The 143,870-nt window shown below is 42.8% G+C and overlaps 6 protein-coding genes, 1 long non-coding RNA gene and 3 pseudogenes across 11 annotated transcripts; 5 read left to right on the top strand and 5 right to left on the bottom strand.

Moving 5' to 3' along the window:
* Nucleotides 1-16,769: 16,769 nt before the first annotated feature.
* Nucleotides 16,770-23,372, bottom strand: LOC148126544 (uncharacterized). The gene is made up of 2 exons (XM_087928255.1): nucleotides 23,216-23,372; nucleotides 16,770-19,729 (listed from the first exon to the last, which is right to left on the bottom strand). The coding sequence occupies exon 2, from the start codon at nucleotides 19,245-19,247 to the stop codon at nucleotides 17,781-17,783; it is 1,467 nt and encodes a 488-aa protein (XP_087784381.1). The 5' UTR covers nucleotides 19,248-19,729; nucleotides 23,216-23,372; the 3' UTR covers nucleotides 16,770-17,780.
* Nucleotides 23,373-28,230: 4,858 nt separating this feature from the next.
* Nucleotides 28,231-30,635, bottom strand: LOC148126543 (uncharacterized). The gene is given in 2 exon segments (XM_087928109.1): nucleotides 28,231-28,793; nucleotides 28,795-30,635. Coding segments are annotated over 2 exon segments (1,815 nt in total). The 5' UTR covers nucleotides 30,555-30,635; the 3' UTR covers nucleotides 28,231-28,738.
* Nucleotides 30,636-30,816: 181 nt separating this feature from the next.
* LOC148126542 (uncharacterized) lies at nucleotides 30,817-32,572 on the bottom strand. Its single transcript, XR_015742479.1, has 2 exons — nucleotides 32,453-32,572; nucleotides 30,817-31,040 (listed from the first exon to the last, which is right to left on the bottom strand). It is a non-coding gene; the product is annotated as an uncharacterized LOC148126542 (long non-coding RNA).
* Nucleotides 32,573-36,739: 4,167 nt separating this feature from the next.
* On the bottom strand, nucleotides 36,740-43,358 carry LOC113454749 (uncharacterized). Its single transcript, XM_087928485.1, is given in 5 exon segments — nucleotides 36,740-37,322; nucleotides 38,001-38,481; nucleotides 38,483-39,055; nucleotides 39,141-40,930; nucleotides 43,254-43,358. Coding segments are annotated over 3 exon segments (1,932 nt in total). The 5' UTR covers nucleotides 40,355-40,930; nucleotides 43,254-43,358; the 3' UTR covers nucleotides 36,740-37,322; nucleotides 38,001-38,336.
* A 4,590-nt stretch (nucleotides 43,359-47,948) lies between these two features.
* Nucleotides 47,949-50,600, bottom strand: LOC113454640 (uncharacterized). The gene has a single exon (XM_087928165.1). It carries the CDS (start codon nucleotides 50,405-50,407, stop codon nucleotides 48,725-48,727), a length of 1,683 nt encoding a protein of 560 aa, XP_087784291.1. The 5' UTR covers nucleotides 50,408-50,600; the 3' UTR covers nucleotides 47,949-48,724.
* Nucleotides 50,601-56,425: 5,825 nt separating this feature from the next.
* Nucleotides 56,426-63,385, top strand: LOC148126541 (uncharacterized; annotated as a pseudogene). The gene is made up of 2 exons (XR_015742456.1): nucleotides 56,426-56,838; nucleotides 60,708-63,385. The product of XR_015742456.1 is annotated as an uncharacterized LOC148126541 (transcript).
* A 5,752-nt stretch (nucleotides 63,386-69,137) lies between these two features.
* Nucleotides 69,138-86,903, top strand: LOC113451837 (uncharacterized). Its single transcript, XM_087928477.1, has 3 exons — nucleotides 69,138-69,231; nucleotides 70,335-72,032; nucleotides 83,419-86,903. The coding sequence occupies exons 2-3, from the start codon at nucleotides 70,533-70,535 to the stop codon at nucleotides 84,694-84,696; spliced, it is 2,778 nt and encodes a 925-aa protein (XP_087784603.1). The 5' UTR covers nucleotides 69,138-69,231; nucleotides 70,335-70,532; the 3' UTR covers nucleotides 84,697-86,903.
* Nucleotides 86,904-99,682: 12,779 nt separating this feature from the next.
* Nucleotides 99,683-113,002, top strand: LOC113451832 (uncharacterized). 3 transcript variants are annotated; one of them, XM_087928258.1, is made up of 3 exons: nucleotides 99,708-99,783; nucleotides 106,820-106,987; nucleotides 110,373-113,002. In XM_087928258.1, exon 3 carries the CDS (start codon nucleotides 111,501-111,503, stop codon nucleotides 112,950-112,952), a length of 1,452 nt encoding a protein of 483 aa, XP_087784384.1. In that variant the 5' UTR covers nucleotides 99,708-99,783; nucleotides 106,820-106,987; nucleotides 110,373-111,500; the 3' UTR covers nucleotides 112,953-113,002. The 3 variants fall into 3 exon arrangements, with proteins under 3 accessions (XP_026579014.1, XP_087784384.1, XP_026579015.1); XM_026723229.2 differs by lacking the exon at nucleotides 106,820-106,987 and having other exon boundaries at nucleotides 99,683-99,783; XM_026723230.2 differs by lacking the exon at nucleotides 106,820-106,987 and having other exon boundaries at nucleotides 99,713-99,787.
* A 14,236-nt stretch (nucleotides 113,003-127,238) lies between these two features.
* On the top strand, nucleotides 127,239-134,112 carry LOC113454032 (uncharacterized; annotated as a pseudogene). The gene is made up of 2 exons (XR_015742472.1): nucleotides 127,239-128,613; nucleotides 133,478-134,112. The product of XR_015742472.1 is annotated as an uncharacterized LOC113454032 (transcript).
* On the top strand, nucleotides 134,071-135,828 carry LOC113454031 (uncharacterized; annotated as a pseudogene).
* The last annotated feature ends 8,042 nt before the right edge of the window (nucleotides 135,829-143,870 follow it).

Here is a 143,870-nt window from a genome sequence, read left to right as displayed (position 1 = left end):
CCTCTTTTTCTGAATGAAATACAGTCTCCCTTGATCTTTCATGTAGCGTATTCTTGAGTTTCTCACACTCTTACTTCTTCTAGTCTGAATTCTCTAAATTTTCTCTCCTTGTCCCTCAACTGCTGGGAAAGGAGAAAATTGTAGTTTTCTGAAGGAAATGGAAAATATTTTGATTTCTCGCTTGCTTTGCTTTTTTTCCCAATGTTGCTTGTTATTCTCAATTTTCCAGAGTGCTCTTATTGCCATCCTCTTTGTCTGTAAGATTCAAAGAAACATGCAACTTTAATTCTTTATAAAATAGTTGCTGAAGATGTGAAAAAAAGAAAAAAGTATACATTACAATGAATAAGCAAACATGCCACAATAAGGAATAACCTCTTACATTAGTTATGATTCATTTGACACATTTGTGTCCAGGTGCAAATATGCATTCAGTCATGAGATTCTCTTTTTCACTTTGGTGATTCACAAATTCTTAGCAGTGCAAAGACTTACCATGAACTATATCTGAAAATGCTGGGGATACATTGTACAGCTGTAAATATATGCAAAGAGAAATACAGATATACATGCCTATCTGTATGTATGTGGAAAATGCATGTGTTTCAGCCTGAAAATTATCCCAAAATGGTTTCGGTTGAAACTTCTGAGCTAATTGTAGAGATTGTGGGTTTTTACCTGATGAAATGATACATAAACCCTCTGCAAGATTTTATGTTCAGTTTTGCCCATGGAAATCCTCAGCTCCAAGTAAGGGCAGAATATATTTTTCACAAGCACTCAGGTGACATCCTAATTGAAGTAGTGCTCACTTACTGACTGCAATTGGGACTAGCATCTGTGTTAGTAAGCAGACCAATTGTTAAGCATGATGTCATATGACAATGCCAACTTACATAACATGCTTGTTGGCTTTACAGAAAGGGAATGCTGTGAAAGTGAAGGTGGAAAGACACAGGGAAATTCTGTGCCTTAAATAGACAGAATTTTGAAAAAACCTGAAAATTGGAAAGGGAACATGGTGATGGAATAACTAGAGGAAGCAGGACTGGGCCAATAGAATATAAATTAAAAACTCTCCACAGAGCATTTTATTCCAACAACTGAAGCCTCTTTGGAACTCAACCAACCTGCCTCTTGTGCACATCAGTCTCCCTTCCTCAAAATGCTCTGCAGGCATTTTGGGCAACACATCCCAAGACTTAACCTCTCACTTAACCTGAAGTGTTTTTATCTCTCTCAATACAGTGCATTCAGAAAGTATTCAGGCCCCCTTTACAATTGCCAATTTTGTTATGCTGCAACTTGATTCTACAGTTGCTTAACTTCATTTTTCCCCTCCTTAATCTACATAGTCTGTAAATTTAGTAAAAGGAAAAAAAACCTGAAATATCACATTGGCATAAATATTCAGACTCTTTGCAACAGCAGTTGAAATTTAGTTCAGGTGCCTCCTATTTCCCTTGATTGTTGATGACATAGCTCTACACCTTGATTGGCATCTACCTATGGTAAATTAACTTGATTGAGCATCATTTGTAAATGCACACCCCTCTCCACAGAAGGCCTCATAGCTGACAACGAATACTGTAGCAGAACGGTAGCTGTGAGGTTAAAGGAACTGCCTGCAGAGTTCAGAGGCAGCATTATTGCAAGGCACAGGTCTGGGGAAGGCTACAGTAAAATTTCTGCTGCACTGAAGTTTCCTAAGGGACAAGTGACCTCCATAATTCTCCAATGGAAAATGTTTGGCACAACCAGGACTTTTCCAAGAGCTGGCTGTCTGGTCAAACCGAGCAATTGGGGTAGAAGGTCCTAAGATAGTCACTCTGACTGAGCTTCAGAGACCCTCTGTGGAGATGGGACAGAGTTCCAGAAGGACAACCATCACTGCAGCCCTCCACCCTTCTGGGCATTATGGCAGAAGTGATTAGACAGAAGCCTCTCCTCAGTGCACAACACATGGAAGCCTGCTTGGAATTTGCAAAAGAGCACCTGAAACACTCTGTGAAGAGCAAGATTCTCCAGTGTGATGAGATGAACCTGTCACTTCTAAATGTTATGTGTGGAGAAACTCAGGCATTGCTTATCACCTGCCCAATGTCATCCCAACAGCAAAGCATGGTGGTCGCAGCATCACACTTTGGGGTTGTTTCTCAGCCGCAGGGACTGGGAGATTGGTCAGGGATAAAGGAAAGCTGAATGGAGCAAAGCACAGGGATATCCTCAATGAAAACCTGTTCCACAGCACTCAGGACAGCCAAGACAGCATAGCAGTGGCTTAGGGACAACTCTGTGAATGTCCTAGAGGGGCCCAGCCAGAGATCTGACCTGAACCCTATTGAATATCTCTGGAGGAACCTGAAAATGGCTCTCCACCGATGGTCGCAGCCAACCTGACTGATCTTGAGAGGATTTGCAAGGAAGATCGGCAGAAAATCCCCCGATCCAGGTGCAAAAAGCTTATCCCCTCATACCCAAAAAGACACGAGGGTGTAATTGCTGAGTGAAGGATCTAAATATTTATGCCAATGCGGTTTTTCAGGGTTTTAATACAATTGCAGACATTTTCTAAAATTCTGTATTCACTTTATCATGTACTGGAATTAGGAAAAATGAATGTCAACAAGTGTAAAATCAGAAAAATCTCGGGCTGCAGTTTTAAATCGTGCAGCAAAAGGATAAAAACATTTTGGGAGAGAAAGACTTTGCAGCAGCAGCCCGCATGTTTCATTCCTGTCCCTTTGCTGCTTCCAGGCCGTGGAGGAACCCAAAGGGCCCGACTTGCTCCCGGCTTCTCCTCCGATCTTCCCTCCACTCACCTCCCAGGAGCCGCTTCGACCCTCCAAGCAGCACAAGAGGCTCCGCTGACGCCATGATCCTCCCGTGGCTGAGCCGGAAGGGGAACTTTCTCTTAGCTTCCCCCTCTTCCTCTCTAGCAATCTAATACTCCATAGTTTCAATTCGTTCCAGCTTGGTCTCTCTCCCTCCGGTGTAATGTCAATATTAGCGATGCCGCTGCTGTGCTCTCTTGTTCTCTGCATTCTCGAAGCGAGTGTTGCTTCTTTGTAGAGCGCCATCTAGCGACATAAAGTAGGGATGCCCTCATTGTCACTCCAACTGAGCCAGGGGCTTCTTTTGCCGCCAAGCAAAGCGTCCGTGGGGAGAACACAATGCGTCATCAGGCAGGGACAAAGCGCACCTCCCTTGAGGAGCAGTGAAGACTATTCCAGCCAGTTCTTCCTCTTGGGGGGGCAGGATAACTCCCCAAAACTATATTTGCAACTGAGGGAAGCTGGAAGAGTGATGCTTTCCCCTACTCACCTTCACAAGATTAGGCAGGTGTGCTGCATCATATGTGCAGCCTTAAACAATTGCCAGCTTCATCCCATTGATAAAAGAGTGAAATACAGGACAAAACCTTGAAGTGCCCACCCACGTTGCTTCCAAACTCATCTAGATAGATATTATTTTTCCCTCTGCATTCTTGCAGCTGGAACTGCCCGGATTTCCCTCAGTAAGCAATGTCGTTTAATCTCTACATGAAATCTCTAGGAGAGGCCACCCATCCTATCCAATTATATGCAGGTAGCCTTTGATTTACACCACTTCATTTAATGACCAGGAATTGGGGATCCCTGATCTAGACAGTGATTTATCCTTTCAAAGCACTTGGGGAAAATTGATCTCCTCCACTTTAAAAAAGCCCAGTCAAAACGCCATCATCCATGCACCAGGCTGAAGTTAATAAGTTCTGAAGTACTCCAAAGTACACTGCTCAAAAAAATAAAGGGAACACAAAAATAAGACATCCTAGATCTGAATGAATGAAGTATTCTTATTAAATACTTTGTTCATTACATAGCTGAATGTGCTGACAACAACATCACACAAAAATTATCAATGGAAATCAAATTTAGCAAACCATGAATGTCTGGATTTGGTGTTACACTCAAAATTAAAGTGGAAAAAAACACGGCTGATCCAACTTTGATGTAATGCCCTTAAAACAAGTCAAAATGAGGATCAGTAGTGTGTGTGTGGTCTCCACGTGCCTGTATGACCCCCTACAATGCCTGAGCATGCTCTTGATGAGGTGGCAGATGGTCTCCTGAGGGATCTCCTCCCACACCTGGACTAAAGCATCCCCCTCCTGGACAGTCTGTGGTGCAACATGGCATTGGTGGATGAAGCAAGACATGATCTCCCAGATGTGCTCAATTGGATTCAGGTCTGGGGAACGGGTGGGCCAGTCCATAGCATAATGCCTTTGTCTTGCAGGAACTGCTGACACACTCCAGTTACATGAGGTCTAGCATTGTCATGTTTTAGGAGGAGTCCAGGGCCAACCGCATCAGCATATGGTCTCACAAGGGGTCTGAGGATCTCATCTCGGTACCTAATGGCAGTCAGGCTACCTCTGGCGAGCACATGGAGGGCTGTGCGGCCCCCTAAAGAAATGCCACCCCACACCATTACTGACCCACTGCCAAACTGGTCATGCTGGGGGATGTTGCAGGCAGCAGAACGTTCTCCATGGTGTCTCCATACCCTATCATGTGTCACATGTGCTCAGTGTGAACCTGCTTTCATCTGTGAAGAGCACAGGGTGCCAGTTGCGAATTTGCCAATCTTGGTGTTCTCTGGCAAATGCCAAACATCCTGCACAGTGTTGGGCTGTAAGCACAACCCCCACCTGTGGATGTCGGGCCCTCATACTGCCTTCATGGAGTCTGTTTCTGACCATTTGAGCAGCCACATGCACATTTGTGGCCCGCTGGAGATCATTTTGCAGGGCTCTGGCAGTGTTCCTCCTGTCCCTCCTTGCACAAAGGCGGAGGTAGCAGTCCTGATGCTGGGTTGTTGCCCTCCTACGGCCTCCTACACATCTCCTGATGTACTGGCCTGTCTCCTGGTAGTGCCTCCATGCTCTGGACACTATGCTGACAGACACAGCAAACCTTCTTGCCATAGCTCGCACTGATGTGCCATCCTGGATGAGCTGCACTACCTAACCCACTTGTGTGGGTTGTAGACTTTGTCTCATGCTACCACAGGTAGACTCGAATCAAGGTGTAGAACCATGTCAGCAACAATCAAGGGAAATGGGAGGCATCTGAACTAAATTTCAAGTGCTGTTGAGTGTCTGAATATTTATGCCAATGTGATATTTCAGGTTTTTTTCCTTTTACTAAATTTACAGACTATGTAGATTAAGGAGGGGGAAAATGGAGTTAACTGTAGAATCAAGTTGCAGCATAACAAAATTGGCAATTGTAAAGGGGGCCTGAATACTTTCTGAATGCACTGTATTGAGAGAGATAAAAACACTTCAGGTTAAGTGAGAGGTTAAGTCTTGGGATGTCTTGCCCAAAATGCCTGCAGATTATTTTGAGGAAGGGAGACTGATGTGCACAAGAGGCAGGTTGGTTGAGCTCCAAAGAGGCTTCAGTTGTTGGAATAAAATGCTCTGTGGAGAGTTTTTAATTTATATTCTGTTGACTCAGTCCTGCTTCCTCTAGTTATTCCATCACCATCTTCCCTTTCCTATTTTCAGGTTTTCTCAAAATTCTGTCTGTTTAAGGCACAGAATTTCCCTGTGTCTTTCCACCTTTGCTTTCTGTCAAGCCAACAAGCATGATATGTAAGTTGGCATTGTCATATGTCAGCATACTTAACGATTGGGCTGCTTATTGACACAGATGCAGTCCCAATTGCAGTCAGTAAGTGAGCACTAGGATATCACCACAGTGGTTGTGGAAAATATTTTCAGCCCTAACTTGGAGCTGAGGACTTCCATGGGCAAAACTGAACATGAAATCTTGCAGAGAGTTTAAGTATCATTTCATCAGGTAAAAACCCACAATCTCTACAATTAGCTCAGAAGTTTCAACTGAAACCATTTTGGGATAATTTTCAGGCTAAAACACATGGATTTTTCACGTACATACAGTTATAGCCATGTGTATTTGTATTTCTCTCTTTATGCATGTATTTACAACTGTAAATATAGGCATACAGAGAGAATTGTAAATATATGCATACAGAGAGAAATGCAAATACACGCGCCTATAATTGTATGTATGAGAAATACAAATACAATGTATCCCCAGCATTTCCACATATAGTTCATGATAAGCTTTTGCACTGCTAATAATTTTTGAATCACCAAAGTGAAAATAACTGAATGGATATTTGAAACTGGACACGAAGGTTTCAAATGAATCCTAACTAATATAAGAAATTATGGCATGTATGCTTATTTATTGTAATGTATATTTTTTCCTGTTTTTACATCTTCAATCATTTTATAAAGGATTAAAGTTACATTTTTCTTTGAATCTTATAGACAAAGAGGATGGCAATAGGAGCACTCTGGAAAACTGAGAATAACAAGCAACATTGGAAAAGAAAGCAAAGCCAGCCAGAAACCAAACTATTTTCCATTTCCTTCAGAAAACCACAAAATTCTTCTCCTTTCTCAACAGTTGAGAGACAAAGGAGCAAACTAAGAGGAGATTTCAAGCAAGAAAAAGTAGACTATGAGAAACTCAAGAATACGTTACATGATAGCTCAAGGGGGAGATTATATTTCATTCAGAAAAAGAGGGGTAACTCTGGAAGTCAGCAGGGAGTAAGGTCTATTGGCTAGGCAAATAGGGCAGACAGTGATGCAGGGCTGGCCCTGTGAGGAGGAAAACAGGTGGAATTAAAGCACCAGTAAACAAATGATCACACATATATTTGACCTCAAGAATATCAGTGTTGGAAAAGCCTCTGTTGTGCCTTTTGTGGGAAAAGTACAGATTGTAAATCACAACTGATTATGTATGAGAGGATCCCCATTGTAGAAAAGCCATAGCAATGCAAGAAATGGTTTAGTCTGAACAGCTTTCTTGGGGTTCATTGAAGGACACATATAGGACAGATGGCCTGCAAGTGCTTTCAATGTGGTAAATGCTTCAGCAAGCATAGCAGCATCAGAGGACTCACACCAGGGAGAAACCGGAAGTGCCTGGTTTGAGGGAAAAGTTTCATTCGAAATTCCCACTTCATGAGACACCTGAAGACTCACCCTGGGAAGAAATCCTTTGCATATCCTAACTGTGGAAAAAAATGCCACCTGAGGACACCAGAGAACTCACAGGAGACACACTGTATGAGTGTCCAGATTGTGGCAAAAGTTTCAGACTTCGGGCCCAATGACATACCAGAGGACTCATTCCCTGGACAAACTGTATGAATGTCTGGAGTGTGGGACATTTTAGTTATATTTGCAACCTGTTAAGTCACCAGAGGATTCAGATAGGAGAGAAACCCTATGAGTGTCTAGAGTGTGGGGAAGGTTTCAGTCAGAATTCTACCCTTGTGACACACCGTAGGACTCACATAGGAGAGAAACCGTATGGATGTCCTCAGAGTGGGAAAAGTTTCAGTCATATTTCCAGTCTGATAAAACACCAGAAGATTGACACAGGAGAAAAACCGTATGGATGTCCAGATTGTGGGGAAATTTTCAGATGGAATTCTAACCTGGTGACACATCAGACGACACATGGGAGAGAATCCGTATGAGTGTCCAGAGTGTGGGAAAAGTTTCAGTCAGACTTCCAGCCTGGTGATGTTGCAGCAATTCTTGCTTCCAAATCAGGACACAAGACCACGAAAGGTTGGAGAATACAGGCTTATTTGCACAAAAGGTTCAGAGCATTAGCATGGCAAATTCTGAACCCCCAGGTCTTCCTGCTACATGACTTTCACACGTATTGTGACCTCAATCTAAGCCAGGGCGTGCCTTCTGTTACATTTTACCAAAAAGGGAGAATATTGTACACATTTCTAAAGGGAAATATAGGAGAAGTACAATTTTATGATTACACAGTTATCTTACACCACCTCATACTTTCCATGTCCACCCTTGTTTACAGCAATGTGATTAAGTTCCTTAATTCAGCCATTACTTATTTTTTGCACAATATTAAGTTACACAAAGCTTTGGGGAATTGGGGACTTTTGCTAACATTTGCTAAATATGAGAGCCATTTTTCCAGCTGCCTCATTCCCCCCCTTGAAACTACACTCAAATGCATTCTTACTATGGAGTTTCACAAAAGGGGACAAGCTCTTTGTAAATACCCTCTTGTTCATATGCCCATAAAGCCGTAGCCTTGGCAGTTGCCTTCTTTTCTACTAACATAGAAAGACTATTAGAGATTGTTTTCACAAAAATAGGGAGGATACAGGATAGAATCACACATCCTGCAGTAATCATACCAACGAGTGCAACTATTGCTTGAAGTCCTGGTAATTTGGGAAACCAAGTCCCAAAAATATTTCCAAGGTCAAATCCGTTCCACTTCTGGACAGGTACATGTGCAAGATTTTCTATGCGTCTAGCGTGTTGTTCAATTATTTCCCCAATATCATCAAATTCTAGACAACAATTGGCGAAATTGAACTTACCACACACACCTCCTACAACTGCCAGGAGGTAATCCAATGCTAGACGATTTTGATATATGGCGTCCCTAAATTTCCTCTGCTGAACAGCTAGAGTGCGCAAAGACTGAGCTGTTTCATTGGCAATTAGTTCCACAACCGCTTGAAGCCTAATGATATGATTTAGCATGTAAATTGGGGTACGGTACCCCCAAGTGCCATCAGTTGCCTAGTTAGCCAGGCCAAAATAATGAATAATTCATTCTGGGGGCCACTCAACATCTTGCCAATCCCCTATTTTGTAATCTGCTTTAAGCTTTCTGCTCTGCTATTGATCAGCATTCATTATTTGAGGTATGTTCAAGGGTAACATGAAGGACTCATACGCAGAAAACGTATGAGTGTCCAGAGCGTGGGAAAAGATTCAGTAATAATGCCAGCCTGGTAACACACCAGAGGATTCACACAGGAGAAAAACGGAATGAATGTCCAAAGTGGGAAAAGTTTCAGTCAGAATTCCCACCTGGTGACACACTGGAGGACTCACTGCCTTGATAAAGGCTAACTACCTGTTTCTGGTGATCAGGAGAACTTTCTGGATATTTCATTTTGCAGAAGCGTAGAATTCTTCAAAAAGGTTTTGGGTGGTTTTTAAAGATTTATTATGGAATTTCTATCTTGTACCTTGGTATCCTCCAGATTTTGAATACCAGAATATCCCAACTACCATTCAAGTAGTCCTCGAGATATAAGGGTAATGGGGCCTATCAGTTATGGTTTTATGTTGCAATCACCATTAAATGGGGCTGCTTTGCTTAACTACCCCCACCCCCTTCTCTCCCTGATAAACCTGTTAAATGAATGTGTGAGTTTTTAAGCAGGATACTGGCTGCCTCAGGATTCTAGGCATAGCCCAAGCCCAGGCTTGCATTCCAAAGGCCGCCTCTACCTCAACCCTCTGATCACCTGAGTCCTTTCCCTTTTCCACAGGGTCCCCACTGTCTTCTTCCTCCTCCACACCTGCAAGATCCCCACAGGCTTTTCCCCACTCCCACTGGGTTCCTGCAATCCTTAGACCTGACTCCCACCCCAGAAGGCCTCACAGCCTCCTCTTCCTTACTTTTTGAAGGTCACTGAACCTCATTTTGGGGAAAGAGGACAGGACATGCATCCCTGGCATGACTATTGTGGAAGCAGCCATCATTTTCAGTGCCTGGAATTCATTACGGTGACAGCAGGGATCAAACGTGCCATCGGTCCTGAGTCCCTTCATGCCTACAAGACATTTAAGTCCAGCCCACCTTGAATTTCTTTGACTCCTTATCTATTTCCAAATTGCTTTGATCATTGTTCAGATTCTTGCAGAGATCTTTAGCTTGCAATAAATCTTTATACCCATTTGAACAGCCTGGATCTTCTGATTTCCCTGGTGCTTGACAGGGAGGTCACTTTCTCTGCCCCCTCCCCCAGCTCCCTATTCCCCCCAGCAGGCCTGGGAGCAAGCAGCCAAATTGGTGGGGTGGTAAGGCTGAACTGGGCTGGATATTCCTTGCAGATCAGCTGATCAGAGGGTCCCAAGCAGGAGGGACTGAGCCCCAAAGGAATTGCAGGCAACCCATAATCTCTCCATGGATACCTTGGAGAGATTAGTCACTAGAGGAGGAATCTGCAACCTTGGACCCATTTCCCACAGAAAAAAAAAACACCAGGAGCCACAAAATGTGGGCCTGTGTGGTCAATTCAACATCACTCCATCCAGCCACATGACCTCCACAACCACACTTACCCAGGTTTTGTGGCTCCCAGTATTTTCTTTTAAACAGATATCTCTTTCCCTCATCTCTTTTTCTCTCTCCTCTCTCTTTCTCTCCCTCTTTCTTGTCTCTCTCATTTCTTTCTAATCTCTTTCTCCCTCCCTCCCTCTCATCTCTTTCTTCCTCTCTGATCTGTCTCTAACCTCTTTCGCAAAACTCTCCTCTCCCTCTCATCTCTTTCATCTCCCTTTCATCTCTATCTCTCTCCCTGCCCCTCTCTCTTGTGTGTGTATATGTGTCCTCTTCAACCCTTTCCAAAAACTGAGGGTTGGGAGGCTTTTTTTGCTGATGTTGTTCTACTTTGGGTGCTTTTTACCATATTTAAATCAAGCATCATTTCAGGTTCCCAGATAAATGAAGTTCTTCCTGCTGGCCCCACCCCTCACCCTCCCCTCCCACTCATTCCTCGCCTGCTCTGAGAAGGGGAATGGTGGCTGATGGAGACTCGCTCCGTACTCCAGTGTGGAATCGAAGCTTTTTCCTCCCTTTTTCTCTCATTTCTCTCTCCTTGTCACTCCATCTTTTCTCTCTGTCATTTGTTTTCTTTCCCTCTCTCATTCTCTCCCTCAATCATTTTCTCATCTCTTTTTCTCCCTTATGTCTCTCTTTCTCTCCCTCTTATTTTTCTTCTTCTCCTTCTCCCACTTTTTTTCCTTCTTTCTTATCTCTCCCACTTCTCTCATTTGTTTCCCTCTCTCTCCTCCTCCTGCTGCCACCACTGCATGCTCAGGTGAGTAGTGGCAATGCTGAGCAAGAGAGCCGGAGCTCTTCCCTCCCAGAATCCAGCAGTTGGGGCTGCCCCTACCCATTCCCCTTTTTTCTGAGCTGACACAAAAGGAACGGCTGGTACTGAGCTGCCCGCTAAGGACACAGAATCGGAAAAAGCTGGTCATGGGCTGTGCAGAGAAAATGGTGTTAGGAATATAAGTCACCTAACAGTTATTTGGGTTGGAAATATATAAACTAGGATAGACATTTTAACACTGTATCTTTAAGAGAATGCTAAAACTGTAACTGGGTGTGGTTTCTCAAACGGCCATAAGATGGAGCCAGAAACCTGGATTGTTTTAGTCTCAGTGAGTCTGTTTCCTTCTGTTGGAGAGTATTGCCGTTCCTTCTAATGACTGTTACTGATCGTTGATGTAAGTCTGTTACTGAACTGTTTTTTGATACTGGACTTTGATATTTGGATTATCTCTGAACTGAACACTGACTGCTTTACCTATGAATGACTTGGACTGCTTATCTTGGACTGTGCTTAAACATTTATTGGAAGTAAAAAACCTACATTTACTGTACAGTGTATCTGTGTGCTGTGTGTGTGTTATTCTTCACTCCTCTCACTATGTCTCCCTGTATGCGCTCCTTCTCCTAATGGGGAATTACCTCAACACTGGTTATGGGCCCAGGCCATACCAGGCTCAGATAACTTAGAGGTGGCGTGAATGCACACTACTGAATACAGACAACTATTTACTGTTTGTGGTTTACTATCCTGGTAAAGATGGCACAAGACACTTCAACAAGTCTATCACTGATAACCTGGTTGGATGGAACAAACTATGTTTCCTGGTCTATGAAGTGCAGTCTACTTCTGCGTAGAGAAGGGTTATGGACTATAGTTCAAGACCCATCGGATATAAATGCTTGGGATCCACTTAATGAGGACTTTAAACAGAACAACGAACGAGCTCTTTGTATAATTGGACTAACACTGAGTGACCAGCAGCTAGACCATATTCGTGGAGAAGAGTCTGCTGCTAGGTGTTGGGAGCATTTGAAGAGGATTTATGTTCGTGACAGTATAGGTACACACATACAACTTACACATAAACTGTTTAGAGCATGTCTACTGAAAGGTGGAGATATGTTAGCTCATTTGAACTTCATGAAAAGAAGTTCAAGAGCTACATGAAAAGGAACTGATATTTTCAGAGCTGCATCAATTTTACACCATTCTTTCCTCATTCAATGAAAGTTATGATGATAACGTATCTTCACTAGAAGTCCTGACCAAAGATGAATTGACATTGACTGACATAACCGGAAGGTTGTTAGAAGAAGTAAGAAGATGGCTGGATAGGGACCAACTGAGGAAGGAACAACCACAAGAAAAGGATTTATGTTCAACTGCCTATACTGTTAGGAAATGTTTTTCTTGTGGGGCTAGGGGACATATAGCTAAATTCTGTAAGAAGGGAAAACAACAGAATACTGGTAATCACCAGAAGGCCAAAAAGAATGTTAGTTTAGCTATGTCTAGAAATTCAACTGTAAACCATGATTTGTGGGTTGTTGATAGTGGAGCATCGCAATGCATTACTAAAGATAGAAAGAGGTTTGTAAAGATGTCTAAGAGTAAACCAAAATGTATCTTTGGCAAATGGATAGAAGATGAAGGCTTCTGGCAAAGGTACTGCATATTGTCCTTGTATAAACGAACATTTAACTATGTTATATGAACCTAAACTGAAATTTAATTTGTTATCAGTAAGGGCTTTAGTTAATCTTGGTTATGTAGTAAACTTTAGGGGAGATAACTGTATAATAAAGAGGGTAAAAGTGTTACTGCTACATTAGAGAATGATTTATATGTGATATATGATGACCAGTTGCAGGTGGTTAAGTCAGTTTATAGCAATGTTAAGCCACATGATGAATGTATACATTTACTGCATAGACGTCTAGGGCACATTAATTTCAAAATGCTCAAACTGTCAAATTGTCAGAGGGAGTAAAATTAAACCCTGTAGAAGTATTTAAACTGTAATGCTTATAGTCAGGAAAAAAGTAAGGTTACCCCTGCAAACAGACTAAATGGGTTTTAGACCAAAGAACCTTTAGAGGTTGTGTTAGCAGACATAATTGGTCCTAAGAAACCTAGTTTAGGAGATGCCTGCTATATTTTGAGTATTATGGACCATTACTCACGATACAGTTTCTGCTATATTATGAAAAACAAAACAGAAACATTCCAACATTTCTTTAACTAGCTAAGGTTTGCTGAGAGAAAAATGAGGAGTAATTACTTTAGTAACTGATAATGGGACTGAGTTTGTTAACAAAAGATTCCAAACTATGTTGAAATTGGCTGGTGTTGAGGATAAATGTTCTGCACCTTACAGACCACAACATAACTCGTTTTGTAGAATGAAGAGGGCAAACATTACAAGCCATGGCTTGCACTATGTTATCTGATTCAGGTTTACCTGAAACACTGTGGGGTGAAGCCATAATGTGTAGTAACCATGTTTTAAACAATGTAGTGAATACAACAACTGGAGAATTGCCATTCACTTGTTGGCATGGCAGAAAACCAAATTTAAGTTCCTACGCACATTTGGAGCTCCACCATGGGTGCATATTCCCTCACAAGTAAGACTGAAAGGGCAAAGAAGTTTTTTTTTTTTTTGTGGGTTATGAGGCCAACCATAGATTGTTTAGATTCTGGGATCAAGGCACAGCTCATGTTTATTGTAGTGCTAATGCAAAATTTCTTGAGCACGTTGGATGGGATAAACTGGAACAGGAATCCAGCAATGATATTATTATTGACACCCAATTAGTCCCTAAAGATAAAATCAGTAAACCACAAAAAGCCATTAAAGAGGAAGAACAGGAGGAAGTAGTAGAACAGGCAAAGGAAGAAATAGAAGAACAGGAGCAGGTGGCACAGGAAAGTCCACCAGTAAGCTCTGTATTACCAAGGTGTTCAACCCAAAACACGACCACCTGATAGATATCAGGCTAGTGTTGTATGCCAAATGAATACAGTTCCTGGTAACTATAGTGAACTAAAACTGTATCCTGCTAAGGATCAGGCTGCTTGGCAGGTAGCAATGGATAAGGAACTGGAATCATTAAAAAAAATGGAGGTATACAAAAATGTTAAGTTACCACCAAAAATGTTAAGTTACATGCCATAGGATGTAAATGGATATATAAGCTGAAGACAGGTGTAGATGGGACTGTTACCCATAAAGCCAGGTTAGTAACACAAGGGTTCAATCGGACAGCAAATGACTACGATGAGGTGTTTGCAACTTGTCTGAAGGCTACTACATTAAGGGCAGCATTAGTGTGGGCAGCTAAAGAGAAATACATTATAAATCATTTGGATGTAGAAACGGCATATCTACGTGCACCGTTGCAACATACTATTATTTAAAGAAACCTTTAAGTCTTAAAAATGATAATACAACTGATTGCTGGAGATTGAAAAAGAGTCTTTATGGTTTGAAGCAATCAAGATATGAGTGGAACCAATGTATAGTTAAAGAATTAACTAAGATAGGTTTTGTAGCTGGCATGGCTGATCCATGTTTGTTTAAAAGAGAAAGTAATGGTGTAATTTCATTGTTGCTGTTGTTTACTGATGACATAGCATTAATCACCAAAACTGAACAAGAAGCTACTAAAATAATCTCACTGTTAGAAAAGAAATTTAAGATAAAACAGGAGAAATCAAACAATATTTTGGTTTAAAGATAGATAGAACTATAAGGGAGGATACAAAATCTTATAGGCAGATAAAATTAACCAGTTACTAAAAAGTTTTAAAATGGAACTTTGTAAGCTGGCTGAAACACCAATGAGCCAGGTGTTTAGCCATAGTGATGTTCAAAGTCCTATTTTTGATAAGAACATTTATCAGTCCTTGACTGATAGTTTATCTTATCTTAGTAATTGGTCAAGGGCAGATATAGCATACAGTGTTAATCAATTAGCGAGATTTAACGCTGAACTGACTGAAAGGCACTGGCAGGCAACTAAACCTGTGTTAAGATATCTGAAACAATGCATTATGCATTGTATTTGGAGTCTAAAGATGAACTGAGTTTAATTGCATATGCTAATGCAAGTTTTGCTACAGAAATAAATACACGAAAATCTACATCGGGTACTGTAGTATTATTGGGAAAGGCATTGATTGGATGGAGATCTATTAGACAGGAACATCTAAGTTTGTCAAAAACGGAGGTTGAATTCTCATGCTTGTCTTTACTATGTACAAATTTAGTTTGTTATAAGTAACTATTAATTGACATGGGAATTGATGTAACAGATTCTATTGTTTACGAAGATAACCAATCAGCAATACAGATGGCTTCAAATATTGCTGTTAAAAAAAGAACGAAACACACAGATTTAAGATGTTTGAATGTGAGACAATGTGTGCAAAGTAAAATGATTAAGCTAGAATACTGTATGTCAGAAAACAATATAGCAGATCATTTTATAAAGGCCCAAGGCTCTATAAAGCAGAAGGCTTGCTGAGAGGATTATGGACTTAGAATGTAAGGTTGTATATATTGTCCTACCCAAAGGGGAGAATGTTAGGAATATAAGTCACCTAACAGTTATTTGGATTGGAAATATATAAACTAGGATAGACATTTTAATACTGTATCTAAAACTGTAACTGGGTGTGGTTTCTCAAATGGCCATAAGATAGAGCCAGAAACCTAGATTGTTTTAGTCTCAGTGAGTCTCTGTTTCCTTCTGTTGGAGAGTATTGCCGTTCCTTCTAATGACTGTTACTGATCGTTGATGTGTGTTACTGTTTTTTGATACTGGACTTTGATATTTGGATTATCTCTGAACTGAACACTGACTGCTTTACCTGTGAATGACTTGGACTGCTTATCTTGGACTGTGCTTAGTTTATTGGAAGTAAAAACCTACATTTACTGTATAGTGTATCTGTGTGCTGTGTGCGTGTTATTCTTCACTTCTCTCACTATGTCTCCCTGTATGTGCTCATTCTCCTAATGGGGAATTACCTCAACAAATGGTACAGGTGTTTCAGTCACGCCACTCTGCAGAGAGGCTCATGCCTTCTTCAGGTGGAGATCACGTCATGCGACCAGGTAGGACCAGTGTCTTGGAGTAGAGAGCGGGTCACACGACTGGGTCAGCAGGGAAGCACAGGAAAGGGGTCAAAGATCCACATGCTACTCTAGAGCTGTGGATTGCTGACACCCGGCCTACAGGAAAGGCTTTGTTTGCTATACTTTAAATTCTAATAAACCTCTGGCTCCTAAGTGAGATGCTTTTTGATCATTCAATTGTTACTAAGTGCAGCTATGCTTAATATTTAGGTTTTTGTCAGCCCTTGAATCGTCTTTAATGAAACTTTACAGGGCTCCTATAGTAGAGGATGGGTGTACTGTGGGAAAGGGACAGTAGCGAAGAGTGTATAGTCGAAACAACATTCCTTCACGTGAGATGGTCATGCTGCTGTCACCTGGAGTGTCTGAAGTTTGGCAGCAGCTGAGGCTGGAGATTGATTGGCCCTGTGATGTGTCACTGGACAGAGCAGGGTGTGAATTTTAGTGTGGGTGTTAATTGCTCTCAGAAAATTTCTCCTTACTTCTTGTCCTGTTCTTTGGTGCCATAGAGAATAAGTCAATTCCCTCTTCTTTGTGACAAACACTCAATTTCTGGAAGACAGCTATCATGTTGTCCCCCCCCAATCCTTCTCTTTGATAACGTAGACACACCTAGGTCCTTCAACCCTTTGTCATAGAATTTTATTATTAAAACTTATTGAGTGCAGATCTCAGAGTTTGAAGCAACGCTGAACATCTTGCCTTGCCCTAATTTTCATAGCAACACTAACTATACCCATCTTTTTCTTGTCAAAAGCTATTGAGAGTTCTTACATAATACATTATTAAAAATGAAACATTTTCCAGTGTAGAGTTTTTTCTCAAATCACCACCACCAAGGGGGATGCAACAAATACATCAATGTTATAGTGCTGTTGTCACCATAATGAATTCCAGGCACAATGAATATGATGGTTGCTTCCAAAACAGTCATGCGGCCCAGGAATGCATGTCTGCCCTCTTTCCCCAAAATGAGGTTCAGTGATCTTCAAAGGTAAGGAAGAGGAGGCTCGGAGGCCTGCTGGAATGGGAGTCATGTCTAAGGATTTCAGGGACCCAGAGGGAATGGGAAAAACCCTGTGGGGACCTGGGAGTGGGGGAGAGAAAAGACTGTGGGGACCCTGTGAAAAAGGGAAAGAACTGGGCGATCGAAGGGTTGAGGTAGAGGCCGCCTTGGGAATGCAAATCTGGGCCTTTGCCTCCAAACCTGAGGTAACCAGTGTCCTGCGTAATAACTCACATATTCATTAAATTGATCTACCAGGGAGAGAGGGGGTGGAGGTACTTAAGCAAAGTAGTCCCGTTTAACGGTGATTGCAACATAAAAGCGTCATTGATAGGCCCCATTGCACTTGTATCTCAAGGACTATGTGTATGGTGGTTGGGAAATTCTGGCACTCAAAATCTGGAGGACACCAAGAGAGAAGATAGAAATTCCAATTGTGGGAATTCCATAATATTAAAAAAAAAACACCCAAAAGCCTTTTTGAAGAATTCCACACTTCTGCAAAAGGAAGTATCCAGATAGTTTGGCTGATCACCAGAAACAGGTAGTTAGCCTTTACCAAGGCTATGAGTCCTCTGGTGTGTCACCAGGTGCAAATCCTTATTGAAACTTTTCCCACATTCTAGACACTCATACGGTTTCTCTCCTGTGTGTCCTCTGGTGTGTTATCAGACCGGAAATTTGACTGAAACTTTTCCCACACTCTGGACAATCATATGGTTTCTCTCCTGTGTGAGTCCTCTGGTGTGTCACCAGGTGGGAATCCTTATTGAAACTTTTCCCACAATCTGGACACTCATACGGTTTTTCTCCTGTGTGAGTCCTCTGGTGTGTTATCAAACTGGAAATTTGACTGAAACTTTTCCCACACTCTGGACACTTATATGGTTTCTCTCCTGTGTGAGTCCTCTGATGTGTCACGAGGATGCAATTCTGACTGAAACTTTTCCCACACTTAGGACACTCATACGGTTTCTCTCCTGTATGAGTCCTCTGATGTATCACGAGGCTGGAATTCTGACTGAAACTTTTCCCACAATCTGGACACACATATGGTTTCTCTCCTGTGTGAGTCCTCTGGTGTGTCACCAGGTGGGAATCTTTATTGAATCTTTTCCCACAATCTGGACACTCATACGGTTTTTCTCCTGTGTGAGTCCTCTTGTGTGTTATCAGACTGGAAATTTGACTGAAACTTTTCCCACACTCTGGACAGTCATATGGTTTCTCTCCTGTGTGAGTCCTCTGGTGTGTCACGAGGCCGCAATTCTGACTGAAACTTTTCCCACAATCTGGACACTCATACGGTTTCTCACCTGTGTGAGTCCTCTGGTGTGTCACCAGGGTGGAATTATGCCTGAAACTTTTCCCACACTCTAGACATTCATATGGTTTGTCCTGGGAATGAGTCCTCTGGTGTATCACTAGGGTAGAATTCTGACTGAAACTTTTCCCACACTCTGGACATTCATATGGTTTTTCTCCCGTGTGAGTCCTCTGGTGGACCACAAGGTGGGAAATCTGCCTGAAACTTTTCTCACACTCTGGACATTCATACAATTTAATCTGGGAATGAGTCCTCTGGTGTATCACCAGGGTAGAATTATGACTGAAACTTTTGCCACAATCTGTACACTCATATGGTTTGTCCTCTGTGTGAGTCCTCTGGTGGGTCACCAGGGTGGAATTATGACTGAAACTTTTCCCACACTCTGGACACTGATACGGTTTTTCTTCTGTGTGAGTCCTCTGGTGTGACACCCGGCTGGAATTTTTACTGAAACATTTCCCACAATCTGGACATTCATACGGTTTTTCTCCCGTGTGAGTCCTCTGGTGTGTTACTAGACTGGAATTATGGCTGAAACTTTTCCCACACTCAGGACATTCATACGGTTTTTCTCCGGTGTGAATCCTCTGGTGTATAACGAGGTTGTAATTCCGTCTAAAATGTTTCCCACACTCGGGACATTCATATGGCTTCTCTAGGATATGTGTTCTGTGGTGTGTCACCAAGCCAGATTTCTGACTGAAACTTTCTCCACACTTTGGACATTCATATGGTTTCTCTCCTGTGTGAGTCCTGTGATGTGTCATGGGGATGGAATTCTTACTGAACCCTTTCCCACACTCTGAACACTCATATGGTTTCTCTCCTGTGTGGGTCTTCTGATGTGTCACAAGGCTGGTGATATCCTTGAGGTGAAATTTACTGGAGCTTTAATTCCACCTGTTTTCCTCCTCACAGGGCCAGGCCTCCATCACAGTCTGCCCTATGTGGCTATCCAATAGACCTTTTTCTCCCTGCTGACTTTCAGAGATACCCCTTTTTCTGAATGAAATACAGTCTCCCTTGATCTTTCATGTAACGTATTCTTGAGTTTCTCACACTCTATTTTTTCTAGCTTGAATTCTCTCAATTTTCTCTCCTTGTCTCTCAACTGCTGGGAAAGGAGAAGAATTTTCTAGTTTTCTGAAGGAAATGGAAAATATTTTGATTTCTCGCTGGCTTTGTTTTTTTCCCAGTGTTGCTTGTTATTCTCAATTTTCCAGAATGCTCTTATTGCCATCCACTTTCTCTGTAAGATTCAAAGAAACATGTAACTTTAATTCTTTATAAAATAGTTGCTGAAGATATGAAAAAAAGAAAAAAGTATACATTACAATGAATAAGCAAACATGCACAATAAGGAATAACCTCTTTGATTAGTTATGATTCATTTGACACATTTATGTCCAGGTTCAAATATATATTCCGTCATGAAATTCTCTAACAAATTCTTAGCACCGCAAAGCCTTATCATGAACTATATCTGGAAATGCTAGGGATACATTGTACAGATGTAAATATATGCATACAAAGAGAAATATATATATGCCTATCTGTATGTATGTAGAAAATGCATGTGTTTTAGCCTGAAAATTATCCCAAAATGATCCCAGTTGAACCTTCTGAGCTAATTGTAGAGATTGTGGGTTTTTACCTGATGAAATGATACCTAAACCCTGTTGAAGATTTCATGTAAAGTTTTGCCCATGGAAGTCCTCCGCTCCAAGTAAGGGCAGAATATATTTTTCACAACCACTCTGGTGACATCCTAATTGAAGTAGTGTTCACTTACTGACTGCAATTGGGACTAGCATCTGTGTTAGTAAGCAACCCAATTGTTAAGCATGATGTCATATGACAATGCCAACTTACATACCATGCTTGTTGGCTTTACAGAAAGGGAATGCTGTGAAAGCGAAGGTGGAAAGACACAGAGAAATTCTGTGCCTTAAATCAGTGGTTCCCAAACTTTTTCAGTCCACCACCCACTTGGTGCTACAAACTCATCCTCAGTGCCCCCAACCCAGGGGTGGGATTCAAATTCCTGTGGGCATGGCCTAATTTGAGGGCGTGGCCTGCTGGTCACGTGACTGTGGATGTGGCCTGCTGGTCACGTGACTGGGTGGGCATGGCCTGCTGGTCACATGACTGGGTGGGCATGGTTTGATGATTGGCAAATGAAATACAAGTGGTCCTCACTTAATGGCAGGTTGCTTAGCAAGTGTTCTAATTTATGACTGGCCTCCCTAAAGCTACTTGACCTGGTTTTGGAGTTTTGACAGCCATGCACACACATACACACCCACTCCCTTCTAACCCTGCTGGAGCAAGACATTGGACTAGAATCAGCAAAGCATCTCTGATTAGATTCTAGTAGAGAATAGAATCTAATCAGAGATGCTTTGCTGATTCTTGTTCATTTGTTTTATGTCCGAGCAGAGCGGTGCACCAAATCCATGGGGTGAGCCTGAGAGAAGGAAAGAGAGAGAGAGAAAAGAAAGAAGTAAAGAGAGAGAGAGAAAAGAAAGAAGGAAGAAAGGGGAAAGAAAGAAAAAGGACAAAGAGTGGGGGAGGGAGGGGAGAGAGAGAGAGAGAGAAAGAGACAGAGAGACCTGATGAATCAGATTGAAATGAGGTCTAGTTTAGAGGCCCTTTACCACACTGAAACATCTTTGCGAGCATCTTTGCCCAGCACATTGAAACATCTTTGGCTTCTATTACAGTAATTAAAGGTTTTGTGGATGAAACATGGCCAAGACTATCAGGAAGCTCTCACATTTTGTGGAGGCTTAAACAGGATCCATTGGACCAAACCTCCACCCTAAAAATTACTTTTCCCCAATGTATTACAGTGCCAATTCTGAAGAAGGCAAAACCAAAATGTACTGGTAAATTACAAGAACACAGACAAACACACACACACTCCCTTCTAACCCTGCTGGAGCAGGTGATTGGACTAGAATAGGCATCTCATTATCTTTCTCCTCCCTCCCTCCTTCTTTTTTTTCTTTTTCTTCTGCCCCTTCCTTCCATCCCCCACTCTTTCTTTGTCTGTCCCATTTTCTTTCTGTCCCTTTTCTCTTTCTTTTCTTTCTCTCTCTTTCCCTCTCTCAGGTTCACCCCATTGACTGCTGCACGCTCTGGTGCAAGAGGCTTAATGGGGTGAGCCTATGGGGCCTCTCCTCGAATGCAGCTGCGGTGGGATGTTTGAAAAGGAGAGCAAAGCCACTGTGGCTTTCCTCCCCTTTTCAAACATCCTGCTGTTGCTGCGTACAAGGCAGGCATGTCGGGAAAGTGGAGGAAAGCCAGAGTGGTTTTTCTCCCCTTTTCAAACATCCCGCCACCACTGCGTTCAAGGCAGGCATGTCGGGAAAGTGGAGGAAAGCCAGAGTGGTTTTTCTCCCCTTTTCAGACATCCTGCTGCCCTTGCATTCGAGAAGAGGCCCTGCAGGTTCACCCAATTGACTGCTGCACACTCCAATGCAAGGGGCTCAATGGGGTGACCTGTGGGGCCTCGCCTTGAACACAGCAGCGGCGGGACATTTGAAAAGGAGAGCAAACCCACTCTGGCTTTCCTCCACTCCTGCCACCACTGTGCTCGAGGCAGGCACGTCGGGAAAGTGGAGGAAAGCTGGAGTAGGCTTGCAGAGTGTAAGTCACCTACATCAGATGGTGGTAGAAAGGCACGGCGAGCGGGCAGGCTGTCTGGCTGTCTGGTGCTGGTAGCAATGGTGGGCGGGTAAATGGGAAACGAGAGCACATGCACTACATAAGGAGAGACTGGGCGGGGCAGGTGGGAAAAACTGAGAGTGATTGTTGCGCATGCGCGCAATGTCATGCATGCGCAATAAGGACTGACAGCAGAAAATGGAGGAGGCAGGGCCAGCCAGGGGCCCTTTTTGCCAGTTCTTCAACCTACTGGAATGGTAACAACCGTTCTTGCCAACTGGTAAAATCTCAACCCAGAATTGTACCCTGGGTGGGGCCCACCACCAGCGCTCCCCTGCTGCCTCTTAGCACCACCCTGCCAGCCCCCTTGCCTCTAACTGCCCCCCTAAGTCTTCCCACCGGCCCCCAGGGGGCGGTACCGCTCTCTTTTGGAACTGCTGCCTTAAATAGACAGAATTTTTTAAAAAACTGAAAATTGGAAAGGGAAGATGGTAATGGAATAACTAGAGGAAGCAGGACTGGGTCAATAGAATATAAATTAAAAACTCTCCACAGGGCATTTTATTCCAACAACTGAAACCTCTTTGGAACTCAACCAACCTGCCTCTTGTGCACATCAGTCTCCCTTCCTCAAAATGCTCTGCAGGCATTTTGGGCAAGACATCCCAAGACTTAACCTCTCACTTAACCTGAAGTGTTTTTATCTTTCTCAATACAGTGCATTCAGAAAGTATTCAGGCCCCCTTTACAGTTGTCAATTTATGCAGCTGAATTTACAGACATCTCTAAAATTTTGTTTTTACTTTGTCATGTACCAGAATGAGGAAAAAATGAACGTCAACAAGCAAAAATCTGGCAAAAATCTGCCAAATCTGCCAGCAGAAAAATCTCGGGCTGCAGTTTTAAATGATGCAGCAAAAGGATAAAAACGTTTGGGGAGAGAAAGACTGAGGAGCAGCAGCAGCCCGCATGTTTCACTCCTGTCCCTTCGCTGTTTCAAGGCCGTGGAGGAACCCAAAGGGCCCGACTTGCACCCGGATTCTCCTCCGATCTTCCCTCCACTCACCTCCCAGGAGCCGCTTCGACCCTCCAAGCAGCACAAGAGGCGCCGCTGACGCCATGATCCTCCCGTGGCTGAGCCGGAAGAGGAACTTCCTCTGTCATCCTCCTCCACATCCTCTCTAGCAATCTAATACTCTATCGTTTCAATTCATTCCAGCTCGGCCTCTCTCCCTTCCGATGTAATGTCAATATTAGCGATGCCGCTGCTGTGCTCTCGTTCTCTGCTTTCCAGGCGCGACAGTCTTTCTCTCCCCAAACGTTATATTAAAATACACTCAGAAATCCTTACAAAAATGAGAAGTTATGAAAGCGAAAGTGGAAAGACTCAAAAGAAATTCTGTGCCTTAATAGCCATGAAGAAAAACTGTAAATTTGGAAAGGAAGTTTGTAACGGAATAACTAGAGGGAAGCAGCATTGGCTCAAAAGAATATAAACAAAAACTGTCCAAAGGACATTTTATCCTGACAACTGAAGCCTCTCTGGAGCTCAACCAATCTCCCTCTTCTGCACACCAGTCTCTCTTCCCCAAAATGCTCAAAGGCAGTTATTAGAGCTCCCAGGTCTGCCCCTTGACCTGAGAATCTTTTCTCTTTCTAATTATTTCACAGAAGCCTCTTGATCTCTTTGCAAAGCTGTTCATAAAAAACAGCAGAGAGCTTCTTTTTCACAATAGATTATACAATCCGTAAAAGAACTGAAATTTAAATGCTCTAGAGCTGTGGGTTGCTGACACCCGGCCTACAGGAAAGGCTTTGTTTGCTATACTTTAAATTCTAATAAACCTCTGGCTCCAAAGTGAGATGCTTTATGGTGTGCTCTCTATTCAATTGTTACCAAGTGCAGCTATGCTTAATATTTAGGTTTTTGTCAGCCCTTGAATCATCTTTAATGAAACTTTACAGGGCTGGCATAGGAGAGGATGGGCGAACTGTGGGAAAGGGACAGTAGCAAGAGTGTATAGTCGAAACAACATTCCTTCACATGAGATGGTCATGCTGCTGTCACCTGGAGAGGAGTGTCTGAAGTTTGGCGGCAGCTGAGGCTGGAGATTGATTGGCTCTGTGATGTATGTGTCACTGGACAGGGCAGGGTGTGAGTTTTAGTGTGGGTGTGGGGAAAACACAGGAATTCAGATTCAGATTTTTCCCCAGTTGTGGCAACATGATCTAATAAATTATTACTTAATTTGGGGGTTGAAAACCTGCAGCTCCAGAGCCGCATGAGGCTCCTTGGGCCCTCCTATGGCTCCCTGTCAGATGATTCCACCACTGGCTGGCCCCGCCTCTCACCCTCCCCTTGCAATCATTGCTCGCTTGAGAAGGGCGATGGCGGCAGATGGATACTCGCTCTGTATTCCAGGGTAGGAGTGAAGCGCCCCTCTACTAGCCTCTTTTTCTCGCCCTTGGTGCTGCGCGCACCTTGGCCGCTTGGGGAGACACGGGACTTTTCTCCGCTCCGAGACACTGACTGGGCCGGCTGCAGCTGATGCTCCGTGTCGTAATGGACTCCAGGAGGAAGAGGAGGGGATGCTTTCACTCCCATTGTGAAGCAGTGACCAGGCCATGGATGTGGCAAGAGCAGTGGCGTCAGCCAGCGTCCCAGTTGCGTGTCTCCCCATATTCCTCCAGCCCAGCTGAGCCTTATCATCCCACCAGCACTGAGGAAAGATTGTGGAGGAGGGAAGGCGACAGGAGGACTGCAAAGAACAGAGGGGCAAAGAATGGGGGCTGGGGGGAAAAGTTCCCTCTCTGTCAAGCACCAGGGAAATCAGAAGATCCAGATTGTTCAAATGGGTATAAAGATTAAAGCAATTTGGAAGTAGATAAAGAGTCAAAAGAAATTCAAGGTGGGCCGGAAGTGGGATCTCTTGTGGGCATGAAGCAGTGGCGGCATTCAAAAACTTTTACTACTGGTTCTGTGGGCACAGCTGGGTGGGCGTGGCCATGTGACTGGCTGGGCATGGGCTTTTTTTTTTTGCAGCCCCGCCCATTTTTGGGAGCTTCCTAGCCTCAGAGACGCCTCGGGGGGGGCGTTTTTGCTCCCCTAAGGCTCCTCTGGGGCTCAGGAAAAGGAACAGAGCATGGGAGGGGCATGCAGCACCCCTCCAAGCTCCGTTTTGGGAGCTTCCTAGCCTCAGAGACGCCTCGGGGGCGTTTTGCTCCCCTAAGGCTCCTCTGGGGCTCAGGAAAAGGAACAGAGCATGGGAGGGGCATGTAGCACCCTCCAAGCTCCGTTTTGGGAGCTTCCTAGCCTCAGAGAAGCCTCGGGGGGCATTTGTGCTCCCTAAGGCTCCTCTGGCGCTCTGGAAGGCAAAAAATGGAGTGGGGGCTGAGCTCCTCCCTCCATTTTTTGCCTTCCTGGGCCTCAGCAAGGGAAATCCCAGCACAGCTGATCTTATCTACAGCTGATTATCGGGAGGGGAAAAAAAGAAAGACATTAGGCAACCGTCAGGCAGGCAGGCAGGCAGGCGGAGTGAGCATTGGGCGGGAGGCCTACTGGGTGGGTGGGGGGGCAGCCAGAACTTACTACCGGCTCAGCGACCCACGCCAAACTCTTGCTACCAGTTCACCTGATCTGTTGTGAACCGGCTGAATACCATGACTCGCATGAAGACTCAGGACTGATGGCATGTTTCATCCCTCCCTCGGCCTCAGCCTGGTATCTCCTACACCGGAGGTCTGCAACTTTAAATACTCAAAGAACCATTTGGACCTGTTTCCCACAGAAAATAAAACACCGGGAGCCACAATATCTGAGTGGACATGGCCAACTCGACATCACTCACTCCCACCCAGTCACATGACACACACACTCCAGCCACGCCTACTCATGTTTTGTGGCTCTTGGTGTTTTCTATGGGAAACAGGTCTCTCCCTCTCTGCTGTCTTTCTCCCTCTCCCTCCCTCCCTCTGATCTCTCCCTCCCTCATTTCTCTGTCATCTCTTTCTCTGTCTCTTTCTCCCTCTTCTTTTTTTTTGGCAGGCAGAGTACAGGACAAACGCACCCCCCCTCCCCCAATCATCAAGGCTGAATCATTGCAAAACTGGGCAAAGGCGGAGTGAAGGGAGCAGACAGAGTCGAATCTTGCTCGCTGCTCGATTACAGCAGGAAACAGGTGGCTACTTCCGGCCTTGGTTGGTGCTGGACATGCAACCTGCTCTCCACCACAAGAGTTGCCAGAGGCGAGTGGGGCAGGGTCACATTGTGGGCTCCAGGAGGAGGGGACCCAGTCTTCCCCGTTGTGAAGTACGCTTTCACTGTGCTGCACAAGGCGAGAGCAGCAACCAGGCCATAGAAGGGGTATTGGGTCATCCTCCCACCCCACATGAAAAGGAAAGCCTGCCTGGCTTCTCCTAGAAGGCCCCACTGCCTGCTCCCTTTCCCCTACTCAATCCCTCTTCGGATCAGAGGAGCACACACTGGAAATCCGTGTTGGGGTGATGCCGGAGCACGGCTTTTGACTCTCCGGTGCTTGGCAGCCCTATTGCCTCTGCTGCCCTCCTCCACGGCCCCAGCCATCGCTGTCCCATTTCCTCAAAGGCGTGGCACATTTCAAAGGCTGTAGCTCACATCTGAGAGGTGCCAAAGAGTGTCCCGCTGTGAAAGCCAGGCCACTTTGGTCTCTGGCTAGCCAATGGGGGCGCTTCTGCCGAGCCAGCCTCCTCCCCGCTAGGATTTAGTGCTTGGTGCTTAGCCGGGGGAGGGAAGGACTTCCCCACGCCACCCCCTTCTTTCTCTTGGCCCAGCCGACTAGGGAGGGCCCCCACCATTCTCTCCTAGCTCTCTTTGCTGCTGGCAACAGCAAATATACCAGGCAGGATCTTGTTGTGGCTTAAAGGCAAATGCAGGAGTTCTTCACTCCTGCTCTAAGGCTCCTTCCATTGACCACACCACGACAGGGCAACAGCTCTTTCATCTTTGTGCTGCGACAGGGCCACAGGGAACCACAGCAGAAGGGTGAAAGAGCTGCGGGTTGTCAACACCCGTATAGGATCTCCTGCTTGTGCAATGGATTGGACCACCTAGGTCTGTGATAGCGAACATATGGAACACATGCCACAGTTGGCACACAGAGGCATTTGTGCAGGCACATGAGCCCCAGTCAAACTGCGCATGCATATGCCTCCTAGCTGATTTTTCAGCCCGTTGAAGTCCATTTTCGCCCTCCTGGCGGCTCGAGGGAAATCTCTAGAACCTTGGGAGGCCGAAAAACGGGCCTTTGGGGCTGCAGAGGCCTTCTGGAGGCTGAAAACAGGCACTTCCGGTATTATCAGAAAGACTGTTTTTTGGCCTCCCAAGGCTCCACAGGCTTCCCTCAGCCTCCAGGAGGGTGAAAACAGCCTCAAACATGCCGAAAATCAGCTGGGAGGCGTGTACATTCACAGTGCAGGTAAGGGGACGGGGCTGGGGTGTTGTACGTGCATGCGTGGTGGGGCAGGTTAGGGTTAGTGTGCACTTTCGGCACACCACAACAAAAACAGTGTCCTCGGTCATTTCTTAACTCTATTCAGATTATCAGATATTTGTGAAATTGCCTTTCTGTACGTCATTGCATCTCTGAATGACTCATCTGTTTTCCAATGACTGGAGCGGTTTTCATAACAGTTTGAGAACATCATTGAATCATAAAGGTCATATGGTGAATAAATGAACTGTTGTAAGTTGAGGACTACCTGCAGATATTTTCTAAGCTGCCTCTCACAGAATCACAGCACCAAAGGGTTGGAAGGGACATTGGAGGTCTTCTAATCTAACACCCTGCTGAAGGTCAAATGATTGTCCAGTCTATTGTTGAAAACCTCCAGGAACAGAGCACCTACAAGCCCAGGAGGCAAGCTATTCCATGGATTAATTGCTCTCAGAAAATTTCTCCTTACTTCTTATCTTGTTCTTTGGTGCCATAGAGAATAAGTCAATTCCCTCTTCTTTGTGACAGACACTCAATCACTGAAAGACAGCTATCATGTCCCCCCCATCATTCTCTTCGATAACCTAGACACACCTAGGTCCTTCAACCTCTTGTCATATAATTTTATTATTAAACTTATTGAGTGTAGATCTGTTTGAAGCAATTCTGAACATCTTGCCTTGCCCTAATCTTCATAGCAACACTAACATTAGGCTTTTTATTCTTCTAAAAAGCTATTGAGAGTTCTTACACAATACATTTGAAAAATAAAACATTTTCCAGTGTACAGTTTTTTTCTCAAATCACCACCACCAAGGGAGATGCAACAAACACATCGATGTTATGGTGCTGTTGTCACCATAATGAATTCCAGGAACAATGAACATGACGGCTGCTTCCACAAGAGTCATGTGGCCCAGGAATGCATGTCTGCCCTCTTTCCCCAAAATGAGGTTCAGTGATCTTCAAAAGAATAATAATTAAAATAATAATAATTCCACACTTCTGCAAAAGGAAATATCCAGATAGTTTGGCTGATCACCAGAAACAGGTAGTGAGACTTTACCCAAGCTATGAGTCCTCTGGTGTGTCATCAGGTACAAATCCTTCTTGAAACTTTATCCACATTCTAGACACTCATATGGTTTCTCTCCTGTGTGTCCTCTGGTGTGTTATCAGACTGGAAATTTGACTGAAACTTTTCCCACACTCTGGACAATCATATGGTTTCTCTCCTGTGTGAGTCCTCTGGTGTGTCACCAGGTGGGAATCCTTATTGAAACTTTTCCCACATTCTGGACACTCATACGGTTTTTCTCCTGTGTGAGTCCTCTGGTGTGTTATCAAAGTGGAACTTTGACTGAAACTTTTCCCACACTCTGGACACTCATATGGTTTCTCTCCTGTGTGAGTCCTCTGATGTGTCAGAAGGATGCAATTCTTACTGAAACTTTTCCCACACTCTGGACACTCATACGGTTTCTCTCCTGTGTGAGTCCTCTGATGTGTCACAAGGCTGCAGTTCTGACTGAAACTTTTCCCACAATCTGGACATTCATATGGTTTCTCTCCTGTGTGAGTCCTCTGGTGTGTCACCAGGGTGGAATTATGACTGAAACTTTTCCCACACTCAGGACATTCATACTGTTTTTCTCCCGTGTCAATCCTCTGGAGTGTCACCAGGTTGTAATTCCGTCTAAAATGTTTCCCACACTCAGGACATTCATATGGCTTCACTAGGATATGAGTCCCGTGGTGTGTCATTAGGCCAGAAGTCTGCCTGAAACTTTTGCCACAATCTGGACACTCATACGGTTTGTCCTCTGTGTGAGTCCTCTGGTGTGTCACCAGGGTGGCATTATGACTGAAACTTTTCCCACACTCTGGACACTGATATGGTTTTTCGCCTGTGTGAGTCCTCTGGTGTGACACCCGGCTGGAATTTTTACTGAAACATTTCCCACACTCTGAACATTCATACGGTTTTTCTCCCGTGTGAGTCCTCTGGTGTGTTACTAGACTGGAATTATGGCTGAAACTTTTCCCACACTCAGGACATTCATACGGTTTTTCTCCCGTGTGAATCCTCTGGTGTGTCACCAGGTTGTAATTCCGTCTAAAATGTTTCCCACACTCAGGACACTCATACACTCCCGTGTGAGTCCTTTGGTGGTTTATTAGACTGGAATTCTTACTGAAACTTTTCCCACAATCTGGACACTCATATGGTTTCTCTCCTCTGTGAGTCCTCTGATGCGTCACGAGGATGCAATTTTTACTGAAACGTTTCCCACACTCTGGACACTCATACGGTTTCTCTCCTGTGTGAGTCTTCCGATGTGTCACAAGGCTGCAATTCTGACTGAAATTTTTCCCACACTCTGGACACTCATAGGGTTTCTCTCCTGTGTGAGTCCTCTGGTGATTCACCAGGTGGGAATCCTTATTGAATCTTTTCCCACACTCTGGACACTCATACGGTTTTTCTCCTGTGTGAATCCTTTGGTGTGTTATCAGACTGGAAATTTGACTGAAACTTTTCCCACACTCTGGACACTCATACGGTTTTTCTCCTGTGTGAGTCCTTTGGTGTGTTATCAGACTGGAAATTTGACTGAAACTTTTCCCACAATCTGGACACTCATACGGTTTCTCTCCTGTGTGAGTCCTCTGGTGTGTCACTAGGGTGGAATTCTGACTGAACCTTTTCCCACACTCTAGACATTCATACGGTTTTTCTCTTGTGTGAATTCTCTGGTGTGTCACCAGGTTGGAATTCCGTCTGAAATGTTTTCCACACTCAGGGCATTCATATGACTTCTCTAGGATATGTGTTCTGTGGTGTGTCACCAAGCTGGATTTCTGACTGAAACTTTCTCCACACTTTGGACATTCATATGGTTTCTCTACTGTGTGAGTCCTGTGATGTGTCATGGGAATGGAATTCTTACTGAACCCTTTCCCACACTCTGAACACTCATATGGTTTCTCTCCTATGTGAGTCCTCTGGTGTATCACCAGGGGGATATTCTGTGTGATCATTTGTTTACTGGTGCTTTATTTCAACCTGTTTTTTTCCTCACAGGGCCAAGCCTCCATCACAGTCTGCGCTATGTGGCCATTCAATAGACCTTTTTCTCCCTGCTGACTTTCAGAGATACCCCTTTTTCTGAATGAAATACAATCTCCCTTGATCTTTCATGTAACGTATTCTTGAGTTTCTCACACTCTACTTTTTCTAGCTTGAAATCTCCTCTTAATTTTCTCTCCTTGTCTCTCAACTGCTGGGAAAGGAGAAGAATGTTGTAGTTTTCTGAAGGAAATGGAAAATATTTTGAGTTCTCACTTGCTTTGCTTTCTTTTCCAATGTTGCTTGTTATTCTCAATTTTCCAGAGTGCTCTTATTGCCATCCTCTTTATCTATAAGATTAAAACAAACATGTAAGTTTAATTCTTTATAAAATAATTGCTGAAGATGTGAAAAAAAAGAAAAAAGTATACATTACAATAAATAAGCAAACATGCCGCATTAAAGAATACCCTCTTACGTTAGTTATGATTCATTTGACACATTTGTGTCCAGGTGCAAATATGCATTCAGTCATGAGATTCTCTTTTTCACTTTGGTGATTCACAAATTCTTAGCAGTGCAAAGACTTATCATGAACTATATCTGGAAATGCTGGGGATACATTGTACAGTTGTAAATATATGCATACAAAGAGAAATACAGATATACATGCCTATCTGTATGTATGTGGAAAATGCATGTGTTTTAGCCTGAAAATTATCCCAAAATGATCCCAGTTGAACCTTCTGAGCTAATTGTAGAGATTGTGGGTTTTTACCTGATGAAATGATACCTAAACCCTCTGCAAGATTTCATGTACAGTTTTGCCCATGGAAGTCCTCAGCTCCAACTAAGGGCAGAATATATTTTTCACAACCACTTTGGTGACATCCTAATTGAAGTAGTGCTCACTTACTGACTGCAATTGGGACTAGCATCTGTGTTAGTAAGCAGACCAATTGTTAAGTATGTTGACATATGACAATGCCAACTTACATATCATGCTTGTTGGCTTTACAGAAAGGGAATGCTATGAAAGTGAAGGTGGAAAGACACAGAGAAATTCTGTGCCTTAAATAGACAGAATTTTGAAAAAAACTGAAAATTGGAAAGGGAAGATGGTAATGGAATAACTGGAGGAAGCAGGACTGGGTCAACAGAATATAAATTAAAAACTCTCCACAGAGCATTTTATTCCAACAACTGAAGCCTCTTTGGAGCTCAACCAACCTGCCTCTTGTGCACATCAGTCTCCCTTCCTCAAAATGCTCTGCAGGCATTTTGGGCAAGACATCCCAAGACTTAACCTCTCACTTAACCTGAAGTGTTTTTATCTTTCTCAATACAGTGCATTCAGAAAGTATTCAGGCCCCCTTTACAATTGCCAATTTTGTTATGCTGCAGCTTGATTCTACAGTTGTTTAACTCCATTATCCCGCCCCCCCCCCCAATCTACATAGTCTGTAAATTTAGTAAAAAGAAAAAAAATGAAATATCACATTGGCATTCTAAAATTCTGTATTCACTTTGTCATTTACAGGAATGAGGAAAAATGAATGTCAACAAGTGTAAAATCAGAAAAATCTCGGGCTGCAGTTTTAAATCGTGCAGGAAAAGGATAAAAACGTTCGGGGAGAGAAAGACTGAGAAGCAACAGCAGCCCGCATGTTTCACTCCTGTCCCTTCGCTGCTTCCAGGCCGTGGAGGAACCCAAAGGGCCCGACTTGCTCCCGGCTTCTCCTCCGATCTTCCCTCCACTCACCTCCCAGGAGCCGCTTCGACCCTCCAAGCAGCACAACAGGCACCGCCAACGCCATCACCCTCCCGTGGCTGAGCCGGAAGAGGAACGTCCTCTTTTATCTTCCCCCTTCTCCTCTCTAGCAATCTATAGTTTCAATTCGTTCCATCTCGGCCTCTCTCCCTTCCGGTGTAATGTCAATATTAGCGATGCCGCTGCTGTGCTCTTATTCTCTGCTTTCCAGGCGCGAGTGTTGCTTCTTTGTAGAGCGCCATCTAGCGATATAAGGTAGGGATGCCCTCATTGTCACTCCAACTGAGCCAGGGGCTTCTTTTGCAGCCAAGCAAAGCGTCCGTGGGGAGAACACAATGCGTCATCAGGCAGGGACAAAGCGCACCTCCCTTGAGGATCAGTGAAGACTATTCTAGCCAGTTCTTTCTCTTGGGGGTGCAGGATAACTCCCCAAAACTATATTTGCAACTGAGGGAAGCTTCAAGAGTGATGCTTTCCCTTACTCACCTTCACAAGCTCAGGCAGGTGCTGCATCATAAAAGTTGATGAAGGTCTTGTTTGTATGTGCAGCCTTAAACAATTGCCAGCTTCACCCCATTGATATAGGACAAAACCTCATCCCATTGAATGAAATACAGGACAAAACCTTGATGTGCCCACCCACATTGCTTCCAACCTCATCTAGATAGGAGATATTATTTTTCCCTCTGCATTCTTGCAGCTAGAACTGCCTGGATTTCCCTCAGTAAGCAACGTGATTTAACATCTACATGAAATCTCTAGGAGAGGCCATCCATCCTTTCATATCCAATTCTATGCAGGTAGTCTTTGATTTACACCACTTCATTTAGTGACCAGGGGTTGGGGATCCCTAACGTAGACAGTGATTTATCCTTTCAAAGCCTTTGGGGAAAATTGACCTCTCTACCCCCACTTTAAAAAAGCCCAGTCGAAATACCATCATCCATGCACCAGGTTGAAGTTAGTAAGTTCTGAAGTGCTCCAAGGTTTACATTATATTAAAATACTTTCAGAAATCTTTACAGATAGGGGAAGTTACAAAAGTGAAAGTGGGGAGACTCAAAAGCAATTCTTTGTCTTATAATACCCATGAAGAAAAACTGCAAATTGGAAAAGGAAGTTTGTAACGGAATAACTAGAGGGAAGCAGCATTGGGTCAACAGAATATAAACAAAAATTGTCCAAAGGACATTTTATTCCAACAACTGAAGCCTCTCTGGAGCTCAACCAATCTCCCTCTTCTGCACACCAGTCTCTCTTCCCCAAAATGCTCAAAGGCAGTTATTAGATTATAAAATCTGTAAAAGAACTGAAATTTAAATTGAAAACCTTTGCCGACAGGGCTGTTCAGTCACGTGGGCAGAGAGAAACAGGGATGCATCAGAAAGGGAATCTGGGCAGGTAAGAGAGGCAGATTCAGGTGCTGCATCTCCAAGGAAGCTCAGTTGGAAGCTCTCTGGTCTCCGTAATCCTCGAGACGCCACCGGCCTCCTCCTGGCAGGGTTCACGCCCAGCCACGATCCCTCTGAACCCAGATCCTCTTCCTCCCCTCCAGACCCCGGGAGGTGGATCCTCCCCAGCAGCCACAGGGGAACGTGGGAACCGTGGGGCCCAACACCAGGCAGCCTCACCCTGGGAGCCGGGCTGCACCAAATGTTGGGCTGCGGGGAAGGAGGGGGGGAGCTTGGACGGAGGATTTTTTTAAAAAATATACTTTATTAGTTTTTACAATTAAAACCAACCAACAATACATACACAAATGAACAAAAAAAGAGAGAAAAGGAGAAAGGAAAGGAAAGAAGGAAAAATTTAGAGGAAAGAAAGAAAAGGAAAAAAAGAAAAAGAGAAGGTTAAAAGCATTCTTATTTTTACAGTTTGCAAGATCTTTTTTCATAACCTTAATTTATGTCATGTACACACACCTGAGGGAGGATTTTAAGGGGATCGGAGAGCCGTTCACGCAACTGAGAAGCGGCGGCGCAGCGGTTCTCACGGAGCAGAAAACCTTGCGAGGAAAGGCGGGGACTCGGAAGGGGAGGGGGCGCAACTGGGGAAACCCCACCTCGCTCTCCTTCCCTCCCCCCAGGAATCCCTCCTCCCCTCCCGCACCTGGGGACTCCCCCTCCTCTTCCTCCCCCCTCCTGGTCGTCTCCCCCTCTGGCAGCGGCCTTGCCCACCTGGCGCCCCTTGAGCGCCTCTTCCCACGAGGGAATCTCTGCAGGACTTGATGTAAGAGATGTCGAGAGACCAGGAAGGAGGGGTCGGGATTGGCTCCCACCCCACTTTTCCCCCTTTCCTGCCTCCTTTCCGGGCGCAAAAGCCTTTAACCCCTTTGCTGAAGCCAATAAGGGGAGGGGGCCACTAGGCCGAGGCCGACCAATGCCAAAGTCTCCAGCCAGCCCGTTTGTGGACTAGCTCCCTTACAAAGAAATCCGAAAGGCCCATTGAAATAAACCTTTTGCTTGCTTATTCACAAGAAAGGAACCCACCCATGGAATGGCTTGCCTCTGTGGGTGCTCCCTCAGTGGAGGTTTTGAAGAGCAGATTGGACAGCCAATGGTGCCCCTGCTTGGAAACTTGGTCCGGCCCAACTTTTATTCTCTAATTCTGTAATAACTTCATGAACTTTTAGGGCTCAGCATGCAGCTAATCTTCACAGCTAATCTCTTCTGCTCTTCCCTGGGTGAAAGGGGGACTGGAAGGTGAGTTAAGAATTGGTCCGAGGAGAGGGTGGGAACAAGTCAGGCTGTTTGGTTCCCTCCATGGCTTAGAAGCAGAAAAATAACTACTAGAATATACAGTAGTATTGCAGAATTGGAAAGGATCTTTGAGGTCATCTACTCCAACCCCCTGCTAGAGCAGGAGACCTTATATCATTTCAGACAAGTGACTGTCCAGTGTCTTCTTAAAACCCTCCTGGGGCTGCAGGCGGCCTTCCAGGCCCAAAACAGGACCTCCAGAGTGCGCCAGGAAACCATTCTTGACTCAGATCAAGTATTCAAAAACACAGTCAAGAGAAATATACGGCTCTCTATTTTTATAAGTGTATAAAACCATGTGTGGTCTCATGTCACATCCACCATGGCTATATCCACTGCCTGCCACCCCATGGCTCTCCGAGGTCAAACAAACATAATGCGTCCCTCAATGAAATCAAACCCCTGCTCTAGAAGTTGTGGGTGCTCCCTCAGTGGAGGTTTTCAAGAGTACATTGGACAGCTGATTGTCTGGAATGGTACAGGGCGCCTGTCGCTCCAGAGCCGAATGTGGGTCTTTCATCTTTCTGTTGCGGGTCCCTGTCGCGGCAGTGGGATGATGGTCACCCTGTCATGGCGGTGGCAGTGGCCAGAGCCTAGGTGCAGAAGCAAAGCAGCCCTGCACTTGCCTTTGTGGGTCTTCATCGCGAACATTTGCTGCTGCCACTTTTCGCGCCTTATGCAGCAGTGAAATTTATCACGCTTCACAATGGGGGGAGGCGGGTCCCCTTTTCCTGGAGCCCATTACAATGCCAAGCCACAAGGCGACCCTGCCCCAATCTGCTTGCTCTCGTCTCCTGGATGTCAGTTGCTTTTCCCGCACTTTTCCTGCAGAGCTGCTGGTGTAGTGATGCTCCAACTCCCCGCTGGCCATCTGATCTTCGGCGTGTTGATCCTGTGCTTGTTGGCCTCCGGATTCCCACCACCCAGCGCCAGTTCAAGGGTTCCTTCCACCCTCCTCCCTGTGGGGGGAGAGGAGATTAAAGAGGGAAGTGAGAGCAAGAGGGGGAAAGAGAGAGGGACGGAAAGAGACAGACAGAGAGGGGGAGAGACACAGAGACAGAGAGGGGGAGGGACATAGACACAGAGACAGAGAGGGGGGAGAGAGAGACATAGAGAAATACAGGGGTGGGGGAAAGGGACTTGTCAAAAAGGTTTTGTGGTTCCCAGTGTTTTTTAACAACCATTCTCTGCCCTAATGATCGGCTAGGTAGGCATGGTTAGAGGGTCATGTGACTTGGTGGGAGTGAGTGACATTGAGTCAGCCACGCCCACCCAGGTTTTGTAGTGTTTTCTGTGGGAAATGGGTCCAAATGGCTCTTCGAGTGTTTAAGGTTGCAGACCCCTGGCCTAGACATATCTAGGTCCTTCAACCCATCATCCTATAATTTTATTAGTAAACTTATTGACTGCACATCTCATAGTTTGAAGCAACTCTGAGCATCTTGCCTTGCCCTAATTTTCATAGCAACAATGAGAACACCCATTTTTTCCTTGTCGAAAGCTATTGAGAGTTCTTACATTTTAAAAAATGAAACATTTTCCATTTTATTGTTTTCTCAAATCACCACCACCAAGGAGGATGCAACCAATACATCGGCATTAAGGTGCTGATGTCACCCAGCAGCCATCAAAGGGAAAGAAGCAGGCTCCTCCCAAAAAATGAGTTTCCAGTAGAAGTTGCTAATAAGCCTGGAGATGCTGTGATCGAAAGCACAATCCCTTTTCTCTTCAACTCAATATTCCCACAGCTCTTCTCCATAGGGTCCATCTGCAAGGAAGAACAGCCTCTACATGTGAAATTTTACACTGCTTTTTTTCACGGAGCTTTGGACTAACTCCCAGCATACCCGTCACCCATCGCACACTTCCATTTTGAAGATCTCCTGGAAGCAGCCATCATTTTCAATGTGTCCACAATCCCTTAAGGCAGTCTCCACAGTGTTAAGATACCAAAACAGAGTAGTTTGAACCTTTCCTGAAGGTCAATGAGGCAGAAACTGCACTTATTTTGGCCCACAGGCAGGTGGCAAAATGGCAGCTGCTTCCACAAATCCACTGCATGGCCCAGAGATGAGTTCCAGGCACAATGAAAATGACGGTTGCTTCCACAACTCAGTCATGCGGCCCAGGGATGCATGTCCTGCCCTCTTTCCCCAAAATGAGGTTCAGTGACCTTCAAAAGGTAAGGAAGAGGAGAATGTGAAGCCTGCTGGGATGGGAGTGAGGTCTCAGGACTGCAGGAACCCAGTGGGAGTGGGGAAAAGCCTGTGGGGACCTTGCGGGGGGGGGGGGGGGAAGAAGCCAGTGGGAACCCCGTGGAAAAGGGAAAGGACTGGGGCGATCAAAGGGTTGAGGTAGAGGAAGCCTTGGGAATGCAAGCCTGGGCCTTGTCTATGCCTCCAACCCTGAGGTGTTCCGCTTAATAACTCACACATTCATTGAATAGCTTTACCAGGCAGAGAGGCGGTGGGGGTACTTAAGTAAAGCAGTCCCGTTTAACGGTGATTGCAACATAAAAGCGTAATTGATAGGCCCCATTGCACTTGTATCTCAAGGACTACGTGTATGGTGGTTGGGAAATTCTGGCACTCAAAATATGGAGGGCACCAAGATAGAAGATAAAAATTCCAATTGTGAGAATTCCATAATCAATATAAAAAAAGACCACCCGAAAGCCTTTTTGGAGAATTCCATATTTCTGCAAAAAGACATATCCAGAAGGTTCTGCAGATCACCATAAACATGTAATTAGCCTTTATCATGGCTGTGAGTCCTCTGACATGTCATGGAGCTGGAATTCTGACTGAAACTTTTCCCACAATCTGGACATTTGTACCATTTGTCCTGGGAATGAGCCCTCTGGTGTGTCATTAGTCCGTAATACTGACTGAAACATCTGCCACACTCTGGACACTCATACAGTTTGTACCGTGTGAGTCCTCTGGTGTGTCATCAGGTGGGAATTCCTACTGAAACTTTTTCCACACTTTGGGCATTCATATGTTTTCTGTCCTGAGTGAGTCCTCTGGTGTTTCACAAGATTGGAATTCTGACTGAAACGTTTCCCACAGTCTGGACATTCTACGGCTTGTCTCTTGTGTAAGTCCTCTGGTGCTTCACAAGGTTGGAATTATCACTGAATCTTTCCTACACTCTGGACATTCAAAAGGTTTCTCTCCTGTGTGGGTCTTCTGGTGTTGCATGAGGCTGGAATTCTGACAGAAACTTTTCCCACAATGTGGACACTCATAAGGTTTCTCTCATATGAGTCCTCTCGTGTGACACCAGCTGGAAATTCCGGCTGAAACATTTGCCACCATCTGGACATTCATACGGTTTGTCTCCTGTGTGAATCCTCTGGTGCATCAGGAGGTTGGAATTCTGACTGAAACATTTTCCACATTCTGGACATTCATATATTTTTTCTCCTGTGTGTGTCGTCTGGTGTGTAACGAGGCTGGAATTCTGACTGAAACTTTTCCCACAATCTGGACATTCATACGGTTTGTCTCCTGTGTGAATCCTCTGGTGTGTCACAACGTTGGAATTCTGACTGAAGCTTTTCCCACAATCTGGGCCCTTATAGGGTTTGCCTCCTGTGTGAATCCTCTGGTGGGTAACCAAGTGGGAATTCACACTAAATCTTTTCCCACATTCTGAACATTCATACGGTTTGTCTCCTGTGTGAATCCTCTGGTGCATCAGGAGGTTAGAATTCTGACTGAAACTTTTCCCACACTCTGGACACTCATATGATTTCTCTCCTGCTTGAGTCCTCTGGTGTTGAACAAGTTTGAAATTATGTGTGAAACCTTTCCCACATTCTGGACACTTACACGGTTTGTCTTCTGTATGAGTCTTCTGGTGTTCTATCACACTATAAATATAACTGAAGCGTTTCTCATATTCTGGACATTCATAATGGTTTTTCCCCGTTGTGAGTCCTCTGGTGTGTCACAAGGCTGGAATTATGACTGAACCTTTTCCCACACTCTAGACACTCATAAAATTTCTCTCCTCTGTGAGTCCTCTGGTGTTTCACAAGGCTGGAATTCTGACTGAAACTTTTCCCACAATCTGGACACTCATATGGTTTGTCTCCTGTGTGAATCCTCTGGTGCATCAGGAGGTGAGAATTCTGACTGAAACATTTTCCACAATCTGGACATATATATGGTTTTTCTCCAGTGTGAGTAGTCTGGTGTTTCACAAGGTTGGAATTCTGACTGAAACTTTTCCCACAATCTGGACATTCATACGGTTTGTCTCCTGTGTGAGTCCTCTGGTGTGTCACCAGGTGGGAATTCCAACTGAAACATTTCCCACAATCTGGACATATATATGGTTTTTCTCCAGTGTGAGTAGTCTGGTGTTTCACAAGGTTGGAATTCTGACTGAAACTTTTCCCACAATCTGGACACTCATACGGTTTGTCTCCTGTGTGAGTTCTCTGATGCATCAGGAGGTTAGAATTCTGACTGAAACGTTTTCCACATTCTGGACATTCATATGGCTTGTCTCCAGTGTGAATAGTCTGGTGTTTCACAAGGTTGGAATTCTGACTGAAACTTTTCCCACAATCTGGACACTCATACGGTTTGTCTCCTGTGTGAGTCCTCTGGTGTTTCAAAAGGTTGGACTTCCGACTGAAACATTTCCCACAATCTGGACATATATATGGTTTTTCTCCTGTGTGAATCCTCTGGTGCATCAGGAGGTTATAATTCTGACCAAAACTTTTCCCACAATCTTGACACTCATACGGTTTGTCTCCCGTGTGAATCCTCTGGTGTTTCAAAAGATTGGAATTATGACTGAAACATTTCCCACATTCTGGACATTCATATATCTTTTCTCCGCTGTGAGTCCTCTGGTGTTTCACCAGGTCAGAATTCCGAGAGAAATCTTTCCCACAATCAGGACACTCATATGGTTTTTCTCCTGTGTGAATTCTCTGGTGTACTTCCAACTCAGAATTCCAATTGAAACCTTTCCCACAATCTGGACACTCATATGGTTTTTCTCCTGTATGAATCCTCTGGTGTATAATGAGACTGGAATTACGACTGAGACGTTTCCTACACTCAGGACATTCATACGGTTTGTCCTGGGAATGAGTCTTCTTGTTTCTCATTAGGTCAGAATTCTGACTAAAACTTTTGCCTCAATCTGGACAGTAATACCTTTTGTACTGTGTGTGTTCTGTGATGTGTCATCAGATGGGAATTCCTACTGAAACGATTCCCACACTTTGGGCACTCATATAATTTCTCTCCGGTGTGAGTCTTCTGATGTGTCACCACGTTGGTGATATTCTAGAGGTCATATATATGTGTGATCATTTGTTTACTGGTGCTTTATTTCAACCTGTTTTTTTCCTCACAGGGCCAAGCCTCCATCACAGTCTGCTCTATGTGGCTATCCAATACACCTTTTTCTCCCTGCTGACTTTCAGAGATACCCTTCTTTTTCTGAATGAAATACAATCTCCCTTGATCTTTCATGTAACGTATTCTTGAGTTTTTCACACTCTACGTTTTCTAGCTTGAATTTTCTCTTCTTGTCTCTCAACTGCTGGGAAAAGAGAAGAATTTTCTAGTTTTCTGAAGAAAATAGAAAATATTTTGATTTCTTGCTGGCTTTGGTTTTTTTTCCAGTGTTGCTTATTATTCTCAATTTTCAAGAGTGCTTTTATTGCCATCCTCTTTGTCTGTAAGATTCAAAGAAAAATGTAATTTTAATTCTTTATAAAATGGTTGTAGAGGTGAAAAAGATGAAAAAAAGTATACATTGCAATAAATAAGCAAACATGCCACTTTAAAGAATAACCTCTTACATTAGTTATGATTCATTTGACACATTTGTCTCCACGTTCAAACATGCATTCAGTCATGAAATTCTCTTTTTCACTTTGGTGATTCACAAATTCTTAGCAGTGCAAAGCCTTATCATCAAATATATCTGGAAATGTTGGGGATACATTGTACAGATATGCATACAAAAAGAAATACAGATTTACATGCCTATCTGTATGTATGTGGAAAATGCATGTGTTTTAGCCTCAAAATGATCCCAAAATGATCCCAGATGAATCTTCTGGGCTAATTGTAAAGATTGTGGGTTTTTACCTGATGAAATGATACCTAAACCCTCTGCAAGATTTCATGTACAGTTTTGCCCATGGAAATCCTCAGCTCCAAGTAAGGGCAGAATATATTTTTCACAACCACTCTGGTAACATAGTGCTCACTTACTGACTCCAATTGGGACTAGCATCTGTGTTAGTAAGCAGCCCAATCTTTAAGCATTATGTCATATGACAATGCCAACTTACATAACATGCTTGTTGGCTTTACAGAAAGGGAATGCTGTGAAAGCGAAGGTGGAAAGACACAGATAAATTCTGTGCCTTAAATAGACAGAATTTTGAAAAAATCTGAAAATTGGAAAGGGAAGATAGTAATGGAACAACTGGAGGAAGCAGGACTGGGTCAACAGAATATAAATTAAAAACTCTCCACAGGGCATTTTATTCCAACAACTGAAGCCTCTTTGGAGCTCAACCAACCTGCCTCTTGTGCACATCAGTCTCCCTTCCTCAAAATACTCTGCAGGCATTTTGGGCTTCGGTTTCCTCCCGCCTCGTTCCTCTCTCAGTCGCTCTCTCGTTCCTCCACCAGCCCAGGAAGAAACTGCTTCAAAGAAGCCGGCAGGGTGGCTTTTCCTGTCGGCGTAGCTCCTCCGAAGCGCCCGTTCACCCCCACCCCGCCGCTCGCGGTTCAATCCAGGGCTCCGTTCTGCCTGCCTGCCTTCGTTTCTGGTCGTTTCGGAGCAGCTTCGGCTGAGTAAAAGAGGCGGATAGTTATTATTCTCAGCTGAAGCTACCCCGAAACAACCAGAAACGAAGGCAGGCAGGCAAAACGGAGCACTGGATTGAAACGCGGGCGGCGGGGTGGGGGTGAACGGGCGCTTCGGAGGAGCTGCGCCGACAGGAAAAGCCACCCTGCCGGCTTCTTTGAAGCAGTTTCTTCCTGGGCTGGTGGAGGAGCGAGAGAGCGACTGAGAGAGGAACGAGGCAGACACCTGAAGGATGAGGCTGAGGGAGGCAGGGCTGAGAGTGGGGGCTTCTCAGCCATCCTGCAGGGACTTGTCCTGAGCCTCCCTGAACTTGGTGGTTTGCTGGCAGACGTTTTATTACCCGACTGGGTAACAACATCAGATGTTATCTAGTCAGGTAATGAAACGTCTGGAAGCAAACCACCAAACTCGGACTCCTTCCCCTCCCTCCCTCCTTGAAAAAGTGTCCCCCCGCCTTGAAAAAGTGTTTCTGCGTGAAACTGGTCCCTGGTACAAAAAAGGTTGGGGACCACTGGAGCAAAGTACAGGGATGAAACCTGTTCCGCAGCACTCAGGACCTCAGACTGGGCCGAAGGTCCACTTCTCAACATGAGAAGGACACAGCCAAGGCAGCATAGGGACAACTCTGTGAATGTCCTAGAGGGGCCCAGCCAGAGCTTTGACTTGAACCCTATTGAATATCTCTGGAGGAACCTGAAAATGGCTCTCCACCGATGGTCGCATCCAACCTGACTGAGCTTGAGAGGATTTGCAAGGAAGATCAGCAGAAAATCCCCCAATCCAGGTGCAAAAAGCTTATCCCCTCATAACTAAAAAGACATATGAGGCTGTAATTGCTGAGTGAAGGATCTGAATATTTATGCCAATGAGGTTTTTCAGATTTTTTTTTTAAAAAAAATTAAGACAATTACAGACATTTTCTAAAATTCTGTATTCACTTTGTCATGTACGGGAATGAGGAAAAAATGAATGTCAACAAGTGTAAAATCAGAAAAATCTCGGGCTGCAGTTTTAAATCGTGCAGCAAAAGGCTAAAAACGTTCGGGGAGAGAAAGACTGAGAAGCAACAGCAGCTCGCATGTTTCATTCCTGTCCCTTCGCTGCTTCCAGGCCGTGGAGGAACCCAAAGGGCCCGACTTGCTCCCGGCTTCTCCTCCGACCTTCCCTCCACTCACCTCCCAGGAGCCGCTTCGACCCTCCAAGCAGCACAAGAGGCACCGCCAACGCCATCACCCTCCCGTGGCTGAGCCGGAAGAGGAACTTCCTCTCTTATCATCCTCCTCTTCCTCTCTAGCAATCTAATACTCCATAGTTTCAATTCGTTCCAGTTCGGTCTCTCTCCCTCCGGTGTAATGTCAATACTAGCGATGCCGCTGCTGTGCTCTCTCGTTCTCTGCATTCTCGAAGCGAGTGTTGCTTCATTGTAGAGCGCCATCTAGCGACATAAGGTAGGGATGCCCTCATTGTCACTCCAACTGAGCCAGGGGCTTCTTTTGCAGCTAAGCAAAGCATCCGTGGGGAGAACACAAAGCGTCATCAGGCAGGGACAAAGCGCACCTCCCTTGAGGATCAGTGAAGACTATTCCAGCCAGTTCTTCCTCTTGGGGGTGCAGGATAACTCCCCAAAACTATATTTGCAACTGAGGGAAGCTGGAAGAGTGATGCTTTCCCCTACTCACCTTCCCCAGATTAGGCAGGTGCTGCATCATAAAAGTTGATGAAGGTCTTGTTTGTATGTGCAGCCTTAAACAATTGCCAGCTTCATCCCATTGATATAGGACAAAACCTCATCCCATTGAATGAAATACAGGACAAAACCTTGATGTGCCCACCCACATTGCTTCCAAACTCATCTAGATGGGAGATACTATTTTTCCCTCTGCATTCTTGCAGCTGGAACTGGCCAGATATCTCTCAGTAAGCAAGAGGGATATAAACTGGAATGAGAAAGAGGGATATAAACTGGAATGAGAAAAGATATGGGGAAAAGAGGGGGAGGAGAAGCAGTAAGAAACAGGCATATGAAATAAATAAATACACAAATAGTAAAATGTTGAAAGTAAATTGTTTCTTTACAATTAAAAGAAGGAATATCTATCTGTGAAGTCAGGAAAGGCAGAAAGACTCAGCAGAAAAGGGGAAAGGAAGATATTAAGAAAGAGAGGGATATAAACTGGAATGAGAAAAGATATGGGGAAAAGACGGGGAGGAGAAGCAGCAAGAAACAGGCATGTGAAAGAAAGAAACACAGAACTAGTAAAATGTTGAAAAGAAATTGTTCAGAGATAATGGTTGATGAATTAAAAAGGGGATTCTGCAGGGTGACAAGGGGTAATAAGAATATTTCTGCAATTAAAAATATTTAGAAAATAGGGTAATATACTGATAACTCTTATTAAAGGGGGGGGAATATGCTGTGGAATCCAATTGAAAAGATGTAATGATTAATGGTTTATTGGGAATTAAGATGAGGGAATAAAGGTATATTCTAATCATTAAGGTGTCACACTCAAAGTAGTAAAACGGGAAACCTATACTTGTTCTTTTTTCTTTTTGTCTGTGTGCGTTAAAATTTGTATTTAGAATTCATAAAAAATGTGTAATGGAAAGGGAATATGACAGACTAAAGAACCAGCTAAATTAATAAGTTTAATATAGATTATTAAAAGCAAGGAGAGACATTGTAACTTCATTATTATTACTATTAGGCAAATATATATTATTTTTATTTTTAAAATAAATATTAAGGATTATATTTGAAATAATTGAAATGAAATAAAAAGATGTTTAGATTGACATTAATGAAAGAATTAAGAATTAAACTTTATTATTATTAGGCAAACACATATTCTTTATCTTTATGTTTAAAAACAAATACTAAAGGATTATATTTGAAATAATTGAAATGAAACAAAAAGATGTTTCGAATGAGATTAATGAGAGGCTAGAATTAATGTGTTTGTTTCTCTCCTTTCTGAAAATTTGGAATGGAAATAATAGATAATAGAATTAAGTATGCATATATCAATGTATAATTGCTGTCATACTTGTATGTAAAGGTGATGACCCAGAAATATGTTGTCCACTAAAAAGAGATTTTTGTTTTTAATGTGAAAAACTGAATAAAGTTTGTTAAAAAAAGAAAAAGAAATCCGAAAGGCCCATTGAAATAAACCTTTTGCTTGCTTCTTCACAAGAAAGGAACCCACCCATGGAATGGCTTGCCTCTGTGGGTCCTCCCTCCGTGGAGGTTTTGAAGAGCAGATTGGACAGCCAATGGTGCCCCTGCTTGGAAACTTGGTCCGGCCCAACTTTTATTCTCTAATTCTGTAATAACTTCATGAACTTTTAGGGCTCAGCATGCAGCTAATCTTCACAGCTAATCTCTCCTGCTCTTCCCTGGATGAAAGGGGGAGCTGGAAGGTGAGCTAAGAATAGGTCCAAGGAGAGGGTGGGAACAAGTCAGGCTGTTTGGTTCCCTCCATGGCTTAGAAGCAGAAAAATAACTACTAGAATATACAGTAGTATTGCAGAATTGGAAAGGATCTTTGAGGTCATCTAATCCAACCCCCTGCTAGAGCAGGAGACCTTATATCATTTCAGACAAGTGACTGTCCGTGTCTTCTTAAAACCCTCCTGGGGCTGCAGGAGGCCTTCCAGGCCCAAAACAGGACCTCCGGAGTGCACCAGGAGACCATTCTTGACTCAGATCAAGTATTCAAAAACACAGTCGGAGAAATATACGGCTCTCTATTTTTATAAGTGTATAAAACCATGTGTGTGGAGGTGTGGTCTCATGTCACATCCACCATGGCTATATCCACTGCCCGCCACCCCATGGCGCTCCAAGGTCAAACAACCCTGATGTGGCTCTCAATGAAATGAAACCCCTGCTCTAGAAGTTGTGGGTGCTCCCACAGTGGAGGTTTTCAAGAGTACATTGGACAGCCGATTGTCTGGAATGGTACAGGGCGCGTGTCGCTCCAGAGCCGAATGTGTCTCTTTCATCCTTCTGTTGCGGGTCCCTTTCGTGGCAGTGGGATGAAAGAGATGTCACCCTGTCGTGACAGTGGCAGTGGCCAGAGCCTTAGTGCAGAAGCGAAGCACCCCTGCACTTGACTTTGTGGGTCTTCATCGCAAACATTTCACTTCTTGTGCCTTACGCAGCACAGTGAAATTTAGCACGCTTCACAATGGGCGGAGGCGGGTCCCCTTTTCCTGGAGCCCATTACAACAGTGCGGAGCCACAATGCGACCCTGCCCCATTCTGCTTGCTCTCGCCTCCTGGATGTCAGTTGCTTTTCCCGCACTTTTCCTGCAGAGCTGCTGGTGTAGTGATGCTCCAACTCCCCGCTGGCCATCTGATCTTCGGCGTTCTGATCCTGTGCTTGTTGGCCTCCGGGTTCCCACCACCCATTCAAGGGTTCCTTCCACCCTCCTCCCTGGGGGAAGAGGAGGAGATAAAAAGAGGCAAGTGAGAGGGGGAAAGAGAGAAGGAGGGAAAGAGACAGGGGGGAGGGACATAGACACAGAGATAGAGAGGGGGGAGAAAGAGACATAGAGAAATACAGGGGTGGGGGAAGTCAAAAAGGGTTTGTGGTTCCCAGTGTTTTTTAACAACCCTTTTCTGCCCTAATGAACAGCTAGGTAGGCATGGCTAGGGGGTCTTGTGACTTGGTGGGAGTGACATTGAGTCAGCCACACCCACCCAGCTTTTGTGACTCCTAGTGTTTTCTGTGGGAAATGGGTCCAAATGGCTCTTTGAGTGTTTAAGCTTGCAGACCCCTGGCCTAGACATATCTAGACATATCTTGCCCTAATTTTCATAGTAACACTGACAATGCCCATTTTTTCCTTGTCGAAAGCTATTGAGAGTTCTTACACAACACATTTTAAAAATGAAACATTTTCAATTGTAGTTTTTTCTCACATTACCACCACCAAGGAGGATGCAACCAATACATCGGCATTATGGTGCTGATCTCACCCAGCAGCCATCAAAGGGAAACAAGCTCCACAAAAATGAGTTCCCAGCAGAAGTTGCTAATAAACCTGGAGATGCTGTGATCGAAAGCACAATCCCTTTTCTCTTCAACTTAATATTCCCACAGCTCTTCTCCATAGGGTCCATCTGCAAGGCAGAACAGCCTCTACATGTGAAATTTTACACTGCTTTTTTTCATGGGGTTTTGGACTAATTCTCTCTTTCCTGAAGGTCAATGAGCCAGAAACTGCACTTATTTTGGCCCACAGGCAGGTGGCAAAATGGCAGCTGCTTTCACAAATCCACTCCATTGCCCAGGAATGAATTCCAGGAACAATGAAAATGACGGTTGCTTCCACAACTCAGTCATGCAGCCCAGGAATGAATGTTCTGCCCTCTTTCCCCAAAATGAGGCTTAGTGATTTTCAAAGGGTAAGGAAGAGGAGATTGTGAAGCCTGCTGGGATGGGAGTGAAGTCTAAGGACTGCAGAAACCCAGTGGGAGTGGGGAAAAGCCTGTGGGAACCCCGTGGAAAAGGGAAAGGACTGGGGCGATCAAAGGGTTGAGGTAGAGGAAGCCTTGGGAATGCAACCCTAGGTCTTGTCTATGCCTCCAACCCTGAGGTGTTCTGCTTAATAACTCACACATTCATTGAATAGCTTTACCAGGCAGAGAGGGGGTGGGGGTACTTAAGTAAAGCAGTCCCGTTTAACGGTGATTGCAACATAAAAGCGTAATTGATAGGCCCCACTGCACTTGTATCTCAAGGACTACGTGTATGGTGGTTGGGAAATTCTGGCACTCAAAATCTGGAGGACACCAAGACAGAAGATGGAAACTCCAATTCTGGGAATTCAATAATCAATATAAAAAAGACCACCCAAAAGCCTTTTTGAAGAATTCCATATTTCTACAAAAAGAAATATCCAGAAGGTTCTGCAGATCACCAGAAACATGTAATTACCTTTTATCATGACTGTGAGTCCTCTGGTGTGTCTTTTCTCTGATATGTTAAAAGGTTGGAATTTTGACGGAAACTTTTCACACAATCTCGACATTTCTACCATTTGTCTTGGGAATGTATCATTAGTCCGGAATTTTGATTAAAACTTCTGCCACAATCTGGACACCCATACAATTTGTACATGTGAGTTCTCTGGTTTGTAATGTAATGTAATTAGCCTTTATCATGGCTGTGAGTCCTCTGGTATGTCACCGAGCTGGAATTCTGACTGAAACTTTTCCCACACTCTGAAGCAGGGGTCTTTAAAATTGACAGCTTTTAAGACTTGTAGAATTCAACTCCCAGAATTCCTCTTCCAGTCATGTTAGCTCAGGAATTCTGGGAGTTGAAGTCTACAAGTATTAAACTTGCCAAGTTTGAAGACCGTTGCTCTGAGGACTCATACGGTTTCTCTCTGATATTTTAAAGGCTGGGATTTTGACTGAAACTTTTCCCACAATCTCGACATTTCTATGATTTGTTTTGGGAATGTGTCATTAGTCCGGAATTTTGACTAAAACTCCTGCCACAATCTGGACACTCATACAGTTTGTACATGTGAGTTCTCTGTTTTGTCATCAGGTGGGAATTCCTACTGAAATGTTTCCCACACTCTGGGCACTCATACTGTTTGTCTCCTGTGTGAGTCCTCTAGTGCTTCACAAGGTTGGAATTATCACTGAATCTTTCCTACACTCTGGACATTCAAAAGGTTTCTCTCCTGTGTGAGTCTTCTGGTGTTGCATAAGGCTGGAATTCTGAGTGAAACTTTTCCCACAACGTGGACACTCATAAGGTTTCTCTCTTGTGTGAGTCCTCTGGTGTGACACCAGCTGGAAATTCCAGCTGAAACATTTGCCACAATTTGGACATTCATACGGTTTTTCTCCTGTGTGAATACTTTGGTGCATCATGAGGTTGGAATTCTGACTGAAACATTTCCCACATTCTGGACATTCATATGGCTTGTCTCCTGTGTGAGTCCTCTGGTGTTTCACAAGACTGGAATTCCTACTGAAACTTTTCCCACACTCTGGACATTCATATGGTTTTTCTCCTGTGTGAGTCCTCTGGTGTGACACCAGCTGGAAATTCCGACTGAAACATTTCCCACAATCTGGACATACATATGGTTTTTCTCCTGTGTGAATCCTCTGGTGCATCAGGAGGTTAGAATTCTGACCAAAACTTTTCCCACAATCTGGACACTCATACGGTTTGTCTCCTGTGTGAATTCTCTGGTGTTTCAAAAGGTTGGAATTATGACTGAAACATTTCCCACATTCTGGACATTCATATATTTTTTCTCCTGTGTGAGTCGTCTGGTGTGTAATGAGGCTGGAATTCTGACTGAAACTTTTCCCACAATCTGGACATTCATACGGTTTTTCTCCTGTGTGAGTCCTCTGGTGTGTAGCAAGGCTGGAATTCCGACGAAAACATTTCCCACAATCTGGACATTGATACGGTTTGTCTCCTGTGTGAATCCTCTGGTGTGTCACAAGGTTGGAATTCTGACTGAAGCTTTTCCCACAATCTGGACACTTATAGGGTTTGTCTCCTGTGTGAATCCTCTGGTGGGTCACCAACTGGGAATTCTCACTGAACCTTTTCCCACATTCTGGACATTCATATGGTTTGTCTCCTGTGTGAATCCTCTGGTGTGTCACAAGGTTGTAATTCCGACTGAAACTTTTCCCACACTCTGGACACACATATGATTTCTCTCCCGTGTGAGTCCTCTGGTGTTCAACAAGTTTGAAATTATGATTGAAACTTTTCCCACACTTTGGACACTCATACAGTTTGTCTCTTGTGTGAGTCTTCTGGTGTTTTATCAGGCTATAAATATAACTGAAGCATTTCTCACATTCTGAACATTCATACAGTTTCTCTCCTGTGTGAGTCCTCTGGTGTGTAACGAGGCTGGAATTATGACTGAACCTTTTCCCACACTCTAGACACTCATAAAGTTTCTCTCCTGTGTGAGTCCTCTGGTGTTTCACAAGGCTGGAATTCTGACTAAAACTTTTCCCACAATCTGGACACTCATACGGCCTGTCTCCTGTGTGAGTCTTCTGGTGTGTCACCAGGTTGGAATTCTGACTGAAACATTTCCCACATTCTGGACATTCATATATTTTTTCTCCTGTGTGAGTCGTCTGGTGTGTAATGAGGCTGGAATTCCGACTGAAACTTTTCCCACAATCTGGACATTCATACGGTTTTTCTCCTGTGTGAGTCCTCTGGTGTGTAACGAGGCTGGAATTCCGACTGAAATTTTTCCTACACGCAGGACATTCGTACGGTTTGTCCTGGGAATGAGTCCTCTCATTTGTCATTAGGCCAGAATTCTGACTGAAACTTTTGCCTCAATCTGAACAGTAATACATTTTATACTGTGTGAGTTCTCTGGTGTGTCATCGGGTGGGTATTCTGACTGAAACTTTTGCCACAGTCAGGACAATCATATAATTTCTCTCCAGTGCGAGTCCTCTGATGTGTCACCAGGTGGTGATATTCTTGAGGTCATATATATGTGTGATCATTTGTTTACTGGTGCTTTATTTCCACCTGTTTTCCTCCTCACAGGGCCAGGCCTCCACCACACTCTGCCCTATGTGGCCATCCAATAGACCTTTTTCTCCCTGCTGACTTTCAGAGATACCCCTCTTTTTCTGAATGAAATATAATCTCCCTTGATCTTTAATGTAACGTATTCTTGAGTTTCTCACATTCTACGTTTTCTAGCTTGAAATCTCTTAATTTTCTCTTCTTGTCTCTCAACTGCTGGGAAAAGAGAAGAATTTTATGATTTTCTGAAGGAAATGGAAAATATTTTGATTTCTTGCTGGCTTTGCTTTTTTTTCCAATGTTGTTTGTTATTCTCAATTTTCCAGAGTGCTCTTATTGCCATCCTCTTTGTCTGTAAGATTCAAAGAAACATGTAACTAATTCTTTTTAAAATAGTTGCTGAAGATGTGAAAAAAAGAAAAAAGTATACATTACAAAGAATAAGCAAACATGCCACAATAAGGAATAACCTCTTACATTAGTTATGATTCATTTGACACATTTGTGTCCAGGTTCAAATATGCATTCCGTCATGAAATTCTCTTTTTCACTTTGGTGATTCACAAATTCTTAGCTGTGCAAAGGCTTATCATGAACTATATCTGGAAATGCTGGGGATACATTGTACAGATGTAAATATATGCATACAAAGAGAAATACAGATATATATGCTTATCTATATGTATGTAGAAAATGCATGTGTTTTAGCCTGAAAATTATCCTAAAATGATCCCAGTTGAACTTTCTGAGCTAATTGTAGAAGTTGTGGGTTTTTACCTGATGAAATGATACATAAACGCTCTGCAAGATTTCATGTACAGTTTTGCCCATGGAAGTCCTCAGCTCCAAGTAACGGCAGAATATATTTTTCACAACCACTCTGGTGACATCCTAATTGAAGTAGTGCTCACTTACTGACTGCAATTGGGAGTAGCATCTGTGTTAGTAAGCAGTCCAATTGTTAAGCATTAGGTCATTTGACAATGCCAACTTACATACCATGCTTGTTGGCTTTACAGAAAGGAAATGCTACGAAAGCGAAGGTGGACAGACACAGAGAAATTCTGTGCCTTAAATAGACAGAATTTTGAAAAAAACTGAAAGGGAACTTGATTCTACAGTTGTTTAACTTCATTTTTCCCCTCCTTAATCTACAGTCTGTAAATTTAATAAAAAGAAAAAAAACTGAAATATCACATTGGCATAAATATTCAGACCCTTTGCAACAGCACTTGAAATTTAGTTCAGGTACTTCCCATTTCCCTTGATTGTTGACATGGTTTCACACCTTGATTGGCATCTACCTGTGGTAAATTAACTTGATTAAACATGATTTGTAAAGGCACACCCCTATCCACAGAAGGCCTCATAGCTGTCAATGCATACTGTAGCAGATCAGTAGCTGTGAGGTTAAAGGAACTGCCTGCAGAGGTCAGAGACAGCATTATTGGGAGGCACAGATCTGGGGAAGTCTACAGTAAAAATTTCTGCTCCACTGAAGTTTCCTAAGGGACAAGTGGCCTCCATAATTCTCCAATGGAAAATGTTTGGCACAACCAGGACTTTTCCAAGAGCTGGTCGCCTGATCGAACTGAGCAATTGAGTTAGAAGGGCCTAAGATGGTCACTCTGACTGAGCCTCAGAGATCCTGTGTGGTGATGGGACAGAGTTCCAGAAGGACAACCATCACTGCAGCCCTCCACCCTTCTGGGCATTATGGCAGTGAGTCCAGACAGAAGCCTCTCCTCAGTGCACAACACATGGAAGCCTGCTTGGAGTTTGCAAAAAAGCACCTGAAGAACTCTGTGAGGAGCAAGATTCTCCGGTCTGATGAGATGAACCTGTCACTTCTAAATATTATGTGTGGAGAAACTCAGGTATTGCTCATCACCTGCCCAATGTCATCCCAACAGCAAAGTATGGTGGTGGCAGCATCACACTTTGGGGTTGTTTCTCAGCCGCAGGGACTGGGAGATTGGTCGGGGTTGAGGGAAAGCTGAATGGAGCAAAGCACAGGGATATCCTCAATGAAAACCTGTTCCACAGCACTCAGGACAGCCAAGACAGCATAGCAGTGGCTTAGGGACAACTCTGTGAATGTCCTAGAGGGGCCCAGCCAGAGCTCTGACTTGAACCCTATTGAATATCTCTGGAGGAACCCGAAAATGGCTCTCCACCGATGGTCGCAGCCAACCTGACTGAGCATGAGAGGATTTGCAAGGAAGATCGGCAGAAAATCTCCCAATCTAGGTGCACAAAGTTTATCCCCTCATACCCAAAAAGACACGAGGCTGTAATTGCTGAGTGAAGGATCTGAATATTTATGCCAATGTCGTTTTTCAGGGGATTAATACAATTACAGACATTTTCTAAAATTCTGTATTCACTTTGTCATGTACAGGAATGAGGAAAAATGAATGTCAACAAGTGTAAAGTCAGAAAAATCTCGGGCTGCTGTTTTAAATCGTGCAGCAAAAGGATAAAAACGTTTGGGGAGAGAAAGACTGAGCAGCAGGAGCAACAGCCCGCATTTTTCACTCCTGTCCCTTCGCTGCTTCCAGGCCGTGGAGGAAGCCAAAGGGCCGGACTTGCTCCCGGCTTCTCCTCCGACCTGCCCTCCACTCACCTCCCAGGAGCCGCTTCGACCCTCCAAGCAGCACAAGAGGCGCCGCTGACGCCATGATCCTCCCGTGGCTGAGCCGGAAGAGGAACTTCCTCTCTTATCTTCCTCCTCCTCCTCTCTAGCAATCTAATACTCCATTGTTTCAATTCGTTCCAGCTTGGTCTCTCTCCCTCCGGTGTAATGTCAATACTAGCGATGCCGCTGCTGTACTCTTATTCTCTGCATTCTCGGAGCGACAGTTGCTTCTTTGTAGAGCGCCATCTAGCGACATGTGGTTGAAAATCTCCCTCGTCCTATTTTTTTATTTTATTTATTTATTTTTGTCAATTTCTTACAAGATATTAGGTATAAGTTAAAACATAGTTATGAATACATGGATAACATATAAGAAAAATAAAAAAATAAAAGTAACAGTAGGACAGGTACGGTAGACACATTGGTGCATTTATGCACGCCCCCTACAGACCTCTACAGACCTCTTAGGAAAGGGGGTGAGATCAATAGTAGACACTCCAAGGTTAAAGTTTTTGGGTTCGGGGAAGAAACCACAGTCAGGTAGAGTATTCCAGACATTGACCACTCTGTTGCTGAAGTCGTATTTCCTGCAATCAAGTTTGGTGCAATTAACCTTGAGTTTGTATCTATTGTTTGCTCTTGCGTTGTTATGGTTGAAGCTGAAGTATTCATTGAAACGTAGGACATTGCAATGTATGATTTTATATACAATACTTAGATCGGACCGAAGGCAGCGTAGTTCTAGATTTTCTAGGTCTAGAATTTTGAATCTCGTGGCATAAGGAATTCTGCAACAAGTCGAGGAGTGGAGTTCTTGTGAAATATTTCTGGACTTTCTCAACTGTGTTAATATCAGATACGTAATGTGGGTTCCAGACTGATGAGCTGTATTCAAGTATTGGTCTAGCAAATGTTTTGTATTCTCTAGTTATTAGTGTAATATTACCAGAGAAAAAGCTACATAAGATCAGGTTAACAAGTCTTAACCCCCTTTTGGCTATGTAGTTACAGTGGGCTCTAGCAATTAGGTAATTTGAGATGAGTACTCTAAGATCCTTGACAGAGTTTGGATCATCAACAAGATGACTATTCAGCCTGTATTTTATTTTCTGATATTTTTTTTTGCCAATATGTAGGACAGAGCATTTATTTAGTTGCCATTTGCATGACCATTCTGATACATAGTTAAGGTCTTTTTGAAGGGTAGCAGTATTGTCTGTAGTGTTGAATAGCTTTACATCATCAGTGAAGAGAACGCAGTTGCTCTTGATAGGATCACAGAGGTCATTTATGTAGAGGATGAAAAGAGTTGGTCCTAGAACCACTATTGACAAGTACAGAATTTGATAGGACACTCCCAATTTTGACCTTTGTGGAGTTTTCGTAGGCAGCTTTGCCATCTTTAATGGGGTGCACCGAGTCAGTATCTGGCTGGGTAGCTGTCAATGTTTCTCCCCAGCATTTGGCTTCCCCTTGGTCTTGCTGTACTCAGCCATATTCCTTTCTTGCAGGGTCCCCTCGGTAGAATGAAGGTATTTTTTTTAAAATTTCCTCTCCAGGCTGACCTCTATTGGTGATACTGCTTTATGGCAGGCTACAGAATTTTTCCCATTCACTAGAATGAACTTCTGAAAACATATCAAAAGTATCAAAAAGGAATCCTTTATTGAGATGAGACAATTCATGTAGGAGTTCAAAGCAGCGTCTGAGGTCTCTCAGGCATACAGGGATACATAAGGGAGTTTAGAACTCCTCACACTCGATGTGTATTTAGAGAAACAAAAGCCAGTATGTTAATTCCTCCCCACCCCTTTTGTAAGGAATGATCTTTTTCACAGTTTCCCAGGGAATACCTAATTTCCCCCCACCCACTTTTTAGAACGAACTTTTCCAGAGATTCCCAGGACACATCTCACTGTGGAATTTTTACGATCTTCTCATCTCCTGGCAGTGCCTCTCAGAGGTGATGGGTCTGGCCATCTGGCTTTTCTCCCTCCATTGTATCATGTGTGGGTTATACAAATTTGATATAAGATTAAATATAATCAGGTTACATCAAGAAAGGATTTTTTTATCAGCTTCCCCCCCGCCTTTTCTTCTTCCACTGGAGAAATGAGAACGTTCTTTGCAGGTTTTAAATTTAAATTTCAGTTCTTTTAGGGATTGTATAATCTATTCCGAAAAAGAAGTTCTCCACTGATTTTTTTACAAACAGCTTTGCAAAGAGATCAAGAGGCATCTGTGAAATAATTAGAAAGAGAAAAGATTCTCAGGTCAAGGGGCAGACCTGGGAGCTCTAATAACTGCCTTTGAGCATTTTGGGGAAGAGAGACTGGTGTGCAGAAGAGGGAGATTGGTTGAGCTCCAGAGAGGCTTCAGTTGTTGGAATAAAATGTCCTTTGGACGGTTTTTGTTTATATTCTGTTGAGCCAATTCTGCTTCCCTCTAGTTATTCTGTTACAAACTTCCTTTTCCAATTTGCAGTTTTTCTTCATGGCTATTATAAGACAAAGAATTGCTTTTGAGTCTCTCCACTTTCACTTTTGTAACTTCTATCTGTAAAGTTTTCTGAACGTATTATAATATAATGTAAACCTTGGAGCATGATGGTATTTTGACTGGGCTTTTTTAAAGGGTGGGGGGAGATCAATTTTCCCCGAAGTGCTTTGAACAGATAAATCGCTATCTAGATCAGGGATCGCCAACCCCCGTCACTAAATGAAGTGGTGTAAATCAAAGACTACCTGTATAGAATTGGATATGAAAGGATGGATGGCCTCTCCTAGAGATTTCATGTAGATGTTAAACCACGTTGCCTACTGAGGGAAATCTGGCCAGTTCCAGCTGCAAGAATGCAGAGGGAAAAATATTATCTCCCATCTAGATGAGTTTGGAAGCAATGTGGGTGGGCGCATCAAGGTTTTGTCCTGTATTTCATTCAATGGGATGAGCTTTTGTCCTATATCAATGGGATGAAGCTGGCAATTGTTTAAGGCTGCACATACAAACAAGACCTTCATCAACTTTTATGATGCAGCACCTGCCTAATCTGGGGAAGGTGAGTAGGGGAAAACATCACTCTTCAAGCTTCCCTCAGTTGCAAATATAGTTTTGGGGAGTTATCCTGCCCCCCCCAAGAGGAAGAACTGGCTGGAATAGTCTTCACTGATCCTCAAGGGAGGTGCGCTTTGTCTCTGCCTGATGACGCATTGTGTTCTCCCCACGGACGCTTTGCTTGGCTGCAAAAGAAGCCCCTGGCTCAGTTGGAGTGACAATGAGGGCATCCCTACCTTATATCGCTAGATGGCGCTCTACAAAGAAGCAACTGTCGCTCCGAGAATGCAGAGAATAAGAGTACAGCAGCGGCATCGCTAATATTGACATTACACCGGAGGGAGAGAGACCAAGCTGGAACGAATTGAAACTATGGAGTATTAGATTGCTAGAGAGGAAGAGGAGGAAGATAAGAGAGGAAGTTCCCCTTCCGGCTCAGCCACGGGAGGATCATGGCATCAGCGGAGCCTCTTGTGCTGCTTGGAGGGTCGAAGCGGCTCCTGGGAGGTGAGTGGAGGGCAGGTCGGAGGAGAAGCCGGGAGCAAGTCGGGCCCTTTGGGTTCCTCCACGGCCTGGAAGCAGCGAAGGCACAAGAATGAAACATGCGGGCTGCTGCTGCTGCTCAGTTTTTCTCTCGCCAAACGTTTTTATCCTTTTGCTGCATGATTTAAAACTGCAGCCGAGATTTTTCTGATTTTTCACGTTGACATTCATTTTTCCTCATTCCTGTACATGACAAAGTGAATACAGAATTTTAGAAAATGTCTGCAACTGTCTTAAATTTTTTTAAAAAACGCTGAAAAACCTCATTGGCATAAATATTCAGATCCTTCACTCAGCAATTACAGCCTCGTGCCTTTTTGGGTATGAGAGGATAAGCTTTGTGCACCTGGATCGGGGGATTTTCTGCCGATCTTCCATGTAAATCCTTTCAAGATCAGTCAGGTTGGCTGTGACCATCCGTGGAGAGCCATTTTCGGGTTCCTCCAGAGATATTCAATAGGGTTCATGTCAGGACAGGCTGAGAAACACCCGCACACTGTGATGCTGGCACCACCATGCTTCGCTGTTGGGATGACATTGGGCAGATGATGAGCAATGCCTGGGTTTCTCCAGACATAATATTTAGAAGTGACAGGTTCATCTCATCAGACCGGAGAATTTGCTCCTCACAGAGTTCTTCAGATGCCTTTTTGCAAACTCCAAGCAGGCTTCCATGTGTTGTGCACTGAGGAGAGGCTTCTGTCTAGTCACTCTGCCAAAATGCCCAGAAGGGTGGAGGGCTGCAATGATGGTTGTCCTTCTGGAACTCTGTCCCGAGTGACCATCTTAGGCCTTCTACCCCAATTGCTCAGTTTGACCAGGCGATCAGCAGAGCATTTTGAGGAAGGAAGACTGATGTGCACAAGAGCCAGGTTGGTTTGAGCTCAAAGAGGCTTCAATTGTTGGAATAAAATGCCCTGTGGAGAGTTTTTGTTTATATTCTGTTGACCCAGTCCTGCTTCCTTCTAGTTATTCCATCACCATCTTCCCTTTCCAATTTTCAGTTTTTTTCAAAATTCTGTCTATTTAAGGCACAGAATTTCTCTGTGTTTTCCCAACCACAGCCCCAGCCTGGGCTGCTGTTTGAGGGAAGGGGTGGGTGTCACAGCCGTTATGTCTTTGAAACCCATTGGTTGGGCTCCGTTTGATAGTCGGCTATAAAAGCAGGCTGTCGGGCAGAGCCAGCCAAGCGGAGAGCGGACCAACGGAGCAGCGCTCGCAAGAGCTCTCGCCCTCCGGGCTGCCTGCCCAGCCGGGGCAGCTCTCGCTCTCCGGACTGCCTGCTCAGCCAGGGCAGCTCTCGCTCTCCGGACTGCCTGCCCAGCCAGGGCAGCTCTCGCCCTCCGGGCTGCCTGCCCAACCGGAGCAGCTCTCACCCGCCGGGCTGCCTGCCCAGCCAGGACAGCCGCGGCTACTTGATATGCTTCAATAAATTGATGTTAACCTTCAGCTCCGTGTCTGCCTCGTGTGTCATCCCAACGACAACATAACAGAACACTCTTCACCAGCCCCCATGGGAGGATCACTTTCAGGTTGCGTATTATACCTCATTCCCCGCCTAGGACACTTTGCTTTAATTCGAGCAAGAGGGAAAATGAGCGTGCACTCTTGAGAGACCTGAAAGAAAATGTATAGGATAGATTGTCATGGACGAAAGCTATTCCTCTGCTCGGTGGGAGCCGAATAAGATTCGATAGCACCGAAAGAAGGACGGAACCCATGAAAGCCTCTTGCGAACACGGCAGGGTGAGAGAAAGGACGAGGATGAATTTCCATCTTATGTCGCTAGATGGCGCTCTACAAAGAAACAACACTCGCGCCTAGAAAGCAGAGAACGAGAGCACAGCAGCGGCATCGCTAATATTGACTTTACACCGGAAGGGAGAGAGACCGAGCTGGAACGAATTGAAACGATAGAGTATTAGATTGCTAGAGTGGAGGAAAGGAGGACAGAGGTACTTCCTCTTCGGGCTGACCCGCGGGAGGCTGATGGCGTTGGCGGAGCCTCTTATGCTGCTTGGAGGGTCGAAGCGGCTCCTGGGAGGTGAGTGGAGGGAAGATCGGAGGAGAAGCCGGGAGCAAGTCGGGCCCTTTGGGTTCCTCCACGGCCTGGAAGCAGCGAAGGGACAGGAGTGAAACATGCGGGCTGCTGCTGCTGCTCAGTCTTTCTCTCGCCAAACGTTTTTATCCTTTTGCTGCATGATTTAAAACTGCAGCCCGAGATTTTTCTGATTTTTCACTTGTTGACATTCATTTTTCCTCATTCCTGTACATGACAAAGTGAATACAGAATTTTAGAAAATGTCTGCAACTGTCTTAAAATTTTTTAAAAAACGCTGAAAAACCGCATTGGCATAAATATTCAGATCCTTCACTCAGCAATTACAGGCTCGTGTCTTTTGGGGTATGAGAGGATAAGCTTTGTGCTCCTGGATCTGGGGATTTTCTGCCGATCTTCCATGTAAATCCTTTCAAGGTCAGTCAGGTTGGCTGCGACCATCGGTGGAGAGCCATTTTCGGGTTCCTCCAGAGATATTCAATAGGGTTCATGTCAGGACAGGCTGAGAAACACCCGCACACTGTGATGCTGGCACCACCATGCTTCGCTGTTGGGATGACATTGGGCAGATGATGAGCAATGCCTGGGTTTCTCCATACATATCATTTAGAAGTGACAGGTTCATTTCATCAGACCGGAGAATCTTGTTCCTCACAGAGTTCTTCAGGTGCTTTTTTGCAAACTCCAAGCAGGCTCCCATGTGTTGTGCACTGAGGAGAGGCTTCTGTCTAGTCACTCTGCCAAAATGCCCAGAAGGGTGGAGGGCTGCAATGATGGTTGTCCTTCTGGAACTCTGTCGAGTGACCATCTTAGGCCTTCTACCCCAATTGCTCAGTTTGACCAGGCGATCAGCAGAGCATTTTGAGGAAGGAAGACTGATGTGCACAAGAGCCAGGTTGGTTGAGCTCCAAAGAGGCTTCCATTGTTGGAATAAAATGCCCTGTGGAGAGTTTTTGTTTATATTCTGTTGACCCAGTCCTGCTTCCTCTAGTTATTCCATCACCATCTTCCCTTTCCAATTTTCAGGTTTTTTCAAAATTCTGTCTATTTAAGGCACAGAATTTCTCTGTGTCTTTCCACCTTCGCTTTCATAGCATTCCCTTTCTGTAAAGCCAACTAGCATGGTGTGTAATTTGGCATTGTTGTATGACATAATGCTTAACGATAGGGCTGCTTACTAACACAGATGCTAGTCCCAATTGCAGTCAGTAAGTGAGCACTACTTCAATTAGGATGTCACCAGAGTGGTTGTGAAAAATATATTCTGCCCTTACTTGGAGCTGAGGACTTCCATGGGCAAAACTTTATATGAAATCTTGCAGAGGTTTTACGTATGATTTCATCAGGTAAAAACCCACAATCTCTACAATTAGCTCAGAAGGTTCAACTGGGATCATTTTGGGATAATTTTCAGGCTAAAACACATGCATTTTCCACATACATACAGATAGGCATGTATATCTGTATTTCTCTTTGTATGCATATATTTACATCTGTACAATGTATCCCCAGCATTTCTAGATATAGTTCATGATAAGCCTTTGCACAGCTAAGAATTTGTGAATCATCAAAGTGAAAAAGGGAATTTCATGACGGAATGCATATTTGAACCTGGACAAAAATGTGTCAAATGAATCATAACTAATGTAAGAGGTTATTCCTTATTGTGGCATGTTTGCTTATTTTTTGTAATGTATACTTTTTCCCTCTTTTTCTCATCTTCAGCAACTATTTCATAAAGAATTAAAGTTACATGTTTCTTTGAATCTTACAGACAAAGAGGATGGCAATAAGAGCACTCTGGAAAATTGAGAATAACAAGCAACACTGGAAAAAAAAAGCCAGCCAGAAATCAAAATATTTTCCATTTCCTTCAGAAAACCACAAAATTCTTATCTTTTCCCAGCAGTTGAGAGACAAGGAGAGAAAATTAAGAGCTCCAGTAAATATAAATTTCACCTCAAGAATATCACCAGCCTTGTGACACATCAGAAGACTCACACAGGACAGAAACCATATGAGTGTCCAGAGTGTGGGAAAGGGTTCAGTAAGAATTCCATCCCCATGACACATCACAGGACTCACACAGGAGAGAAACCATATGAATGTCCAAAGTGTGGGGAAAGTTTCAGTCAGAAATCCGGCTTGGTGACACACCGCAGGACACATATCCTAGAGAAGTCATATGAATGTCCTGTGTGTGGGAAAAGTTTCAGTCATAATTCCAGTCTAGTAACACACCAGAGGAGTCACACGGGAGAAAAACCGTATGAATGTCCTGAGTGTGGGAAAAGTTTCAGTCATAATTCCAGTCTAGTAACACATCAGAGGATTCACACGGGAGAAAAACCGTATGAATGTCCTGAGTGTGGGAAAAGTTTCAATCATAATTCCAGTCTAGTAACACACCAGAGGATTCACACGGGAGAAAAACCGTACGAATGTCCAGAGTGTGGGAAATGTTTCAGTAAAAATTCCAGTCGGGTGTCACACCAGAGAGTTCACACAGGAGAAAAACCGTATCAGTGCCCAGAGTGTGGGAAAAGTTTCAGTCAAAATTCCACCCTGTTGACACACCAGAGGACTCATTCACAGGATAAATTGTATGAATGTCCAGAGTGTGAGAAAAGTTTCAGTCAGATTTCCAACCTTGTGGTACACCAGAGGACTCACACGGGAGAAAAACCATATGAATGTCCAGAGTGTGGGAAAAGTTTCAGTGAGAATTCCACCCTAGTTGTACACCAGAGGACTCATTCCCAGGACAAACCATATGAATGTCCAGAGTGTGGGAAAAGTTTCAGGCATAATTCTACCCTGGTGACACACCAGAGGACTCACACAGGAGAGAAACCGTATGTGTGTCCAGATTGTGGGAAAAGTTTCAGTCAGAATTGCGGCCTCATGACACACCAGAGGACTCACACAGGAGAGAAACCATATGAGTGTCCAGAGTGTGGGAAAAGTTTCAGTCAAATTTCCAGTCTGATAACACACAAGAGGACTCACACAGGAGAAAAACCGTATGAGTGTCCAGAGTGTGGGAAAAGATTCAATAAGGATTCCAACCTGGTGACACACCAGAGGACTCATACAGGAGAGAAACCATATGTGTGTCCAGATTGTGGGAAAAGTTTCAGTCATAATTCCACCCTTGTGATACATCAGAGAACTCACAGGAAAGAAACTGAATGAGTATCCAGAGTGTGGGAATAGTTTCAATTAGAATTGCATCCTCGTGACACATCAGAGGACTCACACAGGAGAGAAACCACATGATTGTCCAGAGTGTGGGAAAAGTTTCAATCAGAAGTGCATCCTCATGACACATCAGAGGAGTCACAAAGGAGAGAAACCACATGATTGTCCAGAGTGTGGGAATAGTTTCAGTCAAATTTCCAGTCTGATAACACACCAGAGGACACACAGGAGAGAAACCATATGAGTGTTTAGAATGTGGGAAAAGTTTCAATAAGGATTTGCATCTGGTGACACACCAGAGGACTCATAACCTTGGTAAAGGTTAACTACCTGTTTCTGGTGATCAGCCAAACTATCTGGATACTTCCTTTTGCAGAAGTGTGGAATTCTTCAAAAAGGCTTTTGGGTGGTGTTTTTTTTTATATTATGGAATTCCCACAATTGGAATTTCTATCTTCTCTCTTGGTGTCCTCCAGATTTTGAGTGCCAGAATTTCCTAACCACCATACACATAGTCATTGAGATACAAGTGCAACGGGGCCTATCAATGATGCTTTTATGTTGCAATCACCGTTAAATGGGACTGCTTTGCTTAAGTACCTCCACCCACTCTCTCCCTGGTAAAGCAATTTAATGAATATGTGAGTTATTACGCAGAACACTTATTACCTCAGGTTTGGAGGCAAAGGCCCAGATTTGCATTCCCAAGGCCTCCTGTACCTCAACCCTTCGATCGCCCAGTTCTTTCCCTTTTTCACAGGGTCCACACAGTCTTTTCTCTCCCCCACTCCCAGATCCCCACAGGGTTTTTCCCATTCCCACTAGGTCCCTGAAATCCTTAGACATGACTCCCATTCCAGCAGGCCTCAGAGCCTCCTCTTCCTTACCTTTTGAAGATCACTGAACCTCATTTTGGGGAAAGAGGGCAGACATGCATTCCTGGGCCGCATGGCTGTTTTGGAAGCAACCGTCATATTCATTGTTCCTGGAATTCATTATGGTGACAACAGCACCATAACATTGATGTATTTGTTGCATCCCCCTTGGTGGTGGTGATTTGAGAAAAAACTGTTTCGTTTTTAAAAATGTATTATGTAAGAACTCTCAATAGCTTTTGACAAGAAAAAGATGGGTATTGTTAGTGTTGCTATGAAAATTAGGGCAAGGCAAGATGTTCAGCGTTGCTTCAAACTCTGAGATCTGCACTCAATAAGTTTTAATAATAAAATTATATGGCAAAGGGTTGAAGGACCTAGGTGTGTCTAGGTTATCGAAGAGAAGGATTGCGGGGCACGGAACATGACAACTGTCTTCCAGTAATTGTCAGTCACAAAGAGGGAATTGACTTATTCTTTATGGCACCAAAGAACAGGACAAGAAATAAGGAGAAATTTTCTGAGAGCAATTAATCCATGGAATAGCTTGCCTCCTGGGCTTGTAGGTGCTCTGTTACTGGAGGTTTTCAACAATAGACCGGACGATCATTTGACCTTCAGCAGGGTGTTAGATTAGAAGACCTCCAATGTCCCTTCCAACCCTTTGGTGCTGTGATTCTGTGAGAGGCAGCTTAGAAAATATCTGCAGGTAGTCCTCAAGTTACAACAGTTCATTTATTCACTATTTGACGTTTATGAATCAATGATGTTCTCAAACTGTTATGAAAACCACTCCAGTCATTGGAAAACAGATGAGTCATTCAGTGATGCAATGACATACAGAAAGGCAATTTCACAAATATCTGATAATCTGAATAGAGTAAGAAATGACCGAGGACACTGCTTTTGTTGCTGAAAATTGTAACCTGCCCCCCCCCATGCATGCACGTACAACATCCCCGCCCCGCCCCCTTACCTGCAGTGAGCATGTACGCGCCTCCCAGCTGATTTTCGGCATGTTTGAGGCTGTTTTTGCCCTCCTGGAGGCTGAGAAAAAAACCTCTGCAGCCTTGGGAAGCTGAAAAACGGGCTTTCTGGTAATATTGGAAGTGCCCGTTTTCAGCCTCCAGAAGGCTTCTGCAGCCCGGGGGAGGACATTTTTGCCCTCCCCGGAGGCTCAAGGGAAGCCTCTGGAGACTTGGGTGGCTGAAAAAGGGCCCATGTCGGCACTTCTGGTATTTCCGAAAGGCCAGTTTCTCGTCCTCCTGAGGCTCTAGAGGTTTCCCTTGAGCCCCCAGGAGGGCGAAAATGGCCTCCAACAGTCTGAAAATCAGCTAGGAGGCACATGCATGCACAGTGCAGGTAAATTTGACTGGGGCTCATGTGCCCGCATAAATGCCTCTGCATGCCACCTGTGGCATGTGTTCCATAGGTTCACTATCATGGACCTAGGTGGTCCAATCCATTGCATAAGCAGGAGATCCTATACAGGTGTTGACAACCTGCGGCGCTTTCACCCTTCTGCTGTGGCTCCCTGTGGCCCTGTCGTGGCACAAAGATGAAAGAGCTGTTGCCCTGTCGTGGTGGGGTCAATGGAAGGAGCCTTAGAGCAGGAGCGAAGAACTCCTGCATTTGCCTTCAAGCCACAACAGGATCCTGCCTGGTATATTTGCTGTTGCCAGCAGCAAAGAGAGCTAGGAGAGAATGGTGGGGGCCCTCCCTAGTCGGCTGGGCCAAGAGAAAGAAGGGGGCGGCGTGGGGAAGTCCCTCCCTCCCCCGGCTAAGCACCAAGCACTAAATCCTAGCGGGGAGGAGGCTGGCTCGGCAGAAGCGCCCCCATTGGCTAGCCAGAGACCAAAGTGGCCTGGCCTGGCTTTCACAGCGGGACACTCTTTGGCACCTCCCAGATGTGAGCTACAGCCTTTGAAATGTGCCACACCTTTGAGGAAATGGGGCAGCGATGGCTGGGGCCGTGGAGGAGGGCAGCAGAGGCAATAGGGCTGCCGAGCACCGGAGAGTCAAAAGCCGTGCTCTGACATCACCCCAACACAGATTTCCAGTGTGTGCTCCTCTGATCCGAAGAGGGATTGAGTAGGGGAAAAGGAGCAGGCAGTGGGGGCTTCTAGGAGAAGCCAGGCAGGCTTTGCTTTTCATGTGGGGTGGGGGGATGACCCAATAGCTCTTCTATGGCCTGGTTGCTGCTCTCACCTTGCACAGCACAGTGAAAGCATTTGTCCTGTACTCTGCCTGCCAAAAAAAAAGAGGGAGAAAGAGACAGAGAAAGAGATGACAGAGAAATGAGGGAGGGAGAGATCAGAGGGAGGGAGGGAGGGAGGGAGAGGGAGAAAGACAGCAGAGAGGGAGAGACCTGTTTCCCATAGAAAACACCAAGAGCCACAAAACATGAGTAGGCGTGGCTGGAGTGTGTATGTCATGTGACTGGGTGGGAGTGAGTGACGTCGAGTTGGCCATGTCCACTCAGATTTTGTGGCTCCCAGTGTTTTATTTTCTGTGGGGAATGGGTCCAAATAGTTCTTTGAGTATTTAAGGTTGCAGACCTCCGGTGTAGGAGATACCAGGCTGAGGCCGAGGGAGGGATGAAACATGCCATCAGTCCTGAGTCTCTTCATGCGAGTCGTGGTATTCAGCCGGTTCGCAACAGATCGGGCGAACCGGTAGCAAGAATTTGGCGTGGGTCGCTGAACTGGTAGTAAGTTCTGGCTGGCCATGCCCCGCACCCAATCGGCCTCCCACCCGATACTCGTTCACCCCGCCGGCCTGCCTGACATTTGCCTAAAGTCTCTTTTTTTCCCCTCCCGATAATCAGCTGTAGATAAGATCAGCTGTGCTGGGATTTCCCTTGCTGAGGCCCAGGAAGGCAAAAAATGGAGGGAGGAGCTCAGCCCCCACTCCATTTTTTGCCTTCCAGAGCGCCAGAGGAGCCTTAGGGGAGCACAAATGCCCCCGAGGCTTCTCTGAGGCTAGGAAGCTCCCAAAACGGAGCTTGGAGGGGTGCTGCATGCCCTCCCATGCTCTGTTCCTTTTCCTGAGCCCCAGAGGAGCCTTAGGGGAGCAAAAACGCCCCCCAGGCGTCTCTGAGGCTAGGAAGCTCCCAAAAATGGGCGGGGCTGCAAAAAAAAAAGCCCATGCCCAGCCAGTCACATGGCCACGCCCACCCAGCTGTGCCCACCGAACCAGTAGTAAAAGTTTTTGAATGCCGCCACTGCTTCATGCCCACAAGAGATCCCACTTCCGGCCCACCTTGAATTTCTTTTGACTCTTTATCTACTTCCAAATTGCTTTAATCTTTATACCCATTTGAACAATCTGGATCTTCTGATTTCCCTGGTGCTTGACAGAGAGGGAACTTTTCCCCCCAGCCCCCATTCTTTGCCCCTCTGTTCTTTGCAGTCCTCCTGTCGCCTTTTCTCCTCCACAATCTTTCCTCAGTGCTGGTGGGATGATAAGGCTCAGCTGGGCTGGAGGAATATGGGGAGACACCCAACTGGGACGCTGGCTGACGCCGCTGCTCTTGCCACATCCATGGCCTGCTCACTGCTTCACAATGGGAGTGAAAGCATCCCCTCCTCTTCCTCCTGGGGTCCATTACAACACAGAGCAACAGCTGCAGCCGGCCCAGTCAGTGTCTCGGGGCGGAGAAAAGTCCCGCGTCTCCCCAAGCGGCCAAGGTGCGCGCAGCACCAAGGGTGAGAAAAACAGGCTAGTAGAGGGGCGCTTCACTCCTACCCTAGAATACAGAGCGAGTATCCATCTGCCGCCATCGCCCTTCTCAAGCGAGGAATGATTGCAAGGGGAGGGTGAGGGGCGGGGCCAGCCAGTGGTGGAATCATCTGACAGGGAGCCATAGGAGGGCCCAAGGAGCCTCATGCGGCTCTGGAGCTGCAGGTTTTCAACGCCCAAGTTAAGTAATAATTTATTAGATCATGTTGCCACAACTGGGGAAACTCTGAATCTGAATTCCTGTGTTTTCCCCACACCCACACTAAAACTCACACCCTGCCCTGTCCAGTGACACATACATCACAGAGCCAATCAATCTCCAGCCTCAGCTGCTGCCAAACTTCAGACACTCCAGGTGACAGCAGCATGACCATCTCATGTGAAGGAATGTTGTTTCGACTATACACTCTTGCTACTGTCCCTTTCCCACAGTTCGCCCATCCTCTACTATGCCAGCCCTGTAAAGTTTCATTAAAGATGATTCAAGGGCTGACAAAAACCTAAATATTCAGCATAGCTGCACTTAGTAACAATTGAATAGAGAGCACACCATAAAGCATCTCACTTAGGAGCCAGAGGTTTATTAGAATTTAAAGTATAGCAAACAAAGCCTTTCCTGTAGGCCGGGTGTCAGCAACCCACAGCTCTAGAGCATTTAAATTTCAGTTCTTTTACGGATTGTATAATCTATTGTGAAAAAGAAGCTCTCTGCTGTTTTTTACGAACAGCTTTGCAAAAAGATCAAGAGGCTTCTGTGAAATAACTAGAAAGAGAAAAGATTCTCAGATCAAGGGGCAGACCTGGGAGCTCTAATAACTGCCTTTGAGCATTTTGGGGAAGAGAGACTGGTGTGCAGAAGAGGGAGAGCTCCAGAGAGGCTTCAGTTGTCGGAATAAAATGTCCTTTGGACGGTTTTTGTTTATATTCTTTTGAGCCAATGCTGCTTCCCTCTAGTTATTCCGTTACAAACTTCCTTTCCAAATTTACAGTTTTTCTTCATGGCTATTAAGGCACAGAATTTCTTTTGAGTCTTTCCACTTTCGCTTTCATAACTTCTCATTTTTGTAAGGATTTCTGAGTGTATTTTAATATAATGTATACCTTGGAGCACTTCAGAACTTATTAACTTCAACCTGGTGCATGGATGATGGTATTTTGACTGGGCTTTTTTAAAGGGGAGAGAGAGGTCAATTTTCCCCAAGTGCTTTGAAAGGATAGATCACTGTCTAGATCAGGGATCCCCACCCCCTGGTCACTAAATGAAGTGGTGTAAATCAAAGGCTACCTGTATATAATTGGATATGAAAGGATGGGTGGCCTCTCCTAGAGATTTCATGTAGAGATTAAACCACATTGCTTACTGATGGTTATTTGGGCAGATGCAGCTGCAAGAATGCAGAGGGAAAAATAATATCTTCTATTTAGAGGAGTTTGGAAGCAATGTGGGTGGGCACTTCAGGGTTTTGTCCTGTATTTCATTCTTTTATCAATGGGATGAAGCTGGCAATTGTTTAAGGCTGCACATACAAACAAGACTTTTATCTCTGTCTAATCTTGTGATGGTGAGTAGGGGAAAGCATCACTCTTCAAGCTTCCCTCAGTTGCAAATAATAGATTTGGGGAGTTATCCTGCCCCCCCCCCCAAGAGGAAGAACTGGATGGAATACTCTTCACTGATCCTCAAAGGAGGTGCGCTTTGTCCCTTCTGGTGAAGCATTGTGTTCTCCCCATGGATGCTTTGCTTGGCTGCAAAAGAAGCTCCTGGCTGTGTTGGAGTGACAGTGAGGGCGTCTCTACCAGACCCCAAAGGACAGACTAGGGCTAGAGCCTTCCATTCAACAGCTTCACTGTTACAGCTTCAATCGTTTGCCAAGGCAGGTTTTGAAGACTTATCCTGCATGTCCCCAGATGTCAAAGTGGCTGGAACAACCTTCACCAGCCCCCATGGGAGGATCACTTTCAGGTTGCGTATTACACCTCATTCGCTTCCTAGGACAAATTTCCTTTGCTTTAATTCGAGCAAGAGGGAAAATGAGCGTGCACTCTTGGGAGACCTGAAAGAAAAGGTATAGGATAGATTGTCATGGACGAAAGCTATTCCGCTACTCGGTGGGAGCCGAATAGGATTCGATAGCACCGAAAGAAGCTCGGAACCCATGAAAGCCTCTTGCGAACACGGCAGGGTGAGAGAAAGGACGAGGATGAATTTCCACCTTATGTCGCTAGATGGCACTTTACAAAGAAGCAACACTCGCGCCTGGAAAGCAGAGAACGAGAGTACAGCAGCAGCATCGCTAATATTGACATTACACCGGAAGGGAGAGAGGCCGAGCTGGAACGAATTGAAACGATAGAGTATTAGATTGCTAGAGTGGAGGAAAGGAGGACAGAGGTAGTTCCTCTTCGGGCTGACCCGCGGGAGGTTGATGGCGTCGGCAGAGCCTCTTGTGCTGCTTGGAGGGTCGAAGCGGCTCCTGGGAGGTGAGTGGAGGGAAGATCGGAGGAGAATCCGGGAGCAAGTCGGGCCCTTTGGGTTCCTCCACGGCCTGGAAGCAGCGAAGGGACAGGAATGAAACATGCGAGCTGCTGCTGCTGCTGCTCAGTCTTTCTCTCCCCGAACGTTTTTAGCCTTTTGCTGCATGATTTAAAACTGCAGCCCGAGATTTTTCTGCTGGCAGATTTGAGAGATTTAAAGAAATCTTAATATCTTTAAATCAGCCAGATTTTGCGCTTGTTGACATTCATTTTTTCCCTCATTCCTGTACATCACAAAGTGAAAACAAAATTTTAGAAATGTCTATAAATTTAGCTGCAGCACAACAAAATCGACAACAGTAAAGGGTGGCTGAATACTTTCTGAATGCACTGTATTGAGAAAGATAAAAACCTTTCGAGTTAAGTGAGAGGTTAAGTCTTGGGATGTCTTGCCCAAAATGCCTGCAGAGCATTTTGAGGAAGGGAGACTGATGTGCACAAGGGGCAGGTTGGTTGAGCTCCAAAGAGGCTTCAGTTGTTGGAATAAAATGCCCTGTGGAGAGTTTTTAATTTATATTCTGTTGACCCAGTCCTGCTTCCTCTAGTTATTCCATTACCATCTTCCCTTTCCAATTTTCAGGTTTTCTCAAAATTCTATTTAAGGCACAAAATTCCTCTGTGTCTTCCCACCTTCGCTTTCATAGCATTCCCTCTCTGTAAAGCCAACAAGGGATAATTTTCAGGCTAAAAACATGTTGATTCTCCATATATGTATATGTATATATAATTATAGGCATATATATCTGTATTTCTCTTTGTATGCATATATTTACATCTGTACAATGTATCCCCAGCATTTCCAGATATAGTTCATGATAAGCCTTTGCACTGCTAAGAATTTGTAAATCACCAAAGTGAAAAAGAGAATTTAATGACTGAATGCATATTTGAACCAAATATGTCAAATGAATCATAACTAATGTAAGAAGTTATTCCTTATTGTAGCATGTTTGCTTATTTATTGTTAAAGTGTACTTTTATCTCTTTTTTACATCTTCTGCAACCATTTTATGAAGAATTAAAGTTATATTTTTCTTTGAATCTTATAGACAAAGAGGATGGCAATAAAAGCACTCTGGAAAACTGAGAATAACAAGCAACATTGGGGGGGAAAAAGCAAAGCCAGCCAGAAATTAAAATATTTTCCACTTCCTTCAGAAAACCACAAAATGAGTGCCCAAAATGTGGGAAACATTTCAGTAGGAATTCCCACCTGATGACACATCAGAGAACTCACACATTACAAAATGTATTACTGTCCAGATTTGGGCAGACATTTCAGTCAAACTTCTGACCTAATGACACACCAGAGGACTCATTCCCAGGACAAACTGTATGAATGTCCTGAGTGTGGGAAAAGTTTTAGACATAATTCCAGTCTGTTAACACACCAGAGGACTCACACAGGAGAAAAACCGTATGAATGTCCAGTTTGTGGAAAAAGCTTCAGTCGGAATTCCAGCCTTATTACACACCAGAGGAGTCACACAGGAGAAAAACCATATGAATGTCGAGATTGTGGGAAAAATTTCAGTCGGAATTCCAGCCTTATTACACACCAGAGAACTCACACAGGAGAAAAACCTTATGAATGTCCAGAATGTGAGAAATGTTTCAGTTATATTTATAATCTGATAACACACCAGAGGACTCACACAGGAGACAAGCCGTATGAATGTCCTGAGTGTGGCAAAAGTTTCAGTCACAATTTCAACCTTGTTCAACACCAGAGGACTCACACAGGAGAGAAATCGTATGAGTGTCCAGAGTGTAGGAAATGTTTCAGTCAGAATTCCAACCTTGTGACACACCAGAGGATTCACACAGGATACAAACCGTATGAATGTCCAGAATGTGGAAAATGTTTTAGTCAGAATTCCCAGCTGGTGACCCACCATAGGATTCATACAGGAGACAAACCGTATGAGTGTCTAGATTGTGGGAAAAGTTTCAGTCAGAATTCCAACCTCATGATGCACCAGAGGATTCACACAGGAGAGAAACCGTATGAATGTCCAGATTGTGGGAAATGTTTTAGTCGGAATTTCCAGCTGGTGTCACACCAGAGGACTCACACAGGCGAGAGACCGTATGAGTGTCTAGATTGTGGGAAAAGTTTCAGTCAGAATTCCAGTCTTGTGCAACACCAGAAGACTCACACAGGAGAGAAACCGTATGAATGTTCAGATTGTGGGAAAAGTTTTAATCATAATTTCCAGCTGGTGACACACGAGAGGAGTCACACAGGAGAAAAAACATATGAAAGTCCAGAATGTGGGAAAAGTTTCAATCATAATTTCCAGCTGGTGACACACGAGAGTACTCACACAGGAGAAAAACTGTATGAGTGTGCAGATTGTGGGAAATTTTTCAGTCTTAATTCCCAGCTGGTGACATACCAGGGGACTCACACAGGAGTCAAACCGTATGAGTGTCCAGAGTGTGGGAAAAGTTTCAGTCAGAATTCCCAACTGGTTACACACCAGAGGACTCACACAGGAGACAAACCGTATGAGTGTCCAGAGTGTGGGAAACGTTTCAGTGATAATTCCAATCTTGTGAAACACCAGAGGATTCATACAGGAGAGAAACCATATCAGTGTCCAGAGTGTGGGAAAAGTTTCAGTCAGAATTCCCACCTGGTGACACACCTGAGGACTCACACAGGAGAAAAACCATATGAGTGCCCAAAGTGTGGGAAACCTTTCAGTAGGAATTCCCACCTGATGATACACCAGAGAGCTCACATGGTACAAACTGTATGATTGTCCAGTATGTGGCAAAAGTTTCAGTCAGAATTCCAGGCTAATGACACACCAGAGGACAAACGATATGAATGTCCTGATGTGAGAAAAGCTTCAGTCAGAATCCCAACCTTGTTAAAAACCAGAGGACTCACAGAGAAGATAAACTGAATGAGTGTCCATATTGTGGGAAAAGTTTCAGTCAAAATTCCAACCTTGTGATACACCAGAGGACTCACAGCCATGATAAAGCCTAATTACATGTTTCTGATGATCAGCAGAACTTTCTGGATATTTCTTTTTGCAGGAGTATTGAATTCTTCAAAGAGGCTTTCTGGTGGTGTTTTTTTATATTAATTATTGAATTCCCACAATTGGACTTTCCATTTTCTACCTTGGTGAGCTCCAGATTTTGAGTGCCAGAATTTCCCAACCGCCATTCAAGTAATCCTTTTTTTTTTTTTCAATAATTTTTTTATTTTTATATTTGAAAAAAACTCATTAGGTGAACAATGTGGTTCCAGGTTTTAACATTTCAATATAAACGTGACGATGATTACATACTCAACTTTCATATCCAAATTCATATCGTATTATTGCTTATTCAATTTTCTTCAAATATTCTCATATATTGTTTAACAATATTATCAATATTCTTATTCAGTTTCTATATTCATTATTCTTATTTTATGCAATTTAATTTTGCATTATAGCTTTTTCATTTTTCTTTAAATATTCTCATGTCTTGTTTAACAATATCCCTATTCTTATCCACTTTGTATATTTCACATTTTCACACATTTTCTTACATCCGTCACATTTGCAAATTTTATCACATACCGATGAAACTTGAAAAATTAGAATATTGTACAAAAGTTCATTTATTTCAGCAATGCAACTTAAAAGATGAAACTAATATATGAGATAGACTCATTACATGCAAGGCAAGATAGTTCAAGCCATGATTTGTCATAATTGTGATGATTATGGCTTACAGCTCATGAAAACCCCAAATCCACAATCTCAGAAAATTAGAATATTACATGCAATCAATAAAACAAGGATTGTACACAGAATACTATAGGACCTCTGAAAAGTATAAGCATGCATATGTACTCAGTACTTGGTTTGGGCCCCTTTTGCAGAAATTACTGCCTCAACGTGGCGTGACATGGAAGCTATCAGCCTGTGGCACTGCTGAGGTGTTATGGAAGACAAGGATGCTTCAATAGTGGCCTTCAGCTCTTCTGCATTATTCGCTCTCATGTCTCTCATCTTTCTCTTGGCAATGCCCCATAGATTCTCTATGGGGTTCAGGTCAGGTGAGTTTGCTGGCCAATCAAGTACAGTAATCCCACGGTCATTGAATCAGGTTTTGGTGCTTTTGGGCAGGTGCCAAGTCCTGCTGGAAAATGAAGTCAGCATCCCCATAAAGCTCGTCGGCGGAAGGAAGCATGAAGTGCTCCAAAATGTCCTGGTAGACGACTGTGTTGACCCTGGACTTAATGAAGCACAGTGGACCAACACCAGCAGATGACATGGCTCTCCAAATCAACACAGACTGTGGAAACTTCACACTGGACTTCAAGCATCTTGCAGTGTGCGCCTCTCCATTCTTCCTCCAGACTCTGGGTCCTTGGTTTCCAAATGAGATGCAAAAGTTGCTCTCATCAGAAAATAAGACTTTGGATCACTGAGCAACAGATCAGTTCTGTTTTTCTTTAGCCCAGGTAAGATGCTTCTGACGTTGTTTGTTGTTCAGGAGTGGCTTGATAAGAGGAATACGACATTTGATGCCCATGTCCAGGATCTGTCTGTGTGTGGTGGCTCTTGATGCACTGACTCCAGCCTCAGTCCACTCCTTGTGAAAGTCCCCAACACTTTTGAATGGCCTATTCCTGACAGTCCCCTCCAAGCTGCAGTCATCTCTGCTGCTTGTGCACCTTTTTCTTCCACACTTTTCCCTTCCACATAACTTTCTATTCATGTGCGTTGACACAGCACTTTGGGAACATCCAACTTCTTTTGCAATTACTTTTTGAGGCTTTACCTCCTTATGGGGGGTGTCAGTGATGATTTTCTGAACAACTGTCAGGTCAGCAGTCTTTCCCATGATTGTGATTCCTACTTGAACCAGACTGAGAGACTATTTAAAGGCTCAGAAACCCTTTGCAGGAGTTATGGCTTAATTAGCTGATTAGAGTGAGACACTTTGAGCCTAGAATATTGAACCTTTTCACAATATTCTAATTTTCTGAGATTGTGGATTTGGGGTTTTCATGAGCTTTAAACCATAATCAAGACAAATCATGGCTTGAACTATCTTGCTTTGCATGTAATGAGTCTATCTCATATATTAGTTTCACCTTTTAAGTTGCATTACTGAAACAAATGAACTTTTGCACGATATTCTAACTTTTTGAGTTTCACCTGCACTATTATTTTTTCATTCAAAAGTTTTCCTCTTTCATTGTCAATTTGAGCTTGCGAACCCTTTGCCTTATGCATTTTCCCCATTTACTCCCTTAATCCCATAAAAACTTATAACAATATAGCCATTTTTAATTAACATTCTATATTAACAATAGTCCCTTAACTAGTATAAATTAGGAGATATATATATATATATATCTAATATCAGATTCCACATGGTATTCCCTTTATTATATTCTAAGTCATACATTTATTCCAAAACAATTTACTTAATAAATTTTTCTATTTTAATCTATTCAATAATTTTTAAAGGCTACTAGTAATTTATCCATTTCAAATCTCATACTCCCTTTTTACTTTATTCATCACATTATTAAATATTAATATTCTTTTAATAAATTCTCATTTCTGTTGCGATATCATGACACATCAGTAGGAAGTTACGTACACAGATAGGGCGACACTATTGGAACAGTAACGTGTAAAACGTGAGTTGGCTATAGCATAAGGTGTAGCCATATATGGCAATATTCCCTATTACTGTCTAACTTCCTCGTGTGTAACATAACCCCCCGCTTGCTGCACAATAAAAGAGAGGTGCGTAGTACTATCTGGGCTTCCTCTCACCAAAAGAAACCTTTGTGTCGCTGTCATCTTTGCCATCAAGAGGAGCCCGCCCGGACAGTCTGCCCAGGTGCAGGTCGTCAGCTGACTAATTCATCCCAGCAGTGGGACCCGCAACGCATCACATTTCCATATCTATTTCAGATTAAATTTAAATCTAGTTTAAAAATAATTCTTAGTATAATGTCAATTCTAGTATATTCCATCTTTATGTCTATATTCTTAAATACCACAATACATTTCTATACGGAATCTCTTTTCCTAATCACCTACTACCCATCGTCTCTAAATCCTGACTCTATAATTTCTTATCATTTTTGCTTGTTTTCTCTTTTTCTATCATTTTTCGGTCCTTTCCTTCCTTTCCCTTCTTTTCCCTATTATTTCCTTAATTTCCAACTCTAAGCTATTTGCTTTGTCCCCCTCCCTCTTCTGATCTTTTCAATGCAATTCCCGCTTCCGCTGTTTCGTCTTCCTTTGTTTAACCTTCCAAGCAATTCCCCCTTTATCATATCCAGTCTTAATATTTTAATTTTAACTCCTTTTTTATCCTGTCAACATTTGTTGCTCCACTTGTTCTTTAAGGCTGATTTCTTCTTTGCTTAACTCCTCCCCCTCTGGCTCCGCCATTTCCAGTTTTTGTAGAATAATACTCCATAGTTCCAAGCTTTCTTTCATCATTTCCTTCGCGCTTTTCAGTTCCGATCATATTTCCAGAAGTATTTCACTCATTTTGTACATACAAGTAGTCCTTGAGATACAAGTGTAACGGGGCCTATCAATTATGCTTTTATGTTGCAATCACATTAAAAGGAACTGCTTTGCTTAAGTACGCCCACCCCCTCTTTGCCTGGTAAGGCTATTCAATGAATGTGTGAGTTATTAAGCGGAACACCTCAGGGTTGGAGGCATAGACAAGGCCCAGGCTTGCATTCCCAAGGCTTCCTCTACCTCAACCCTTTGATCGCCCCAAGAGCCACTTGGACCCATTTCCCACAGAAAACACTAGGAGTCACAAAAGCTGGGTGGGTGTGGCTGACTCAATGTCACTCCCACCAAGTCACAAGACCCCCTAGCCATGCTACCTAGCCGTTCATTAGGGCAGAGAAGGGTTTTTAAAAAACACTGGGAACCACAAAACCTTTTTGACAACTCCCTTTCCCCCACCCCTGTATTTCTATGTCTCTCTCTCTCCTCCTCTCTATCTCTGTGTCTATGTCTCTCCCCTTCTCTGTCTGTCTCTTTCCGTCCCTCTCTCTTTCCCCCTCTCGCTCTCACTTCCCTCTTTTATCTCCTCCTCTTCTCTTCCCGCCAGGGAGGAGGGTGGAAGGAACCCTTGAACTGGTGTTGGGTGGTGGGAATCCAGAGGCCAACAAGCAAAGGATCAACACGCCAAAGATCAGATGGCCGGCGGGGAGTTGGAGCATCACTACACCAGCAGCTCTGCAGGAAAAGTGCAGGAAAAGCAACTGACATCCAGGAGGCGAGAGCAAGCATAATAGGGAAGGGTCGCATTGTGGCTCCGCATTGTTGTAATGGGCTCCAGGAAAAGGGGACCCGCCTCCCCCCATTGTGAAGCGTGATAAATTTCACTGCTGCATAAGGCGCGAAAAGTAGCAGCAGCAAATGTTTGTGATGAAGACCCACAAAGGCAAGTGCACGGGTGCTTTGCTTCTGCAACTAGGCTCTGGCCACTGTCACCGCTATGACAGGGTGACAATCATCCCACTGCTGCGACAGGGACCCACAACAGAAAGATGAAAGACCCACATTCGGGTCTGGAGCGACACGGCCCTGTACCGTTCCAGACAATCGGCTGTCCAATCTACTCTTGAAAACCTCCACTGAGGGAGCACCCACAACTTCTAGAGCATAGGTTTCATTTCATTGAAGGCCGCATCAGGGTTGTTTGACCTCGGAGAGCCATGGGGTGGCAGGCAGTGGATATGGCCGTGGTGGATGTGACATGAGACCACACTTCCACACACATGGTTTTATACACTTATAAAAATAGAGAGCCGTATATTTCTCTTGACTGTGTTTTTGAATAGTTGATCTGAGTCAAGAATGGTCTCCTGGCGCACTCCGGAGGTCCTGTTTTGGGCCTGGAAGGCCGCCTGCAGCCCCAGGAGGGTTTTAAGAAGACACTGGACAGTCACTTGTCTGAAATGATATAAGGTCTCCTGCTCTAGCAGGGGGTGGGTTTCTTTCTTGTGAATAAGCAAGCAAAAGGTTTATTTCAATGGGCCTTTCGGATTTCTTTGTAAGGGAGCTAATCCACAAACGGGCTTGCTGCAGACTTTGGCATTGGTCGGCCTCGGCCTAGTGGCCCCTTCCCCTTATTGGCTTCAGCGAAGGGGTTAAAGGCTTTTGCGCCTGGAAAGGAGGCAGGAAAGGGGGAAAAGTGGGGTGGGAGCCAATCCCGAGCCCTCCTTGCCCTCCTTCCTGGTCTGCCGACATCTCTTACATCAAGTCTTGCAGAGATTCCCTCGTGGGAAGAGCCGCTCAAGGGGCACCAGGTGGGCAAGGCCGCTGCCAGAGGGGGAGGAGACGACCAGGAGGGGGGAGGAAGAGGAGGGGGAATCCCCAGGTGCGGGCAGGGAGGAGGGATTCCTGGGGGGAGGAAGAGGAGAGCGAGGTGGGGTTTCCCCAGTTGTGCCCCCTCCCCTTCCGAGTCCCCGCCTTTGCTCGCAAGGTTTTCTGCTCCGTGAGAACCGCTGCGCCGCCGCTTCTCCTCCTCGGTTGCGCGAACGGGTCTCGGATCCTCTTAAAATCCTCCCTCCAAGCCCCCCGCCCTCCTTCCCTACAGCCCATCATTTGGTGCAGCCCGGCTCCCAGGGTGAGGCTGCCTGGTGTTGGGCACCATTGTTCCCACGTTCCCCTGTGGCTGCTGGGGAGGATCCGCCTCCCAGGAGGGGAGGAAGAGGATCTGGGTTCAGAAGGATCGTGGCTGGGCGTGAACCCTGCTAGGAGGAGGCCGGTGGCATCTCGAGGGTTACGGAGACCAGAGAGGCGTCCAACTGAGCTTCCTTGGAGATGCAGCACCTGAATCTGCCTCTCTTACCTGCCCAGATTCCCTTTCTGATGCATCCCTGTTTCTCTCTGCCCACGTGACTGAACAGCCATGTCGGCAAAGGTTTTCAATTTCAGTTCTTTTACAGATTGTATAATCTAATAACTGCCTTTGAGCATTTTGGGGAAGAGAGACTGGTGTGCAGAAGAGGGAGATTGGTTGAGCTCCAGAGAGGCTTCAGTTGTTGGAATAAAATGTCCTTTGGACGGTTGTTGTTTATATTCTGTTGAGCCAATGCTGCTTCCTCTAGTTATTCCGTTACCAACTTCCTTTTTCAATTTGCAGTTTTTCTTCATGGCTATTATAAGACAAAGAATCGCTTTTGAGTCTCTCCACTTTCACTTTTGTAACTTCTCCTATCTGTAAAGATTTCTGAAAGTATTTTAATATAATGTAAACCTTGGAGCACTTCAGAACTTACTAACTTCAACCTGGTGCATGGATGATGGTATTTCGACTGGGCTTTTTTAAAGGGTGAGGGGGAGAGGTCAATTTTCCCCAAGTGCTTTGAAAGGATAAATCACTGTCTAGGTCAGGGATCCCCAACCCCTGGTCACTAAATGAAGTGGTGTAAATCAAAGACTACCTGCATAGAATTGGATAGGATGGACGGCCTCTCCTAGAGATTTCATGTAGATGTTAAATCACGTTGCTTATTGAGGGAAATCCGGGCAGTTTCAGCTGCAAGAATGCAGAGGAAAAAATGATATCTATCTAGATGAGTTTGGAAGCAATGTGGGTGGGCACTTCAAGGTTTTGTCCTGTATTTCATTCAATGGGATGAGGTTTTGTCCTATATCAATGGGATGAAGCTGGCAATTGTTTAAGGCTGCACATACAAACAAGACCTTCATGAACTTTTATGATGCAGCACCTGTCTAATCTGGTGAAGGTAAGTAGGGGAAAACATCACCCTTCAAACTTCCCTGAGTTACAAATATAGTTTTGGGGAGTTATCCTGCACCCCCCAAGAGGAAGAACTGGCTGGAATAGTCTTCACTGATCCTCAAGGGAGGTGCGCTTTGTCCCTGCCTGATGACGCATTGTGTTCTCCCCACGGACGCTTTGCTTGGCGGCAAAAGAAGCCCCTGGCTCAGTTGGAGTGACAATGAGGGCATCCCTACCTTATATCGCTAGATGGCGCTCTACAATGAAGCAACACTCGCGCCTGGAAAGCAGAGAACAAGAGAGCACAGCAGCGGCATCGCTAATATTGACATTACACCGGAGGGAGAGAGGCCGAGATGGAACCAATTGTAATGATAGAGCATTAGATTGCTAGAGTGGAGGAAAGGAGGACAGAGGTACTTCCTCTTCGGGCTGACCCGCGGGAGGCTGATGGCGTTGGCGGGCCCTTTTGTGCTGCTTGGAGGGTCGAAGCGGCTCCAGGGAGGTGAGTGGAGGGCAGGTCGGATTGGACACCGGGAGCAAGTCGGGCCCTTTGGGTTCCTCCACGGCCTGGAAGCAGCGAAGGGACAGGAATGAAACATGCGGGCTGCTGCTACTGCTGCTCAGTCTTTCTCTCCCCAAACGTTTTTATCCTTTTGCTGCATGATTTAAAACTGCAGCCCGAGATTTTTCTGCCGACAGATTTAGGAGATTTAAAGAAATCTTGATATATATATTTTCCCGTTTCTTAACCACCCAGCTCCCTCGCCCTTCACGTAACATGTGAATCCTTGTGGTTTTATTGAGATGTCGCTTTCCTGGCAAGCGAGGAGTTTCAGGGGCAAAAGGGAGGTTTGCATAGGATTTGCTCACCCTTTAATCTGTTAGTGGCTTTAAAAAAAAGAGATTAAAGAAAATTGAGCCAATGCACTTTTGAGTCATTTTGCAGACAGAAATACACGTAATTGTTTACATAAATAAATTCACAGGAGTGTATTTCCGTGTCAATAGGAACAGACATTCAGTGCATTCAGACCCCCTTTCGCTTCTGTTGATTTTGTTCTGCTGCAGCCTGATTTTTTTATACTGGTTGACATTCATTTTTTCCTCATTCCTGTATATGACAAAGTGAAAACAGAATTTTAGAAAATGTCTGTAAATTTATTTAAAAAAAAGAAACCTGAAAAACCACATTGGCATAAATATTCAGATCCTTAACTCAGCAATTACAGCCTTGTGTCTATTTGGGTATGAGGGGATAAGCTTTTTGCACACCTGTATTGGGAAATTTTCTGCCCATCTTCCTTGCAAATCCTCTCAAGCTTAGTCAGGTTGGCTGACCATCGGTGGAGAGCCATTTTCGGGTTCGTCCAGAGATATTCAATAGGGTTCAGGTCAGAGCTCTGGCTGGGCCCCTCTAGGACATTCACAGAGTTGTCCCTAAGCCACTGCTATGCTGTCTTGGCTGTCCTGAGTGCTGTGGAACAGGCTTTCATTGAGGATATCCCTGTGCTTTGCTCCATTCAGCTTTCCCTCAACCCTGACCCTTCTCCCAGTCCCTGCAGCTGAGGAACACCCCCACAGCGTGATGCTACCACCACCATGCTTTGTTGTTGGGATTGGCATTCTTGCAGCTACATCTGCCCAAATAACCATCAGTAAGTAATGCTGTTTAATCTCTACATGAAATCTCTAGGAGAGGCCACCCATCCTTTCATATCCAATTATATACAGGCTTTGATTTACACCACTTCATTTAGTGATCCTTTCAAAGCACTTGGGGAAAATGGACCTTTCCCTCCCCCTTTTAAAAAAGCCCAGTCAAAATACTCTCATCCATGCACCAGGCTGAAGTTAATAAGTTCTGAAGTGTTCCAAGGTATATTAAAATACTTTCAGTAATTCTTACAAAAAGGAGAACCTGTGAAAGTGGAGAGACTCAGAGAAATTCTGTGCTTTATATAGCCATGAAATCTGCTACTATAGCCTGTCAATAATTTATAGTTGTTGTATTTTTTTAAAGTTTTTATTTTTTACACAGACATAGACATGACATAAGCATAAAACACAAAACCATCTTTAAGTTACAAATTGGTTGGTACAAATCTCTTGTGCATGATCTCCATAGTCTTATAGTTGTATTATTTTTATGGAGTCAGTTTCTATATCTAGTTTCTCATAAGGTTATCAAGTGTATAAAACCATGTGTGTGGAGGTGTGGTCTCGTGTCACATCCACCGTGGCCGTGCCCAGCACCCAGGCCTTCAATGGAGAAGTGCGTTCCTTTCCAAATCATGTCCAATCAATTTTAGACTCGAATCAAGCTGCAGAACCATGTCAGCAACAATCAAGGGAAATGGGAGGCACCTGAACTAAATTTCAAGTGCTGTTGCAAGGGGTCTGAATACTTATGCCAATGTGATATTTCAGGTTTTTTTCCTTTTGCTATGGGCAAAACTGTACACGAACTCTTGCAGAGAGGTTAGGTATCATTTCATCAGGTAAAAACCCACAATCTCTAAAGTTAGCTCAGAAGGTTCAACTGTAACCAATCTGGGATAATTTTCAGGCTAAAAACACCTGGATTTTTCACATACATACAGTTTTATCCATGTGTATTTGTATTTCTCTCTGTATGCATATTTAGAACTGTAAATATAGGCATACAGAGAGAATTGTAAATTATGCATACCGAAAGAAATACAAATACACACGCATATAACTGTATGTATGAGAAATACAAATACAATGTATCTCAGCATTTCCACATATAGTTCATGATAAGCCTTTGCACTGCTAATAATTTTTTAATCACCAAAGTGAAAATGACTGAATGGATATTTCAAACTGGACACAAAAGTGTCAAATGAATCCTAACTAATATATTTCTTATATAACTGATGTAAGAAATTATGGCATGTATGCTTATTTATTGTAATGTATACTTTTTCCTGTTTTTACATCTTCAATCATTTTATAAAGGATTAAAGTTACATTTTTCTTTGAATCTTATAGACAAAGAGGATGGCAATAGGAGCACTCTGGAAAACTGAGAATAACAAGCAACATTGGAAAAGAAAGCAAAGCCAGCCAGAAACCAAACTATTTTCCATTTCCTTCAGAAAACCACAAAATTCTTCTCCTTTCTCAACAGTTGAGAGACAAAGGAGCAAACTAAGAGGAGATTTCAAGCAAGAAAAGGTAGACTATGAGAAACCCAAGAATACGTTACATGATAGCTCAAGGGGGAGATTATATTTCATTCAGAAAAAGAGGGGTAACTCTGGAAGACAGCAGGGAGTAAGGTCTATTGGCTAGGCAAATAGGGCAAACAGTGATGCAGGGCTGGAGGAGGAAAACAGGTGGAATTAAAGCACCAGTAAACAAATGATCACACATATATTTGACCTCAAGAATATCAGTGTCGGAAAATCCTCTGTTGTGCCTATTGTGGGAAAAGTACAGATTGTAAATCACAAGTGATTATGCAGGAGAGGATCCCCATTGTAGAAAAGCCATAGCAATGCGAGAAATGGTTTAGTCTGAACAGCTTTCTTGGGGTTCATTGAAGGACACATATAGGACAGATGGCCTGCAAGTGCTTTCAATGTGGTAAATGCTTTAGCAAGCATAGCAGCATCAGAGGACTCACACCAGGGAGAAACCGGAAGTGCCTGGTTTGAGGGAAAAGTTTCATTCGAAATTCCCACCTCATGAGACACCTGAAGACTCACCCTGGGAAGAAATCCTTTGAATATCCTGACTGTGGAAAGAAATACCACCTGGGGACGCCAGAGAACTCACAGGAGACAAACTGTATGAGTGTCCAGATTATTGCAAAAGTTTCAGAATTCGGGCCTAATGACACACCAGAGGATGCATTCCCTGGACAAACTGTATGAATGTCTGGAGTGTGGGAAACATTTTAGTTATATTTGCAACCAGAGGATTCACATAGGAGAGAAACCGTATGAGTGTTTAGAGTGTGGGGAAGGTTTCAGTCAGAATTCTACCCTTGTGACACACCATAGGACTCACACAGGAGAGAAACCGTATGGATGTCCTCAGAGTGGGAAAAGTTTCAGTCATATTTCCAGCCTGATAAAACACCAGAAGTTTCACACAAGACAAAAACTGTATGGATGTCCAGATTGTGGGAAAAGTTTCAGACGGAATTCCAACCTGGTGATACATCAGACGACTCACACGGGAGAGAATCCGTATGAGTGTCCAGAGCACGGGAAAAGTTTCAGTCAGACTTCCAGCCTGGTGACACACCAGAGGACTCGTACAGAGAAACCGTATGAGTGTCCAGAATGTGGGAAAAGGTTCAGTAATAATTCCAGACTGATGACACACCAGAGGACTCACACAGGAGAAAAACCATATGAGTGTCCACAGTGTGGGAAAAGTTTCAGTCAGAATTCCAACCTTGTGACACACCGGAGGACTCACACGGGAGAGAAACCATATGAGTGTCCAGAGTGTGGGAAAATATTCAGTAATAATGCCACCCTGGTGATGCACCAGAGGATTCATACAGGAGAAAAACCAAATGAGTGTCCAGAGTGTGGGAAACGTTTTAGTCAGAATTCCAACCTTGTGAAACACCGAAGGACTCACACGGGAGAGAAACCATATGAGTGTCCAGAGTGTGGGAAAAGATTCAGTAATAATGCCAGCCTGGTGATGCACCAGCGGACTCATACAGGAGAAAAACCGTATGAGTGTCCAGAGTGTGGGAAAAGTTTCAGTCAGAATTCCAACCTTGTGACACACCAGAGGACTCACACGGGAGAGAAACCATATGAGTGTCCAGAGTGTGGGAAAAGATTCAGTAATAATGCCAGCCTGCTGACACACCAGAGGACTCACACAGGAGAAAAACCGAATGAGTGTCCAGAGTGTGGGAAAAGTTTCAGTCAGAATTCCAACCTTGTGATACACCAGAGGACTCACACGGGAGAGAAACCATATGAGTGTCCAGAGTGTGGGAAAAGATTCAGTAATAATTCCCACCTGGTGACACACCAGAGGACTCACACAGGAGAGAAACCGAATGAGTGTCCAGAGTGTGGGAAAAGTTTCAGTCAGAATTCCAACCTTGTGATACACCAGAGGACTCACACGGGAGAGAAACCATATGAGTGTCCAGAGTGTGGAAAAAGTTTCAGTCAGAATTCCAACCTTGTGACACACCAGAGGACTCACACAGGAGAGAAACCGTATGAGTGTCCAGAATGTGGGAAAAGTTTCAGTCAAATTTCCAGTCTGATAACCCACCAGAGGATTCACACAGGAGAAAAACCGTATGAGTGTCCAGAGTGTGGGAAAAGTTTCAATAAGAATTCCCACCTAGTGACACACCGGAGGACTCACACAGGAGAGAAACCGTATGTGTGTCTAGAATGTGGGAAAAGTTTCAGTCAAATTTCCAGTCTGATAACCCACCAGAGGATTCACACAGGAGAAAAACCGTATGAGTGTCCAGAGTGTGGGAAAAGTTTCAATAAGAATTCCCACCTGGTGACACACCGGAGGACTCACACAGGAAAGAAACCGTATGTGTGTCTAGAATGTGGGAAAAGTTTCAGTCAGAATTCCAGCCTGGTGATACACCAGAGGACTCACTGCCTTGATAAAGGCTAACTATTTGTTTCTGGTGATCAGGAGAACTTTCTGGATATTTCCTTTTGCAGAAGTGTAAAATTCTTCAAAAAGGTTTTGGGTGGATTATTAAGATTTATTATGGAATTTCTTTCTTGTACCTTGGTATCCTCCAGATTTTGAGTGCCGGAATATCCCAACCACCATACAAATGGTCCTCGAGATATAAGGGTAATTGGCCCTATCAATTATGGTTTTATGTTGCAATCACCATTAAATGGGCCTGCTTTGCTTAACTACCCCCACCCCCTTCTCTCCCTGATAAACCTGTTAAATGAATGTGTGAGTTTTTAAGCAGAATACTGGCTACCTCAGGATTCTAGGCATAGCCCAAGCCCAGGCTTGCATTCCAAAGGCCGCCTCTACCTCAACCCTTTGATCACCTGAGTCCTTTCCCTTTTCCACAGGGTCCTCACTGGGTTCTTCCTCCTGCCCCCCTGCAAGATCCCCACAGGCTTTTCCCCACTCCCACTGGGTTCCTGCGATCCTTAGACCTGACTCCCACCCCAGAAGGCCTCACAGCTTCCTCTTCCTTACCTTTTGACAGTCACTGAACCTCATTTTGGGGAAAGAGGGCAGGACATGCATCCCTGGCATGACTGTATCATGGAATCAGCCGTCATTTTCAGTGTGCCTGGAATTCATTATAGTGACAGCAGGGATCAAACGTGGTGCCATCGGTCCTGAGTCCCTTCATGCCCACAAGACATTTAAGTCCAGCCCACCTTGAATTTCTTTGAGTCTTTATCTATTTCTAAATTGCTTTGATTGTTGTTCAGATTCTTGCAGAGATCTTTAGCTTGCAATAAATCTTTATACCCATTTGAACAGCATGATGTTCTGATTTCCCTGGTGCTTGACAGGGAGCGCACTTTCACTCCCCCACCCAGCTCCCTATTCCCCCCAGCAGGCCTGGGAGCAAGCAGCCAATTTGGAGAAAGGCTTGCAACTCTCATCCAAAGAGCCCCTCCCTGGAGAGGAATTCTGAGGGAGGGATCCTCCCCTAGAGTTCCTCTCCTGTTACTCATCCTCATCAAAGCATTTTTCCTGGATATCTCCCCCCCCCCGCCATGTTTTTCCTGCCCCCATTCTTTGCCCCTCTGTTCTATGCATTCCTCCTGTTGCCTTCCCTGTCCCACATTCTTCCCTCAGACCTCGTGGGATGGTAAGTCTGAGCTGGGCTGGATCTTCCCTGCAGATCAGCTGATCAGAGGGTCCCAGGCAGGAGGGACTGAGCCCCCAAGGAATTGCAAACAACCCATGATTTCTCCATAGATACCTTGGAAAGACTAGTCACTAGAGGAGGAATCTGCAACGTTGGACCCATTTCCCACAGGAAAAAAAAAACAGGAGCCACAAAACGTGGGTCTGTGTGGCCAATTCGACATCACTCACTCCCGTCCAGTCACATGAGGTTCCCAGACACATCTACCCAGGTTTTGCGGCTCCCAGTATTTTCTTTTAAACAGATACCTCTCTCATCTCTTTTTCTCTCTGTCTTTCTCCTTTCTTCCTCATCTCTCTCATTTCTTTTTTTAAAAAAAAAACCATTTTATTGTTTTTTTAAGACAAACATAAAAAACACAACATAAAAACATCAAACCATCTTCCATATATGCACATACAGTGTGTCGGTTGGTTGTTTTGTGCTTCCACTTAGTAGTCTTCGATTAGAATTACATTTTATATGTTCTTATATTGTCAATCAAATATTCCTAAATACATTAATATCATTATTAATCAATCATTTGACTATACCATTATTCATTCATGTTTTACAAAATAATCCATATTTTACTGAATTTATTTTACGACAGTTCATATTTCCATCTCAAATCTATCCTATAATCATTTTGTAGATATAATAAAAAATACAACTTTATTCATTATGTTCTAAAAATCTACATATTTCGTTACCATTTTTTATTGTCTAAGCATTGATAGAATAGATCCCAAATTTTATAAAATTGTTTATCTTCTTGTTCTCTGATTTCAAATGTCAATCTACTCATTTCAGCACATTCCATTATGTTCTTAATAACTTCCTCCTGTGTTGGTATTTTCTCATTTTTCCAGTTTTTAGCAAATATGATCCTAGCCACTGTTAAAACATTTACAATCAAATATTTCAATTCTTTACTATTTATTTCAGGTAAAATTCCCAATAAAAATATCTCTGGTTTCAAATCTATATGCTTTTTTGTCATTTTTTTCAACCATGTGTTGATTTTAGTCCAATATTTTTTGGCATCCACGCACATCCACCACATATAGTAATATGAGCCAGGTATCTGATGACATTTCCAAAATTTTTCAGACTTGTTCTTGAATATTCTTGCTATTCTTGTTGGGGAAAAAATGCCACCTGTAAAACATCTTATACAAATTTTCTTTATATGCTGTTGACATTGTCATTTTATAATTTTGAGACCACAATTTTTGCCATTTCTCTAAATCAATCCCATATCCAAAATTCTTCCCCCAAGCAATCATTGTTTCTTTAACTTGTTCTTCTTCTAGTTTAATTTCTAATAAATATCCATACAATTTTTAAATCACTTTTTCATCAGTACCTGTCAAAATCTTATCTAAATCAGTCAATTTTTCATAGAAACCTTCTGTTTTAGAATCTTTATCATACCTAGAATGTATTTGCGCATATGAAAATCAATTCATCTTTATACCTTGTTTCTCTAGTTTTTGCATAGATTTAAGTTCACCCTTTTCATTCAATATTTCACCATATCTAACTGTTTGTTCCTTTTTGTATATTATAGGATAAGAAAATGCTTCAATAGTTGATAGCCAGACCAGAATTTTCAAATAACATTGCCTTTTAGTCTTCTCCCAATTTAACCACAGAGACTCCCGTATATAACGTCTTCTAAAATACCCCTGTGTTTTAGTTCCTTTATACCATAAAAAAGCATGCCACCCCAATAACAGATCATGTCCTTCTAATGTCAACAATCTAGCATTTCTTAATGTTATCCATTCCTTAACCCACATCAAATTTGTAGCTTGGTAGTACAACTCCCAATTAGGCAAACCAAATCCTCCTCTTATTCTAGTATCTTGCAAAAGTTTTAATTTTATTCTTGCTTTCTTACCTTGCCGTATATATTTCAACACAATTTTATTTAAATCTTCAAAATAATCTTTTCCAAGCCTAATTGGAATTGTTTGGAACAAACATAAAATTCTGGGTAATATATTCATCTTGATTTTTGATATTCTCCCTATTAATGACAGTTGTAAATTTTCCCATTTCACCAAATCTAATGCTATTTGCTGCTTAAATTTAATATAGTTATTCTTTTTTAGTGTACTACATCTTGCTGTCAAATGTATCCCCAAGTACTTGATCTTATTTGTGACCTGGATTTTTAATACATCCGCCAGTTCTTCCTTTTGTCTTGATAACATATTCTTTGTCAGAATCTTTGTCTTTATTTATTTTCAAACCGACCACTTTCCCATATATCTCTATCTTTTCTATCAATTTTAATGCTGTTTCTAGTGGGTCTTCTAAAATAAAAACCAGATCATCTGCGAATGCTTGCAACTTAAATTCTTCCTTTTTAATTTTCATCTCTTTTATATCATTTTCTTCTCTAATATTTCTATTTAGCACTTCCAAGGTGAACCCAAACAACAAAGGTGACAGTGGGCACCCTTGTCTTGTTTCTTTTCTTATATCAATAGAGTCTGTCAGTTCTACCTCTATCATTACCTTTACCATTTGGTTATGATATATAGTTTCTATTGCTTGGATGAATTTTTCACCAAAGCCCATCTGTTCCAGTTGTAAGAACACGAATCGCCAATTCACATTGTCAAATGCCTTCTGTGCATCTAAAAATATCAAAGCCATTTGTTTTTCAGGGTGTACCTTGTAGTATTCCAAAGTGTCCAAGATTACTCTCATATTGTCTTTAATTTGTCTCTTTCGCAGAAATCCATTTTGATCAGGATGAATAAAATTATTTAGGTATTTTTAAAGTCTTTCTGCCAATATTGAAGCAAAAATTTTATAATCTGCATTTAGTAGGGAAATAGGTCTATAGTTCTTGATTTGTAATAGGTCGGCCTCTTTTGGGACAAGTGTAATATAAGCTTCTGATCATGATTTAGGTATCTTCTTTGACATAACTTCATTCATAACTTCTAGCAATGGAAAATTCAACGATTCTTATAGTGTTTTGTAAAATTCCACTGGAAGTCCATCTGGGCCTGGTGCCTTTCCATTATTTTGCTTCTTAAATGCTTCAGTTAACCCCATCTTCGTTATATTGCTTTCTAACATTATTTCAATCTCTTTAGGTATCTGGGGTAGATTAGCATTATGTAAGTACTGTTTAACTCTTTCCTTGTCAATATTCTCTTCTGTGTATAGTTTCCCATAATAGTCTCGTATAATTTCCTTCTCTTTACTTCCATAGCAAACTTGGCCTTGATCATCTATTAATTGCAATATTTTCCTTGATTCTTTCTCCTTTCTCAGTTTATATGCTAACCATCTACCTGGTTTATTTGCATCTTCAAAATAGTTCTGTTTTGCACCTCTGATTTTCTGTTCTAATTCTTTTTCCATTAATCCCATTTTATGTTTAATTATGTCCATTTTTAACTTAATGTCCTTTTTCTGTGGCATTTTCTGTAATTCTTTTTCAAGTCCTTTATACTCATCCTCTAATGTCTTAGAGTCTAGTCTTTTCATGGTATTTCTTTTCCTTGTATAGTCTATTATCAAGCCTCTGGCATATGCCTTCATTGTATCCCATACGTTCTGCATACGTCCTGGGGTGGATTGTGATCTGCCCAAGTACTTGTTTCAATATTTATTTCTTGAATATTAGCTAACAATTCTGTTGACATCCATATCATATCTATTCTGGACCATGATAAATGTCTATTTGAGTAGAAGGTATATTGTTTATTCTTAGCATTTCTTTCTGTCCATGTATCTTTTAAATTTATATCATCTATCATTTTAAAAAAGGATTTAGGGAGAGTCTCTGTTTTGCTTTATTGTTTTCTGTGTTGTATAGTCCAATTTATTGTCTACAATTCCATTAAAGTCTCCCATCATAACTATATTAGCATAGTCCAGTTCAATTATTTTCATATGTACTTTTCTATAAAATTCTTCTTGATTGTCGTTCGGGGCATAGATTGCAATCAGGAGTGTTTTCATATTATTGTCCATTATTTCCACCATTAGTATTCTTCCATCGTCATTGGAATAGATAAATTTCACTGGGATAATATCTTTAATGTATAAAACCACTCCTCTTTTGTTGCATTGTGTCAAAGAAGTAAATATTTTCCCTAACTTTGGCTGTATCAACAGTTGTTCATGTTGCTTTTTAATATGTACTTGTAGGCAGATTATATCAAATTTTAATTTCTCTAATTTATGGAAGGTTTTCCTTCTTTTAACAGCTGAGTTAAGTCCGTTTATGTTAATAGTAATCAGTTTTCTCTGTTCCATGATTATACTTTATAGGTAGCTTTGCAGCTCTCGTAGATGTTGGTTCATGTTGTTCTTTAACTTCCACCTTCTTCTTTTTCAGTCACCATTTGGCAGTCCTCTTGGAATTCAATTAGTGACTTTTCTTTTTCTGTCTCCTCCTCTTTCCCTCCAAAATATTCTGTGTAAAATAATTCAGCTTTCTCAATTGAGTCAATTCTGTGTCTCTGTTCTTGCCATATGAACATTAAACCTTCTGGAATCAGCCATCTATAATTCACCTCTTTTTTAAGTAGAATTTTAGTCAGGAATCAGTATTCTCTTCTCATCTCTCTCACTCTTCTGGGTATTTGTTTCAGGACCACAATCTCTTTATATTTCAATATTTTCTCTCTTGCCACTTGCAATATTTGCGTTTTAATGGCTTTCTTTGTAAATCTGATGTGAACTTCTCTTGGTAAGCTAGTTCTCATTGCATATCTTGTGAAGACTGGAAAAACCTCGTCTATTCCATCCATCATCTTCTCTTTGGTTATTTCCAGAGTTTCAGCCAAGATTTCTATCATCTCAGCTAGGTTTTGTCCCTTTTTTTCCTCTATGTTTTGGAATCTGAGATAAAATTCTGATCTGTCTATCTTCCATCTCAGCATCCCACTTTTATCTTGTTCAATCACAGTTAATCTGCTGTCAATATCTCCAATCTTCTTATCTCTTTGTTTATCTTCTTCAATTTTTTGGAATCTCTCATCCTACTTCATCATTTGTTGAATGTTCTCCACCTTTTCATCAGTTTTTCCTGTTCTTTTCAATATTCTTTTCAATATTCTCTGTTCATGTTTGTATATTTTGAATTCCTTGCATAATCATCTGCAGGGTCACTTTTTCCTGTTCTTTTTCTTGCTGTAGCATTGTCTGTATTGAATGTTGTCCTCCAGATGGTGAAGAGGAAGAAGTAGAAGTTGAGGAACCAGGGGCTGTTAGTTTCCTACTCATTTTGGACAATTCAAAATCTTCAGGTTCTTCTAGACCTTAATCCACTTGTGAAATAACTAATTGTAATTCCAAGTAAAAATAGTAGGAAAAAAGAAACCAAATAGTAGTAGTAGTAGTAGTAGTAATAATAATAATAATAATAATAATAATAATAATAATAATAATAATAATAATAATATTTTTCAGGTTCTTGTATACCTTAATCCAATCGATTGGTTAGATAGCAATAAAAACTCAAAAATGGAAGAAAAGAACATAAACACACACAAAAAATAAAAAAAATTGATAAATTCTGAAAAGAGCGGAAAAGTAAAAAACTAAAAAACTAAAAAAGAGAAAAGAAAAGTTATTCAGGTTCTTCAACACCTTAATCCAATTAAGAGGTCTCAGGTATAAAAGAATGCATAAGAAAAAAAAGAAAGCCACAAAAATAAAAAAAACAATATGGAAGGTAAATAGAAAAAAATACAAGGGAGGGAGAGAGAGAAAAGAAAAGAGACTACTCCCTTAAAAAGAAAAGGAAGGAAATAATTAATACTAAAGTTTTCCCTTTAAAATAAAATGCAAATGTAAAAATTAGACTTCAAAAGACAAAAAGAAAGACAAAAACAAGTTCCAAAAGGCCAAAAATCCAAATAGCTATTACAAAAAGTAAACTAGTAAAGAGGGGGTTTGTTAAAGTAAGAAATAGCCCAGCTTAAAAAAAAAATAAAAAGAGCACACTGCACCTTGTTTGATTATCCAAGGCTTTTGTTAAAATTTATAACTCTTCTCCAGAGTCTTACCACCTTTTCTTTTCTATAAGCTTCAACACCAGACTTTAGCTATTGATAGAAACCCAGAAGAGCACCTGCAATAATACTCTCCCATGGTCTTCCCTCTATCTTATCAAACAGCAATGTCCTTGAAAAGAGCCTCATTTCTTTCTCAGCTTTGTCTGGTCAAGAAAAAGAGATAGAATATCTTCAAGCCTCTAGTTGGCAGTGTTACAAAGTTTCTTTTGCTTTCACTTTCCCCCTCCTTTTCCAAACAAGATATAACAAAAATTAATTAAAAAGGGAACAAGATATTTAAAAAGATGACTACAAGAGAGTCTCTAGCCTAGAATATTATAAAGTCAAAAAGGAGAGAAAGAATAGGTGAAGGAAAAAAAAAAACAGTCCAGTTTCAAAATATAAAATCGTGTAGAAAATCCAGCAATGAGAAAAAAAAAATTACTTTGGCATTCCTGTTTGAAAAAGCTGCTTAATCACTTCTGTCAAAACTTTTACAGGTTCGTTCTTTTCCTTAGGGTGTTCTTTCAAATCTTAAAGTAAAGAAAAAGTTCTCACCAAACTAGCACACTTCCGTTCTCTTTCGTTTCGGAGCTGTTCCAACTTCAGCAGCTTTAATGGCTGCCTCTTTGCCACTGGCAAAAAGAGCTTCTCCTGGATCTACTAGGGACTTTGTTGTATCTTCGGGATGGTTTAGATCCAATGGTGGCATACAGAGGCATTTGTGCGGGCACATGAGTCCCAGCCAAACGTACCTGCAGTGCGCATGTGTGTGCCTCCTAGCTAATTTTCAGTCTGTTGGAGACCGTTTTTGCCTTCCTGGGGGCTTGAGGGAAACCTCTAGAGCTTTGGGAGGCCAAAAAACTGGCCTTTCGGAAATACCGGAAGTGCCGAAATGGGCCCTTTTTCAGCCTCCCAAGTCTCCAGAGGCTTCCCTTGAGCCTCCGGGGAGGGCAAAAATGTCCTCCCCCGGGCTGCAGAAGCCTTCTGGAGGCTGAAAACGGACACTTCCGGTAATACCAGACAGCCCGTTTTTTGGCCTCCAAGGCTGCAGAGGTTTTCCTCAGCCTCCAGGAGGGAGAGAACAGCCTCAAACATGCCGAAAATCAGCTGGGAGGCATGTGCATGTGTTGAGGTAATTCCCCATTATGAGAATGAGTGCACACAGGGAGACGTAGTGAGAGTGGTGAGGTGTCAGCTGGTGCTCCATTCAAAATCCAAGAAAGAAATTCTTAGACTCCATTAATTAGAGAAAATATATCTTTTACTGGAAATCAAGTGGTAGCAACAAAAGAATTCTGAATCTGAGAAAATGGGCATGTAAATCATATATACGTGATGGCAACGTTCCCACCCCCAATAGTTCAATTGGCTCGGAGCCGTTGGAGTCAAGAGAACAGAAACAGGCGAGGAAAAGAAATAAACAACAGAAAAGAGGAAACACACCCAAACAGTGACTATTGGGCACTCCAATACAACCAATGCAAAAAAGGTACATGTACAAGTCACCATAGAAGGCCAGCCATGCAAGATTGAAGAGGACTCAGGCTCATATTTATCAATGGTATCATGGAATACCATAAAAGGAGTAATACCTGATGTAAACAAGGGAGAACTTGAAATACAAAAGCTCACACTAAAGGACTACCAGGGAAACAATTCCTGTAGTAGGTACCAGATATTTCAAAGTTAAATTCAAAAAACACACTAAAGTCCTTCCACTAACAATAGTCAACTGGGATTGACCCAGCCTATTGGGACTCAAATGGTTTGCACCATTAGGAATCGAAGTAACCGGAATAAACAACATTACTGAGACAGACCGGAAAGAGGACCTGATAAAAGAATTTCAGGACCTCTTCAACGGTGAACTGGGCAAATACCGGGAGTCCCCTATTTCATTTAATCTAAATCTAAATATAGCCCCTATAAGACTAAAGGCGAGGCAAAACCAAAAATTGATGAACAATTAGATAAGCTTATCGCACAAGGGTTTTTAGAACCAACAGACCACGCAAGGTGGGAAACCTCAATTGTAACCCTATTAAAACAGATGGGTCAGTACGTATTTGCGGGGACTACAAAGCAACCCTTAACCATGCACTACAACAAAGCGCATATCCGGTCCTGGTGGTACAGCACCTATTACATTCTATAGGGGGAGGTAAAATTTTCACAAAACTGGACCTTGCTCAAGCCTACCAACAGTTACCAGTTGACCCAGAAACAGCAGAAGCACAAATAATTGTGACACACAGTGGGGCATTCAAATGTAACAGACTGCAATTCGGAGTTAGCGTGGCCCCAGGGGTATTCCAGAGCTTAATAGAGTGCCTTATTGCAAGGAATAAAGGGGGTGGTACCATACTTTGATGATGTATTAGTATCAGCCAAGGACAAAGGACAAAAGACTGCCTAAGGGAGGTCTTAAAAAAATTTAAAGAGGCGGGACTTAAAGTGAAAAAGGAGAAGTGCCAATTAGCCACAACAAAGTGAAATTCCTGGGATATCTTATAGACAAAGAAGGGATCCACCCCACTGAAAACAAAATCAGAGCAATAAAGGAAGCTCCCAGACCCAATAATAAAACAGACTTGCAAGCTTTTTGGGGACTTATTAACTTTTACAATGTATTCTTGCCACAGAAAGCAACGATAGCAGAACAATGGTCACAAGAAAGCCACCTGGGCCTGGGGGTGACGAGAAGAAATAGCATTCCAGGAAATAAAAAACTTACATCAGACTGTGTGCTAATATAGCAAGACACTTCCAATAACATTAACATGCAATGCATCACCATTCGGTGTTGGTGCCATACTCAGCCATGTATTACCCGATGGAAGAGAAGCACCTATCGCATTCTACTCAAAAACTCTTATCTAAACTGGAGCGGAATTACAGCCAACTAGACAAAGAAGCATTGGCCGCAATAACTGGAATAAAACGTTTCCATGAGTATATCTACAGCAGAACTTTTTCACTTGTCACAGACCATAAACCTCTCCTAGAAATCCTTGCAGGAAACAAAGCTACACCTAACATACTGTCACCATGAATGACGAGGTGGTCTGAATTCCTAGCTGCCTATAACTACAATTTAATCTACAGACCAGGAAAGAACATAACACATGCTGATGCTCTGAGCCATTGCCCCCTACCTAACTTAGACGACGATCCTGCACCAACCACATCAACCCTTCAAATCGAGACATTGGAAAACCCACCCATAACAGCAACTGACTTTGCTATGGAAACCGCAAGAGACAGAAACCTGGCGCAAATTTTAAATTGGGTAGGTAAAGGTTGGCCAGAGACTGCAAGCAATGAGACTGCCAAACCATTTCAAAATAGGCAAACAGAACTATCGATTTTAAAGGGATGTATACTATGGGGGGATAGGGTAGTTATACCGAAAAATTTAAGGAAACGAATACTTGCATTATTACATGTGGGTCACCTGGGCATTGTCAGAATGAAATCCCTGGCTAGGATGCCCAGGGATGGATAAAGATATAGGGGACTGGGTATCAAGGTGCAAATGCTGCCAGGAATCTAGACCTACACCCCCCTCTGCACCTATACACGAATGGGAAACACCTAGGGGACCATGGTCTAGAATACACATTGATTTTGCAGGACCAACTAAAGGACACACATTCTTAATAGTCATAGATGCTTACTCAAATTGGCTAGAGGTAAGCATCATGCACTCAACCACAACAGAAGCTGTAATTAGACAACTAAGGAAACTTTTTGCAACACATGGTTTGCCGGATTTAATTGTATCCAACAACGGACCACAATTCACAGCAACAACATTCAAGGGTTCCTAGCAGAACAAGGAATAAGCATGCACTAACAGCGCCAGGACATCCAGCCATGAACGGACGGGCGGAACACATGGTCCGTTACGCAAAGGAAACACTACACAAATTGGGACCTGGGGATATACAAGAAAAGATAGACAAACTACTAAGTATACAACACATGACACCCAACACCACAACAAATAAACCCCCAGCAGAATTATTAATGGGAAGGAAACTAAGATCAAACCTAGACAGACTACACCCCACATATAGCCCAGAAAAGCCAGCAGACTCCTCCAGTAAGTGCCACACATTCAAAATGGGATCTAGTTTATGCAAAGAACTTCACGGGGGAACCATTGTGGATACTGGCAAAAAGAATCCAAATAATGGCCCCGGTCATACAGGGTAAACACCGAGGATGGGAGGAACTGGAGGAGACACGTGGTGACGGGAGATTTGAAGAGCCATCATTGTCTGCGAGCCGCGAGCAGCTGGCTATAAGTAAGGCTGCTGTGGTTTCTCCACTGCTCAATCCTAGAAGAAAATAAAGAATAGAAAAGGTCAACTGGGTCCAGAGTCACTTCCACGAATACAATGAAATTTGAAAGCTACTCCAGCACAGTGCCCCAAACACCACATCACAATCACACCACAAGTATTTAAAAATTAAAATAATTAAAAATAATAATAATAATAAAAATAAAAAACCTAGTCTAAAACCTATCTAAAACATTTAGTAAGTTAAACGGTTTAAAAATGCCACTGTATACATAGGACTAGATCACAAATGCGCTGTTTGATTTGAGACAATTATTGCCTTGGAAAAGAAACTCTCAGTCTATTAGTCCTCATTTTAAGACACCTATAACACCTCCCTGATGGTAACAGTTCGAAATATGAATGACCAGGATGAGAGCGGTCTGTGGAGAGTTTTAGTGTCCTAGAGAGGAGTCTGGTCTTTGCAATCTCTTCCAAAGAAGAAAGAGCAACCAATGATTTTTTTGTGCTGTGTTTATAACTCTGGAGCATCTTCTTATCCACTGCAGAGCATCCAACATATCACACTGTTACACAGTATGCCAAAATGCTCTCAATGGTAGAACAGTAAAAAATAACCAGCCAAATGGGTAGAATATACAAATAAGAATTGATGTATAGGTATAAAAGCAAATATATGTATTACTAAAGACACAATGCTGTTAATGTAAATAGAGATTTGTAATTTTGTTTTTAAAAATAAAATAAATAAAAAAAGAAGTGTCAGAGGGACACTGATCAAAAACTCATGCTCCTCCCAGGGTTGAAACCAGTGGTGGGATTCAAAATTTTTTACTACCAGTTCTGTGGGCGTGGCTTGGCTGGTGGGCGTGGCAGGAGAAGGTTACTGTAAAATCCCCATTCCCTCCCCACTCCACTCACCTGCTTTCCAACTCCGTTCTCCTGTGCAGGCCAACCAAAGAAGACCCAGCCGATCAGCTGGGACTCGGGAGGCGGAGAATAGATTGGGGTGGGGCCAATCAGAGGTGGTATTTGCCCGTTCTCCGAGCAACTCAAAATTTCCGCTACCGGTTCTCCAGAACTGGTCAGAACCTGCTGAATACCCACGTTCTCCAGAACTGGTCAGAACCTGCTGAATACCCACCTCTGATTGAAACAATACCTGGAAGGTGAGTTGAGGACAGGTCAGAGGAGAGACCAGGAGCAAGTAAGGCTGTTTGGTTTCCTCTATGGTGTGGAAGCAGAGAAGCAACCAGATTCTACAATGTAGAATTACAGGGTTGGATGGAACATTGGAGGTCATCTAGTCCAACCCCCTGCTGAAGCAGGAGACTTTATATAATTTCAGATAAATGGTTATCCAATCTCTTCTTAAAATTTTTCAGTGTTGGAGCATTTACAACTTCTCAAGTCAAACAGTTTCACTAGTTTATTGTTCTCACAGTCAGGAAATGTGTCTTTGTTTCCAGGTTATTTCTCTCCCTGATTCGTTTCCATCCATTGTTTCTTGTTTTGCCTTCAGATGCTCTGGAGAAGGAGTTGAACCCAGAGCCCCCCTTCTTATGTTTTAGCCTCCAGCTGTTTGTTGTTCTTTCATTTCTTTTCTGTTAGTAAGTATCAAGTCCAGTATAGCTGATCCTCTTATTCCATCCTCATCTTTTGGATGACAAAGTTATTAGCTTCTCCAGGGCTTCCTGCTCAAGCAAGGGATAAAACTAGAAGATCCCTTCCAGCTCTGTTGTTCTGTTATGGACTTGCTGTTGTTTTGGCAACGTTCTCGGACTAAAATAAAGCAAGGAAATTAAATGACACTATAATAATGATATACTATAATGCTGAATAGGTTATAATATGAATGTAAACTCAGTAAGAAATGTATACAAATATTATGTGCACAAGATATATGTACTCAGTCGATACACTGTGTCATTGAAAGATGGTTTTATTTGTTTTTGTTATAAAAATTTTAAAAAATTAAAAAAAATCTCGGACTGATCTGCCACTGTTTTTTCTGAGATGATTGTTTTTCTTACTTTTGTGTCTAGCCAAAAAGCATGGTATTTCCTATTGGTGCCCATCCATGTATTAACCAGTTGCACCCAAATAATAGCTCTTGAGGACCTTTTGTGATGTTCAGTTTGTATAGGTAGTCCTCGCTTACCATTTGTTTCCTGAGCCTTCAAAGTTACAATGGCACTGTGTAAGCAGATGTACACCTGATCCCCAAATCTGGCACTTGCTCAGTGACCACGTCTGCAGCTCCTGTGGTTTATGAAGGTGCAGGAAAAGGTGTGGGACCAATTAGGGTTCTGCCAACCAGTGCACATTTATGATGGTCGCAGCATCCCATCTTCAGAATCCCCACCTAACTTCTGAGAAGCAAAACCAGTGGGGATACCAGCAGGAAGTTGCAGGTTGAAATGTGAAATTGCCTTGCACAACCCACAGTGATTTGCTTAACAATGGCAGAGGAACAATGCTTCAATATTTGTTTTGTCATGTGCCTACCATAATGATTAAAAAAACTCTTTACATTTCCAACATTTATTTGAGGTGCCTTTAAACATTCTGGACAATATGTCCAGTGCTAGATACACACAGTATGTGATCTTTTAGAAGTTTTCTGATAGTTTGATGTGAATTTTAGAGGTTTCATCCACACATTCTCCCATTGTTTGAAGCATTATATTACATCCAAAGTTCTTTGCCCACTGAATCATAAAAAGCTTTACATACTCATCCCCCAAGTTAATTACAGTTTATAAACCTTAGCAATAGCACTGCCTTGGTGTGTCTTGACCTGATGTTACTGCCATGTCCTAAAATCTTGGGACTCGGTGGGAGTCAATTTTTTTAAACTATCGGTTCTGTAGACGTGGCAGGGGAAGGATATTGTAAAATCTCAGGTAAGAGGTGGTATTTGCCCGTTCTCCGAACTACTCAAACTTTCCACTACCGGTTCTCCAGAAGTGGTCAGACCCTGCTGAATACCACCTCTGCTTGGGAGCCACAGGAAATCAGCTTTAAAGTTTTGGGATGTAGAGATCTTTGATCTTCACTGAGAGTCACCCCTAAAAAAGCCGATTCTGTCAAAACATCAACTTTTAGGGCTGAGCTCATAACCAATCTTCGTTAAGATCCCATCCCATTTCACTGTTTCACTTGGCTCAATTGCAAAAGGTCGGTTGCTCGAAGTCAAAAACGACTTAATAGCCTTTAATCAGTGGAAATATGTTGCAAGCGCCTTAGGTGGAGACGGGACAAGCGTGTTTTTCTGCCTATCTGGAGATTAGTAGGCAACATTTGCGCCTACAAAACCGACAGCACAGCCGGAGGTTTCTGTAGTTGAGCTTAAACGAGTTTAAAACCATCGAGTACTGTACTGCTAGAAAGGTTGGAAGGCGAGGGGAAGAGTAGAAGAAAGTCCAGTTCGCCGAGCTTCCTCTTCCGGATGGCTCATGGGAGGAAGGTGGTGGGCAGAGCGGCTTCGGTGCTCTTCCACGGATCGAAGCAGCAGCTGGTAAGTGAGTTGGGGACCTCAGGTGCGGGGAGAGTCCGAGAGCAGATTCGGTTCCCTCCACGGCCTGGAAGCAGAGAAGCAACTGGGCTGAAGCGTGTCAGTTGCTGCTGCTGCTGCTGCTGCAGGTTCTTTCTCTCCCCAGATCGGAGCCCGCTGGGGCTGCACGCTGTGAAACTTGGTGGCTGCAATTTTCTGCTGGGGGGTAAGATTTAAAAAGCCTCTTTCAAGTTGAAGGTGGATCCTTTGGGAATGGCTCCCCTCCAGAGGTTGTGGGGGCTTCCCATCGCTGGAGGCTTGTGACAGAGTAACACAGCTGCAAAGAACCTTGGAGGTCTTAATAATCATTTCAGACCAATGGCTGTCCCGTCTTTGTTTCAAAGCCACCAGTGAAGGAACACTCACAGCCTCTGGAGGGAGGCTATTCCCGAAGAACCAACCTTAACTCAAAAGAAACTTTTTAAATCATCCAGGCAGCAGAAAACTGCAGCCATTCTGTTCCACTGGCTAATTGTTCTCACTGTGAGGAAATGTTTCCTTAGTTGTAGGTTGCTTCTCTCCTTTGATTAGTTTCCATCCATTTGTTCTTGTTTTGCTTTCTGGTGCTTTGGAAAATAAGTTGACCCCTCCTCAAGTATTGCAACACTGCTACTATGTGACCCCCTAGTCTTTTCTTTCACTAGACTAGACATACCGATTCCTGTAACCCTCCTTTATATGGTTTAGCCTCCAGCCCATTAATTATCCCTATTGCTCTTCTCTGTGCTTTTTTATACGCCTTTTTAATATTGTGTTGATGAAAACTGGTTGCAGTTGTGATCCAAGTGTGATCTTAACCAAAGGATTATAAATTGGCACTAATACATCATGTGATCTTGATTCTATCCCTCGGTTTAGGCAGCCAGAGTTTCTCAAACTTCTTGAGTTGTTTTCCCCTTTAAGATTTTCATCCATGGAATCCTTCCCAAGCTGTCTCTTGGTTTGTTAAAATCAACTGTTTTAAAGTCTAAGACAGTGGTTCCCAAACTTTTTCGGTCCACCGCCCCCTTGGTGCTACAAACTCATCCTCAGTGCCCCCCCCACCCAGGGGAGAGATTCAAATTTCTGTGGGTGTGGCCTAATTTGAGGGTGTGACTTGCTGGTCACCTGACTGGGTGGGCGTGACTTGCTGGTCACCTGACTGGGTGGGTGTGGCTCACTGGTCACGTGACTGGTGGCGTGGCTTGCTGGTCACATGACTGGGTGGTGTGGTGTGGTGACTGGCAAACCAAATACAAGTGGTCCTCACTTAATGGCTGATTGCTTAGCAAGTTTTCTAATTTATGACTGGCCTCCCCAGAACTACTTGACCTGTTTTTGGAGTTTTGACAGTCATGCAAACAAACACATATACACATACTCCCTTCCAACTCTGCTGGAGTAGGTCATTGGACTAGAATCAGCAAAGCAACTCTGATTAGATTCTAGTAGTGAATAAAATCTAATCAGAGATGCTTTGCCAATTCTTGTTGATTTGTTTTATTTGTGCTTCTTTATTTTATGTTGCTGAATTGCATTGACATGTCCGTCCCTTCTTGTGCACAACCCAGAAGCTTTTGTGATTCTTTGCAGCAAAAATTACTGACCTCTGGCTTTGCTCTACTTTTCAAACATGCCGCCACTGCCGCATTCTAGGTGCCGGCACTGCAGGTCCACCCCATTGAGCCCGCTGCACTGGAGGGACCTGCCCAAGCAAGTCCGAGCAGAGCGGTGCACCAAATCAATGGGGTGAGCCTGGGAGAGGGAAAGAGAGAGAGAGAAAAAGAAAGAAAGAGAGAAGGAAGAAAAGAAAGAGAAAACAGAAAGAAAGAAAAAGGGACAAAGAAAGGAGGGATGGAGGTATGGAGGAGGGAGGGGAGAGAGGGAGAGAGAGAGACCTGTTGCATCAGATTGAAATGAGGCCTAGTTTTGAGGCCCTTTTCCACACTGAAACATCTTTGCCAGCACATTGAAATATCTTTGGCTTCTATTAATTAAAGGTTTTGTGGATGAAACATGGCCAAGACTATCAGGAAGCTCTCACATTTTGTTGAGGCTTTAAACAGGATCCATTGGACCAGACCTCCACCCTAAAAAATTACTTTTCCCCAATGTGTTACAGTGCCAATTCTGAAGAAGGAAAAACTAAAATGTATTGGTGAATTACAAAGAGAACACACACACACACTCCCTTCTAACCCTGCTGGAGCAGATGATTGGACTAGATATCTCATTATCTTTCTCCTCCCTCCCTCCTTTTATTTCTTTTTCAAGAGACACACACACACAACAACACACACCTTAACTTGTGAGCAGGTTTCTGCCCCTTCCTTCCATCCCCCCTTTTCTTTGTCCCTTTTTCTTTCTTTCCCTTTCTTCTCTTCTTCCTTCTCTTTCTCTCTCTCTCTCTTTCCTTTCTCTTTCCCTCTCTCAGGCTCACCCCATTGACTTCATGCACCGCTCTGTTCGGACTTGCTTGGGCAGGTGCCTCTGGTGCAAGAGGCTCAATGGGGTGGACCTGCAGGGCCTTGCTCTCCTTTCCCAACACTGCATTCGTGGCGAGGCCCTGCCACCCCAAACACGGCGGCGGCAGGATGTTTGAAAAGGAGAGCAAGGCCACTCTGTCTTTGCTCTTCTTTCCCAACGCTGCATTCGGGGCAAGGCCCTGCGGGATCACCCCGTTGAGCTCCTTGCACCAGAGCGTGCAAGTCAATGGGATGATCCTGCGGGGCCTCGCCTCGAACACGGCAGCAGCGGGATTTTTTTTCACCCCTAAATTGTGCCCCGCCGCTCGCCTCCAGCGTCCCCCTGCCAGCCCCCTTTGCCTCTCAGCGCCCCCTAAGGCATCCCACCGTCCCCCGGGGGGCAGTACTGCCCACTTTGGGAACCACTGGTCTAAGACGTTCGTTTTACTTTGCTCTATGGCTTGTGTCTGCCTTATATCGAATTCCAGTATGACATGGTCACTCTCCTCCAAATTACCAGCAATTTCAAACCACCACCCCCTCTATAATTTCATCTCTGCCAGTAAGAATTTAGATCACTTTAGGAGACCCCTAGTTCCCTCTTCTACCTTTTGGACGACAAAGTTAGGAATCTAATGGAATTTAAGGACAGGGAATATAAGACAAGGCTGTCAAACTGGCGGCCTGCGGGCCAGATAAATCACATGCAGGCCACGCCTACCCCAGCTCCGCAAAGTGGGAAAACGTCATGAAATGTCATGTGATGGCAACGTGACATGGCAAGTTCGACCCCCGTGCTTTAAGACAAGATTGGTCAGCCATTTGTCCGGAATGATATAAGGCATATGAGAAGGAGATTGAACTAGAAGACCTCCAAGGTCCATTACAACTCATAACTTATTCTGTTAGGGACTTGCTATTCTCTTGGCAACACAATTGGACTGATTCTGCCACTAGTCTTTTTCTGGGATCTTTGTTTTTTTTAACTTCCATGTCTTGCCAATAAGCACAGTATTTTCTATTGGTGCCTCATCCATGTATTAACCAGGTTCAAACTGTTCTTTTTTTTAAAAAAAAAAAAAAAGCTATTGAGAACCTTGGGGTGTTCAGTTGTATAAGTAGTCCTCGCTTACCATTTGTTCCCTGAGCCTTTAAAGTTACAGTGACACTATAAAAGCAGGTGTACACCTGGTCCAGAAATCTGTGTTCATCGGTGACCTGAATAAGTCAGCACTTCCTGTGGTTATGAAGTTGCAGGAAGAGGAGAGACACCGACTTGGGTTCTGCCAACCGTTGTACATTTATGATGGCTGCAGCATCTCACACTCAGGATCCCTATTTGTGAGCTAGATTCTGACACGCAAAATTAGTGGGAATGCTGGCAGGAAATTGCAAGTTGCAGTTTGTGAAATTGCCTTTAAGAACCCACAGGGATTTGCTTAACAATGGCAGAGGAACAGATGTAAATTGGCACGGTCATGTGACATCAGGCTTCAGAACCGGCTGCATAGTGACACAGAAGCCAGTCCCAATTGCACTCAGTAACTCAGGACTGCTTGAATTGGGATGTCACCAGACTATAGGCAGTATTTTCTACTCTTTATTTGCAGCTGACGACTTTCATGAGCAAAACTGGTGCTTCAAAACTTGCAGAGGCTTTAGGCAACATTTCATCAGTTAAAGCCCCACATCTCTAAATTTAGCTCAGAAAGTTTGACTGTAACCATTTTGGGACATTTTGTCAGGCTGAAAACTCATGGAGCTTCCACATATATTCATTTGCTTCCACATATATTCATTTGGTTTTTGTAGCCGTATTTCTTGTTAGAGTTTGCAGCAGAAATTCAAGTCCAGAAAACACACAGATGACTGACTCAGCAGGATTCATTAAACTTCTTTTTATATAAAATAATATGGGTAAAGTTTACAATACCATTTGTAGTTTCTCTCAGTGTAACATAAGCAAAAAACACAAGCAAGTTAGTTTTTCTTTCACTTTAGAGCTGAGCACAGAACAGAGATAAACCACGTCCAGATTCTCTCTTTAAGTTTCAGCCCCCAATTCACCTCTCATTGGTTGACCTTGTTACTAAGCTGTATTCCAGTTCATGAATATACTCTGACATTTCTTTCTGAATGTATACATCTACAATTATATAATCTATCCCCAGTACATCCAGATATATTTGATGATAACTCTTTGCAGTGCTAAGAATTTGTGATTGACCCAAGTCAACAACATAATTTCATGGTTGAATAGATATCTTGGTAGTCTTCCATGTATCAAATGAATCATAATTAATGTAAGAGGTTATTATTCTAGCATGTGACATGTTTCTTTTTCACTGTAATGTATTTTTTTTTCACATCTTCTCCAACCATTTTATACACAATTAAAGTTACACTTTTCTTTGAAACTTGTAGAGAAAGAGGATGGCAATAAGAACACTCTGGACAACTGAGAATAACAAGCAACGTTGAAAAGGAAATAAAATTGATCCAGAAATCAAAATATATTCAATTTTCTTCAGAAAACCACACAATTTTCCTTCTCCAGCAGCTGATAGACAAAAGAGAGAAATCTAACATGAGATTTTGAGCGGGAAAAAGGAGAGTATACGAAACTCAAGGATACATTGCATGAAAGATCAAGGAATATTATTTTTCATTCAGAAAAAAACTGAAATATCTGGAAGTTAGCGGGGAGGAAAAGGTCTCATTGGGCACAGTGCATAGGGCAAACAATGATGCAGGCCTTGCTCTGGGAAGAAACGAACAGCTTGAATCAAAGCACTACCGAATAAGGGATCATCTATACTTTTGACCTCAAGAATATCAGTTGGAGAAAAGCTCCATAGATCTGCTTATTGTAGGAAAAGCACAGATTGCAAATCATAGCTGATTACGCAAGATCTAAACTGGAGAAAAGCCATACAAATTATCTGAATATGACAAAAGATTTAGTCAGAACAGCTCCCTTGTGGTTCATGGAACAACCCATATAGGGGAGAAGCCATACGAGTGCTTCCGATGTGGTGAATATTTTAGCGAGCATGGCAACATGGTGATACATCACAGGACACCTATCACATAAGAGTGTCCAGATGGTGTGAAAGTTTCATTGGAAATTACCACCTCACAAGACAACACAGGAGAGAAACCCTTTGAATGCCCTATCTGTGGGAAAGGTTTTAGTCTGAATTGCCGCTCATGAGATACTAGAGAACTCACATGGGGAAAAAATACATTTGAATGTCCTTTCTGTGGGAAAGATTTCAGTTACAATTCCAGCCTGCTGGCACACCAGAGAACTCATGCGGGATAGAAACCCTTTGAATGTACTGATTGTGGGGAAAGTTTCAGTCGGAATTATAAGCTGGTGACACAGCAGAGGACTCATACAGGAGAGAAACCATTTGGAATGTCCAGATTGTGGGAAACGTTTCAGTGAGAATTATGAGCTGGTGATACACCAGAGGACACACACACAGGAGAGAAACCATTTGAATGTCCTGGTTGTGGGAAAAGTTTCAGTCAGAATTCCAACCTGGTGAAACACCAGAGAACTCACACAGGAGAGAAACCCTTTGAATGTCCTGGTTGTGGGAAAAGTTTCAGTTACAATTCCAGATACACCAGAGGATTCACTCTAGGGAAAAAACCATATCAGTGTCCAGATTGTGTGAAAAGCTTCCTTTGGAATTTTGAGCTGTTGAGACACCAGAGAACTCACACAGGAGAGAAACCATACAAGTGTCCAGACTGGGAAAGATTTCAGTACTAAGGATAGCCTTATAAATCATGTCCTTATACACACAGGGGAGAAAACATTTAAGTGCCTTGAGTGTGGACGGTGCTTCAGGAAACATTCCACCCTTATTGCACCCTTATCCTAAAGTGATGAGTGATGGCCTAAAGTGATGAGTGTAGAGAAGGCTTGAATTTTAAGTCCAGCTGAGAAATTGACTCTTATTTGACTACAAAGAATTTGCTTGATTGTTTTTGTCATCAAATATGCCATAGTATTAGATGGGAAGGAGGAAAGAAAAAATTGGAACATGTTAGTTTGATAATGGCTATCTGGCTGGCCATCAGCAGCAGAAGTAGCTGGATATTTATTTCTGCCGAAATGGTGCAATTCAGCAAAAATCTTTTTAGGAGGGTTCTCTCCATTTTTATCAATAATAAATGATAGAAATGCCCCATGCAGAGTCCCAGCCTTCTTCTCCCTGGGTATCCTCAAGATTTTCCACCCAAAATTTCCCAGGCAGAATCTCTTTGGGATAAGAGCACTTAGGCTATAGTTAGAGATTGCGGCTCCTCATACAAGGGGAAAACAAGAGGAAAGAGAAATCGTTTATCTTTTCCTAACAATTCCATAGGGTTCAGCGTTTTATCTTTTCCTAACAATTCATTGAACCAAGCATGTCTGCTCAAATTGTGAATGAGACATGCAAATGGAAGAAACCATATGAATAGCAAGTGTATTGGAGGAGTTTGAGGCAATGACAAAAGCAGTGTAAAATTTCAGATGTAAAGGCTGTTCCGCCTTGCAGGTGACCTTCATCGAGAAGAGCTATAGGACTACTGAGTTGAGGAGAAAAGGGATGGTGGTTTTGAGCACAGGATCTCCAGCATTATTCGCAAGTCCTGCTGTGATCTCCTTCACTTGGAGGTGCCTCCTTGTTAGTCTTTGATGGCTGGGAGGTGTGAGCAGAACCAAGGTATTGATACTTTTGTGGTTCCCCCCTTGATAGGAAAACGTGAGGAAAAAAATTGTCCAGTAGGTAATGTTTCATTTCTAAAACAGCATTGCATAAGAAGCATGAATAGATCTTGGGGCGGTGGGAGGAAAGTTTCGGCGTTTTTGTAAACATTGGGACAATAAAGCTCTCTTTCCAACACAGGAGAGACCTTTCCTGTTCTTTCACGTCTCTCCCAGGATTCCTTAATTTGTTTCAAAAATTCCTTCAGTTAAAGTGGAACATCATTTGTGGCAGCAAAACTGATATTTTAGCTACGCAGATGGATTATCCTGATTTTGTTGGGATTGGAAGACACCAAAGCGTTCCAAGCTTGTTTATTTCACCAACAAGATTCAGAAAGACAGGTCACATTGCATCTGATCCCTTTGAAGGATATTCGGTGACCAGGAGATGATCAGGATTGGCCTGTGGAGAAACCAAGAGGTCCCTTGGCCTGAGTCTCAAGCTCCAAGTGACCCGGAATTTAACTATGTGCAAAATTTCTACAATTTAAAATAGTAAAAGGCTTAATATGTTTAATCACTTTTCTTTTTTCTCTTTCTTTGGCGTGTCCTATTTTAGTGCACATCTTTATCATGTCTCATTTTATTATGGTTAGGAGTTGGAAACTCTTCCAACGATCCCAAAGCCTCTGAATCTCTTAAATAAAGCCAACCGAAGAGTCAGAGGGAATGATCTACATGTCAGCGTTCCAAGTAACAGGCCCAATGAAATCAAAACTCTACGGCTTGAATTCTCCTCGAAGTAATTGTTTATTAGGAATGCCATATTGGCATAGTTGGTGAACATGAGGTTCTCCCCACCCAAATCAAAACCCAAAGGTCTTGTCACAGACCTTCTTCGGCTACCTCGGTCCACGCTCTTCCAAACGCCTGGTGGGAAGGTCCTTGGGTCCCACGGGAAAGAATGTTATTTTATTGATAACTCCCCCAGTTATCTCTACCTCCCCCCTCATATTCCCCCAGCAGCAACTGACTTGCTGTGGCAGCCCTGAAGATTTTCAAAATAGTTTCAGGGCTGACAGCATGTTTTAGTTCACCCTAGAGGAGAAAAGCACATCCACCCAGAATCATATGAGCTTGTATGAAACTGAGGGAAGATTAGGGGGAAGAGGAGGGAGAGAGCAAAGGGTGCTCACATCACCTGCCTCTTCGGAGTGTCTTGCATGCACCAGCCCTCATGGCCGACATTTAAGCAAAAGGATGTTTTTGGCGAACAGAGGTGCAACCCCATGAGATGATTCGGAGTGAGGGGCGGGGGTCCTCGGCCTCCAAATAAGGTTTCTTTTACACCGAAGTCCTTTTTCATCAACCATTGCTTCCCACGCTTGTCCTTCCTACAATCCCGCCCACCTCGCAGGTTCACTCACTCTCAAGTGCCCGTTGCTCCCAGTATTGCTGTCGGGGTTATCCCCTTTGTTGTCTCTGTTGGAGCGCTCTGTGGTGCTCCAAAGCCTGCCGCTATTGCCTCCTCCCTCGCAGAGAGGCTGAAATGCGGAGGGCTGAGGGTGACATTGTGTGTATTTTCCCCACCAGCACCATGGGTAGACCATGAAGTCGCTGAAGCCTAGGATGGTAGGTATAGGTGGCGGTCATTCTGTTCAATGCTGCCGCCCACAAAGATAATAAGGTGGTGGAGGGAGACCTGTTCTGGGCCTGCCGTGCTCAGCCGAAGGGTACAGTCCACCTGGGGGTGGGGGGAGGGCGAGGCTCGGCCACCTTTTGCTTGGCTCTTGGCTTCCACAGGGCCTCCAGGTGCTCGCCCTCCCTCCCCTCTGTTTTGGGTCTCATATCTAGCCCACAACAAAGGGATGTGCCGCTTTCAGGCCAGCCTAGCCAGCAAGTGGCCCTCAGAGGAGAGTGCTGCACTGGGGCTGAGTCCGCCGTATTCCTAGAAAGGATGGGAGGAAAGGAGAAGCACAGAGGAGAAGCACTTCCTCTTCTGGATGACCGATGGGAGGAAGGTGGTGTGCACAGTGGCTTTTGTGCTCTTCTAAGGAACAAAGCAGCAGCTGGAAGGTGAGTTGAGGCTAGGCTGAAGCATAGCAGCTGCTGGTGCATGTTCCTTCCCTCCCCAGATTGAAGCCCACTGGTACTGTAAACTCTGAAACTGGTGGCTGCAATCTTCCGGTGGGAAGATTTTAAAAATCTGTTTCAAGTTAAGGTTGATTCTTTGGGAATGGCTTCCCTCCACATGTTATCAGTGCTCCATCGCTGGAATGAGCTGAAACTTCTACCCCTCTCCTCTGCTCGTTTCAGACAAGTGGCTGTGCAGTCTCTTTTTTAAAAAAGCCACCACTGATGGAGCTCCCACAACTCCTGAAGAAAAGCTGTTCCACTCGTTAATTGTTGAAGAAAAGCTGTTCCACTCGTTAATTGTTCTCACTGTCAGTATTGTGTCCTGGGAAAGGAGTTTGTCATAACAGGAAGTTCTAGGTTGCTTCTCTCCTCGATTAGTTCCATCCATTGCTTCTTGTCTTGCTTTCTGGTGCTTTGGAAACCAAGTTGACGACATCCTCTTCTTTATGTCAACTCCTCAAGTATTGGAACTCTGTTCATCCATTCGGTGTTTGTATTTTTACTTCCATGTCTTGCCAATAAGTATGGTTATTTTCTCTATCATCCATGTATTAACCAGGTTCAGTTATGCTTAATCCAGCATTTTCTAATAAATAGCTATTGAGGACCTTTTGGCATCTTTCATTGCACAGGTAGTTCTCACCACTTCTTCCCTGAGCCTTCAAAGTTACTATGACATGGGATGTCAGCAGAGGGGTTGTGGAAAGTGTTTTCTGCTCTTATTTGTAGCGGAGGGCTTCCATGAGCAAAGGCGTTGCTTCAAATCTTGCAGAGGCTTTAGGCATCATTCCATCAGTTTAAACCCACAGATCCCTAAATTTAGCTCAGAAGGTTTGACTGTAACCATTTGAGGATATTTTGTCAGGTTTGAAAGACAGATTTTCACCATGTATACATACATACATACATATATAGGTGGATGTATCTATTTCTTTCTATAGGCATATATCTGCAATTATATAATCTATATCCAGTACTTCCAGATATATTTCATGGTAACACTTTGCACTGCTAAAAAAAATTGTGATTGACCCCAATCAACAACTGAATTTGAATGGAAATTTGAACATGCAGCTCAGTAATCCTCCATGTATCAAATGAACCATAAATAATGTAAGAGGTTATTCCAGTATAGGGGCATGTTTCTTTTTCATTGTAATATATAATATAATATTTATGTTATGTAATATAATTTCTTATTTTTTCACATCATCTCTAACCATTTTATAAACAATTAAAGTTCCGCTTTTCTTTGAATCTTACAGACAAAGAAGATGGCAATAAGAACACTCAGGACAACTGCAAATAACAAGCGACATTGAAAATGGAAGAAAATCAAGCCAAAAATCAAAATATTTTCCATTTCCTTCAGAAACCACACACAATTCTCCTCCTCCTCCAGAACTTTAGACAAAAGAGAGAAAATCAAGAAAGAATAAACAGATTATGCAGAACTCAAGGATAAATTACGTGAAAAGTCAAGGGAGGTTCATTCAGCAAAAGAGAAATATTTGGAAGTCAGTGGGGAGGAAAAGGTCAATAACAAGAGTCACGTAGAACACACAGGAATGCAGGCCTCTCCTTGTGAGGAAGAAAACTGCTTGAATTAAAGCAACACTAAACAAGACATCGTCCGTATTTTTATCCTCCTCAAGAATATCAGCTATGGAAAAGCTACATAGATTTGCCTATTGCACAGGTGGCAAATCACAGCTGATTATGTACTAGAAGAGCCAGAAAGGAGAAAAGCCATAAAAATTACCTCAATGCGGCCAAATCTTGTCAAAAAGCTCCCTTAGGGTTCATAGAAGCACCCACACAAGAGAGAAGCCATAAAAGTGCTCCCAATGTAGTAAATGCTTTAGTGAGCATAGCAATGTGGTTATACAACAGAGGTCTCATATCAGGGACAAAATGTGTGAGTGTGCAGATTGTGTGAAAGTTTCATTAGAAATCCCCAGGTCATGAGACACCAAAGGACTCACACACAAGAAAAACCATTTGAATATCTTTTGTGTGGGAAAAGTTTCAGTGAGAATTCCAGTCTGGTGAAGCATCCAAGGACTCACACAGAAGTGAAACCGTTTGGATATCTTGATTGTGGAAAAATTTTCAGTCATAATTCCATTCTGATTATACATCAGTAGATTGACTCTAGGAAAAACTGTATGAAAAGAAAAGGATTATGGGAAAAGCTTCATTAGAAATTTCCATCTCCCGAGACACCAGAGAACTCACACAGAAGAGAAACCCTTTGAATGTCCTGACTGGGAAAACTTTCAGTTGTAATTCTAACTTGGTGATACACCAGAGGAATCAAAAAGGAGAAAACCCTTTCACTGTCGTGACTGTGGGAGAATTCCAGCCTGGTAATACATCAGAGGATTCACTCCATGGAGAAACCCTATGAGTGTCGAGAATGTGGGAAAGGTTTTATTAAAAATTCCCACCTCATGAGACACCATAGGACTCACACAGGAGAGAAACCCTTCGAATGTCCTCTCTGTGGGAAATATTTTAGTGATAATTCCAGCCTGGTGAAACACCATAGGACTCACACAGGAGAGAAACCCTTTGAATGTCCTCTCTGTGGGAAACGTTTTAGTGATAATTCCACGCTGGTGAAACACCAGAGAACTCACACAGGAGAAAAACCTTTTCAATGTCCTGATTGTGGGAAACGTTTCATTAGAAATTCCCACTTCATGATACACCAGAGAATTCACACAGGAGAGAAACCCTTTGAATGTCCTATCTGTGGGAAAAGTTATAGTGATAATTCCAGCCTGGTGAAACACCAGAGGACTCACACAGGAGAAAAACCCTTTGAATGTTCTGACTGTGGGAAAAGATACAGTCAGAATTCCTACCTGGTAATACATCAGAGGATTCACACAGGAGAAAAACCCTTTGAATGTCCTGACTGTGGAAAAAGGTTCAGTCAGAATTCCTCTCTGGTAGTACACCAGAGGATTCATACAGGAGAAAAACCCTTTGAATGTCCTATCTGTGGGAAAAGTTTCAGTCACAATACCAGCCTGATGAATCACCAGAGTACCCACACTGGAGAGAAACCTTTTGAATGTCCTGATTGTGGAAAAAGTTTTAGCCAAAATTCCCACCTCATGAGACACCAGAGGACTCACCCAGGAGAGAAACCCTTTGAATGTCCCATTTGTGGGAAAAGTTTCAGCGAGGATTCCTATCTCATAATACACCAGAGGACTCACACAGGAGAGAAACCCTTTGAATGTTCAGATTGTGGGAAAAGTTTCAGTCGAAATTCCTACCTTATGAACCACCAGAGGACTCACACAGGAGAAAAATCCTTTCAATGCCCAGATTGTGGGGAAAGTTTTGTTAGAAATTTTCATCTCATGAGACACCAGAGGATTCACACAGGAGAGAAACGCTTTAAATGTCCGGATTGTGGAAAAAACTTCAGTCAAAATTCCCACCTCATGAGACACCAGAGGACTCACACAGGAGACAAACCCTTTGAATGTCCTGATTGTGGGAAAAGTTTCAGTCAGAATTCCCACCTCATTAACCATCAGAGTACTCACACAGGAGAGAAACCCTTTGAATGTCCTGACTGTGGGAAAAGTTTCAGTCGAAATTCCCACCTCATGAATCACCAGAGGACTCACACAGGAGAGAAACCTTTTGAATGTCCTGATTGTGGGAAAAGTTTTAGTCGTAATTCCTATCTTGTAATACACCAGCGGACTCATACCATGGAGAAATCTTTCAAATGTCCAGTCTGTGGACTTTACTTCAAGCATAAATCATACCTAATTGCACACAAGGAAATCCACATGAGGCAAAAGTTGAGTTTAGAATAGTCTTGAATTTCATTTGTGATCTCCCATTCATAAAGTGTAGTTGAGAAATTGACTGTTTGAATTCTGGCCTGGTTCTTTTTCAAACTTTTCTCAGGATTAAGTGGGTAGAGAGAAAAAGAAAGTGGTTATCAGCAGAATCTTCTGGATATTTTCTTTTGCAGAAGTAGTGTAATTTCTCAAAAAGAATTTTGGATGGTTTTGTATGTTGATTATGGACCCACAAGTGGAATTTCACTACCTTGGTTTTGCTCAGATTTTAAGCCTCAGAATTCCCCACCAGCATAAAAATAGTCCTCTAGATAAAACTATTATGGGTCTTGCAATTACAGTTGTATGTTGCAACAACTGTTAAGTGAGATTGCTTTCCTTAACCAGCCAAATCCCCTTGCTCTCCCTAAGGGAGTTACTAATCGAATGTGCAAGTTTAATAAATCAAATGTGCAAGACTTGTGGAAGTGGGTGCCATTTTGCCACCCTGTGCACACTGTCATACAGAAGACAGACAAATCTGTTTTGCTACCTTAACATAAGGAAAAAAATGTACAGTAGAAAATGTTCCTTTTGAATTATGTTACAATTATCAGTAGATTTTAACATGTAAAAATGGGTATTGTCAGTGTTGCTATGAACATTGGGGCAAGGCAAGATGCTCAAAGTTGCCTCAAACTGTGAGATGAGTATTAAGTTTAATAATAAATGAATTTAATAATAAAAAGGTAATGTAAAGCACATTTCCCAATTCTTTGTCAGTGATGAGGACTCCATACATACAGTGGGTTTCGAGTGCACTACAATTATATGGTATACTTGGACTTCAGCAAAACATTTGACAAGATGAACCACAGTTTACTTCTAGCTAATATAGAACAATGTGGGATAGACAAAACCTGCACCAGGTGGATTCGCAGTTGAGTGACAAACCACACTCATTCAATAGTCCTCAATGAAGTAGATCTACATGGAGAGAAGTATGCAGTTGGGTACCTCAAGGTTTGGTCTTGGGCCCAGTACTCTTCAACATCTTCATAAATGATTTAAATGAGGAGATAGAAGAGGAACTCATGAGATTTGCAGATGACACCAAGTTTGAAACTGAACAAGGAGAGATTTAACCTGGAAATAAGGAGAAACTTTCTGACAGAGAGAACAATCAACCAATGGAACAGCTTGCCCTGGGAAGTTGTGGGAGCGCCATCACTTGAGACTTTTAAGAAGAGATTGGACTGCCATTGGTCAGAAACTCACCTGAGAAGCAGAAGCTCACTCCCACCTTTGTTAATGGGTGGGCCATTAAGGCCTGGGCCAGAGTATTCAACATAACAAACACCACTACCCATCTCACCATCTGGCCTGGGAAGATTGCATCAGTCAGCACTCAGGTGAAGCCATGTGGTCCAGACAAAGACTACAAAGTTAGCTGAGACCTCCACCCCTGGGAGTCTGACAGCCAATGGGATACATTTCTTAAACAGGAACAGGAAATACTAAGGTGGGGCCCGACAGAGGGTATATAACCAAGGGTCTCTCAGCATCTTGGCCCTTTCTTCTTTTCTTTCACCCAACATCTTGAAGCATGTGATCTTCCCTTTCACTTTGGGGCTCCAAGTCATGTGGTCCTGTCGACCAATAAACCATCTTTCCAAACAGCCTCCATGTTTCCAGTGTCCACTTGGAACCGAACCCAGAAGGATATTTCTTCCAACAGAAATGGAAAGATGGTTTAATGGTAGACAGGATCACATGCCTTGGAACTCTTGGGTAAAGAAAAGGGAAGAGATGCTGAGAGTCCCTGGGTTTTATGCTCTCTGTTGGGATTTGAATTTGAGCTTGTATACTGATTGGTTGTCAGACTCCCATGGGGCCATGCAGGGGCAACTCTGTAGGCTGTCCTGAGTCCCAGGCTTGGTTGAGCCTTGCTGGATGATGTAATGAAAGGGCTTTGGTATTCCTATTATGGGTCTGCCTGAAAGAGGTAGATCTTTGTTATGTAGAATAGACTGGCCCAGGCCTTAACGGTCCATTAGCAAAGGTAGGGAGGCTGAGTTTCTGCCTCTGAGTTTCTACTTCTCTTTTAGGGGAAATATTCTGCCTTTTTAATATATACTAAAATATTTCATTTCTCTAGGAGAGGGGTGGGTATTAACTTCCAACACAACCATGTAAGCATTTTCATAACTGCAGTGATTCACTTAACAAATGTGGCAAGAAAAGTAAAACTTACTTAACTAATTTCTCACTTAGCAACATAAATTTTGAGCTCAATTGTGGTCATAAGTTGAGGACTACCTGTATATGTTGAGGTTCTTATATTTCAGCTTCCTCCATACAACAGAGCTTAGATCCAATAGCTAAAAGGCCACTATCACAATCCAACTCTTACTAGATCTGCATTAAAAATGGCAGCGTAGGGTGTCCTTGTAATAAAGTTAGTCTGACGATCAGTCAGCCATGTGCTTTGGTAGAATATTCTATTTTTCCTTTTTTAAAAAAAAATGTATTTTAGAAATACATTTAAAATACGTTTAGAAATAGTAATTGTGAGAGGGATCTTGGAGTCCTGGCAGATCACGGGTGTCAAACCTGATCATGTCACATGATGTATTGTGACGTATTGCAACTTTTGGGGCCTGCGTGTGACATATCTGGTCTGCCGGCCACTAGTTTAACAGGCCTGTAGTAGACAATCATTGAGCCAACAGTGTGTTGCAGCTGCCAAAAACTCCAATGCAGTTCTAGGCTGTATTAACAGAGGAATAGAATCAAGATAATGTGAAGTGTTTATACCACTTTATAAAGCCTTGGCAAGGCCACACTTGGAATACAGCATCCAGTTTTGGTCATCACGATGTAAAAAAAGTGTTGAGACTCTAGAAAGAGTGCAGAGAAGAACAACGAAGATAATTAGGGGACTGAAGCATAGGTGTTATTCAGGTTTTGCCTCCTGAGTCCCAGCTGATCGGCTGGGTCTTCTTTTGTTGCCCTGCACAGGAGAACAGAGCTGGAAAGCAGGTTAGTGGGGTGGGGGAAGAAATGGAGATTTTGCAGTAACCTTCCCCTGCCACGCACACCAAGCCTCGCTCACAGAACCGGTAGTAAAAAGTTTTGAATCCCACCACTGGACTTAGCTAAAACATCTGAAGAAGGGTTGCTGGAATTGGGTAGGTCTAATTTAATGAAAAGAAGGACCAGGGGTGACATGATAGCAGCGTTCTGGTATCTCAGGGGTTGCCCCAAAGAAGAGGGAGTCAAGCTATTCTCCAAAGCACCTGAAAATAGGACAAGAAGCAATGGATGGAAACTAATTTAGGAGAGAAACTGAGAAGATATTTTCTGACAGATAGAACAAATAATCAGTGAAACTTCTTGTCTCCAGTAGTTGCGGATGTTCCAACATTGGAAGTTTTAAAGAAGATGCTGGATAACCATTTGTCTGAAATGGTATAGGGTTTCTTGCTGAAGCAGGGGATTGGGATTGAAGACCTCCAAGGTCCCTTCCAACCCGTTCTGTCCTGTTCTGTTCTAGTCCATTCTTTCTTCTACTATATATTGACAATTGCCCGCTTTTTCTTATCCCTGCTGCATATTTTCCACTGTCTGTGACCTAATGGAGACTTCCCTGTAGGTAAATGTACAGAATTTGCACATGGCATTTAACATTTAGCGGTTGTTATACAATTTCCTCCTTCAGGATACAGATACAGATAATCAGAGTTGGAAGGTACCTTGTAGGTCATCTAGTCCAACCCTCCGCCCACACCATTTTTGATTAAAGGCAGTCCAATCTCTTCTTGAAAGTCTCAAGTGATGGCGCCTCCACAACTTCCAAGAGCAAGCTGTTCCATTGGTTGATTGTTCTCACTGTTCTCACTTATTTCCAGGTTAAATCTCTCCTTGTTCAGTTTCTATCCATTATTCCTTGTCTGGCCTACAGGCGCTTTAGAAAATAGCTTGACCTCTTCCTCCCTGTGGCAGGCCTTCAAATATTGGAAGACCGCTATCATGTCTCCCCTGGTCCTTCTCTTTACTAGACTAGCCAAGCCCAGTTCCTGCAACTGTTCATTGTATGTTTTCGTTGTATGTTTTAGCTTCCAGTCCCCTAATCATCCTGGTTGCTCTTCTCTGTACTTTTTCTAGAGTCTCAACATCTTTTTTATAATGTGGTGACCAAAACTGGATGCAGTACTCTAGGTGTGGTCTTACTAAGGCTTTATAGAGTGGTACTAGTACTTCCCTTGATCTTGACTGTATCCCTCTGTTAATACAACTTAAGATTGCATTAGCTTTTTTGGCGGCGGCTGCACACTGCTGGCTCATATTTAGCTGGTTATCCACTAAGATCCCTCTAATCAAATTTCATGCTAGGAGCTCTTGGAGGCAGCCCTGGCCAGCAGGAGTGAACCTGGCTCCCGTGGAGCATCTCTCCTGATGCTGTTGCCATGTCCTAAATCCTTGGGAGCCACATTAAATAAGTCATAAAGTTTTAGGGGGCAAAGAGGTTTTGATCTCCACTGAGAGACACCTCCAAGAAAGCTTATTGTGTAAAGCTTATTGTTTTTTTAAAACAATCATAAACTTTTCGGGCTGAGCACGTCGCTAATCTTTGTAAGCTAAGTAGTCTCACATTTCACTTGACTCAGTTGCAAAGGTCGGTTGCTAGAAGTCAAAACCAAGCATTTAAACCGGGGATCTCCAAACTTGGCAACCCTAACCTGGTTAAGGAATGCTGGGAATTGAAGTACACAAGCCTTAAAGTTGCCAAGTTTGAAGACCTCTGATTTAAACAGTGAAAACATCTTGCAAACGCCTTAGGTAGTAGAGATGGGACACGCCTGTTTCTCTGCCTCCTATCTGGAGATGGCAGTCAGTTAGACAACATCTGTGCCTGAAAAGTGCAGAATGAAGGAGTTAAAACCATAGAGTACCTACCGTATTTCTAGAATTGGTAGAATTGTGGGGAGGAGGAGAGAAGGACAGAGGGATTTCCTCTTCCGGATGACTCATGGGAGGAAGGTGGAGTGTAGAGCGGCTTTTGTGCTCTTCCCAGGGTCGAAGCAGCAGCTGGCAGGTGAGTTGTGGGCAGCAGGTGGGAAGGGAATCCGGGAGCAAGTCGGGCTGTTCGGTTCCCTCCACGGCCTGGAAGCAGAGTAGCAAAAGGGTTGAAGCCTGTCAGCTGCTGCTATTGCAGGTTCCTTCCCTCCCCAAATTTAAGCCCACCGGTGGCTTCAATTTTCCTTCTGGTGAGAAGATTTAAAAAACCTCTTTTAAGTTAAGGCTGTTTCTCCATCACTAGAGGAGTGTTGCAGAGGAACGTCGTTGGAAGGATCCCTGGAGGTCATCTATTCCAACCCCCCGATCGAGCAGGAGACCCAAGATCATTTCAGAGAAATGGCTGTCCAGTCTCTGTTTCAAAGCCTCCAGTGATGGAGCACCCACAACTTCTGAAGGGAAACAGTTCCCACTGGTTTGTTCTGGGTGTCAGGAAATTTCTTCTTAGTTCTAGGTTGCTTCTCTCCTTCGTTAGTTTCCATCCAGTTTCTTGTCCTGCCTTCAGGTGCATTGGAGAATAAGTTGACACCCCTCTTCTTTGTAGCAACCCCTCAATTATTGGAAAACTACTATCATGTCACACCTAGTTCTTCTTTTCACTAAACTAGACATACCCAATTCCTGCAACCCTTCTTTATATAACATCAACCTCCAACCCGCAAATCATCCTTGCTGTTCTTCTCTGCCCTCTTTATACAGTGTCAACATCCTTTTTATATTGTGATTAAAACTGGATGTAGTATTCCAGGTGTGGTCTTACCAAGGCTTTATAAAGTGGTACTAATACTTCATGTGATTTTGATTCTATGCCTCTGTTTATATAACCAAAGATTATATTAGCTTTTTTGGCTGCTGCTTCACACTGCTGACTCATATAGGTGATCATCCACTAAGACTCCAAGGTCCCTCTCACAGTTACTGTTTTGGAGCCAGGTTTCGCCTAATCTGTATTTGTTTCTTAGTTTTTTTCTGCCCAGGTGTAAAACTTTGCTTTTCTCCACATTAAATTTCATATTGTTGGATAGAGCCCACTATTGAAGTCTGTCAAGATCTTTTAGAATAGAATTCTTTATCTGTTCGATCTCCCACTTGCTGCAGAGTCTGTCTCCCAGTTGATATCAGGGTAGTTCAAGTCTCCCCTTACTATTGTGGTATTTTTCCTACATACATTTGTTAATTGATTAGCAAAGAGTTCATCTATTTCTTCTGCTTGGTTGGGTGGTCTGTAGTATACACCTCTAGCAAAGTCATTTCCCACCCTTTTGTATTGACCTATATGGATTCTAGGATGTTTTTATCCTTGGTTTTGTGTATTTATGTAGAGATGTAGTGATCTTTTATATATAATGCAACTCTACCTCCTCTTTTGTTTGGTCTGTTTCTTCTGAATAGTTTGCATCCTTCTATCAGTACATTCCAGTCATGAGATTCCTCCCACCAAGTTTCAATAATGACAACTATATCATATCTGCCGTCATGTACTAATAGTTCAAGTTCACCCTGTTTGTTCCCTAAACTTTGAGCTTTAATATATAGACTGTATTGGTCTTGGATATGTTTCTTATATCTCCTACTTTGTAACTGGGATTTCCATCCTTTCCATCACTCTTGATTTCATTATGTTTTTCTTTTTTCTTTTTACTCTCTTCCTCCTTGTGTTTGGTCATCTAGTGGTTTTTGCTTGGAATAGGTTGCAGAGATTGGGGCCCTCTCCCCCTCAATTTTAGTTTAAAGCACTTTGGATAAGATGAGGCAGTTGTTTTCTGAATATACTGTTTCCAGTTCTTGGGAAATGCAGTCCATTTCTTGCCAATATCCCTTTGTCTAGGTCAGTGGTCCCCAACCGGTCGTCCACAGCCCACTTGTGGTCCACAAGAAAATTTTGGTGGTCCACAGAGAAATGGCACCCCCAGAGCACCCACCGCAAAGCAATTAATCCAGGCTTCGCAGGAACACAAGTCTGCGTTGCCCACATGGTCCGCGGAAACTCTCCCCGCCCACTCACTCCTTCTCTGGCAAACTTGCCTGCTAAGTTGCTATTTTTCCTTTTTCTGACCATCAGCTGTTCTGCTGTACCGGGAGATTTAGATTATTGGATTTCCTGCTTTCTAGCTAATCTTTAGATCTTTGGCCCTGCTTTTAAGCAGAGCCGAACCTTCCTTAGGACTGAAGCTTCTATTATTCAGTGCAGGTAGCTGATGGCAGAATCACTGATCTCTAAGTGAATCTGTGATTCTGTGAGCAACTCAATCTGCCTGCCTGCTTTGCCTGATTTTGGGTAAAAGTTGCTCTTTTTTTAATAAAAAATTCAATATTTACATACATGGTGTGTTGTAAGTTAATTTTGTGAATTTGCTTGCTAGCAAATTTTATGTGACAGACACAGATAGCCAATGGCAGAAAGATAGATCTCTGAATCTGTGATTCTGTGAGCAACTCAATCTGCCTACCTGCTTTGCCTGATTTTGGATAAAAGTTGCTCTTTTTTAAATTAAAAAAAAATCATTATTTACATAAATATTCATAGTATTCATCTATGTCTCTCATCTCTCTCTGTATCTCTCTCATCTCGGTGGCACAGTGGTTAGAGTGCAGTACTGCAAGCTACTTCTGCTGACTGCCAGCTGACTGCAGTTTGGCAGATCAAATCCCACCAGGCTCAAGGTTGACTCAGCCTTCCATCCTTCCGAGGTGGGTAAAATGAGGGCCCAGATTGTTGGGGGCAATAGGCTAACTCTGTAAACTGCTTAGAGAGAGCTGTAAAAGCACTATAAAGTGGTATATAAGTCTAAGTGCTACTGCTATTGTTGTCTCTCTCTGTATCTCTTTCTTTCTCCCTCATCACTTTCTCTCTATCTTATCTCTGTCTCTCATCTCTTTCATCTACTGATAGATTTTACAGATAATCAGAGTTGGAAGGGATCTTGTAGGTCATCTAGTCCAAGCAGGAGACCCTACACCATTTCTGACAAATGGCAGTCCAATCTCTCCTTGAAAGTCTCAAGTGATGGCGCTCCCACAACTTCCGAGGGCAACTTCTTGATTGATTGTTCTCACTGTTCTCACTTATTTCCAGGTTAAATCTCTCCTTGTTCAGTTTCTATCCATTATTCCTTGTCTGGCCTACAGGCACTTTAAAAAATAGCTTGACCCCTTCCTCCCTGTGGCAGCCCCTCAAATATTGGAAGTCTGCTATCATGTCTCCCCTGGTCCTTCTCTTTACTATACTAGCCAAGCCCAGTTCCTGCAACCATTCGTTGTATGTTTTAGCCTCCAGTCCCCTAATCATCCTGATTGCTCTTCTCTGTACTTTTTCTAGAGTCTGAACAACTTTTTTACAATGTGGTGACCAAAACTGGATGCAGTACTCTAAGTGTGGTCTTACTAAGGCTTTATAGAGTGGTATTAGTACTTTCCCTTGATCTCGATTGTATCCCTCTGTTAATACAATTTAGGATTGCATTAGCTTTTTTGACTGATGCTGCACACTGCTGGCTCATATTTAGTTGGTTGTCCACTAAGACTCCAAGATCCCTCTCGCAGTTACTGCTACTGAGCCTGGTTTCACCCAGTCTATACGTGTGCTTTCATCTCTGTCTCTCATCTCTTTCTCTCTCATCTCACGGGCCAACCAGTGTCTCAGGGTGGAGAGGAAATCGCACGTCTCCCAGTTGTGCAGCACCAGCAAGGGCTGGAAGGAACGCCCATGAGACCCAGCAAGAGGTGAAGCTTCACTCCCACCCTGGAATATGGAGTGAATCTCCATTCCCCACCCTTCCCTTCTCAGGCCAGTTGAGGAGTGAGTGGGAGGGGTGGGCAAGGGGCGGGGCCAGCCAGTGGTGGGTTCAGCTGACAGGAAGCCACAACAAGGGGACGAAAGAGGTTGCTGACTTCCATTGCTTCGGCCCACCTGCGCCATCACCCCACCCACTGCCATAACAGCATTCTTACTTCATTCTGACCAGCGAGGGCTCTGCTATTCCTTGCACGCTGCACCATCTGCAAAGTTGCACGTTGCATGTATTTCCCTCTAAGATGGAGATTTCCAGCCCCACCCTAAGCTGCCTGGCCAATTCCATATTCCAGAGTTCTAGTCACAGGACTGGCCCATTGGTCATCCCGGAGCAGCTCCTCCACCCAGGTGTGTTGCAGACCACCAAAATTTTGTTGCAGACCACCAGTGGTCCGTGGTCTAGGAAGGCAAAATTCTGTTGTCAACACCAGTTTTTAAGCCAGTGGTTTATTTCTAAAATCCTTTGCACTTTGATTGGATGTTGGCCTTTTATTGGATGTATAGATGAAAACACCACTTGTGCTCCTAATCCTTTAATTTGCTTCCCTAGCTGTTTGTAATCTCCTGTTATTGTTTTCTGATTCGTTCTGTCATTGGTTCCCACGTGTATGAGAAGAAAGGGGTAGTAATCTGTGGGGTTGATTATTTTAGTAAGGTACTCAATTACATCTTTTATTTTTGCTCCAGGGAAACTATATAACTCCCTTGAATAGATTGACTGCCTGATCTGCAGACTATAGTTTCTGTTCCTCTAAGAATTGTCACCAATATTCACCTTTTTTGCCCCCTAGGGAAGTCTGGAATACTTTTCTTCCTGTCACAGGAATGCTGGGTTGTGCCTCTTTTTTAAACAAACTATTGATTAATATTCTTTTGTAAGTGTTTGTATATTTTCTTCCAAGGAGAGATTAGGAAAGTGATTGCTCAGTTCCAGAGGAGCTTCATTGGAGTGGGCTATGGTAGATAGTAGGAGCTCTTGGTTTTCTTCTAAGAGTGACATATTTCCATTGCTCTTTAGATACATATGCTCATGTTCTGCAGAAGCTGTTTGTTCCCTATTGTGTTCGATTTCAGTGTATCCATTTTCTTCTTTCTATGCATATATGGAGACATCATTTTTTAGAAGCTGTCTGCTCCCTATTACGTTTTACTTTGGTGTACTCGTCTTGTTTAGGTTGGGATTTCTCGTTTTGCTCATTGACTTTCAGAGTGCTAGAGTTTCCTCTCTAAACACTTTACTTTTTCTTCTAGTAATTTAAGTAGTTTACATTTAATACATGCATAGTTTAATGCAAAGATGGGCATGATAAAGGACTAAAATGGCAGGGACCTAACAGAGGCAGAAGAGATTAGGAAAGGTGGCAAAATTACACGGAAGAACTATACAAGAACGAGCTTAATGTTCCTGATAACCACGATGGGGTGGTCACTGACCAGACATTCTGGAATGTGAACTCAAATGGGCCTTAGGAAGTCTGAGCAACAACAAAGCTAGTGGAAGTGACAGTGTTCCAGCTGAGCTATTCAAAATCTTAAAAGATGATACAGTAAAAGTGCTCCACTCAATTTGTCAGCAAATTTGGAAAACTCAACAGTGGCCACAGGATTGAAAAAGGTCAGTTTACATTCCAATTCCAACGAAGGGCAATGCCAAAGAATGTTCAAACTACCGCACTATTGCACTCATTTCAGATGCTAGCAAAGTTACGCTCAAAATCCTCCAAGCTAGGCTCCAGCAGTATGTGGACTGAGAACGACCGGAAGTACAGGCAGAATTTCGAAGAAGCAGAGAAACCAGAGATCAAATTGCCAACATACGCTGGATCATGGAGAAAGCTAGGGAGTTCTAGAAAAACTTCATTGACTATGATGAAGCTTTTGATTGCGTGGATCACAACAAATTGTGGCAAGTTCTTAAAGAGATGGGAGCACCAGAGCATCTTATTTGTCTCTTGAGAAACCTATAGGCGGGTCAAGAAGCAACAGTGAAAACTGGACACGGAACCACGGATTGGCTCAACATTGAGAAAGGAGTTCAGCAAGGCTGTATACCCATCGCCCTGCCTATTTAACTTATATGCAGAGCACATCATGAGAAAGGCGGGGCTAGATGAATCCCAAGTTGGAATTAGGATTGCCGGGAGAAATATCAACAACCTCACATATGCAGATGATACCACTCTAATGGCAGAAAATGAAGAGGAACTAAAGAGCCTTGAAACTCAACATTAAGAAAACTAAGATCGTGGCATCCGGCCCTCTCAATTCCTGGCAAATAGAGGGGGAAGAAATGGAGGTAGGGACAGATTTTATTTTCCTAGGGACTGCAGCCAAGAAATTAAAAGACGCTTGCTCCTGGGGAGGAAAGCTATGGCAAATCTAGACAGCATACTAAAAAACAGAGACATCACCCTGCCAACAAAACTGGCTATGGTTTTCCCAGCTGCAATGTATTGCTGTGAAAGTTCAACCATAAGAAAGGCTGAGCGCCAAAGAATTGAGACCTTTGAACTATGGTGCTGGAGAAGACTCCTGCGAGTCCCTTGGACTGCAAGGTGATCAAACCGGTCAGTCCTAGAGGAGATCAACCCTGACTGCTCTTTAGAAGACCAGATCCTGAAGAGGAAACTTAAATACTTTGGCCACCAAATGAGAAGGAAGGACTCACTGGAGAAGAGCCTAATGCTGGGAACGATTGAGGGCAATAGAAGAACGGGATGACAGAGAACGAGGGGGTTGGATGGAGTCACTGAAGCAGCTGGCTTAAATGGACTCAGGGGGATGGTAGACGACAGGAAGGCCTGGAGGAACATTGTCCATAGGGTCACAACGGGTCAGATACGACTTCGCAAATAACAACAACAACAATGGAGTCATAATTTTTTTTAGAAACAGTCTGCTCCCTATTGTGTTTTACTTTGGTGTAGTCTTCTTGTTTAGGTTGGGATTTCTCATTTTGCTCATTGACTTTCAGAGTGCTAGAGTTGCCTCTCTAAACACTTTACTTTTTCTTCTAGTAATTCAAGTAGTTTACATTTAATACCTACATAGTTTGGATCCTCTGTGGGCATAAGATGAAACATGTGGCACACTTTGCAAGAACTCTAGTGTCAGTCTTCATCTCCATGACATTTTTCTTTGTTTGCTTGAAAATTAGAATTAAAAATTTCTAAAAATGTAAATATTTTCCATGTTGCAAAGTGCCAGTTAGTTTACAAGCATTTTGATCCTTTCTTTTGTCTTGAAAATTCTTCACTCTTCCCTGTTTCAAGTGTCTGTCTCTTTTTCTGTGGTTTATTTTTTTCCTATTAGATCATTAAGAATTTAAACATTTCTAAAGAATTAAAGTAAATAAACTATTTTTTAAAAAATGTGTAGTTGAAAAAAGAAATTGAAAAATTGAAAAAAGAATTTTATTTTAAAAAATTGAAAAAAGGATTTAAAAATTGAAAAAAGAAATTTAAATTAAAATGATACTTAATAGTTAAAGAAATTGGAACAAGGTATTGAAAAATTGGAAAAAAAATTGAAAAGGAATTTTTCTTAAGGAATATTGGAATATTCCTTAAAGAATATTGAATTCCAGTATGATGTGGTCACTCTCGCCAAAGGTTCTGGCAACTTCAACTCCCTCTATCACTTCTCTATTAGTAAGAATTAGGTCCAGTATAGTTTTTCCTCTAGTTCCCTCTTCTACCTTTTGGATGACAAAGTTGTCCGCTAAGTTGGTTAAGAATCTGTTCGATCTCCCACTTGCTGCAGAGTCTGTCTCCCAGTTGATATCAGGGTAGTTCAAGTCTCCCATTACATCTTCATGTTGCCCTCTTGATATAGTTTGTAATCCACGCATGTATTGAAAATGACAGGTGGATACAATTTACAAGTTTTTTTACTTCCATGTCTTGCCAATAAGTATGGCATTTTCTATCTCATCCATGTATTAACCAGGTTCGATTGTGCTTAATCCAGCACTTTCTAAAAAATAGCTATTGAGGACCTTTAGGCACTGTTAGTTGCACAGGTAGTCCTCACTTACCACTTCTTCCCTAAGCCTTCAAAGTTACTATGGCCCAGTAGAAGCAGATGTGCACCTGATCCACAAAATTTGTGGTAATCCTAACAGTTGTTCAGTGACCACACATCAGCAGTGACTGTGATTTTGAAAGTGCAGGAAAAGAAATTGCACCAATTTGGGTTCTACCAATAGTTGCATATTTATGATGGCCGGAGCATCCCACACCGATGATCCCCATTTGTGACCTTCCCAGCTAGTTCTCACAAGCAAAATCATTGGGTATACCTGGCAGGAAATTGCAAGTCACAGTCATATGGAATTGCCTTTAACAACCTACAGTGATTTGCTTAACAACTACAGAGGAAGAGATGCAAGTTGGCACTGTCATGTGACATCATGCTTAACGATTGAGCTGCTTAATAATGCAGATATCAGTTCCAATTTTGGTAGATTAAGTGAGGACAACTTGAATGGGGATGTCACCAGAGGGGTTATAGACAGTATTTTCTGCTCTTATTTGCAGTTGCCGATTTCCATGAGCAAAAGTGATGCTTCAAATCTTGCAGAAGCTTTCAGCATCACTTCATCAGTTAAAGCCCCCAAATCTCTAAATTTAGCTCAGAAGATTTGAGCGTAAGCATTCTGGAACATTTTGTCAGGTTTGAAAGACATAGATTTTCTCCATGAATACATGTGTAGGTAGGGAATATCTGTATTTCTCTCTGTAGGGATAAGCCTGCAATTATATAATTTATCCCCAGCACTACAAGTTATAATTGATGATAGTCCTTTGTGTTGCTAAGAATTTGTGATTAACCCAATTAAACAACAGAATTTGATTGAATGCATATTTGAACATGGATCTTAGTAGTCTTCCATGGATCGAATGATAAATAATATAAGTGAGAGATTCTTCTTACTTACTAAATTATTCTAGTATTGGGGCATGTTTGCTTTTTCATTTAATATTATATTTTTTAATATATTATGTAATATAATTTTTATTTTTTCACATCATCTCTAACCATTTTATGAACAAAGTTCCACTTTTCTTTGAATCTTACAGACAAAGAAGGGGGCAATAAGAGCACCTGGGACAGCGGTAAATAACAAACAACATTGAAAAGGGAAGAAAATCAAGCCAGAAAATCAAAATATTTTCCATTTTCTTCAGAAAACCAAACAAGTCTGCTCCTTCTCCAGCAACTGTTAGACAAAAGAGAGAAAAATCAAGAAAGATTTCAAGCCGGAATAAGCAGATTATTCAGAACTGAAGGATATATTACATGAAAAGTCAAGGGAGATTATTTTTCATTCAGTATATCTGGAAGTCATTTGGAGGAAAAGGTGAATAGTAAAGCCATGTGGAACAGACCGTAATATAGGCCTCTCCCTATGAGGAAGAAAATGGCTTGAATGAAAACACCACTAAACAAGGCATTATCACAATTCCAGTCTGGTGATACATCAGTGGATTGACTCCAGGGAGAAACTGTATGAGTGTCTAGATAGTGGGAAAAGCTTCATTAGAAATTCTCACCTCTTGAGACACAAGAGCACACACGCAGAAGAGAAACCCTTTGAATGTCCTATCTATGCGGAAAGTTTCAGTCAGAATTCCAACATCATGATACGCCAGAGGCCTCACACAGGAGAGAAACTCTTTGAATGTCCTGACTGTGGCAAAAGTTTTAGATATAATTCCCACTTGGTGATACACCGGAGGACTCATACAGGAGAGAAACCCTTTGAATGTCCTATTTGTGGGAAAAGTTTTAGTTGCAAATCTACGCTGGTGCTACACCAGAGAACTCATACAGGAGAGAAACCCTTTGAATGTTCTATCTGTGGGAAAAGTTTTAGTGATAATTCCAGCCTGGTGAAACACCAGAGGTCTCACACAGGAGAGAGACCTTTTGAATGTCCTATTTGTGGGAAAAGTTTTAGTTGCAAATCAACGCTGGTGCTACACCAGAGGACTCACACAGGAGAAAAACCCTTGGAATGTCCTCTTTGTGGGAAAAGTTTCACACAGAATTCTGATCTGGTAAGGCACCAGAGGATTCACACAAGAGAGAAATCCTTCGAATGTCCTATTTGTGGGGAAAATTTTAGTCGCAGTTTCCAGCTAGTAATACATCAGAGGACTCACACAGGAGAGAAACCCTTTGAATGTCCTATCTGTGGGAAAAGTTTTAGTCGCAGTTCTCACCTGGTGATACACCAGAGGACTCACACAGGAGAGAAACCCTTTGAATGTCCTATTTGTGGGAAAAGTTTTAGTGATAATTCCAGCCTGGTGAAACATCAGAGGACTCACACAGGAGAAAAACACTTTGAATGTTCTGACTGTGGGAAAAGATACAGTCAGAATTCCTACCTGGTAATACATCAGAGGATTCACACAGGGGAGAAACCCTTTGAATGTCCTGACTGTGGAAAAAGGTTCAGTCAGAATTCCACCCTGGTAGTGCACCAGAGGACTCACACAGGAGAGAAACCCTTTGAATGTCCTGACTGTAGAAAAAGTTTCAGTCAAAATTCTCACCTTATGAGACACCAGAGGATCCACATAGGACAGAAACCTTTGAATGTCCTGACTGTAGGAAAGGTTTCAGTTAGAATTCCTTCCTAGTGATACACCAGAGGATTCACACCATGGAGAAATCTTTGAAATGTCCAGTCTGTGCACATTACTTCCAGCATCAATTATCTCTTGTTGCACACAAGAAAATACACATGAGACAAAAGTTGAAGAGTTTAGAGAAGTGTTGAATTTCATTTGTGATCTCCCATTGAAAGTGTAGGTAAGAAATTGATCGTTTGAATTTTGGCCTGATTCATTTCGCTCAAATATTTCTCTGGATTAAATTTGTAGGTGGAGAGAAAAGAAAAGTGGAAAATGGCCTGACTGCCACCCCACTAGGCCTCCTACCTTCCTCCTCACCTTTGGAAGATCTCTAATCCTCATGTTGGGGAGGGAGGGAAGGAAGGATATGCATTCTTGGGCCTCATGACTGCATCCTGGAAGGAACCACATTTTCAGTGGGCCCTGGATTCATCCCTGGGCCATGCGATGGACTTCGGGAAATGGCTGCCATTTTGCCCCACTGTCCAGACTGATAATACAGAAGAGGGACAAACCTCCTTGTTTTGCTTCCTTAACATGAGGGCAAAAATGGCAAAAGCCATTTTTGAGGCCAAAAATTGCCTCAGACTGTGAGATGAGCAGCGATTAAGTTTAATAATAAGTGAATTTAATAATAAAAAGATAAGAGGAGAGGAGGAGAGGAGAGTCTGAAACGGTGGCTGCTGCTTCTGGTTGTGGACCCTTGTCGGGTGGCAGTCTCTTTTCAGGAGGGACCAGGGGCAACTGGCCGACACCAATTATGATCTTCCGGTATCCATCTTCCCATTTGATAGTAGGGGTCCATTTATCAAGCCAAGCAAGTCCCAACAGGATAGATTTTGACATTTTTGGAGCCACTACAAATCGTATAAGTTCAGAATGCCTTCCCATTTCTAATCTGATCGACTGTGTCATTTGGGTGGCTGGGACTCCTCCAATTATTTGTTCCATCTGTCTGTTCAAACTTGATTGGGCGTTTTAGGGCTTTAGTTTTTATCCCTAATTGCTCAACAATAGGGAGCCCAATAAGGCATCTGGAACACCGTGTATCTGTTACTGCTTCTAACTCCCCAGCCCTCCCCAGTTTCAGGCACCACCAACTTCACTTTAACTGTAAAAGGGGGAATGGCAGCACTCACCATGGGGGTCCTTTTCCTCACTTGCCTTTTCGGGAAGGGTTTCTTTGGCCGGAGATTCCTCGCTCTCTTCTGTGGGAAGGGGAACCTCTACAGTGTGTCTGGCAAACTGGCTGGTGTCTGGAGGCTTCTGTGGAGCTCTTCTGCCTCTGGCAGCTGTACTGGGCCTTGGTTGTGGAACCAGTGCAGGAGCCTGATATTCGGCTGCCTGATGACCAGCCTGGCCACATTGATAGCACTTTATTATCCTCGTAGATTGGGTAGGAGAAGCTTCAGCAGGTTTCGTTAGAGAGCGTCTGACCAAAGTTCTTATAGAAGGGCCCTCAGAGGGAGATTTTTGGTGTGGTTCAGGGGTCACCAACCTTTTAGACCTCAGGGACCACCAAACTCATAATTTTAAATCCCGAGGACTACTAATAAATATATATAAATTAATTTTGAGCCCCAACCCCCTCTTGCCTTGGAGATGTCCTCTCCCAGCCTTTGAAATTGGTTCCAAAGGCAGCGAGGAAGCCACAGGGGGCTGCTGCCAGCCACGTTTGAATGTCGCTCCTCTAACTTGGAGATTGGAGAACAAATGCTACTCGCATTTGCACGGCATTAGCGAAGGGGTGGGGGTGAGGGTGAGCAGCTGCCAGCGATGCCCTCAAGGGAAGATGTTGAAAGGGGGAGGCTCAAACCCCCCCACCCCCCCCAAAGCTTCTCTTCCTCCTCAACAGAAGCACTCAAGCGTAAAACCCTCACCACCCCTCTGGCCCCTGATAATCCTCCTCCTTCCTGCTAAGCGTGTGAGTGCTTCTGGTGAGGAGGAAGAGAAGCTCCTGAGGACAGGGGCGTGGGAGATTGCGGCATTGGAGCTCTTCCCGGGTGTTTCCTGGCCTGTGAGGGGACGGTGCGATCTCTTGCGCCTCCCCCAGGAGCTTCTCTTCCTCCTCACCAGAAGCGCTCACACGCAAAGTGCTCACTGCCCCTCTGGCCCCCAACAAGCCCTCTCCTTCCCGCTAAGCGTGTGAGCGCTTCTGGCGAGGAGGAAGAGGGGGTCGAGCCTCCCCCTTGCAACATCTTCACCTGAGGGCAGCTGCTTCCTGCGCCTCAGGAGGTCTGTGCTCTTCCCGCTGCTGCTCAGCCGCCTCGGTGTGCTGAGGCAGGAGGCAGCAGCCACAACACGGGAGACTGCAAGATTGCCCCTCCTCCGTGCTTCAGCATGCTGCGGCCCACCAAAATTTTCTCATGGCCCACCAGTGGGCCGCGGCCCACCGGTTGGCGACCACTGGTGTGGGTGATTTCTCTATCCAGCCTAATGGACATGGCATACCAATCTTGCAGTTGCTCTGGTATTCCTCTGATGCTGCAGGCATCATTCATGAGGTTGCTTGCGACCCGTCTAAAGTTGATTATCTTGCTTCATTTCCATTATTTTGTCTTCACTCTCACCTATTCTGTCAGGGTTTTCAAATCTGGCCCTGAGCAGCTCAACAAATGCGTCAGCATCATTTAGTTTGGGCGCGTCCTCATAGTGTAGCTGGGCTACCCAAGTGAAAGCATCCCCCTCATTCATCCCATCTGTAATTGCGGAAATTAGGTCATGATCTGTTGCATGTTGGTTTCCAAATTGATCTATATGTAACCAGATTCGGCTGAAAAAGTAAGCAAGTCTTTCAGGTTTTCTGTCAAAAATTGCTCAGAATCTTAGTGTGTCTGGCCTGGTTGGTGGGGGGTGGGGAATCACCATGGCGACCGCTGGCTGCGCTGGAAATTGTTGTGCCAGTGCGGACTGCAGGAGGGGCCCCTGCAGGGGTACTTCGAGAGGCAGCTGAGCTGGAATTTGATGTGCCTCTGTTGCAGGCTGCAGGAGGGTCCCCTGCAGGGGTACTCCGAGGGGTGGCTGAATTGGAATCTCTTGAATAGGCTGTGGAGGGGGAGGAATTGGGGTTTGTAATGTGCCCATACCAAATGCTTGGCCCTGCCGTGCTTAGCTGATTCTTCGGCCACCTCTAGCCGACGCCACGCTGGTTCCACTGTCAGGTCTAAGACTAGGGAAAGTGAACGCAGGCTGAGTTAAGGCCCAGCTCAACTGGAGAGGTTGTTGCTGTGAGAAATAACTTCCCACTTCAAGTTGCTGAAATGGCTCTGGGAGTTCTGGCAATGATTGGCTACGGGATTGAGGCAACAGGTTCCAACTCCCGTTGTCTGATTCAAAAGCCCCCACGCTTCTCCACTCTGGCTCGGGGCCCGACCTCACAGGGCTGGAGTAGGAAAGGTGTTCAGGCCTCTTCTCCTTTGGTCCTATCTCTGGATTCAGCTCAATCTGGCAGCTTTTCCAGGAATCCGTTTCTTTGGGCCAAGGGCCTAGCCGCCATCTTTCCTCTGCAGCTTCAACTGCTTGCACAGATTTTTCAGAAGGAGGACATGGGGTTTCAATCAGTCCTCCGGTAGCCATTCCCTCTGCTCCTTCTGTAGATTCCTCCTTTACTTCCATCTTCACTGAGCCTTCGCACTACTTCAGCTTTGGGTCAGTGCTGGGGCTCAGCAACCCGGACAGCCCCCTTTCAGGCTATTCAGAGATTTGGGATAATGTCAGCGTTCCAGCAAACCTCCACTCCAACCAATAACTCCAAGACAGACATCTTCTCAAAAGTTCTTTTTATTTGGGATAGTAAACTGGCACAACTGGGGAATCCTGAATCTGAAAGTTCTGGGCTTCCTTGCAATAAGTAAAAACTACAATCCATCCCCTTTACCCATCATCACATCACATGCCCAATCACCATCCATCCCAACTTGAGACTTCCTCTCACTTATGCGCAAAATAACATGACCTTGAATTAGAAAAAGAATGTTGTTATGTCTAACTGCATACACTCCCAAGAAATTATCCCCTTCTACTTTCCCGGGCTCTAAATGTGGCAGTGTGGGATCATCTGGTCTCAATATGGCTGACATTCTTCTCTCTGCTTCCGGAGGTCAAACACCATCTCCTTTGTCTTGCTGGTGTTTAGATGCAAGTTGTTTTCTGAGCACCATAACTTCTGGATTTCTTCCTTGTCCCCCTCCTGTAATAAGACCCAGCACGGTGGTATCATAAGCCCACTGGCCCTGCACGCTATGAAACTGGTGGCTGCAATTTTCTGCTGGTGGGAAGATTTAAAAAGTCTCAAGTTAAGTTGGATTCTTTGGAAATGGCTTCCCTCCAGATTTTGTGGGTGTTCCATCACTGGAGGATTCTGAATAAGTTGAAGCTTCTGTCCCAATCTCCTGCTTATTTCCAAGAAATGGCTACGCAGTCTCTTTTTAAAAGCCCCCCAGTGATGGAGCACCAACAATTCCTGAGGGCAAACTGTTCCACTAGTTAATTGTTCTCACTGTTAGGAAGTTTCCCCTAACAGGAAGTTCTAGGTTGCTTCTCTCCTTGATTAGTTCCATCCATTGCTTCTTGTCTTCTGGTGCTTTGGAAAATAAGTTGACGACACCCTCTTCTTTATGCCAACTCAAATATTGGAACACTGTTCAACTGTTCAATGTTGGTTTTTTTTTATTTCCATGTCTTGCCAATAAGTATGGTATTTCCTGTCCCATCCATGTATTAACCAAGTTAGATTGTGCTTAATCCAGCACTTTCTAAAAAAAATAGCTATTGAGGACCTTTTGGCAACCTTAGTTGCACAGGTAGTCCTCACTTACCACTTCTTCCCTGAGACTTCAAAGTTATTATGGCACAGTAGAAGCAGACATGCCCCTGATCTATAAAATTTGTAGTAATCCTAGCACTTGTTCAGTGACTGCACGTTTGTTTTTTTTCATTGTAATATATAATATTTATATTATGTAATATAATTTTTTATTTTTTCATATCATTTCTGTCATTTTATAAACAATTAAAGTTCCACTTTTCTTTGAATCTTATAGACAAAGAAGATGGCAAAAGGAGCACTTGGGACAACTATAAATAACAAGCGACATTGAAAAGGGGAAAAAAATCAAGCCAGAAATCAAACTATTTTCCATTTCTTTCAGAAAACCACACAATTCTTCTCCACCTCCAGGAGATATTAGACAAAGGAGAGAAAATCAAGAACAATTTCAAGTTGGAATAGGCAGATTATGCAGAACTCAAGGATATATTATATGAAAAGTCAAAGGAGATTATATTTCATTTAGCAAAAAGAGAAATACCTGGAAGTCAGTGGGGAGGAAAAGGTCAATAGTAAAGCCACGTAGAGCAGACAGGAGATAAACCATTTGAATGTCTTGACTATGAGAAAAATTTCAGTCACAATTCCAGTCTTATGTAATTCTGTTACATAAGTAGATCGAATCCAGGGAGAAACAGTGGGAATGTTTGGTTGTGGAAAAAACTTCATTAGAAATTTCCATCTCACGAGACACCAGAGAACTCACACGGAAGGGAAACCTTTTGAATGTCCTGACTGTGGGAAAACTTTCCGTTGTAATTCCAACTTGGTGATATACAAAGGAGAAAAATCCTTTCACCGTCCTGACTGTGGGAGAATTCCAGCCTGGTAATACATCAGAGGAATCTCTCCATGGAGAAACCCTATGAATGTCAAGAATGTGGGAAAGGTTTCATTAGAAATTCTCACCTCATCAGACACCAAAGGACTCACACAGGAGAGAAACCCTTTGAATGTCCTATCTGTGGGAAAAGTTTTAGTGATAATTCCAGCCTGGTGAAACACCAGAGGACTCACACAGGAGAGAAACCCTTTGAATGTCCTATCTGTGGGAAAAGTTTTAGTGATAATTCCAGCTTGGTGAGACACCAGAGGACTCACACAGGAGAGAGACCCTTTGGATGTCCTATCTGTGAGAAAAGTTTTAGTTATAATTCCAGCCTGGTGAAACACCAGAGGACTCACACAGGAGAGAAACCCTTTGAATGTTCTGACTGTGGGAAAAGTTTCAGTCAAAATTCCCACCTTATGAGACACCAGAGGATCCACATAGGACAGAAACCTTTGAATGTCCTGACTGTAGGAAACGTTTCAGTTAGAATTCCTTCCTAGTGATACACCAGAGGATTCACACCATGGAGAAATCTTTGAAATGTCCAGTCTGTGATGTTACTTCAAGCATGAATTATCTCTTATTGCACACAAGGAAATCCACATGAGGCAAAAGTTGAATAGTTTAGAGAAGTGTTGAATTTCATTTGTGATCTCCCATGGAAGGTGTAGTTGAGAAATTGATTATTTGAATTTTGGCCCAATTCATTTCACTCAAACATTTCTCTGGATTAAATTTGTAAAGGAAAGTGGAAAATGGCCTGACTACAACCCCACCAGGCCTCATACCAGAGGTGGTATTCAGCAGGTTCTGACCAGTTCTGGACAACTGGTAGCAGAAATTTTGAGTTGTTTGGAGAACTGGCAAATACCACTTCTGACTGGAGATTTTACCGTATCCTTCCCCTGCCATGACCACCAAGCCACGGCCACAGAACGGGTAGTAAAAAAGTTTGAATCCTACCACTGCCTCATACCCTCCTCCTCCTCACCTTTGGAAGATCTCTGTTCCTCATGTTGCGGAGGGAGGGAAAGACACACATCCTTGGGCCTCATGACTGCGTCCTGGAAGCAGCCACCATTTTCACTGGGCCCTGGATTCGTCCCTGGGCAATGCAGCAGACTTTTTGAAGTGGCTGCCATTTTGCCACACTGTCACTTAGAAGAGGGACAAACCTCTCTGTTTTGCTATCTTAACATGAGGTAAAAAATGTACAATAGAAAATGTCTCATTTAAAAAAATGGCTTATGTTAGAATTATCAGAAGTATTTGACATATAAAAATGGGTACTGTCAGTGTTGCTATGAATATTAGGGCAAGACAAGACGCTCAGAGTTGCCTCAAACTGTGAGATGAGCAGCGTTTTAAGTTTAACAATAGATGAATTTAATAATTAAAAGGTAATGTAAGGCTCATTTCCCAACTCTTCCTCAGTGATGAGGACTCCACACATACAGTGGGTTTCTAGCACACTAAAATTGTTAACTTGTAATCTGTCTCTTACGCATTTTGCATTGCTATGACCAATCTGTCTTCCTTAGCTTCCCTTCCCTCCTCATTATAAATTTAGAATTTCAGTTTCAGTCATATATCAATCCATGCACTCTGTGATTCTGATGATGTGAGCTGCAGTTCGGCTTCTGCCTCTTAATTTATTTGTTGCATTGCTACCTGCTCCAGTTCTACATTCTATGAAAGAATGACATTTCATTAAAAAAATTAGAATGGCTAAACTGGATCTGTTTTTATTGGCATTCTTTTCAGATTCAGGGATGTTTTTCTCCATCGCTGCCAGTCTTAAGAGAAGGAAGTTAGGATGTTTCAAACTGGACAACTAAGCTACGGTTCCCCTTGTAACTTTACAACGTTTAAATCAGCCATTGGTTGTGCCAGAGGGATTTGTAGGCTTTGGAAAATCATACCATTACGGAGGAGCTATCTGGCTTCCCTGATGACTCTCCACATGATGAATCAGATTCAACAGACATTGTGAAAATTGGCGTCCCCGTGATGGAGTAGACACAAATGTTTTGAGAAGCCAACAAGAAGTAATAGTACCGCTTCACACTATGTTAGTGAGATCACACTTAGACTACTGCATCCAGTTTTGGTCACCACAATACAAAAAAGATGTTGAGATTATGGAAAAAAGTGCAAATAAGATCAGTAAAGATGATAAAGGGCCTGGAAATTAAATCGTATAATGATCAGTTGAGGGAGCTAGGATAACTAGGCTATTGAAGAGAAAGATTAGAAGGAAGCATGATAAGGGGGCTTTTAAGAAGTGGCATCTTCTAGGGAAGAGCTCAGGCTCACAAACCCTTCCTTTTGGGAGAGAGATCCATTTGTTAGCACTCATAATCCCAAATGCCTCCATCAGTCCCAGAGGAAGGGGATCTCCCAGAGCAGAAATATCTCGCCACAATCCTTCTGGGTAACCCACCAGCTGGATAGGAGAATAATTATTTCCTCCCCACAATGCTTCTAGCAAATGACATCTAGTGCAAATGGCTTTTTTTCTGGGTGTAATACAGATAGTCCTCACTTACCATTTGCCTCGTTTAGGAACCATTCAAGATTAGGATGGTATATAAAAAACAATCATTTGATGTCTCAATGTCCATGTGGATTCACTTAATGACCAGAAGAGAAGTGAGGTCAAAAGCCTGTTGCAATAAAGTGATCTGCCAGAAGTGCCAGTCACAGTTGTGGTCGCTAAGCGAGGACTACCCATGTTTATTTACCACCACCCTGCAGGCTTCTCCTTCCTGCAATTGATGGGGAGGAGACCAATGTGCTCTCTGGGTGGCTTTCCGATTAGAGAGCTGGTGGGCTGCATGGGGAAGGTGCTGTTGCTGGACTAGGAGTGGGGACACCCAAATTGCAGTCCCTCCTCAGCCATGAAAGGTGCCTCAGGTTTAGCCCCACTTGACAGACCAAACCAAGAAACCAACTCTACAGTGGTGGTTTTTTTGAAGATTTATTGGATTTTTATTTTTAAACATATATCAACATCAATACATGAACAGTGTGGCCTCTGGATATGGTTCATGTTAATACAAATAGCAACAGTCAATTGTTACATTAATCAAACTTACATAATCCTGATATTAATGTACATGATTTTTAAAGTATATTCAATATTCCAATGTTCCATTCTAATACTAATTAGAATATACCATCAAGTACCAATTATCCTATCATTTAAACATATCTAATAGTATCATCTTTCAACCTCCAATCTTTCCATCTACTTATATTTTATATAAAGGTGTATATCCTTATTTCTACCTCTATTCTAGTTTTTAATCAGGCCATCATATTAGAAAAAAAAAAGAAAAATAATTTTCTATCCATCATCTCTTGTTTGTTATAATACTTCAATTCTTATTTTTTTTTTTTTTTGCTTTCCTCCCATACAATTTACAGAAACATATGGCATTTAGCAGACTTAAAATTTCTTCCTTCAGAAATAAAACAGACACTGGGCGTGTTTGTACACAGTCTGGCTTTCATGAATGAAGTTTGCTTCCTTGGAGTCTCTGGCCTGTTGATGCTCCCAGGTCCTAAGTCTCTGGGAGCCACTGGAATCAGTCATAAAGATTGAGGATGTAGAAAGGTATTCATCTATTGAGAGCCAAACCTCTATAAAAGTGTAGGAATCTATTGATCGGCTTCCAATCTGCAAATTAACACCCTCCAAATATTCTGCTCAGGAATACTCAACTCTGAATTCTTACTCCGGAAATTGGGAAGAGTGCTCTAGCGAGATTCACTCCCCAATAATATAGATAGGGAATTAATGTTGCATGTTCCATTATTCTGTTAATGGAATCAAGCTAACAAGCTGGCAGTAACTTAGGGACTCTGTACACAAATAAATGCTTGATGAGCTTTTAAGGCCCAGAATCTAGTTAATTTTGAAAAGCTAAGTAGGGTCAAGCTTCCATCTTCAAGTTTCTGTCTCTTGCAAAACTAAGTGTTCATGAGTTGTCCTGCACTCCCCAAGACAAATAAGTGGCTGAAGAAGTCTTCACCGGTCCATAAAGAGGTGAGCTTTGACTGCTGTATGCATACAGTTCCCACCTTCTTTCTCTCAGTGTAGTTCCCTCTTCTTTCATGGGAGCTTATTGCTCTGTTTCTGTGACAATGAGTGAATCCTTGGAAGGCCCGAACGAACAAGTTAGGGATAATGATCACGGAGAAAATCTATCGATGTGCTTACTGAAGTCAAAAACAACTTGAACGCACATAATCAATTTTAAAAACCCTTGCAACTGTCTTAGGCAGAGATGGATCAACATGGCTTTCAGCTTTATGTCACTAAATAACGCTCTACAGATAAGCAATGGCCACAATAGACAATTGTAGAGCATTGGTAACTGAAGCGTAAGGAGTTTAAATATTTGAACAGTAGATTCCTAGAGAGGATTTGGAGGAAAGGAGAACAACAGCAGGAGAGCTTGCTCTTCTGGCTCCCTGCTGAGTAGAGGGGAGGCAGGGAGGGAGACCCTCCTGATCTTCCCAGGGTGGAAGCAACAGCTGAAAGGTGAGCTGAGCGATGGAGGAGAGGTCAGAAGCAAGGACTGTTTGGGTTTCCCCAGGGTGAAAAGCAGAGAAGCAACAAGGCTGAAACATGTCAGCTGCTACAAATTCCTTCCTTCCCCAGATTGTATTCCACTGGTGGTGCGTGCTTTAAAACTGGTGACTGCATTTTTCTTTGTATTGGGAGTTTTAAAAAGTCTCCATGTTACTCCTTGTAATTCTATGGCCATGTTCTTTTCTTGGCAACAATTTGGAATGGATCTGCCAGTGCTGTCTTCAGGAATTTTGTTTTTAATTCCATATCTACCAAACAAACACAGGATTTTCTGGAGGTGTGCCATCAATGGAATAACATGGCACAACTGTGCCTAACCCACAACTTTAAAAAAAAACATGTTATTGAGCCCATTTGTGATGTTTGGTTTTATAAGTAGCCCTACCTTATTGCTTACAACTTAGTCTTCAAAACTACGGTGGTACTAAAAAGACGACTTTAAAGTGTCCCTCAAAGTTGTGGCTATCACAGTTATTTGGGGGTGACACTAGCTTGCCCTTACGGTTGTGGTGTCCCACAGTCATCGACTCAGCATTTGGAACACTCACATTCACATTTGGAACATTCTAATGTTGAAAGGCTGGAAAATGCCTTTCTTCTGAGGATTCGGTTTTCCTGCTGGGAGGGCTCTGGTGCAAGGACACAGACCACTGCTTGGAAGCGGGTTTATTTTTCAGGAAGGCAAGAGATAGCAAGAAGTCTGCGTTCCTGGGGCTAGCTATCTTTGTATAATAAACCCCTGATTTTTATACCTTTTCTCCTTTTGTGTGTGAGTGCTTGTGTTTGTATTTCTTAATGTTTTAAATCCTGTCAGGGGTTGTCTTCCTAATGTTTTCTTATATTTGTTTGGTGGCAATCTCCTGTCTGCTATGGAATTTATTTCGTGTCTTTTGTCTATTTGTTTTGCTGATTTGGCATGACCTTTTGTTTGTAAGGGATTTCTTTTTCTTGTTTCCCTAGCTTTCTTAATTACTTGGCTTTTGGCTTGGAATCATTGGCTTGGAATCATTTTACCAATTAATCCACCCACCCACTTACTCCCGTCGTTCTACATTTAGATTAAAAAATGTGAGTGTGCCCACATATATGTATATATGTATGATCTTTCTTCCAGATATATTTAACTCTCTGCAGTTCTTCATGATTGATCCAAGTAAGTAAATTTCCCAGTTGAATGGGTATTTCAACTTGGATCTCAGTAGACATGAAGACTGAAAAAGAATCATAATTAATCTAAGAGGTTAAATTATCATTTTTGGCATCTTTGTCATGTTTTATTGTAGTATACATGCTCTTTACTCTTGTTTTTTTTCTCCAAATGTTGTGTAACCATTTTATAAACCATAATTAAAGCAACCCTTTTATGTGAATCTTACAGGCAAAAGAATGCCAAAGCGAGCACTGTGGAGAACTGAGAATCCCAAGCAGCATTAAAATGCAAAGCAAACCAAGGCAACAATCAAAATCTTATTAGTTCCTCCAGAAAACCCCAAAATGCTTCTTCTTCCCCAGCAGGTAACAGACAAGGAGGAAAAAAACCAAGACAGGAGTTGGACAAAATAGGGTATGTGAAAGAAACATATCAAAATATCTTTCATATAAATTTTATTGAATTTACAATTAAAAAAATAACATAACAACATTACATAAGAAACAGAGAGAGAAAAAGAAGAAAGAAAGAAGAGAAAGAGAGAGGAAAAAAAAACGCTCGGTCTTGCGACCGAAAAAGAAGAAAAAGAAGTATAAAAGAGAGAAAAAAAAAAACAAAGAGACGGAAGAAAAAAGAAAATACGTTAAAACCAGACAGATATTCTTTTTGACAGTCTACAAGATCCAATTCTCCTACCTTACTTTAAATATACATATCTTATCGCTATTTATGGTTATTTATGCTTATTTATGCTCATTGAACAGTTTATCTCTGATATAACCAATTATACCACGTATTCCAATTATTATCAAATGCTGAAGACTCTTTATTTTTAAGAGCTATGGTTAGATTGTCCATTTCTGCGCAGTCACATATTTTCTGAATGACCAATTGATCTGTAGGTAAACGGGATGATTTCCAGCACTGGGCAAATGCTAATCTGGCCGCAGTTAGAATATGAATTATTATATATTTCGTCTTTTTTAAGAAAATGTTTATCAGAGATCCCTAGTAGGAAGAACTCTGGTTTGTATTCAATTTGTTCTTTAGTTATCTCCTCCAGCCATTTTCTAATTTTTTGCCAGTATTTCTGGGCTTCTTTACAGGTCCACCACATATGAAAGTAGGTTCCCTCTATGTTTTTACATTTCCAACATTTTGGACTAGAGTTTGGGTTCATTTTTCGCTAACCTCGAAGGGGGTAAGTGCCATCTATATAACATTTTATACATATTTTCTTTGTACGCCGCAGATTTCGTGATCTTAATGATTCTATTCCAGATCTTTTCCCATTCTGTTAATGTAATGCTTCTTCCAATATTCCTACTCCACATTATCATGTTCCCTTTCACTATCTCTTGCTCTAATTCTACCTCCAATAAATATTTATAAAATTTGGAGATATTCTTTTTATTTGATCCTAATAAGATTTTATCTAAGTGTTGTAATTTGCTATAGATTCCAAATTCTTTGATATCTTGTTTGTATCTACTATGGATTTGTATATATAACCACTGATCAATTTTAAATCCCTGTTCCTGTAATTCCTGTCGAGTTCTTAATTTTCCTAAAGGATCTAATAAATCTTTATATTTAGTCATTTTTGTTATATCCAAATTGTTGGGATGAACCATTGCCTCCATTGTTGAAAGCCAAATCGAATTTTTAAATAATGTTTTTTACATATTTTTTTCCAATTAGTTAATAGTGAATCTCTAATAAGATGTCTATGAAAGTACGCCTGTTTAGTTTTCCCCACATCCCATAGAAATGCGTGCCATCCTCTCTGAAGGTCGTGCCCTTCCAAGGCTAGAGTTCTTTTATTCCGTAAATTGACCCAGTCTTTTAACCATAATAAGTTGGCTGCCCAATAATATAATTCCCAGTTTGGAAGCGCTAGCCCACCTCTACTTTTTGCATCTTGTAAGGCCTTAATACTGATTCTAGCTTTTTTCCCTTGCCAAATAAATTTAAGAGTTACCTTATTTATATCATCAAAAAAAATTTTGGTAATTTTATTGGGATTGTCTGGAATAAGTAAAGGGGTTTTGGTAAAATGTTCATTTTGATTGTGGCAATCCTGCCCAGTAAAGAAAGCTGCAACTTATTCCAAGATTCTAGATCTTTCTTAATTTGCTGTAACAGTTTATCATAATTATTCTCTTTGAGTGATTTACTATGTGGTGTTAACCATATGCCTAAATATTTGACCTTTTTGTTGCCTGTATCCCCATGGTTTTTTCTAATTCTTTCCTCTGGATCTCTGTTAGATTTTTAGTCAGTAATTTCGTCTTATTTCTGTTAATCTTTAATCCTGCTACTGAACCATATTGTTCTAGTTCTTTTATTAGATTATGTCCTTTTTCCATGGGATCCTCTAGGAAGAAAACCATATCGTCTGCAAACGCCTGTAATTTATATTCCTCTGCTTTGACCCTAACCCTTGGATTTTAGGATTTTGTCTTATCCGCGTTAACAATGATTCTAAAGCAAATATAAATAAGAGGGGTGAGAGAGGGCAACCCTGTCTAACGCCCTTTTCAATGCTTAGTGGGCCTGTTTGTTCACCATTAATTAGTATATTGGCTTGTTGGGTATTGTAAATTGTTGTGATAATATTCTCGAATTTAGTGCCCAGATTCATATTATAGATTTTTTGTATTAAAAGTGCCAATGTAAGTTATCGAATGCTTTCTCTGCATCTAGAAACAAGAGTGTAAATTGTTTCTCTGGATGAGCTTCATAATATTCTAAGACGTCAATAACGGTTCTTAAATTGTTTTTAATTTGGCGGAATGGAAGGAAGCCATTTTGGTCTTCATGAATGTATAAATTTAAAACTTGTTTTACTCTATTCGCAATAATTGAGGTAAATAATTTATAATCGGCGTTTAAAAGTGAGATTGGTCTATAATTGTTGATATATCTGGCATCCACATCCTCCTTCGGAATTAACGCAATCAACGCCTCCCTCCATGAGTCTGGCATTTTGGCAGCCAAAAGTACTTGTTAAACACTTCCAGCATCAGAGGCCCTACTAAATCTATTGTGGCTTTATACAATTCTACTGGAATCCCATCTGGACCAGGGGATTTATTATTACATTGATTTTCCATTGCAGATTTTAACTCAGACCATGTAATATCCTTATTTAGTAATTCTTTGTCTCCTTCCCCTATTGTTTTATCATTCGTATTCTCCAGATAAGCTCTTATTTTATCCTCATTGATTTCTTCTTTTTATATAATCTTTGGAAATAGTTTAATATAATATCCTTTTTCTTCTCAATCTCATGTTGTGGGATACCTTTCGTCTATTAATTGGTGTATCAATCTCTTTTCTTTTTCTTTTTTAAGTTTATAAGATAGCCATCTTCCTGGTTTATTGGCGTGTTCAAAATAATTTTGTTTGGACCTTCTCAAGCTAACTTCTATTTTATCTTGTTCAATTAAATTCAGCTTATGTTTGGCTAGTATTAACTGATTTTGTAGTCCTTGGGTCTTAGGGTTTTTTGTAATTGTATTTCTAAGTCTTGGATTTGTTGTTGTAACGCGTTTTGTTGGGCATAAATTCTCTTGTTTCTCGTTTCATATAAATTTTATTGAATTTACAATTAAAAAAATAACATAACAACATTACATAAGAAACAGAGAGAGAAAAAGAAGAAAGAAAGAAGAGAAAGAGAGAGGAAAAAAAAAACCGCTGGTCTTGGACCGAAAAAGGAGAAGAAGAAGTATAAAAGAGAGAGAAAAAAAAAAAAAAAACAAAGAGACGAAAGAAAAAAGAAAATACGTTAAAACCAGACAAATATTCTTTTTGACAGTCTACAAGATCCAATTCTCCTACCTTACTTTAAATATACACATCTTATCGCTATTTATGGATATTTATGCTTATTTATGCTCATTAAACAGTTTATCTCTGATAAAACCAATTATACCATGCATTCCAATTATTATCAAATGCTGAAGACTCTTTATTTTTAAGAGCTATGGTTAAATTGTCCATTTCTGCGCAGTCACATA

Source organism: Pseudonaja textilis, chromosome 2 (assembly GCF_049901715.1).
Source record: "Pseudonaja textilis isolate UNSWEBS1 chromosome 2, rPseTex1.2, whole genome shotgun sequence".
Taxonomy (NCBI): Eukaryota; Metazoa; Chordata; class Lepidosauria; order Squamata; family Elapidae; genus Pseudonaja; species Pseudonaja textilis.
Note: the sequence above shows the minus strand (reverse complement) of the source record. Positions and strands in the feature narration are given on the sequence as shown.

Coding starts and splice junctions, on each gene's coding strand:
- LOC148126544 (XM_087928255.1), bottom strand. CDS start 19,247: ATGACACATCACAGGACTCACACAGGAGAGAAACCATATGAATGTCCA.
- LOC113454640 (XM_087928165.1), bottom strand. CDS start 50,407: ATGACAAATGAGAGGACTCATTCCCAGGACAAACCGTACGAATGTCCT.
- LOC113451837 (XM_087928477.1), top strand. CDS start 70,533: ATGTATTACTGTCCAGATTTGGGCAGACATTTCAGTCAAACTTCTGAC. Junction 72,033..83,418: donor TGATACACCAGAGAGCTCAC/ATGGTACAAACT, acceptor CAGAGGACTCAC/ACAGGAGAAAAACCATATGA.
- LOC113451832 (XM_026723229.2), top strand. CDS start 111,501: ATGGAGAAACCCTATGAGTGTCGAGAATGTGGGAAAGGTTTTATTAAA.